The 131,225-nt window shown below is 60.5% G+C and overlaps 11 protein-coding genes, 1 non-coding gene and 1 pseudogene across 20 annotated transcripts; 10 read left to right on the top strand and 3 right to left on the bottom strand.

Moving 5' to 3' along the window:
- Positions 1-662, bottom strand: part of LOC133753668 (mediator of RNA polymerase II transcription subunit 28-like) — a 1,258-nt pseudogene extending 596 nt beyond the window's left edge.
- A 10,176-nt stretch (positions 663-10,838) lies between these two features.
- FLNA (filamin A) lies at positions 10,839-35,119 on the bottom strand. 2 transcript variants are annotated; one of them, XM_062183545.1, is made up of 48 exons: positions 35,056-35,119; positions 31,586-32,070; positions 28,678-28,926; positions 28,489-28,586; positions 28,249-28,396; positions 27,728-27,846; positions 27,571-27,648; positions 27,317-27,479; positions 27,025-27,225; positions 26,359-26,496; positions 26,152-26,275; positions 25,879-26,015; positions 25,585-25,778; positions 25,369-25,482; positions 25,135-25,278; positions 24,557-24,680; positions 24,311-24,471; positions 24,135-24,225; positions 23,875-24,044; positions 23,563-23,680; positions 23,171-23,433; positions 22,363-22,960; positions 22,090-22,263; positions 21,849-22,011; positions 21,608-21,768; positions 21,350-21,520; positions 20,865-20,988; positions 20,627-20,783; positions 19,826-20,015; positions 19,644-19,667; positions 17,207-17,454; positions 17,000-17,095; positions 16,738-16,840; positions 16,502-16,642; positions 16,264-16,392; positions 15,888-16,061; positions 15,621-15,782; positions 15,303-15,506; positions 15,069-15,221; positions 14,847-14,969; positions 14,494-14,760; positions 14,209-14,346; positions 13,872-13,987; positions 13,192-13,324; positions 12,248-12,424; positions 11,866-12,084; positions 11,579-11,782; positions 10,839-11,370 (listed from the first exon to the last, which is right to left on the bottom strand). In XM_062183545.1, exons 2-48 carry the CDS (start codon positions 31,953-31,955, stop codon positions 11,183-11,185), a joined length of 7,941 nt encoding a protein of 2,646 aa, XP_062039529.1. In that variant the 5' UTR covers positions 31,956-32,070; positions 35,056-35,119; the 3' UTR covers positions 10,839-11,182. The 2 variants fall into 2 exon arrangements, with proteins under 2 accessions (XP_062039529.1, XP_062039530.1); XM_062183546.1 differs by lacking the exon at positions 19,644-19,667.
- Positions 35,120-38,572: 3,453 nt separating this feature from the next.
- On the top strand, positions 38,573-41,413 carry EMD (emerin). Its single transcript, XM_062183388.1, has 6 exons — positions 38,573-38,760; positions 38,928-39,035; positions 39,177-39,254; positions 39,452-39,585; positions 40,574-40,620; positions 40,701-41,413. The coding sequence occupies exons 1-6, from the start codon at positions 38,679-38,681 to the stop codon at positions 41,020-41,022; spliced, it is 771 nt and encodes a 256-aa protein (XP_062039372.1). The 5' UTR covers positions 38,573-38,678; the 3' UTR covers positions 41,023-41,413.
- A 1,209-nt stretch (positions 41,414-42,622) lies between these two features.
- Positions 42,623-43,624, top strand: LOC133753030 (filamin-A-like; the record flags this gene model as incomplete). The annotated part of the gene is made up of 5 exons (XM_062183389.1): positions 42,623-42,775; positions 42,887-42,982; positions 43,142-43,244; positions 43,340-43,477; positions 43,593-43,624. Coding segments are annotated over 5 exons (507 nt in total), but the record flags the coding sequence as incomplete, so codon positions are not given.
- Positions 43,618-48,090, top strand: LOC133753028 (filamin-A-like). The gene is made up of 10 exons (XM_062183387.1): positions 43,618-43,879; positions 43,974-44,096; positions 44,183-44,449; positions 44,597-44,734; positions 44,956-45,071; positions 45,618-45,750; positions 46,524-46,700; positions 46,864-47,082; positions 47,166-47,369; positions 47,577-48,090. Exons 1-10 carry the CDS (start codon positions 43,633-43,635, stop codon positions 47,762-47,764), a joined length of 1,812 nt encoding a protein of 603 aa, XP_062039371.1. The 5' UTR covers positions 43,618-43,632; the 3' UTR covers positions 47,765-48,090.
- A 13,248-nt stretch (positions 48,091-61,338) lies between these two features.
- RPL10 (ribosomal protein L10) lies at positions 61,339-63,846 on the top strand. The gene is made up of 6 exons (XM_062183327.1): positions 61,339-61,450; positions 62,304-62,362; positions 62,437-62,544; positions 62,677-62,815; positions 63,400-63,562; positions 63,639-63,846. The coding sequence occupies exons 1-6, from the start codon at positions 61,428-61,430 to the stop codon at positions 63,789-63,791; spliced, it is 645 nt and encodes a 214-aa protein (XP_062039311.1). The 5' UTR covers positions 61,339-61,427; the 3' UTR covers positions 63,792-63,846.
- Positions 63,216-63,350, top strand: LOC133753891 (small nucleolar RNA SNORA70). The gene has a single exon (XR_009865128.1). It is a non-coding gene; the product is annotated as a small nucleolar RNA SNORA70 (small nucleolar RNA).
- A 966-nt stretch (positions 63,847-64,812) lies between the features above and the next one.
- Positions 64,813-71,647, bottom strand: DNASE1L1 (deoxyribonuclease 1 like 1). Its single transcript, XM_062183326.1, has 8 exons — positions 71,496-71,647; positions 68,455-68,681; positions 68,018-68,106; positions 67,850-67,936; positions 66,449-66,549; positions 66,193-66,305; positions 65,860-66,108; positions 64,813-65,763 (listed from the first exon to the last, which is right to left on the bottom strand). The coding sequence occupies exons 2-8, from the start codon at positions 68,587-68,589 to the stop codon at positions 65,620-65,622; spliced, it is 918 nt and encodes a 305-aa protein (XP_062039310.1). The 5' UTR covers positions 68,590-68,681; positions 71,496-71,647; the 3' UTR covers positions 64,813-65,619.
- A 2,475-nt stretch (positions 71,648-74,122) lies between these two features.
- Positions 74,123-82,066, top strand: TAFAZZIN (tafazzin, phospholipid-lysophospholipid transacylase). 6 transcript variants are annotated; one of them, XM_062183615.1, is made up of 11 exons: positions 74,123-74,530; positions 74,704-74,832; positions 75,707-75,752; positions 75,970-76,055; positions 76,516-76,635; positions 79,699-79,779; positions 79,868-79,909; positions 80,152-80,214; positions 80,352-80,404; positions 80,736-80,864; positions 80,973-82,066. In XM_062183615.1, the coding sequence occupies exons 1-11, from the start codon at positions 74,467-74,469 to the stop codon at positions 81,072-81,074; spliced, it is 915 nt and encodes a 304-aa protein (XP_062039599.1). In that variant the 5' UTR covers positions 74,123-74,466; the 3' UTR covers positions 81,075-82,066. The 6 variants fall into 6 exon arrangements, with proteins under 6 accessions (XP_062039599.1, XP_062039598.1, XP_062039601.1 ...); XM_062183614.1 differs by having other exon boundaries at positions 74,123-74,558; positions 80,973-82,063; XM_062183617.1 differs by having other exon boundaries at positions 74,123-74,558; positions 80,787-80,864; positions 80,973-82,057.
- Positions 82,067-87,641: 5,575 nt separating this feature from the next.
- ATP6AP1 (ATPase H+ transporting accessory protein 1) lies at positions 87,642-94,713 on the top strand. Its single transcript, XM_062184514.1, has 10 exons — positions 87,642-87,834; positions 88,081-88,207; positions 90,564-90,638; positions 90,861-91,054; positions 91,599-91,639; positions 92,304-92,389; positions 92,538-92,776; positions 93,274-93,321; positions 93,412-93,643; positions 93,862-94,713. Exons 1-10 carry the CDS (start codon positions 87,674-87,676, stop codon positions 94,069-94,071), a joined length of 1,413 nt encoding a protein of 470 aa, XP_062040498.1. The 5' UTR covers positions 87,642-87,673; the 3' UTR covers positions 94,072-94,713.
- A 400-nt stretch (positions 94,714-95,113) lies between these two features.
- GDI1 (GDP dissociation inhibitor 1) lies at positions 95,114-101,830 on the top strand. The gene is made up of 11 exons (XM_062184515.1): positions 95,114-95,454; positions 96,675-96,782; positions 96,932-97,031; positions 97,177-97,311; positions 97,778-97,976; positions 98,214-98,345; positions 99,120-99,219; positions 99,964-100,135; positions 100,453-100,597; positions 100,681-100,735; positions 100,825-101,830. Exons 1-11 carry the CDS (start codon positions 95,410-95,412, stop codon positions 100,975-100,977), a joined length of 1,344 nt encoding a protein of 447 aa, XP_062040499.1. The 5' UTR covers positions 95,114-95,409; the 3' UTR covers positions 100,978-101,830.
- A 655-nt stretch (positions 101,831-102,485) lies between these two features.
- Positions 102,486-107,325, top strand: FAM50A (family with sequence similarity 50 member A). Of its 2 annotated transcripts, none has more exons than XM_062183247.1 (13): positions 102,486-102,677; positions 103,743-103,827; positions 103,925-104,024; positions 104,172-104,317; positions 105,517-105,662; positions 105,751-105,817; positions 105,973-106,034; positions 106,217-106,293; positions 106,494-106,548; positions 106,644-106,692; positions 106,784-106,854; positions 106,944-107,054; positions 107,168-107,325. In XM_062183247.1, the coding sequence occupies exons 1-13, from the start codon at positions 102,567-102,569 to the stop codon at positions 107,174-107,176; spliced, it is 1,089 nt and encodes a 362-aa protein (XP_062039231.1). In that variant the 5' UTR covers positions 102,486-102,566; the 3' UTR covers positions 107,177-107,325. The 2 variants fall into 2 exon arrangements, with proteins under 2 accessions (XP_062039231.1, XP_062039232.1); XM_062183248.1 differs by having other exon boundaries at positions 102,490-102,677; positions 105,586-105,662.
- Positions 107,326-111,992: 4,667 nt separating this feature from the next.
- PLXNA3 (plexin A3) lies at positions 111,993-127,692 on the top strand. 2 transcript variants are annotated; one of them, XM_062183386.1, is made up of 34 exons: positions 111,993-112,055; positions 113,749-114,371; positions 114,608-114,886; positions 114,983-115,147; positions 115,526-115,708; positions 117,342-117,470; positions 117,543-117,643; positions 117,948-118,071; positions 118,153-118,309; positions 118,402-118,501; positions 118,677-118,791; positions 118,881-119,081; positions 119,252-119,348; positions 119,452-119,642; positions 119,719-119,864; positions 119,933-120,053; positions 120,144-120,280; positions 120,387-120,557; positions 120,698-120,791; positions 120,872-121,111; positions 121,192-121,335; positions 121,415-121,649; positions 121,744-121,886; positions 121,967-122,223; positions 122,313-122,379; positions 122,476-122,622; positions 122,702-122,861; positions 123,013-123,116; positions 123,322-123,418; positions 123,676-123,866; positions 124,089-124,258; positions 125,057-125,269; positions 125,369-125,519; positions 126,721-127,692. In XM_062183386.1, the coding sequence occupies exons 2-34, from the start codon at positions 113,775-113,777 to the stop codon at positions 126,814-126,816; spliced, it is 5,523 nt and encodes a 1,840-aa protein (XP_062039370.1). In that variant the 5' UTR covers positions 111,993-112,055; positions 113,749-113,774; the 3' UTR covers positions 126,817-127,692. The 2 variants fall into 2 exon arrangements, with proteins under 2 accessions (XP_062039370.1, XP_062039369.1); XM_062183385.1 differs by having other exon boundaries at positions 114,608-115,147.
- The last annotated feature ends 3,533 nt before the right edge of the window (positions 127,693-131,225 follow it).

Genomic DNA, 131,225 nt, shown 5'->3' with positions numbered 1-131,225 from the left:
GATTGGGAGCATAAGACTAGCATCAGCTCTTCCTCTGGCAAAGAGTGCTTCCCAAGGCCAGGTCCAGAGGCAGACGGTGCGGCAGAACTGCCGGCCCAAGGCTGCCTCAGGTCTGCTTCGAGGGGCAGGGATAGCAGACACCTGCTCCAGCGAGGCCACGAGCCCTGGGGGGGTCTCGGCTGGCTTTCTGGGCTGCACACGGATGTCCTCCCGCACCTGCTGCCCATGCGTCAGCGTGGTCCAGCGCTTCTGCCCAGAGCGTCCTCCCGCTGCAGACTCCTCAGCTCCGAGACTTCCTCTGGGATAACTCACTCTGGCTTCCGAGCAGACAACTGCAACCTTTTCTGCAGCAAAGAGCATTCTGCCTGTCTCTCAATAGCCAGAAATTCTTACAAACACTGATCAACACCACTTCAAATTTCTTCCTGGGGGGTGCCATTGAAAAAGTCCAGACTCGCCAGAGAAGCAAAGCAAGCCACGAATGGTGATTCCAGCTCGTCCACCAAGCTACTGGTAGAACTTCTCAGAGCTCCTGGCAATGCCTGAAGAAGCAAAGCCTGGACCGGGAGTCCAGACCCTGGCGGCAGGGGCCCCGGTTGCTGCCCAGAAAACATGCCGCCCAATGGAGTCCCCACGTCGGGAATGGCAAGGAAAAGCCCCATGGGCCATCTTCCGTTGCTTTCCCAGGCCACAGCAGAGAGCTGGATCAGAAGTGGAGCAGCCGGGACTTGAACCAACGCCCAAATGGGATGCCGACACTGCAGGTGGCAGCTTTACCAGCTATGCCACAGCGCCCACCCCACACTGGGGATTCTGTAACCTGCACCAATAAACTTGGTGTCTAAAGGTCAGAATAGTCAGCCCTGCGGGTACAACCGGTAAGGATTGTGGAGAGTGTCCTGGGAGCCCTCTGGGCCGCTCACCGTGCCGGACCGGAGAGCCCAGGTCTCTGAGCTCATCATTCCTCCCCCGGACGTGGCCGGAGCGCTCATCCCACACCGCGATCCTCGTGGGCATCGTGACCGCCGTGGCTGCCGGGCGCAGCAGGGACCTGAGCCGCCCGGGCCCTTGCTCAGATGGCTACCCTAACAACCAGGCAAAGGTGGTAGCTAGGTGAACGGTGAGGCAGCGCAGGTCACAAGGTCTCGCACCCCAGTTCCCCGTTGGCAACATGCTCAGACCTCCCTGACTGCAGCCCGCGGGCACGGCCACCTCAGCCCCCAGGCTCCAGGTCACAGGCCTGTGTTCCGGGACCTCACCATCACCAAGGCCCGATTCTGTAAGAGTTGGGGGCCGGCCAGGAGCCCAGAGAAAACCCGCAGAGTAGCTCTGGAGAGGGAACTGAATACCAGGAGGCGGCACTCGGAGTTGGCTCCAGGATTGAAGGGTCAGAGAGGAACAGGGCAGTGTGAGAGCTGACACACGACGGGGCTACTGCCCCCAGAGCGGTGGGGGGTGGGCGCAGAAAGAGGTGGGGGTTGCCAGAGCCCACAGGCCAGCATGAGGGCCGCTGCAGACGGACCTGGGGCTCAGATCTCCGAGGAGGGGCTCTGAGGTCGCAGGGAAGGAGGAGGCAGCGGAATCAGCAGCTCCCAGGGAGGACGGGGCAGGGGGAGGTTTCCCGGGCATCATCTTCCAGTGCACGGCTCCCTGCAGCCGCATCCAGGTGTTGTTTCCTCCATCGGCCGAGAGGCTTACTCCGGGGACCCTGCTGCTCCACTTGTCAGAGTTCCGTCTGCTTCTTGTTCAAGGCTTGCGAAAGCTGCTGTAGTTTCTGAATTCCTTCCTATCCCAGTCTCAGAGACTGGAAGGAGAGAGGAGGCGGAGCAACTGCACAGCAGTGCTGGGGTAGGAGAAAGGACGCCCAGGAATGGCTCTCTGGCCTCGTGGTAATGGGAAGGGAACGGAAGTTCTCCCTGATGAGCACACAGAAGACGGCTGGTTCTCTGTCCAGCCCGCTCCCCTTCTCCTGCGAGGGCCTGGGGCTAGAGACTCCTCCGGACACAACTGATCTTTAGCATTCTAGGGCTGGGAGCCACCTACTGATGACCTATGACCCAGGTGAGACTGTTGGCCCATCATGCCCCGCCCCTCTGGGAGTCCCCTGTGGTACCCCGGGACAGAGCGTCGTCCCCCAAGGGAGGGCAGCTTGTGCCAAGACCCCAGCAGTGCGGCCACGGCAGAAAGGCGACTTGCTCTCTCAGCCAGGGGTGCACAGGACCTCCGTGTGCGGCCAAGGAAGGAGCCCCTGCTCGCAGGAGCAGCAAGGACCCAGGTCGGGACGGCCCTGCCCCCTCCTCTATCCATGCCACCACGATCCTGCTTTTGTCCCTGCAGAGAGCCCTGCAAGAGCTCCCGATATAGGGAGGGTTCTCACTCACACCCACTCACTGCTGAGGCCACAAGGCCTCCAGAGCCAGGAACCCTGACTCTCAGGCACCGCACCCTGCTGTGCCAGCCCCAGCCCCAGCCCTGCTGGCCCCGCTGGCTCTGCAGCTGCCCTGGGCTCCCCTAGAGCGAGCGTGCCCGGGAATGACGAGTGTGCACCAACATGACGCAGGACAAGGCCCGTGCTTGCTTCTTTTCCAAGCCCTCTCCCAAAAGGGACGGAGAGCCCCTGCACGGCACCCAAATACAGGCGCTGGGGGTCTGAGAGCTGCCACCCTGACTCCCTGCCCCCACAGCACTGGCTCATGCAGCCCTGGCTGCAGCTGACTGGGCTGGCGGGGTCACCCGGGAACTGGCAACAGCACTCAGCAGTTCTGCTGGGAGCCCTGGCACTCTCCACTGGGTGTTGATCTGAAGTCTCTGTAGCCACTGGGAACACAGGGAGGTGGTGCGGGTTGCCCGCCGCAAAACCATGCCTTCCTGGCAGGGTGGAGGCTGAAATCCCTCCTGTGTGCCTGCCCCCAGCCCCGCACCCCCAGAAGCCACAGGGAAGGGGCCCAGAGGCCACAGGGAACGAGAGGCAGAACGTGACTACAGCAGTAGGACCTCCACAGTGGGCCAATGCATGGCACCAAGAACCCCCCCCCCAACGGCAATTCCAAGCAGCGTGCCCCCTGGACCCAGGGACCTGCGGACTGGAGGGCAAGGTAGCAGCACCAAGGCAGGCACCAGTGCCTTTGGGAGGGTGGGGAGCCGGGAGCACGGGGCAGATTCAGGCGACGTACTCCCAGCCCACTTCCAGACGCATAGCAAGCTGGCAGCCCTGGGTGTTGGTGACACGTAGCAAACTGTCGGCACTGGGTGCTGGGGAGGCTGTGGGGACGGACGATGGAAAGTGGCAGGGTCTTTGGGGACGCAGGCTATCTGAGGGAACTATAAAGGCCTGTGAACTTCCCCCTGCAGTCCCACTCAGACATAATTATCCCGGAAACAGACGCGCGGTCAAGGCTGTTAGCTGCACCAGTCGTGCGATAGCCTGCTAATGACAAAAACAGCAACGTGTGAACGTACAGCAGTCGGGGCTCGAGGTGGCACCCATGGTGCAGACATGCTCTGCAAACCCCACAGAGAAAAGTGAGCTGCACGTTGGTGCAGGGACACGGGGGACGCTGGAATGTAGCACTGTGACAAAGGAAGCCACAACAAAGATGGATGCCAGAGTCCCTTGAAAACTGAGTGAATGACTATGTTGGTGACTGCTCAGAAAAAGTTAGAAGGAGAAACAAAATTCACAGCATTGCCGCGGATCGCCTTGTCTTATGAATCTTCGCTGATTTCCTTGTTGTCTTAAAGCTTTATTTGAAAGGTAGAGTGGAGAAAGAGAATGCTTCCATCCTCTGGCTCACTTCCCAAAAGCCACAAGAGCCAGGGCTGGGCCAGGCTGAAGCCCGCATCTCAGAACTCCAGCCGGTATCTCACACGGGTCGCAGGGACCCAAGGCGCTGGGCCACCATTTGCTGCCTTTCCAGGGGCGTGAACAGGAGGCTGGGTCACAAGCAGACATGCATTCTGTGTTGCAATCAGGGGGAGCCAACTGAGTGAGTGGGGTCCAACTTCCAGCCTCAACTCCTGCCAATGACTTGCATCAGAACTATGCAGGTCCACACAGCACTCAGAATGACAAGTGCTTTAAGTAGCACTCTGACCTCAGAATCAGCCCTCAAGGCATCCCAGTCTGATGAAAAGCTCATGGGAGCATTTCAGGCATGGAAAGCCAAGACACTGTAGTAAAACATGGTGTACATGAAGGATCTCTGTGAATGAGACCCAGTGGAAAGAAGGGGCCATCAAAAAAGGAGGTGCCTTTCTCTGAAGGAAGGGAGGAGAGAACTTCCACTTTGCTTATGGCCTTGGCCAAATACTGACAGTTTGTGGATTCAAAAGGCTTTTTTTTTAAGATTTTATTTATTTATTAGACAAGTAGTTACAGACAGTGAGAGAGAGAGAGAGAAAGGTCTTCCTTCCATTGGTTCACTCCCCAAATGGCCGCACAGGGACCAGACAACACACTCAGCTCCTCTTGGTAAAAACCAAAAAACAACCACCACCCGGGGGGCCCGTGTCAGCGGGCTCACTCTGCAAGGTGTCTGGGCAGCTGGCCTTCCAACCAGGCAGCCACTTCCCTATGACCCTACTGCTCGCCTGGGCACTTACGCCAGTAATGGACACTTGACAACGGCAGCCCGCAGGGCACTGCTGCAGCCGGTGTATTGTAAGGCGGACAACTAGGAGCCACCACGTCCCCTCCGACAGCTGGGTTCTCCCGAGCCTGGTCCGTGACGCAGCCGGGCAGAGCCTGGGCCGGGAGGCAGGGGAGGGTCACCAGGGCGTGAGGCTGCGCGGACCGCCGCCCCCGCAGCGGGGTGGGCGGCCAGGTTCCATGCTCTGTGATGCGTCCCGACGACAGAATCAAGGCACGGACACGCGCGCAGGCAGCTGCCTCGGGCCGGGCGCGCGCAGCAGCGCGGAGGCCGCGTCTCCCTGAGGTCAGCGGCGGCGGCTCCTGTGACGCAGGAGGGCTGCCCAGTGCCTGCGGGACCCTCGAGGCCGGCGCGGCGGCCGTCTGGGAGCCGCGCTCCAGAGTCCGCCCGACGGCGGCACCCGGAGCGGAGGTCGCCGGGCACCGCCGCCGCGCCGGCCTCCAGGGTCCCGCAGGCTCTGGGCGGGACCCCGCCGCCGGAGACGCAGCCTCCTGAACCCGCTCGCCGGCTCCCCGCGACTCTCGGGCGGGACGAACGAGCAGGCCGCGCCCGACACCACGCGCAGCGCTCAGCGCGCACCCCGGAGCCTCTCGCGCGACCGTGGCCGCGGGCCCGCTCGCTCCCCGGGCACCTTCTGACGTGCACGCGACAGAGGACGCTTCATTGGGTAAGGGAAGCGTCCGTCAGGAGGGACGAGCGGAACTTCGCCCTCTCCCGCCCCGTTTCCTCCGGCAGAGCTTCGTCGTTGGCCAGGGAAGCCGGAAGGGGTGGGCGCGAGGGCGGGACTTGGTTTCCGGCGGGCGCGCTGAGGCGACGGGAGGCGGTGGCCGCTGAGGCTGAGGCGGGGTCGAGGGTCTGCGCCGGCCCCTCGGCCCCGCCCAGCCGGAGAAGCGTCGGGTCCCCTTCCCCAACCCTCTGTGCTCCCCTGGGTCAGAGGCCGCGTGGGAGCCTCCGGGGAAGTGGGCGGCGCGGATCCGAGGGCCGCGTGGGACCCGCCCCGCCGCGGGCGGCCCTCTCCCTCCCCTCCCGTGCTCAGGACCCGTCCAGGCTGGAATTGCGGCAGAGACACTGTGTCGCCAACCCTGGGTGACGGGAAGGCAGAGGGCGCCCGCCCTGGCCGCCGTGGCGCTGGCGGGTCAGCCCCCGCCCACAGCCCGGCCCTGTCCTCCCCGCCTCCCCCCTGGGGGCTTGGCCCCCTCCCAGCGCCCCCTCCCTCCCCTGCAGTGAGTGCACCAAGTACGGCTGGGCGTGGCCCGCGGCCCACCCCCCGCTGCCAGGCGGCGTCCAGGGACCTGGGTGGTGGGGGCACAGCTGGCACCCAGCCCCGGGGGACACCGGGGCACCTGGGGTCTGTCGGGGGGGGGGGTCTGGCTGCTTCCGGAGGTGGGGACGTGGAAGTAACCGAGGCTTCCTCGCGTCCCTTGACAGGTGTGGCCCTGCACCCACTGGCATCCGGTTCTCCAGGAGGACGCGAGTGGGGCGTCGGCGGGGGCTTTCGGGTCCTGGCCTAGCTGTCTCCTCCTCGGGGAGGTAGGTCTTGGCGAGCCTGCTGCCCCCGCAGCCTGACCGCAGGTGGCGTCCCTGGACGTGGGTGCCACCTGCAGCCATCCCCACTGGACGCTGGCACGCTGCGAGGTGCGTCTCAGCATGTGCCCAGCTGCTTTACCGGCATGGGTGCTCTGAGCCCCGCCCAGCAATCTGGGGAAGCTGCAGGCCCGCCCACCCCGGAGAGCCTCCCTGGCCCTGGAGGTTGCCACAAGGGGCAGAGCTGGGGAGGAGCTGCGCTGCATGGGGCCAGTGTTTGTCCCTGGGTCTCTGCTGGGCCCCAGGGTGTCCTCTTCCAGCTGGGGGCCGCAGCCCTGGGCACCCAGGGTCTCTTCCCAGAGGGTGGGGACGCCTCCCAACAGTGCCGTCCGCCCGGGGCTCCAGGTGCGCAAGGCTTGGCCTTGGGCTTCCCTGGCTCCCCTGGGCCCCTGGTGCCGCCCTCCGCCCTCCGTCCTCCGCCCCTGGGCTTCTCCTTGGAGGTTTGTCCCTGCACCCTGTGTGTTAAGGCACTGAGCCCTGAGTCACATCCTGCTACTAATTTCTCCCCACGGTGTCACTTGCCTCTCGGCGTTGCGGTTTGGGGTTTGTGTTTGGTCAGGCAGAAGGTCTGGTTTTCCTGTCATCGCAACTTCCAGACGTTTCCCGAGGGCTTCTGGAGTCTCTGGGGGGTTGGCTTGCTCCAGGCTCCTGTAGAGTGGCCTTCCCCGTCCACAGGGGTGCCCTGGCGCCCAAGGCAGCATCACAGGCCCCGCCCAGCGAGCCCCTTTCATGCAAGCTCCGCTCTGTATCTGCCGAGTTGCCTAGCCTTGGCTCCCGAGGGGTTCTCTGGGCAGCGGGCGTCCTGCTCGGGGTCCTCCTCTCTCTTCCCGCCTAGGTCAAGGCCACAGCCCTGTGATCGGACGGAGGTGCTGCTGCTAGTTTCCAAGCTGGGCTCCGGGGCTGTTGGCAGGAGTGTCAGTTCCTCTCCACGGGCGGGCTCAGGAGATGGGGCTTCCCCTGCGCCCATGGAAGCCTGGGAGCAGGAGGGAGCCCCAGGGCCAAGCTTGTCTCCCTGTGTCCTCATCTCCCAGGGGACGCGCCGTCCGCCGCGTGACCCACCTTGGTCTCTGGGGTCAGCCCTGAACAGCGCAGGGGAGGATGAGGCTCATACCCCTGGGAGGGGGTGGGGGTGGGGTGCCACCCGTCGGAAGAAGGCTAGAGGGGCTCCTCTGCCCGCCTCCGGCGTGTCCACTCCTGGTCCTGAGCAGCAGGCCTTAGGAATGGGCCCGCGGTGCAAGCGAGGCTGCCCGGCCGGGTACGTCTGTGGGACCTGGTGGCCGGGCCTGGGCGGCAGAGTGGCCTTCCGACCTCGGGGTGTTGCACAGTGAAACGCAGAGAACGCACACACAGCAAGGAGAGCGGGCCCAGAGACACCACCTGGAGGTGGAGCCGGCATTGCGTGCTCTCTGGCATTTGACGGAAGCTGCGCCATGGCCGAGGAGTCCTGCTCAGAACAGGGCCCTGGGCCCCTACTCTCAGGACAGCCTGTGCAGCCTGCCCACCTCCGGGGCCCCCACCCCGTGGCCCACACCTTCCCCACAGCCCGGCCCCTAGGTGCGGGCCCCCCTCCTGCACCCACGGGAGTTCCCCGACCTCAAGCAGCCGGGAGGGGCAGGGCGGGGCTGGGAGAGGTGGGGTCTCGTTCTCAGGGTGCGGCAGAAGGCCCCTGTTCCACAGGGACCCTGCGAGGTGAGCAGGGCCTGGGCTCGGGTGGGGTGGGGGCGCCCCAGGGAGGAGGCGGTGGGGTGGGGAAGGAGCTTCTCACTTCCTGCAGGGGAGGACGTGGGATGTCCTTTCTGGGACATGTGCCCCCACCTTCCTGGGCGGGTCCCGCAGCTCCCTTCCCAGCGAGGATCTTGCCCTCTCTTCTACGTTGGCCCCACAGCTGCTGTGGTGGCAAGTGCAGTTCCTCTTGGCTCTGGACACTGGGGAATGCCAGGGGGCTTGGGGGTAGCTGCTGGCCCCTCCAAGGCCGTCTCCCAGCACTGGAGCTGCGGGAGAGCAGGTGGCTGGGCTTCCCCTCTAGCAGTGTGTTGGCACCTGAGGGATGGATGGCCAGCGCCCGTGTGTCTGACCCGGGACCCTGGGAATCCTGTGCCCACGCTCAGGCCTGGTGGACTCGCTGTCCATTCTCTGCCTCTCCGTCTGAGCACAGCTCGGATCCAGTGGTTGGGGAGGGGGGAGCCCAAGGAGGGCAGGGTAGCCCTGTCCCTGAGCACCTGGGTAGCCCTGTCCCTGAGGGCCCAGGCCTGGCCTCCAGACCCCTGTGCTGCTTTGCCCCCAGGGCCTCCCCAGCTGTGCCCAGTCGGGGCCTCCACTCTAAGGATGCTGGCCCTGCCCTCGGGAATACCTGGTGACTGAGGGCTCGGTGCCCCACTGACTCTCTTCAGCTTTGACAGTGCTGCCTGGGGGCCTCCGCACACCTCTGGCTGCAGTCACCTAGGGCTGGGGGCCCTGGCCGGTGAGTGCTCTGCCCTGGGTGTCAGTGAGGGTGGCAGGCCGTGTCTGGGGAGCAGGTTCCCTGGGCCCTGCAGTGGAGCCCCACGTCTCCCTGTGCTGGGTGCCCGGTACCACTGCTATTTGCAGTGGCTGGGGCTCCTACTCTGTAGGGTGCGTGGGACCTCTCTCTAGGGGCCTCTGGCCCCTCTCCTCACTTGGGTCTCCTTCCAGCACCGTCAGGTCAGGAGAATGGGGCTATGGGGAGGTTGGGGTGTAGGCAGTGGGGTGGCAGTGCAGAGGGAGGGCGGTGGGGCCCTACTGCCTGCCCCATGGTCCCAGAACTGGGTACAGGCTGAATTTCCAGTGTGGGAGCAGTGCTCCCCACTGGGACGACCGGCTCAGCCTCTCCCTGGTCTCAGTGGGCGAGATGTGGCCAGACCAGGGAGGTTGGGTGCGGGGACCTCCCTTTGGTCTGGCCACCTGGTGGTCCTTGAGGGGCCAGGTGGGACTGAGCCCGCGCCCCACAGCTCTGGGTGGGAGACACTACAGTGCTCCTCTCCTGGGTCCCAGCCAGAGGGCCCGCAGGCCCCTGGCCAGGGCGGTGTCCCAGTGTCACCCTGTCCTGGCCCACTACCTGGTAGCCTCCAGCTCCTCACTTTGTCCTGCAGCCTCTGCCAGGGTACCCCTTGGGCCTGGCTGCCCCCACCCCCCCACTCCCACCACGTTGGCATCCTCTTCCCTCAAAGCCCCATGGTCTCCTGGGTACCTGGGTATTATGGGCAGGGAGGGGACGGGGGCAGGTGCTTGGCTGGACTCGGCTCTGAGGCTGTTCCCCCTTCCCGGGGCAGTGTGAGGTGAGGGGTCCTGCCAGGGGAGATGTGGGGCAGGATGGCCCCTTTAGGTGAGGGCAGAGGGCTCTGGGTGAGACGGGACAGGACATGGGTGCTCCAGGGTGCAGAGTCCTGGGTGCAGCATGAGGAGAGGGTAATGCCTCAGGAGCCCTGTGGACCTTGCCCTGCACCCCCACCCTGCACCAGCTGGGAAGCTTCAGGGGCTTCCGGAATGTGCCCACCCGACAGCCTAGCAACAGCTGGGTGCCTGGTGTGGAGCCTGGATCCAGCTGTGTCTGCCTGCTGCTGGGCTCGGACCAACCGGGTCTTCCTGGGACGGGCTGGCTGGCCCGAGCCTGAGGCAACGGCTCAGCCCAGGACCGACAGACAAGTGAGGGCGCAGGCTGTGTGGCTCCTCCCTGGCAACATTTGACAGCGAGGTGAGGTGGGAGCCCTCGCTGAGGCCCGGGGTTGGCCCGTGTGTCCAGAGCCTGGTCCTCTCTGTCCCTTGCTCTGTGTAGCTCCTGACCACCCAAGGCTGCAAGGGGCACGGCCAGGGGGTCAGCTGCGGGGGAGGAGGAGGAGCTGTCCCGAGAGCCGACCTTGGTGCCCGGAACCCTGATTCCTGGCTCTTGCCGGCAGGAGGACTTGGCCATTGTGCATCTGGGGTGCATTCTCAGGGCAGGAGGTGGCCTGAGCTGGAGTGGGAGCCCGTGGCTGGGCAAGCAGAGGCGGCTGTTGAGCCAGGGACTGAGGGCCCCAGTGCGCTGATGGCAAGAGGTGGTTTGGCTGAGGGCCTCCTGTGCGTGTGTGTGTGTGTGGAGGGGGAAGGATGAGGCTGCTTTCCCAGAGTGGGTCCTTTGTCACTGATTCACTGGGGCCATGAGCCCCACAGCCCGCCCCTTGGGGCAGGTGCCTCACAACTGCCCCTTCTGAGCATCTGCGACAGGCCCACAGCCTGCTATGAGTCCAGGGACTGCTCAGGGGGCCACAAATGTCTTCAACTCCAGCAGGGAACCTTTCCCGTCCCCACCCTGCCCAGCACCCGGCACCCAGCACCCAGAACCCAGCACCCAGCAGCCTGTTCTCTCCCTAGGCCTCTCTCTGGGGGTGCTCCAGCTCCACCCTCTACCTAGGTCTCAATGCAGGCAGACGGGGCCTCCTGGAGTCAGGGCTGTGCAGAAGCAGGAGGCCCTGGGCACCAGGAGGGGCCACACAGAGACCCAGCAGCCTGGGCCGGGCCACAGGCCTGCCCTGCTGGCACGCTTGGCAGGTTGGCCTTGGCCCAGACCCCTCCCAGCCGCCGGCTCCAAGAAAGCCACAGCCACGCACCGGAGAATGGAAGCAAAACTTTATTCCTCTTGGCTGGGGAAGAAAACTAGTGGGCGGTCGTGGCCAGGACCCCTACGCCCTCCCCTCCCGGAACCCAAGAAGACAGGCGGCGCCACCGATCGGCTCCCTCTGCCCAAGTGAAAGCCAAGAGGCCAGCCGGGGAGGCAGGTGAGCGCAGCGCGGGGCAGGGGCCGCTGCAGTGACAGGGTGGCCAGGGCAGGCCAGAGGGCTGGGCGGGAGGAGGGGGAGAGCCTGGGGGAGGGGTCGGGGGGCTGCTCGGGCAGGAGAGCAGGTGTGGGTGGGGGACACTTCTCGTCCTGGCGGCACTGGCCGGCGGGGGCGCCGGGCTCAGGGCACTAGGACGCGGTAGGGGCTGCCCGGGATGTGCTCGTCGCCCCACTTGACCACCAGCGTGTACTCCCCCTTGTCCTTGAGCAGGTAGGAGACGCTGTAGAGCCGGCTGCCCACGTGCTTCACCAGGATCTCCTCGCAGGGCGTCCTCGGGCCGTGCACCCCGACCAGCAGCATGTTGTTGCCTGAGGTAGGGGCGGGCCTCGGTCAAGGCCCCCCCGCTGCTGACCGCGCCCAGCCCTCCTCCCCGCCTCCCTCCCTGCCTGAGTGGCAGAGGCCGCTCCAGCCAGCTACTGCTCCCGGCCAGCCCTTTCCTGAGGGTAGAGAAGGCAGGGGGCCCGGGGCTGGCCGTCCCGTGTCCTCGGGGAGGCCAGGGTGGCCCCGGCTGCCCACCTGCTTTGCTGCAGTCCACCGTGAAGCTGCTCTTCTGGCCCGCGTAGGCCTTGCTCAGCCCCAGGCCCTTGGCCACCACTTTGCTGGCGTCGGCAAGGCCCGGGCCCGCGGTGGCGTGCTGGGGGGCGCCCGTGGCCTTGGTCAGGGAGTCCACAAACACTGAGGACGTCTCGTGGAGGCTGTGGTTGCTGACGAGACGGGGGCCTGCAGGGCACAGCGGGTGGGGCTGAGAGGGAGCGCGAGCGCCTGGCGTGGGGTGGCTACCAGCAGCCTGGCCGTGGGCTCACCTGTGACTTTGGCCTTGAAGGGGCTGCCCCCAATGTGGTAGGGCCCGCCGTACTTGATGGAGATGAGGTAGCTGCCGGGTGCCATGGGAGTGTAGGTGACGCGGTAGCCCTCGGGGCACTCCTGGCAATCCATCTTCACCTTGGAGGGCCCGTCGATGGTCACCGAGAGGGCGCCGGCTCCCGCGTTGGTCGTGTTCACGATAAACTCAGCCGGGCTCCCTGCGAGCACAGGAGGTCAGGCAGACCCTGGTGACCCTGTCCTGTCCCGTCCCCAGCTGCCGGGCCTGTGCTGTCCCCCCACTCCGGCCGTCCCCCCCAGACGTCGCCGGGAGCTTGGCCCTGGCAGCCTCAGCCACGCCCAGAGCCGCAGCCAGGGACCCACCTGTGACGCCGCCTTCCAGGCCCGCTCCGTAGGCGGACACCATGCCTGGGTCCCCTCCGTGCCCAGGCTCCCCCACTCGGATCTTGAAGGGGCTTCCAGGGATGTGGGTGCCGTTGAACTTGACATCAATCAGGTAGATCCCATTCTCCCGTGGGATGAAGCGCACGGCATACTTATCTAAGGAGCAGAAGGGCACGCTGCGGGCCTGGGGGGTTCCGTCACTAGCAGGTGGCCTCCGAGAGGACAGCCTCGGTCCTGGCCTGCCCCGTCTTCCCCCCACTCCCCCAGCCCGCATCCCCTGGGCTTCCTCTGGGCCCTGCTGGGCGCCCACACCCGGCGGCACACACTGCAGAAGGCTGCGGGCGGAGGCTCTAGACACCCAAGCAGCCTGCCGTCGAGGCTCAGAGGCACGGAAATCGTTCACCGGCCAAACAGCCGCCTCATCTCACGGCCTCCCCTGAACGGCTACAGTGAGTGCCACACGCCCCGCCCGTGAACCGGGGATCGTGGACGGGCCGGAACTTGCTTCGGGTCAGGCAGCCGGGAAGGGCAGGACTGCGCGGTGACACTGGTGTGCTTGAGCCTACTGCAGGTGCCATGCGCCTGGCTGAAGGGCCCGGCAGCCCTGTGGCTACACTGGGGGCTGTCCCTCTGCAGACACACCGTGTCGCACTGCCCCACGAAAGGCCTTCTTCCCTGCGGCCGTGGCTGGTGAGCTGATGGCCGAGGCCTTGGGCCACCGGTCGGGGAGGGCTCCCCTGATCGAGGGGGCCCGGCTGCCATCGGGGGGGGGCCCCTGCTGGGTGCCAACAGAACATCTGTACCTTCCTCACGTACTCTCAGCCTGCTTCCAGCCGGCTGGCCAGGCTTTGGGGAGGCCCGCTGCCCCCGCTGGGGCCCGCGCAGGTAGGTGGCCGGGTGGCCGGACAGGGACAGGGCCTCACCTTGGTCAATCTCTGTGACATAGCACTCCTCCAGGGCTCCCGAGGGGCTGTGCACCTTGGCATCAATCGCCCCCTTGGCCCCGTTCAGGCTGACTGCAAAAGAGGCTGGCTGGTTGACCTTTAGCCCTGACTCCTGGAAGCACAGCAGACGAGGTTAGATGGGATGGCGGGGACCGGGGCACGGGGCCGGTGCATGGCCCCAGAGTTGGGAGGCCCCACGGGTTCACACTTACCCATCTGGCGTCCAACTTGGTTTAAAGAGGGAGAGCCACTGGTATGCTAGGGGCAGCAAGCTTCAGACATAGGTTCCCCCACCACGCTGTCCCCTCCCCCTCCCCCACCGCCCAGACCCCTGAAGTCACAGGGCCCCAGACAGCTTGGAAGGGACAGTGGCCCCACCCTGGCAGGCTTTCCCTCTTTAAACCTCAGCCCTGGTGCTCAAGGGGCACAGGCTCCTGTTCAAAGCCTTTAGACCTGAGACACGAGAAAAACTCCACGCGGTGGGCAGGGTGCTTCCTGCCAACCCCAAGCGCGGGTTGGACCCGGCCAGAGCAGGGGCCCGGGGCCCAGAGCTGGGCCGGGTGGCTTACTGGGCACAGAACCGTGGCCTGTGCTTCGCGGTGCCTCTGGTCTGGCCGGGCCCAGGAGCCCCAGGTGGGCAGTTTCTCTCAGTGCCTCACCTGAAGACTAGAAACAGTAAGGCGGCGGGCATCGCCGGACGGAGAAGCCACAGGCACCACGAAAGGACTGTCAGGGATGTGCTCCTCGTTGAACTTGACCGACACCTCGTAGTCACCTGGGCGGGGAGAGGACACGAGGCTATCCTGGGCCAGCCCAGGCCGGGCACGATGGGAGGTCTGGCTCCTCGGAGGCTGGGCCTCCCGCCTGCCCCACAGACAGCCTGGCGGCGGTTGTTCTGAGGCTTCGAGGCAGGTGGTGGGGGCCCCGGGGTGGTGGGGAGACAACCCCGGTGCCCTCCCCGAGGACCTCCTCCCGCCCCGGCCAGGCCCCCGGTACCTGGCTCCTGGACCACGTAGGCCACACCACATGAGCCGTCCTTGCGGTCCTCAAAGGAGATCTCGGCCTTGCTGGGGCCCTCGACGGCGATGGCCAGGCCCCCGGCGCCGGCTTCCCTGGTCCAGATGCTGAATTCAGCTGTGGAGAGCGGTATTTCCTCCTGGAGGGTTGCGCCTCTGCCCTCAGCCCCCTCCCCATGGCCCGACGGCATGGCTGCCGGCAGCCTTCCCCCCACTGCCCCCGGGCACCCAGCAGAGCAAGAGCTCGGTGGGCAAGCGGGCCTACCTGGCACTCCAGCTTCAGCCCTCTCCAGGCCAGGGCCCCCAGCACGGACCTTGTGGGCTCCTCCTTCCCCCAGGGGCCCCACGGTGAACTGGAAGGGGCTTCCAGGCACATGCTGGCCCTTGTACTTGACACTGACTGTGTGCGTGCCCATCTCAGCAGGCACAAAGCGGATACAGTAGGTGTGGTTCTCGCCTTCCACGATCTCGGCCTCATGGCTCTTGCCCGAGGGGCTGGTCACCTGTGCTGTCATGTCCTGGATGCTGATTTCTGCAGGGAGGAGGTGGCCCGGTGGGTAGGAGGTCTGTGCCCCCACCTCCTCCCAGCAGCCCTCCCTGGCTCCCCACAGCCCCTACCAGGGATCTTGAGGCTGAGGTCGCAGTGACTGCCAACGTTGGCCACCGAGGGGGCCCGCCGCCTGCGTGTGATGCTCTCTTTCACCCGGCCCTCGCCTGTCACTTTCACAGAGAAGGGGCTGCCTGCAGGGAGAAAGTGCGGCCCATGCCCCGCGTGGGTTACCCCCGGGTGCGGTAGGGCTGGGGGCGGGGCGGGGCGGGGTGCACTGTCACCACACTTACCAGGCACATGCTGGTCAGCGAACTTGATGTTGATGATGTAATTGCCGGGTTCCGTGGGGCAGTAGGTGACCCTACACGTGCCGTCTTCCAGGTCTTCTGTGTTGATGTCCACCTTGCTGGGACCCTCGATGGACAGGCTGAGTCCCCCGTAGCCTGGGCGATGGACAGCCCTGAGCCAGGCTGCCCAGCGCCACCCACGTCCCCCGCCCCAGCGGGCATGCCTCCGCCACCTACCTGCGTCTCGCGTGTCGATGATAAACTCCGCGGGCTCAAAGGTGCGGCCCTCGTGGAGGCCCTGGCCGGACACCCGCACGCGGCTGGCATCCCCAATCTCCGACTGGCTGATCACCACCGGGATGGGGCTGCTTGCCACGTGCTGCCCGTTCTTCTTCACGTGTACCAGGTGCTCCCCTGTCTCCTTGGGCACGAATGAGATCCCTGGGCACAGGGCGTGGCTGTCAGCGGGGGCGGGCACGGACAACCCCCCCCCACACACACACACATGCCCGCCCACCCATCCGCTCTTCCTCTGTGGTCCCCTCAGCCTCTCACCCACGTGGCCGTTCCGCAGCCGCTTCAGCAGGCAGGGCTCCTCCCTGCCCGAGGGCGGCACCACGGTGGCCGTCAACAGGCTGAGGTCCGTCTCCGAGATGTTGATGGGGATGTCGGCCGCAGAGCCCACCTTCAGGTGGGACATCCGCATGGAGTCGTCACCTGCGGGGGCGGCGGGGGTGGCCATCCGTCACCGCGCGTCGGGCCGCACGAGGACAGCACGCCCACCCTGTGGCTGCTGCCGTCCCCGCTCCCAGTGCCACCCACCTGTGACCCTGGCGGTGAAGGGGCTGCCTGGGATGTGCTGCTCATTGTACTTGACCAGGATGCTGTAGTCGCCGGGCAGCACGGGCAGGTAGGAGACGCTGCACGTCCCGTCCTGGTTGTCCGTACAGCTGATTTCCGCTTTGGAAGGCCCCTCGATGGCCAGCGACAAGCCCCCTGGCCAGAGTTGGGGGTGAGGGTGGGCACCGTGCCCAGGGACACGCCGCCACGCCTGCTGAGGAGGAGCCCCACTGGCGGGGTGGGGGCCGGCAGGCGGGGCTGCCCCGTTTGGGGACCCCGCCCATGTTCAGCCCTCAGCCGCCCAGTGAGTGAGGAGGTCCTGGGTGCCCAGCACGCGGAGATTCTAGGCGCCACTCACCTTCTCCTGCGTCTTTGGTGTTGACGGTGAACGTGGCGGGCTTGTTGACCACTCCATGACTGAGGCCGGGCCCGTAGGCAGTGACGTGGCCGCAGTTGACGTAATCCACGTAGAACTGCAGGGGACTCCCTGAGGCGGGAAGGGGGCCGTGTCAAACAGCAGCCTCCTGTGCCCCTGCCCCCATCTCTCTGCACGATGACGGCGGCGGCGGCGGCTGGCCAGAGGCAGGGTGGCCCACCTGGGATGTGCATGTTGTCGTAGCGGATGTCCATCTCGTGCAGCCCGGCCTCGCTGGGCGCATAGCGCACGGTCACGGTGCCGTCCTTGTTGTCAGTGATGGAGGGCTGTGCCACCTTGCCTGAGGGCATGCGAACCTCCCCTGCGGGGCAGCGGGGCAGCAGAGCTGGGTCAGGCCCGCCCAGCGGTTCACCCCCGCCGCCCGGGCTCCCGCGCTCCTTCCTGCCTCACGCTCACCGGTGATCTCGCCCTTCTTGATGGTGAAGGGGATGACGAGGTCAAAGGGCCTCAGGCTGGTCACGTCCAGCCCGTTGACACCCACCAGGGGCCTCTCTGGGGCCTGCATGGAGACACGGGGCCCAGGTAAGCGGCTATGGGGGACGTGGGGGTCCCTCCTCCCAGGTGGCAGAGCGCTCGGGGCCCCATGGGACTCCCTGCCAACCAGCCCGGAGCATCTCCTTGGGCCGGGCGAGCCGGGAGGTGGTGAGCCCTGCCGTACCCAGGTCTGCTGGCCGCCCTGGGCGTAGGTGTACTGTGGGGCCAGCTGCTGAGGCCGTAACGGGGACTGTGCCGCGGGCTGTTCCCCAGCCAGAGCCTGTGGAGCAGAGCGGGAGCTGGAGAGTCTGTTGTCGCAGAGGGGCCCTGGGGGACGGGCCAGGCTGGACCTGTTAGAGCCCCTTGCATCCTGCCCCCGGGCGCTCCTTACCGTCACTTGGAAGGGGCTGTTGGGCACATGTTCGCCACCAAAGCGCACACAGATCACATATTTGCCTGGCTGCGGGGCTGTATAGAAGATGTCAAAGGTGCCATCCTCGTTCTCGACCACATCCACGTCCACTTCTGAGCCATCAGGGGTGCACACCGTGCAGGTCACTTTGCCTTTGCCTGCCGCTTTTGTGTCCACGGTGATCACCGTCTCCTCCCCGATCTGGATGGTGGGGCCGATGCCAGCACCTGATAGGGCAGGGCAGGTCCCCGAACGGGGGCCAGCATGTGAGCTCTGCGCTTGGGCTGCTCCTGTCCTCCGGCTGCCCCCCCAGGCCTGAATGCCACCACCAAGCACAGCCAGGCCTCCCGCCCCCCCCTTAGCTGGGATGGCGAGTGCTTTCTCAGAAGACAGGAAGGCTTCTCCTGACCACCTCCAGCCCTGACACCTGAGAGAGGCCTGACCGGGGGCACTCGGGTGCCCAGGAAGAGAAGGAAGGGCCCATCTCGGCACGAGCATCTACCGCCACCTCCCTCCCTTGCCCCGCTTGGCCTCACTGGCACCGTGGCCCGCGCTGACAAACAGCAGTGCTCTGGCCAGGCCCACGGCTGCCTGGACCCCCTGTGGCCCGGCCCTGGCCCCCAGTGCTGTGTGGACGCGGTGAGGCAGAGTCCTGCTGCAGCGTGGGGGGACGTGACACTTGCCTTCCTACCCACCCCTCCAGGCCTGAAGGTGAAACTGGAGTTTCCTGACAACTGAGAATGCTCGCTCAACCAGCGGCTCACTGTGAGAGGCAGCCCGGCGCAGGCGGGAGCAGGGAAGCGGGAGGCAGCAAGGTTAGCACCCAGGTAGTGCAGCACAGCAGGCTTGGCAGAGCAGTGGCAGCACCCAGGGGGACAGGGACAGGAGGCCCAAGCCATAGCCACCACCACTGGGTTGCAAGGGCAGAGAAGCTGAACAGCCTCTAGGGCCCCAGAGTGCCCGAGGAAAGGGGAGGTACAGTGACGTTATGATCTGGGGCTCAGCTGTGGAGGCTTGGGGAGCTGTGGGCTGTGAGGCCTGGCAGCAAGAGCACCCCTGTAGCCTGGCCTCCTGCCAAGGAAGCAGCCAGGAGCACCAAACCTGCTTGAGGGTCAAGTTCAGGGGGCCCCCCTGGCCAGTCCGCCACCAAGTCCCCCTACTGGCCAAGGGTTCTTCCCCCTGCTCTAGGCACTATGCTGGCTGACCACAGCCCAGGTGGGTCTCCTGGGCTCTACAGCTGGCCACCTGCTGCCCTGGGAGGCCTCACTCACCTGCACCCCACACCACCCAGCTCGTGGCTAGGGCTCCAGCCTCACAACTACCCCAACTCCTGCCTTTCCCAGCCCATCAGCAGGTCTTAGCTACTCTATTCCCCAAGTACCCTGTCCTGGCTGGGCTCCCACCTGAAATGCCATGGCCACTGGCCTGGCCCAAGCCACCCATCCAGCTTACGCAAAAGTGACTTCAGCCCCTGAGCTGGGCTCCCTGCCTGCACACTACACACATGGGCCTCGTAAACTAAGGCTAATCCGAACCTCTCCCCTACCCCCTAGACTGAGTCCTGCACATGCACCAGGAACGCCCTGATCCCAAAGTCTACTCTAAGACTGTCTAGCCCCGCTCCAAAACCCTAGCCTCCCTCTAACCTGCTCCCCGGCCACCCTGCCCGAGTGGCTGGCCTACAGCCTCTGGAGGCCCTCAAGTCATTCTCCCCTCTTAGCGGTGCCCCTGGCTGGGGCAGGCAAACTTCTGTGCCTACCAGGGGATGGCCTGAATAACGTCACTGCCAGGGGGACAGGAGAGGAAGGGAAGGAGGGAGACGGGCAACACAGTGCACTTTGGGGCTCTAGGCTGGGCTGGGCCCCGCCATGCTGGCCACCCAAGCAGTCGACGCTGGCGCTACTGCACTACCAGCCAGCCCCACCCGCTCATGCACCTCCCCCGGCCCGGGACTCAGGCCCCTGGGAGGTAGGGATGGGAGTCTGCGGATCTGGCCGGAGCTAGGGACTCCCCTTGTCCCCTTAATCCAAGCAGGAGCCCTTGTGAGAAGGAAGGGCCCACTGCCTATCCCTGGGTACTTGCCCAGAGTGCCAAGATCCCCAGACCCCAAACTCCCCAAGTGCGGTGCCTCTCAGGATGCACCTCACCCCAAAGCTCTCAGCTGCAACCCGAGTTCTCCAGTGCGGAAACGGAGGCCCAGAGAGGGGAAGGGCCGGAGTGTTCATGCTTAGCTCCGGAAGCCTCCCTGGGCCCTAACCCTCCAGCCCATGGCCTTGTCTTGCACAGCCCCCCCACCCACTCTGTCCCTGCTTGGAGCTGCAGCTGGAACTGTCCTGGGAATCAGCACCGGAAGAGGAAAGGAAGCTGCCCCTCTGGGCAGGAGGGGCGTTGGGAGTGGCCCCAGCAAGCAGCTTACCTAGCCCGTGACCTCCGATTGACACTGAGGTGAGAGGGCAGAGAGCAAGGAGAAAGGTCAGGTGAGTCACTCAAGGGGGCGGCCCCCACTCCCACACGCCGCCCCAAGCAGCGAGCCCTTGCACACAGGCACACCCAAGCCCCGTGCCGAGCGCCACGGCGGCCGCTGGCGGGCTGGCTCACCTGTGACCGTGCACTTGCTGGCATCCCCGGTGGGCACGGCCCGGACACGGTATGGGGAGAAGGGGATCTCATCACCACCATACTTGATGAGGATGGTGTAGCGGCCCGTCACATCTGGCACATAGGCCACTGTGTACGTTCCATCGTGGTTGTCTTGGATGTGTGTCTTCTTGGGCTTGCCTTCAGGGTCCTGCACAGTAGAGCACATGGAAGTGTTGGCCTGGGCCCAGGTAAGCCACCCTCCCGAATGAACGCCAAGCACCACTGCTACAGGGACAGCCTCCAGGCCTTTCAACAGCTTTGTCCCCAAAAGGCTGCTCGCACCCAGCACCATCCTTACTTCCCCATGGGCAGTCTAGAATGGAACTGCAAACATATTCAACACTGCTCCATGTGCCAACAGACAGGGCCAGGGCCCCTGGGCCCATCCTCCTTTACCCAAATCCCCTGGCACAACCCTTCTGGGCTCCCACCCTAAGACCAGGGTCTGCCCCAGCACTCAGGGGAGCTCAGCTGGGAGATCTCAGGGTCTTATCCTCATCTCTTCCTGACGAGAATGGCACAGGAGGGAAAGCGCGGCACCAGAGGCCTTGGGAAGGTTCTCAGTGTTGGCAGAGGGTGTGTGCTCAAGGAGGCCTGTGCCCGCCAGCATCGGCCTCAGGTAGCATGACGGTGGCGAAGCAGAAGCTGTGGACCTGGCTGGCCCTGCCTTCCCTGGGACGACTCCCTAGGGAGACCCACCCTGGCCTCTCCTCTGCCTGCACCACACTACAGTCCAGCTTGTGAGGCCAGTGAGCTCACCGTGATCTGGACAGCCAGCAGGCCCTCCCCAGCATCCTTTGCGTCAATGGTGAACTCCACAGGTAGGCTGGCAGGTACGCCAGTGGTGTTGAGTCCAGGGCCACTGGCCTTCACCTTGCTGGCATCATGTGTAGGCAGCACCTTGACCTTGAAGGGGCTGTGGAGTTGCGAGAGGTCAGACAGGCTCTGGACATCCAGCCTGGACCCCTCCCCATGGGCGGCGGGCCCTGACTCTCACCTCCGGGGCACCTCCTCTTCCCCATATAGCACTGAGATGCTGTAGGGCCCTTCTCGGCTGGGCACGTAGTTGACAGTCTGGGTGCCATCGGCGTTGTCCACCACATCCACTGGCTCCACCAGGCCTGACCCCAGCCCAAGGGACACAACCTCAGCCAGCCCCCTGGGCCCCCACCCCCACCCCCACCACACTGACCCGGTCAGGGCACCAGGCCTAGACCTCCCCTTGTCGCTGCCCATCCTCAAGGATGGCCCCAAACCCCTGTGGCACGAGACACCACTCTGGTTGCCACTTTGGACCCTTGCTGCCCCTCCCTCCTACCCCATCTGTCCTGCCACCTCCTGCTCTCCCCACCAGCTCTCATCTGTCAACCCGAGGGTCTCCCACCCCACCTGCCCACACACCTGACTCCACTCTGCATATGCTGGGCCTCCATGTTCTTTCCCCCCGCTGAGTCCCTGGCTGCCAGGTAGGTGAGCACTCACCTTTGGGCCCCTGCACTTTGACCTGCAGTGGCGCCACCCCAGCCTTGCTTGTGTCCACCTGGAAGGACTGAGGAAGGTTGGCACGGACCATGCCTGGGCTCAGGCCGGGCCCAGAGCACTTCACCTTGGATGCATCTGTCACGTCATGCACAGGGACCTTGAAGGGACTTCCTGGGGGTTGGGCAAAGGGGCAGCAGCTGTGTAAGACAGCGTGGGGAAATCGGGCAGTCCCCACCATCTGGAGCACTGCCTTCTTACCTGGCACTTGGTGGCCACCATAGGTGACGTTAAGGCTGTAGGTGCCGGCCTCATAGGGGATGTACTCCACTGAGCAGCTGCCGTCCTTGTTGTCCATGCAGGACATCTTGGCCTCAGAGGGCCCTTCAACAGCCAGGCCCAGGCCGCCCGTGCCAGCTCCCCTGGTCCCAACAGACAGCCCGTCATTCTCTGAGGGTCTTGAGCCCATGGCTCTCCCCTGCGTCCCTGGTGGTTGGCTTACCTGGTTTCCACGGTGAACTTGTTGGGCTTGTTGGTAGTTCCACTTTGGATGCCCGGCCCATGGACACGTACCCGGGACGGGTCACAGCCCTCGGTCACGGGCACCTGGAAGGGGCTGCTGGGCACAGGGCTGCCAGCATAGGTCACGTCTACAGAGTGCAGTCCTGGGGGAGGGCAGGCCAGGTCAGGAGGAGCCTGCACTGCCCCCCCCCCCCACCTATCCAAGGCAAGCCCGTGCGTACCCTCCTCATAAGGTGTGTACTCCACTTTGTATGTGCCGTCTCCACAGTCCTGCACGTAGGTCTCCGTCAGGTTGCCTGAGGGGTTGGCCACACGGGCCTTGACATGTGGCCCTCCAGTCTGGGTCAGAGCCCGGGCATCCACACTGAACTCGGTGGTGGCCTCCCGGAAGACGCCTACAGTGGCACACAGGCAGGAGACATGGGGCTTTAGGGGCCCTGACCCCTGGCCCCTACCCTCTACCCCCACCGTGTGTCATAGGGCAGGGTCCTCACCTTGGCCCTCAATGCCAGGCCCATAGCACTGGACACCTGAGGTGTCCACCGCAGGCTCCACCTGCAGCTTGCTGGGAAAGTTGGGCACAGGCTGGCCGCCGTACTTGATGGTGACAGTGTAGGCCCCCGGGCAGAGAGGAATGTAGGTGATGGTGTGCGTGCCGTCGCCGTGGTCTTGGATGTATACCTCGGCCGGCAGCCCTGCCTCAGAGCAGATCTCGATGGTCAGCTCTGCACTGCCTGCACTCGAACAGTCCACGTGGAACTGTCCCACCTCACCAGCAGTGGCTCGCTCCAGCCCAGGGCCCGAGCACTTAACCTTGGATGCATCGAAGCAGGGAACCACGTGGGCCTTGAATGGGGAGCCAGGGATGTGGGTGTCGGCGAAGAGGATGTTGATGTTGTAGTCCCCAGGCTCGGTGGGCACATAGGACACGGAGCATGTGCCATCCCCATTGTCCAGGCACTCGAGCTGTGCCTCGCAGGGGCCCTCCACCGTCAGGCCCAGGCCCCCCGTGCCGGCACCCTTGGTATCGATGGTGAAGCGGGCTGGGGAGCCGGCACTGCCCCCCTGTAGCCCTGGCCCAAAAGCCTTCACCTGAGGAAAGAGGGGGTCAGGAGCTGAGTCCATGCTACCTCCAGCCTGACCCCTCCATCTCCCTCCTTTGCCCCCATTAGTCGGCCCATGCATCAGTCATGAGTACAAAAAGGAGAAAGGGTGGAGATGAGTCTGGAGCAGCAAGACGCCCTCCTGGGCCCTCAGAGAGCACAGCAGCTCTACCCTTCGCACCCGTCACACCCTAGTTACCTTGCTGGGTTTGGTAGGGGCCACGGCTTCCAGAGGAAAGGGGCTGCCAGGCACAGGCACACCGTCATAGGTCACCTCCACTTCATAGGGCCCCTCCTCACGGGGAACAAAGCGCACCACGCTGTTGTCCGCCCCCAGGCCCGGCTCCACCTTGCAGGGCACTGCAGCGCCCGAGGGGCCCACGATCTTGGATGCCACCTTGCCTTGGCCACCGGCCCCCTTCGACTTGACTGTGAACTCCTGGTCTTTGCCCACGTCCACCTCTGTCAAAATGATGAAAGGAGGGAAGGAGAGAGCTCTGATACCTGGCTCCAGCAGCCCTGTGGATGAGCCCCAGGTGGGGTGGGGGGAAGGGATCTTCGGTGACTTCCACAAGGGTCCCAGGCACTTACTCTCTCCCAGGCCAGACACCTTGATCTTGCTGAGGTCCAGGCTTGGAGACACTCCCACCGAAAAGGGGCTCTTGGGGATGGGATCCCCTCCATAAGTGACATTGACACCGACTGGGCCCTGGGAGGGGTGCAGAGATGCAGATTTTGCTCACCACTCCCACCGCCCACCCAGGCCTCTTGCCCACTCTCAGGGGAGAAATGAGAGCGGGCAGGAAGCCCCGCGGAGCAGCCTGCTTAGCCCACTGTGCAAGGAGGCCCACAGACGCGTGAGTGCAGTGCAGAGCTGTGGCCGCAGGGGGTCGAGGTGGCTACCTGCTGCACAGGCGTGTACTTGACTGTGTAGGTGTTGTCGTGATGGTCGATGATGTCCACATCTCGCACTGCATCCCCCTTGGCCAGCCCTGAGAACTGCACATCTAGTTTGCCCTTGCCAGCAGCTTTGGCATTCACCGTGAAATGGGTGGGTTTGCCAAGCTCAATACCTGAGGAGACGCAGTGATCATGTCAGGGAACCCTGCTCCGAGCTCCCCAACTTTATGCCTCCTGACCTCCCACAGGGTACTTATCCTCACCGGTGCGACTAAGGCCGGGGCCCTCAGCCTTCACCTTGCTGGCATCATGGGAGGGTTCCACTTTGACTCGGATGGGGCTGGTGGGTGTGGCCTGCAGATGGCAGGAAGAGAAGGGCTGAGAAGAGAGCAGCATCCCAACACCCAGGAGTCTTGGGGCTAGGAACAGCAGTACCCACCTGGTCAGCAAAAAGGACCATGATGGTGTAACTGCCAGCCCCACGGGGCGTGTACTTGACTGTGAAGGTGTCATTGTCATTGCGGATGATGTCAAAGTCAATGTCAGCCTCCGCAGGGCCCACCACTCCGGGGGCACACTTGATGCCAATGCTGACATCTCCTGTGACAGGTGCACAACAGAGACTGGTACCTTGTAGGAGCAACCCACCCACCTGCCCTGCCACCCAGGGCCAGCCAGGCCTTACCCTGGCCTGCCTCTGTGCAGTCCACAGTGAAGTAGGTGGGCTCGTGGGCCTTGAGCCCTGTCTTGGCCACTCCTGGGCCATACACCTTGACCTTGTTTGGGTGGCTGCCAGCTCCCACATTCACCTGCAGGGCACAGGGGCAAGAACAAGAGCCTGAGCGGCTTGCAGAAGAAACAGAGGCTGGCTTCCTCGGCCACTGCTGGCAGAGTGGTGTGGCTGTCCTGCCTGGAGCCCGGCCCTGTGACCCCACCCTCCTTAAGCAACCACCAGAGAGAACCAAGACCCAGGCCCACTAAACACTCACTCCACGCACACACTACTGAGCCCAAAGGCAAAAAACACCTCGGAAGTTTAGCAGCAGATCAATGAGCAAACAAAATACAATGCCAGGGATGATGCAAGCCTCCTCGCCTTGGGTTGCAGCCATGGTGTACACTCTGAGTGTGGGGAAGGCCAGTGCGCTGGCCACTTGAAGTGGCTCAACTATGCTGTCTGAGCTTTCTGTCACTACAGTTGTCAGAGAAGCAGGGTGAGGGCTCTGGGGAGATGGGCGAAGGGCCCACGGAGGGCCAGCTCACCCGGAAGGGGCTGTTGGGGATGCTGACACCTCCCCAGGACACCATGGCCGTGTGCTTCACCGGCTTCCTGGGTGTGTAGGAGCAGCTGTAAGTGCCGTTGCCGTTGTCCTTGACTGTTGCTTCCACAGGGCAGCCCTCGTTGTCCTGCAAGGCAGGCAGAGGCAGGCAGCCTGCTGGTCAGCGCCCAGATCTGGGAGCCTGTTTGCCCTGTCCCCAACAGAGGGGGCACCCCACCTGCACTTGGACCCGGAGCGGGGCCTTCCCGCCAAGCTTGGCATCCACCGTGAACTCTGCCGGCTTGTTGACAGCCACTCCTGTCTTCTCTAGTCCAGGCCCACGTGCCTTCACCTGGTGAGACAGCCCAGATCTCAGGGGACCAAGTCACCCTCACTCGACCCCCAAGCCAAAGAGGAAGGAGGTCATGAGTCAGGCCACAGGCGTGCCCTTTACCCTGTCTGGGTGGAAGTCCTGGGGCGCGTCGCGGATGTCAGCCATGAAGGGGCTGAGGCGGATGTCCTCACTGTTGCACAGCACGTGAACAGCGTACTCGCCGGCCTCCTGCGGCCAGTAGCGCACGTCACAGGAGCCGTCGCCCTTGTCATCACATTCGATCTTGGCCTGCGATGGACCTTCCACGGAGAAGCCTGACAACAGCCACCAGTCCCATCAGCACCTTGGCGCCCTGTGGTGGGCTCCCTTGCCACCCTCGGCCCCCGGGAGCCCGTACCACAGCTTCCAACTTACCCAGGGTGCCCACATCGTCCCCGATGGCCTCCACCACGAAGTCTGCAGACTTGCCAACGACACCGCCCTCCAGCCCGGGGCCCCAGGCCCGCACCTTCTGATTGCCACACTCGGTGCCCACCTTCACCTCGAAGGGACTGCGAATAGGAAAGCGCACAGGGCAGTGCTGAGGGCAGCTGGCCTACAGAGGGACACGTCGGCCCCTCCGACGAACTGGGAAGACAGGAGAGGGAGGGTGCAGACAGAGAGAGGAGGACGTGCCCGGAGCCTCACCTGCGCCCGATGTTCTGGCCGCCCCATGTGATGGTGACCGTGTACGTGCCGGGGACAGTGGGGTAGTACTCGAAGCCGTACACACCGTCGCCCAGGTCCTTCTGCTTCACCCGCTCCTCACCCTCTGCCGAGACAGAAGGGCCTGAGGCCTGCCCGGCAGCAACCCCAGGGGCTGCCACCGCCCACCGCAGCCCCAAGGCAACTTACTGGGGCCCTTCACGGTGACTTTCAGCTCCCCGCTGCCAGCACCCTTCGTGTAGACCTTGAAGTCAGCAGTCTCCTTCACCCGCACACCCTTGGGCTGAAGGCCTCGGCCAACGGCCCGGCAGGCTCCTGGGTTACAGGCTGAGGGCAGAGGAGCTGGCTGAGCTGCTGTGAGCTGGGGCTGGGTGCCCCCTCCCTCCCTCCCACAGGGCCAGGCCATCGAGACTGGAGGCCCGATACACTGGCAAGGGACATGCACGAAAGAACTAGGATGGACCAGGACCCCAGGGCCTGTGGCCAAGGCCAGGAAATGGCCTCCCCCCAAACCTGCTTCACCAGCCCACAGCCCACCCGGCCCTCCCCTCCAAGAGGAAGAGGGATGCAAGTACCGTTGACCCTGTGGGCAGAGCAGAGAGCAGCAGGTTTCTAGACAGCTGGAGCGAGCTCTTCCGAAGGTGAGAGCATGGAGAGGAGAGAGGCGAGAAGAGGAGGAGGAGGAAGAAGGCCCCAGCGGATGAGGAAAGACAGCGCGTCCCAGACAGCGGAAGCTCAGAGACCAGAGTGTCTGGGCAGGAGCTGGGCGCGGCGCCAGCCCCAGGCGGCTCCCCCTCCTCCCACGTGGGCCCAGGCTGCAACAGCAAGCGCGGGGGCGGTCAGGCGCAGGCCTACCTTGGCCAACTGTGACAGTGTAAGGGCTGCGAGGGATGGGCACCCCAGCGAAAGTGACGTGCACCGTGTGCACGCCCTCCATCGTGGGCTGGTAGCTGCAGCGGTATGTGCTGTCGCCCCGGGCCTCCAGCTGCGGCTCCACTGTGCCCTTGTGTCCTGCAGGGTCCTGGATCACCACCTCTACCTCCCCCGTGCCAGCGCCTGCCACAAAGGCACAGGTTCAGCTCCTGGGCTCCAGCACAGCCCTCCCCTCCTGCCCTAGACGGGCCAGGCCTCCCGCAGCCGCCCTCACCTGCTGTGAAGATCTCAAAGTAGGTGGTCTTGTTGGCAATGTTGCCCGTGGGCTCCAGGCCAGGGCCCTGGGCAGTCACTTTGCTGGCATCACCCTGCGATTTGTCCACATACACCTCAAAGGGGCTCTTGGCAATATGCTGGCCCGCAAAGAGCACAGTGACCTGTTCCCAGGAGGAGTCGGCCGTGAGGGTGGGGTCCGGTCCCTGCAGCTGCTGCCCATGCCACCAGCCTCCCCGGCAGCCAAGGGCTCACCTTATGAGTCCCCGTCACCTCGGGGACATACCAGACAGAGAAGGTACGGTTCTTGTCATTGTTCGCAGTCACCTTGGCCTGCGGCAGGAAGGAGCCCATAAGCCTTTGCTAAGAGCGGCGTCCCACAGAGCCCTCCTCTGCCAGCCACTGCCCCTACCTCCTCCTGGTGTCCAGCTGGGTCCTCCACATACACCAGCACCTCGCCCTGGCCAGCACTTCTGGTCTCCACGGTGAACTCGGCACGCTTCTTGACCATATTGCCTGTGGGCTCGATGCCTGCCCGGGGAACGTGAGCAAGTCGCAGGCTAGCTGTGAGGGCCCAGCCAAGCCCCCGGCCCCTCAGGACACGCCCCCGCCTGCTGGAGACCCAACCCGCCATGTGCCTGCAGCTGGGACAGGCCTGTGCCTGTTGGCGAGAATGCGCGGGGTGGCCGCACTCACGTGTGCTGGCTTTCAGGTCCCTGCTTTGTCTCCAGTTACAGGACAGCAGGTGCTGAGCCCTCCCTCCCTGCAGGCTTGTGCACTCTCATCAAGTGACTGGAGCTGAGCAGCCCTGACCCACTCCCGTCTGAGGCTTGGGTGGCATTCGATCACCCAGCTATGGTGTGACCCCAAGTGCCCTGGGGCCTCAGGTCCCAAGAGGACACTGTCCCGTGGGGAGGACGTCGGCTCCCTCACCTGGCCCATAGGCTCGGGCTTTCTTGGGGTTCAGTTTGGGCCGCAGAGGAGCCCCTGGCTTCAGCTTGGCCTTGGGGAACTGGGACAGGTAGGTCATGACAGAGTGCTCATCCACATTGGGGTCCACGATCTCCTCCGGGGTGATCACCTGTCGCAGCAGAACACAGGAGCCATCGGCCTTCCGAGCCTCTCGCCACCAGGAACATGGTCCCAGCAGCGTCAGGCCCGGCGGGGTTGTACCTGCGGGATGCCCAGCCAGTCGTCGGCCTGCTGCATGGCCTCGCGCGCATTGTTCACAGGCTTGCTGGCATCCCACGAGTCCCAGTCAGGACACAGGCCTGTGGCACAGGGAAGACTGTGAGGCTAGGAGCTGCACGCACAGACAGCCCCGGCCCAAGGCCCCCCACGCACACTGCCACCCCCTGTCACCTGGGGCACAGCTGTCGACAAGGGCGCCCAGAGCCCGGCCGCTCTGCCAGTCCCGACTGAAGTTGGTGATGGGTAGCTGCGGCAGCTTGTTCTGGATCCAGCCCAGGAGCCTCTGCTTGGGGGTCTGCTTCTTGGCCTCCTCGTCCTCCTCCTCATCCCACATGGGCATGGAGATGGAGTAGTGCAGGATGAGGGTCCAGATGAGACCCAAGATCAGCTTCAGGTTCCCGTCCACGATGGCCTTGCTGTCTGTAAGGCAAAGCCACGGTGGCACTGGGCAGGCAGGGGCCCGGATCGCGCAGCCTGGGGGGCCCCAGTCAGCAGCACGGGCAGGGGGCAGAAAGGAGTGCTGAGCTGGAGAAGACTTGCTGGGGCAGGGGAGACACCCACGGACACAGGATGGATGGCAGCACAGTGCCAGAAGCCCTGGGTCCCAGAAGAGCAGCAGACAGACCCAGCCTGCACACAGGGCCTGGAGGGGCCCCTGGAGAATGGCAGCCCCGGATGCTTCACAACCGCTGTGACGGGGGCCATCTCTAGGGGCTTCCAGGACCCGGGAAGAGCAGCCCAGCCCAGCCCTGTGTGGGTCAGGGCTGAGCAAGAGGAAGGCCAGGTTGGCACAGATGATTGGGAAATCCAACTGCTGCTCCAGGGAGGGGGGTGGGTGGAGCATGAGGCAAGGGAAGTGGAGGCATTGGGCAAGGACTCTGGGCAGCGGGGTGTGAGCCCCACCCTCCTCACTTTCTTGCCCACCAGGATTCAGGAGGAGGCTACAGGCACGGCTCAGGGGAGGAGCTGAGAGCCCAAAGAATCCAGCGGTTGGGCTCCAGGGCCCTGACTCACTCAGACCATCAGAGACTGCCGGGGTGACGGGCAGGAGACACTGTGGGAGGACCCCTTGCCCAGACAGAGGAAGCTGTTGGGTGAGCCTGGGAGGACAACCTGGGACCTGCTTGGGAGTTCAGTTCAGGTAGCTGAGGCCTTGGGTGGGGCCTCTCACAGGGCCACTCACCAGCCACCCAACTCGTCACCTAACGGGCCCCCTGGGCCTTGGGCAACCACTATGCTTACCACAGAGGAAGTGGTTAGGGGAGGTACCCTGTACCCCCATCACCATGGCAACCCCTGTAGCTTCTGGGCCCCACCCAAGGCCACCTCCAGGTGTCAGCTTCAAGGGTGGGTGGCTTAGGGTGGGGCAGGCTTTCTAAGAGCTCATCTTTGGAAACCCTGCAAGCCTCCCCTGTAATCAGAGAAAATGCTTGTCTGATGAGTCAACAGAGGGGGCTGTGGGTGAGGAGAGAAGGACACATCGACAGGGCCGTCCGTGGCAGGTGGTCTCCCACTCCTGCCAGCAGCGCCTGGAAGACCAGCTGAGCCCCTCAGAGCACAGTGGCCCTCCCACCCTGGCACCGCACAGCTACTGCCTTTCACTGTCCCCAAATGCTGGGAGGGCGCGGAGGGCGAATCAGTGAGGACCAAGGAGCAAGGCCAGCCATGGCTTCCCACCAGGCACGAGGGCCTTCCGGGACCAGAGCCAGGCTGGACCCACCAGCCCTGGTAGGTGGGGCCAGGCCCTCCCCCTGGTCCATATTAGGCCAGCCTGTGCCGGCCCCAACCCCCTCCCAAAAGAGGGAGGGAAGGACCAGGGCCCAGGGCTGGGAGACTGCCTGGTTAGATGGTCCCGCCCCATCCCACCCCCTTTCCCTAGCCCCAGGGCCAGCTGGCCCCCTCCCTCCCCTAATCACTGCTGCTTTCCAACATTTTTTTGCCTTATATGGCAAAGCTCTGGGAACTAGGCCTGCTCCAGCCAGCTCACAAGAAGGAGGGGAGATTGGAGGAGGGAGGAGATCCCCCCCAAAGAGCTGGGGTGTGGCCCGCCTCCCCACATCCGGTTGCCCCCCCACCCAGGACTCCGAAATGACTCAGCTTGGCTAGACTGAGGCTGGGGGGGGGGGCGCCCTCCGCCTTGACTGGCATTCCAGAGGGAAGCGGCGCTCTAGGGGCCTGCGCGCTGAATTGCCTCTCAGTGGTCTTGGTCCCTCACTTTCTTGGGCTCAGCAAGGACCAATTCCAGGGCCATCCCCTCTCTGCTCTTCTTGGTCCCCATCCCACCCAAGCCACCAGTTCTGGTGCGCGCCCCCAGGCTGCCCGGTTCAGAAAGGCTCGGATGCTGCAGTAGGCCTGGGCAGCGGCAGCTTCGCTAGTCCAGTGGCACTGCTAGTAGGCTGGCAGTGAGCCCAATGCAGAAAACCAAGGCCTAAATGGAAGTGAGAAGCTCGCCCGAGAGGACCAGCACAGTGGGTGTGTGCAGACTTGTACAAGCCGGCTCCTTCACTCAGCCGCGCCTGGCTCACTTCAGCGACGGTTCTGCTGGCTGTGCTTGTCTCTGGGCCCCCAAATTCCCAGGGAAGACCTAACCCGGGGCTGGGGCCATCTCCCATGGCGGGGGAGAGTCAGTCTTGCAGGGACAGACCTAGCAGAGAGTCCTAGACAATGGGACTCCCATTTTAGAACACAGAGGGCCCTATCTATAAACCGCTGTGAGGGAGAGGGCCCGGCCTCCCCCTCCTCGGAGCTCGGCCAGTGCCGGCCCTCCCCCCGCCCCCCGCCGCCAGGCTCTCTCGCACCGTGGGCGCAGCGGTGGGGGCGCGGCCTGCGGAGGATGTGAGCTCAGCCTGGGCGCGGGCCAGCCGGGACGCAGCGGGCGGGGGCGCGTAGCGGTTCGCACGCCCCGCCGGCCAGCCCGCGCGCCTTTGTTCTCGAGGCCCGCGCGGGAGCTGGGAGGCCCGGGGGGCTGCGCGGAGCCTGGGAGGGGGGACTGGGAGGGGTGCTCGGGGGGGGGGGATGGGAAGACGTACGGAACCCCCGCCCCTGCCCGCGCGGCTCCCGGGGCGACCCGCGCCCTCACCGATGGACACGAGCTTGATGCTCTCGCGGTCCAAGAACTCGAGCGCCACCGACACGTTTTCCAGCTGCATCTGGCGGAAGGTGGGCCGCTGGTTGTGCTTGCGGTGCATCTTTTTCTGGCTGAGTACCTCCAGCAGCGCGATGAGCCGCAGCCCGTCACTCAGGTCCGTCTGCAGGTTGGCGATGCGCTTGCTCACGCACTTGAGGTGCTCGTTGCACCAGCGCGTGAATGTGTTCTGTTGGATCTTCTTCCACGGCGCGTCCTCCGCCAGGTCCTTCTCGGTGGCCGGCATCTCAGCGTCCCGCGTGTCGGCGCCGCCCGGAGCCGCGCCCGCCGCGCTCTGGCCGGACCGGGAGTGGGAGCTACTCATTTTGAGGCGCGAGGAGCCGAGGGGCGGTGCTGCAGCCTCGGCGAGGGGACGGCCCTTTAATTAAAGTTGCAGGCACCTCGACGCGTGCGAGGGGAGGCAGAGAGCGGAGGTTGCGCTGTGGAGAGAGCGAGCCCTTTAAATGCGGGCGGAGGGTGGAGCCACGGGGCGGGGCTCCTGTGGGGCGGGGCCGTGGGGTGGAGCCTTGGGTAGCGCCCGCTCCGCCCCGCCCCGCCCGTTGGAATGCCCCGACTGGGCCCCCAGCTCCCGCTGCGGCAACCCGACCCCTGGGCTCTAGGAAAGGTCTTTGGGCCCCTAAGGGGGCAAGGATGGACCCGGGGCCCACAGCCTCTCGCCAACGCTGCAGAAAACGCGCCCCAGAGGGAGGATAGGCTAAGCCATATCTGGCCTACGACCGCTTGGCCTCTAGCCGGCACGCCTTTACGAGGGACTTTCCTTCCCCTGAAGCTCCCACGGGGGGCGGGGGCTTGGGGGGTGAGGCGGCTTGACTCCCCAAGTCAGTGGGGTCCCGCCCCATCCCTGCGCCTGCACTCGTCGTCCCGCTTTTCCCGGGATCCCAGGCCGAGGGTTCTCCCGCAGCAGCGGGAGGGAGCCACCCTTTGCACAGCGCCGCTCTCGGGCCAGCCACTGCTGCCTATGCTTTGCGTGCTCTACGAGGACCCCCTGGCCCAGGCCGGCCTCGCTGACCTGCACCCGCCCTCGCCTGCGCACCTGCGCCCATCGGTTCCCATCGCCTCCCTCCCTCCCTTGCTCCTCCCGCCCTCCACCCGGGAGGAAAGGGGGCACTGGGCCAGGAGGACAGGGGCACTCCTGGAGCAAGCAGCCTTCGAAGGGGCCCGGCCGTTCCAGCGGGCACGGGCAGAGCGCACTTCGGAGAGGGAGTGTGCCCGCCCAGCCCACCCTACTGTCAACCCGGGGTACTGGGTGGAAGGGAAGGGGACTCCAGTCGGAATGCCCCGAGCCCAAAGTGACCAGGAGGTGGCCAGGCAGGGGGCAGAGGGAAGTCGCCTTTCAGATCTGCCGGGGCCTACTCAGGAGTTTCCTTAAGCCTTGGCAGGCTGTGAGCACCCGGGTCTTGGCAGGCTTCAGGTGCAACGGCAGGTGTAGAGTAGACCCCAGGACATGGGGACTACAGGACTGAAGGGGGTGAAACACAAAAGGCTTCAAGGGTTGCTTAGGAGCCTGGGCTGAGTCCCAGAGCAGTGGGTAAGAATTCACTCATAATGAATTTGCTGGAGATGGTCCACCGTCACCTTCTGCACTGACGGTTTCTTCCCCAGAATGGACTCCTGTCCTCAGCCATATGTACTTCTCTCCAGAAGGCTGCCTTACGTCTCTTTTCCAGAAAGGGAGGTCTCTGTCCCTACTGTTCAATTCTAGCAAGGAGTAATTTATCTGCTACAGAGCAGTGGGAGAAGGAGGCCCTGGGTTGGCCAGCATGTCATGCCCAAATATGGCTGACTCTCCTGTGGCCTTTGGGTGTGTGCACTGCCAGCAGTGGGGTTGCCCCCCAGCACTCACACTGAGCTGCTTGTAAGCCCACTAGCTTTCCCCTCCAGTGCGGTGGTAGGGGCCAAATGGCACCTTTTTCCCAGTACCGAGGCCCACCCCTCTCCTGGCTGCTTTCAGACACACCAGTACAGAACGCACCAGGGGGCCTGGAAGCCGGGGAGGAGGCGGGAGGCAGAGCTGTGAAGGAGAACTCACAGATCCTGCCCTGCCAGGCCCCACTCAACTCACACTTAGAGTTGTCCCGGTGCCCCTAGAAACCAAGCACCCAGGGATGGAAATACATCCAGAATCGAGTCTCTCTCCACCGAGTGCCACTGGGCCGGGCCATCTAGGTTCATTCTTTAATCTAGAGATCAGGGAAACTGAGTCAGAATAACCAGTAGTCAGCTCCAGTAGAAAGGAAGACAGAAGTTAGGTGTCCCAGCTTCTAGCCTTGCGTTCTCCCCATTTGAAGCAAATAAGGAATGAGTGCAAAGGGTTCTTGTCCCTAGGAGGACACACAGTATCACCACCAGATGTCGCCCCATCCCAAAGCCCCCAGATCAGTCCGTTTCAGGAAGCCAAAATCCAGCTCTTTCATATTTTCCCTTATTTGGAGTCGATTCTTGGATGTTAGTCATACTCCGCCCACCACCCCACCCCCAGCACTCAGACCCCAGGCCAGGCCCTCCCACGAGGAGCTAAAGCCCAAAGCCCGGGGGCTGTTCAGCTGGGATCCTTAAGGAGCCCTTTGTAGGCCTGCGAAGCCAGGGGGCGCTAGGAGGGAAGGAACCTGCAGACTGGTGAGGTGAGAAGAGACCTGTGCTGGCAAGCCGAGCGCAGGTGCTAGGGTGAAGGCACTCACTTCCTGAGCTCCCACCCTGACTGCATCCTGGAGCACGTAGAAACCGGCCGGCCAGCAGCTCTCACCTACTCTTCCTGGGGACGAGCCGGCACGGAACCTCCCACTCACAGTCAACCTGGGAGGGAGCGCAGGTTCCAACCAGGGAATCCGCTCCGGCCACACCCAATGCCCCCACCCCCAAGCAGTCCAAGAAGGGGGTGGGGAGCCAGCTCCCTTTGTGCCCAAAGCAGCCGGTGCCCTGTGGACTTGCACCATCTCTATCCCAGCACACACGCACACTGGCTTCCAAGCGCCCTTCCTGCTGGCCAGTCGCCCGCAGCCCACACAAGCTCCTGGTCTCTGGCTCTTCTTTCCCAGACAGGCGTGCAGTGGTAGGCTCACGGGTACTTGTGTGTGAACCCATCTCCTGACAAACGCTCGCTCTCGCTCTCTAACGCTCTCACTCTCTAACGAGACTCCCATGGCCTTGAACTCCCAGATTTCTGGGGCACAAACGCAGGCTCAGGAGTAATCTAGGAAAGGCAACCACAGGACAGGACACCCACTGCCAAACACCAGGGGCGCCGTTACCGCGCTCACGCGCCCCAGCTCCACTTGGCCCGAATCTGGGTGCGCGCCGGCGCCTGCGTTCTCGAGCTTCTCCGCCTGCCTTGACCACCCGGGCCCCCAGCCCGCGAGCAGAGCAGTGACCTTCTCGCGCGTGAAGCTGGTCCGCGAAGTCCTCACCTGCTCTCTCTGCGGGCGGGCCGCGACCGCCGGGTGGCGCCCGGCTCACCTTCGCGCCCACGCCGGGTGCCTCTGGGCTCAGCTGGCGTCCGCTGTGCGCCGCGCGCCTCCACGCGAATGGGCCGTCGCTGCCCGCCTTCTTGTTGGCCTCACCCCCGCCCCGCGCCCGCCCCGCGCCCGGCCCGGCCCGGCCCGGCCGAGAAAGCCTTAATTGGTAAAATCGCCCAGGAGCCAGGGGGCGGAGGGGAGGGGGAAGTGTGCGGGGGTGCGCCGCGAGCGTGATCTCCCCGGCAGCCTGGCGACGCCGCCCCCATCCCCACCCCCACCCCCACCCCCGATGAGCTCACCGCCCGAGTCAGGGCCGCCAGAGCCGGGCGGGGCCAGGGCTGGGGACAGGGGGTCTACTGGGCCCACATCTAGGCTCAAGCACAACCACCCAGGATGGCCGAGTTTAGTGGAGCCAAGTGCTCCCCCAGCTGCAAAGGCCCAGCTCCAAGGCCACCTTCTACCAGAGTGCCGCCCAATCACAGTCCCCAGTCTGGCGGTGAGGGGCAACAGGCCAACCCTAAGGCACCAATAGCCCTACACGGGCTGCACTGCCAACACCTGAGTCCTGTAGTGAACAAGCATCCTGGCTGCCACTGCTTTGGCCTGTAGCAGAGGCCAGGCGTGACGGGCAGCAGGGAGGTCCTACAGTCCAGGAGCACACATAGGCACAGTCCCAAAGCCTGGGGGTGTGCTGGGGTGCAGCCAAACAGCCAAGTGTCTGTGAGCCTAGTGGGCACAGCCACACCCTGGCGCTGCCAGACTCGGTCTTCCTCTTCTGCATGTCCATTTCCTGGTAGCTTCAGATTTAGTTGAAATGTCACTTCCTAGAGTGAGGCCACATAGTGTCATGTTAATATTTTGACCAATGACTCCCAATGAGCTACACTTTACACCCCGAGGCAGTAAACACACGCAGACTTCCCAGACTCCTGTAGCCGAAACAAAGGTTTCACACAGTGAGACTTTCCCTGGCTACAAACTGGGAAGTATTCTAACTCTCTCTATTGACTCCATCAGGAAAGAGGAGGCATGGGTGTTTGACCTACTGGTTGGGACTCTGAGTGGGCACCTCTGTGCTATACTGGAGTGCTTGGTGCAGCCCCCGGGAGGTGGTGCTGGCTCAAGTGATTGGAGGGAAAAGGCAGCACAATCTGAGCAAGGGGTCCAAAGGCGGAGGGAGCCTGAACCATGGGGCAGCAGCTTGGCCGCGTCTCAGGATGTCCACTGCATTTGATCCCTCTCTGCACTACGACCACTAGCGCCCACCCACCCCCCAGCACACACACACACTGCAAACACAAGAAGTTCTGTGCCCTGCTTCTTCCAATCTGGGGGAATGAAGATATGTATCGTACCAGCTGCTTCCTGGTGAAGATCATAATAAATTCAAGAGGAAATGTTTTCATGTTGACAGTGTTTGCCTTATAGCTTTCAATTCTGCTTAGAAGCCATTCCCTGTGCTTGACGTTTTCTTAGTCTTGATTTAGAATCACTACTTCCAAGCTCCTTCCATACTGGCTACACCCTAGTGTCTCCTCTGCCTGCCCTTAGGGATCCCTGTATATGCGCTTCCCAGTCCCTCTGGGAACTCTGAGGCTGGGCCATGGCCGTCCAGGTCATCAACTCAAGGACCAGGTGGGTGGTGCTGAGCCTCTCCACACTGTTGGGTAATGGTTCACCTAACTTCTAGTGGCCTGGGACAGAGCTGCGCTACCATGGGGCTGGATGAGGCTTTAGGTACACATGGGGTGGGTACAGGGGGTCACCACGTTCAGCTTCCTGGTGCTACTTGTGACGAGGCCTCCGAGTGGGGCAATAAGGCAGGTGCCCTGGGGAGGGGGGGTGTTTCTTAGGGAGAAGGCAAACCTAGAATTCCTTGACCTCATAAGGAAAGAGCTGGGATCCCAATGGGGAGGGGTGGTGGCGGAAGGGGGGGGGACTGAGCAAGCACTCTGTACACACAGGCCTCTGGGAGAGGGGCCAGCACTGCAGAAGAAGGCTTGGAGAGGTGCTGGGCAAGCGGACTTGGCCAAAACTAAAAAAATCCAGGAGGCAGCTTCGTAGCTGCAAATAGTTCAAACTGTCATCTCTCCTGCCTTTTCCTGCCATGCACGCTGTCTTTGGGAATACACACAACTTCTGCCGCATTGCTGGGGACAGACTGGGCCAGGTCTTGATTCTAGAATCTGGCAAACAGAAATCCCTCTTCCTTAGGGTTTTTGTCTACGGTCAAAGGGCTTTGTCTCTTCACCATTCTTCTTCCCTAGTCTGTCTTTTCCCATTCTGTGTAAGTAATCCTCCTTAGAGAACTGGCCTGTGACCATCACCAGTTTGGGCCCTTCAGCCTGGAGCTGATCAGAGCCCTCTCACTTTCTTGTCACCAGCTAACATCTGTGAGGCCAGGACGGCACCTCATCTCTTCATGCACCCACTTCTGTCACTTCCTTTCGACTCTCCACGGGACAGCCCTCTTCTGATTAAGACCCTTGCCAACCCAGTCACAGTACAGGAACCTGAGCAAGCCTTGGCAGCCTCTCCTGGCTCACCAGGCTCCTCTGCCCCCTGCCTGGCCACCTCCTGGTCACTTTGGGCTCGGGGCCATTCCGACTGGAGTCCCCTTCCCTTCCACCCAGTACCCCGGGTTGACAGTAGGGTGGGCTGGGCGGGCACACTCCCTCTCCGAAGTGCGCTCTGCCCATGCCCGCTGGAACGGCCGGGCCCCTTCGAAGGCTGCTTGCTCCAGGAGTGCCCCTGTCCTCCTGGCCCAGTGCCCCATTTCCTCCCGGGTGGAGGGCGGGAGGAGCAAGGGAGGGAGGGAGGCGATGGGAACCGATGGGCGCAGGTGCGCAGGCGAGAGCGGGTGCAGGTCAGCGAGGCCGGCCTGGGCCAGGGGGTCCGCGTAGAGCACGCAAAGCGTAGGCAGCAGTGGCTGGCCCGAGAGTGGCGCTGTGCAAAGGGTGGCTCCTTCCCGCTGCTGCGGGAGAACCCTCGGCCTGGGATCCCGGGAAAAGGGGGACGACGAGTGCAGGCGCAGGGATGTGGCAAGAGTCAACCGACCGGAACCACCGCAAAGACACCCACGCCGCCGGCTCCCTAGCTCCCACGTTCTGGCCGGTTTCTACCGGTTCGGGTCGCACAGGCTCCGCCCCTCCCGCGAGTCTAGCTCAGAAGCGCCTGCGTGTGACGTCTTGGCGTGCCCGTCCAGCCCCTTTTCTCAAGCGTGCAGCCCCGCCCACTCCCACGGCCTGAGTAGTCTGAGCGGCTTTGGCTCCCACACAGGCCCCGCCCCTCTTCCGCCACAAACCAATCTCGCACGTTTTTGAAAATACGAGCTCGCCAGGCCCGCCCCGCCCTCTCCCACAGCTAGACCGGTCCGTGCCGGCTTTTCCTTGCGGTTTGGCTCCGCCCCGCGCAGCGCGCGCAGCCTGCGGAGCCCGCGGCCATGACGGGAGCGTGACGCAGATGTGACGCAAGCGCGGCCGCTCCCGAGCCCTGCGAGGCAGTGGTGTTGCTTGGCCTGTGTCGCCAGGCCCGGGCTGCCCCCAGCCCTTCGCCACCTGCCGGCCGCGCCCGCGATGGACGACTACGCGGTCCTGTCGGACACCGAGCTGGCCGCCGTGCTGCGCCAGTACAACATTCCGCACGGGCCAGTCGTGGGTACGCGGGAGCGGGCGGGACGCCTCCCGGGACTCGCTCTCCCGCGCTCCGTCTCGCAGCCCCCCGGGACCCCCCCGCCTGCGTCCCCTACCCAGATTCCCTCCCTGCGCTCTCCCCTGGGCTCGCAGCCCACGACCCTGACCGCCCCGCTCCCGCTGTCTGGTCAGGCTCCACTCGCAAGCTCTACGAAAAGAAAATCTTCGAGTACGAAACCCAGAGGCGGAGGCTCTCCCCACCCAACTCGTCTGCTTCCTCGTTCTCCTATCGGTTCTCGGGTGAGCAGCTGGCTGCCGGTGGGGACTGGGAGGGTGGGATTTCGAGGGTGTGGCGTAGGGGGTGGGTTGCTAGCGAGAGAGGCACTGCGAAGAAGGGAGGGAAGCCGGGGGGAAAATGGTCTCGTTCCCCCCTCAATTCAGACTTGGACTCGGCATCTGTGGACTCGGATAAGTACGACCTGCCCAAGAAAGAGGACGCCTTACTTTACCAGAGCAAGGGTAAGGCAAAGAATTGACACCCTTAACACCGTCACCTCCCCTGTCCTGGACCGTGGGCGTAGGGAAAACCTGAGGCCTCAACTCCCCACCAGCCTCAGCAACCTGAGAGGGGCCCCAAAACGCTGTTTAAATAAGGGTCACTGGAGCAGCTGGGGAACACGGATCTGCCCTCTGCTACCCGTGCTCCCTTTTTCAAGGCTATAATGATGACTACTATGAGGAGAGTTACTTGAGCACCAGGACTTACGGGGAGCCCGAGTCTGTGGGCACATCCAAAGGCTTCCGGCAACCCGGGACTTCACTTTCTGATGCTGACACCTCCCACCACCAGGTGAGCTGCCATCGGGCACCTCATATCCGGGGGCAGCTTGAAGGGATGACAGCTGGGTTTGGGTAAATCCCAGCACCGCTGGGTACAAATGCTAGCTCCTAGGTCTCCAAAGAGACTTAGGATGAGTTAGGACTTTCCTATGGGGCGTGTCAAGAGTGTTTGACTAGAGCACACAGGATGTGGTCTGCACCCTGGTCAGGATCTGAAGTTCCAACTCAGAATCCTGAGGGAGAAAAGAGGGTTCTGGGGTCAGTGCTGTGGCACAGCAGGTTAAGCTACCGCCTACAGTGCGAACATCCCATATGCATCCAGGTTTGAGTCCTGGCTGCTCCACTTCTGATCCAGCTCCCTGCTACTGTGCCTGGGAAAGCAGTGGGGGATGGCGTGAGTACTTGGGCTCCTGCCACCCACATGGGAGACCTGGACGGAATTCCAGGCTCCTGTCTTCAGCCTGGCTCAGCCCTGGCCATTGTGGCCATTTGGGGAGTTAACCAACAGGTGGAAGATCTCTCCCTAACTCTGCCTTTCAAATAAGTAGAATCTTAAAAAAAAAAAAAAAGATGTTTATTTTCATCTGCTTGAAACCAGAGCAACAGGAAGACAAAGAGAAAGTGAGGTCTTCCATCCCTTGGTTAATGTCCTAAATGCTCAGGATGGGGGCCATGGCAAAGCCAGGAGCCCAGAACTCCATCTGGGTTTTCCACAGGGATAGCAGGGGCCCAACCAGTGGACCATAATCTGCTTACTCCCAAAGTGCACATTACCAGGAGCTGGACCAGAAGCAAACCAGCCAAAACTTGAACTGGCACTCCATATGGGATATGGGCACGCTAACTGGCAACCAAACCTGCCACGCCACAATGCCTGCCCTGTCTCTGGCCTTTAAGCAATGGTTAGAGTGGGCTGGCCAGGACACTTTGGACTAAGTAATACAACAGGCTATGCTGACCCTGCTGGCCAGTCCCTTCACCTCGATTCTGGTCTACAGGTGCGCAGTGACAATCTTTTCTCTTCTGAAGAGGAGGGCAAGGACAGGTGAGTAGTGGGAAGGCCCTGGGAGCAGTGATTCTGGGCCTAGGCTCTCCTGGCTCACCTGCTCCCCTCTTTTGCATTAGGGAACGCTCCACATATGGCCGTGACAGTGCCTACCAGAGCATCGCACACTACCGCCCTGTTTCCAACGTCTCCAGGAGTTCCTTGGGCCTGTCCTATTACCCTGCATCCTCCTCTTCTGTGGCCTCTTCGCCTTCTCCATCATGGCTCGCCCGCCGTGCCATCCGACCAGAGAAGCAGGCCCCTGCAGCTGGTCTGGGTCAGGACCGCCAGGTCCCACTCTGGGGCCAGCTGCTGCTTTTCCTGGTCTTTGCTGCCTTCCTGCTCTTTGTTTACTATTCCATGCAGGCAGAGGAAGGCAACCCCTTCTGGATGGATCCCTGAGGGTCTTGATTTGAGAGCCAGCTCTTCGAAGTCCTGGCTGTCTGCCTTAGTGCAGTGTGTGCTGGGGGTGGGGGTGGGGGCTTTTCTGTGTGTTCTAGCTTTGGGGGCTGGGCCTATCCCTGAGCAGTGCTTGCTCCCCCTGCCTGGTCCCACCAGGGAGGCAGCAGACTCGGGCCCTTCATGTTATGGTAGGCCTGGGTGTGCCTTCCTCTGGAGCCTCCTGGCCCTGCTTGCCTCTGACCCTTAGGGCCTGGGAGGGCAAGACTTCACTCCTTCAGAGATGTTGTCATGTTCTCATGCATGCCTCCTGTTCGTTGTCACCTTTTTGAGGTTAACCAAGGGCCACCTCGACTTTGTTTTCGTGGACGCAATAAAGACCGTTTATTTTTAATGTGTTGGCTCTTCCTGCTGGCGAGGGAGGCTGGCTGCCATGGTTTGGGGTCTCTGGGTCTTAGGTTTTTTAAGGATTGTCACCTGGCTTTATTGATTCTGTGGTTTTGCTTTGGTTTTGGGATAGGAATCAAATGCTCCTGCTGACTAGGTTCATGTGTTGTTTGGGGGTTTATTCCCTGACTCACTCCCCAAAGCACTGGTAACTACTTATGAAAAGAACTGTGATACAACAAGGAGTCTGGAGAACCCACCTGGAAATGCAGGTGAGGCTGCAGGCACAGTATGGTTTGCAAGCGCTCCCATCAGGAAAGGTTGAAACAGACTTCAGCTTCCAAGGGCATTAGGATAGAAAGTAAACAAGCCATCTTGGTGGTGGGTCTGGAAGGTCGTTCCTCAGCTCACCTTCCAACCGTTCAGCTCTTGCTATGTATTTCATAATCTTTACATGTGTTTTTTAAAAGTGGGTGCGAAAGAGACTCAGGATAGAATGACTGGCAATACCTGGCACACCTGGCTTTCTGCTGCCCGCAAAGGGTGGAAAAGCACAGGGCGGGGCGGGCATCCTACCCCAGGTAGGAGGCAGAGGCCCGGTAAGGGCTAGGGCCTTGGCATTGGTCCCTTTTGCATCCCATCTACCCCCGACTGCAGGCTGTGGGACTCAACCTGGTCTCTCATTTTGTGCAGTGCCTGTGTGGTGCCCATACATGCACCTTGGGCTCCCGAGCCCTAGGGACTCTTGCTTGGCTATGGCCACATTGTGACTGGCTTTGGACACTTCCCACACGCTCCTGACCATTTCTCTGCTGCAACTTAACTTCTCCCCACATGGTTGGTGATCCTAAAAAGTAACACATGGTTTTTCTACACTGAAGACAGGCAGAAAAGAATGAGTCACTTCTAATTTTCTTAACCACTCAGACAGTCTCAGCCTCCCTGGTCTGACTCCCAAGTCCCTAGCATCTGGCTTGTCCCTCACTGCCCAGCAGCTTGTTGTATGGACTCCTCAGGTCCTGCAGGAGGGCAGAAACCCAGACAGATGGTCCACAGTGGGTGGTGGGCTTGGGGAGGAAATCAGACAGCAGAGGCAGGATAGCAGGTGACACCTGAGGGAGGAAGGTCCTAAATCACCAGATGAGCCCAAAACCTCAACTGACTGGATCTCGGAACTGTATACCCACATGTAAGAGCTCCTTCCGAGTGACATGTGTGCACCCCTGATGGCTCAGAAGTGGACGTGGATGTGGTCGAGAACGAGGATGGCACCTTTGACATCTTCTATACAGCCCCGCAGCCAGGCAAATATGTGATCTGTGTGCGCTTTGGTGGCGAACATGTGCCCAACAGCCCCTTCCAAGTGACGGTAAGGAGCGCCCGGGGGCAGGATGCAAGGGGCTCTAACAGGTCCAGCCTGGCCCGTCCCCCAGGGCCCCTCTGCGACAACAGACTCTCCAGCTCCCGCTCTGCTCCACAGGCTCTGGCTGGGGAACAGCCCGCGGCACAGTCCCCGTTACGGCCTCAGCAGCTGGCCCCACAGTACACCTACGCCCAGGGCGGCCAGCAGACCTGGGTACGGCAGGGCTCACCACCTCCCGGCCCGCCCGACCCAAGGAGATGCTCCGGGCTGGTTGGCAGGGAGTCCATTGGGGCCCCGAGCGCTCTGCCACCTGGGAGGAGGGACCCCCACGTCCCCCATAGCCACTTACCTGGGCCCCGTGTCTCCATGCAGGCCCCAGAGAGGCCCCTGGTGGGTGTCAACGGGCTGGATGTGACCAGCCTGAGGCCCTTTGACCTCGTCATCCCCTTCACCATCAAGAAGGGCGAGATCACCGGTGAGCGTGAGGCAGGAAGGAGCGCAGGAGCCCAGGCAGAGGGGGTGAGCCGCTGGGCGGGCCTGACCCAGCTCTGCTGCCCCGCTGCCCCACAGGGGAGGTTCGCATGCCCTCAGGCAAGGTGGCACAGCCCTCCATCACTGACAACAAGGACGGCACCGTGACCGTGCGCCATGCGCCCAGCGAGGCCGGGCTGCACGAGATGGACATCCGCTACAACATGCACATCCCAGGTGGGCCACCCTGCCTCTGGCCAGCCTTCGCCGCCACCGCCACCGCCATCGCGCAGAGAGATGGGGGCGGGGGCACAGGAGGCTGCTGTTTGACACTTCCCCCTTCCCACCTCAGGGAGCCCCCTGCAGTAGAGCCCTCAGAGTTTATCATCGACATGCGAGACGCAGGTAGGTGGCGGAGGCGTGCCCGCTGGGACGGGGGATGTGGGTGGCGCTGGGCAGCCTGGCTCAGGGCTGTCCATCGCCCAGGCTACGGGGGACTCAGCCTGTCCATCGAGGGTCCCAGCAAGGTGGACATCAACACAGAAGACCTGGAAGACGGCACGTGTAGGGTCACCTACTGCCCCACGGAACCCGGCAATTACATCATCAACATCAAGTTCGCTGACCAGCATGTGCCTGGTAGGTGTGGTGACAGTGCACCCCGCCCCGCCCCCAGCCCTACCGCACCCAGGGGTAACCCACGCGGGGCATGGGCCGCACTTTCTCCCTGCAGGCAGCCCCTTCTCTGTGAAAGTGACAGGCGAGGGCCGGGTGAAAGAGAGCATCACACGCAGGCGGCGGGCCCCCTCGGTGGCCAACGTTGGCAGTCACTGCGACCTCAGCCTCAAGATCCCTGGTAGGGGCTGTGGGGAGCCAGGGAGGGCTGCTGGGAGGAGGTGGGGGCACAGACCTCCTACCCACCGGGCCACCTTCTCCCTGCAGAAATCAGCATCCAGGACATGACAGCACAGGTGACCAGCCCCTCGGGCAAGAGCCATGAGGCCGAGATCGTGGAAGGCGAGAACCACACCTACTGTATCCGCTTTGTGCCTGCTGAGATGGGCACGCACACAGTCAGTGTCAAGTACAAGGGCCAGCACGTGCCTGGAAGCCCCTTCCAGTTCACCGTGGGGCCCCTGGGGGAAGGAGGAGCCCACAAGGTCCGTGCTGGGGGCCCTGGCCTGGAGAGGGCTGAAGCTGGAGTGCCAGGTAGGCCCGCTTGCCCACCGAGCTCTTGCTCTGCTGGGTGCCCGGGGGCAGTGGGGGGAAGGCTGCCGGCAGCCATGCCGTCGGGCCATGGGGAGGGGGCTGAGGGCAGAGGCGCAACCCTCCAGGAGGAAATACCGCTCTCCACAGCCGAATTCAGCATCTGGACCAGGGAAGCCGGCGCCGGGGGCCTGGCCATTGCCGTCGAGGGCCCCAGCAAGGCCGAGATCTCCTTTGAGGACCGCAAGGACGGCTCATGTGGTGTGGCCTACGTGGTCCAGGAGCCAGGTACCGGGGGCCTGGCCGGGGCGGGAGGAGGTCCTCGGGGAGGGAGCCGGGGTTGTCTCCCCACCACCCCGGGGCCCCCACCACCTGCCTCGAAGCCTCAGAACAACCGCCGCCAGGCTGTCTGTGGGGCAGGCGGGAGGCCCAGCCTCCGAGGAGCCAGACCTCCCATCGTGCCCGGCCTGGGCTGGCCCAGGATAGCCTCGTGTCCTCTCCCCGCCCAGGTGACTACGAGGTGTCGGTCAAGTTCAACGAGGAGCACATCCCTGACAGTCCTTTCGTGGTGCCTGTGGCTTCTCCGTCCGGCGATGCCCGCCGCCTTACTGTTTCTAGTCTTCAGGTGAGGCACTGAGAGAAACTGCCCACCTGGGGCTCCTGGGCCCGGCCAGACCAGAGGCACCGCGAAGCACAGGCCACGGTTCTGTGCCCAGTAAGCCACCCGGCCCAGCTCTGGGCCCCGGGCCCCTGCTCTGGCCGGGTCCAACCCGCGCTTGGGGTTGGCAGGAAGCACCCTGCCCACCACGTGGAGTTTTTCTCGTGTCTCAGGTCTAAAGGCTTTGAACAGGAGCCTGTGCCCCTTGAGCACCAGGGCTGAGGTTTAAAGAGGGAAAGCCTGCCAGGGTGGGGCCACTGTCCCTTCCAGCTGTCTGGGGCCCTGTGACTTCAGGGGTCTGGGCGGTGGGGGAGGGGGAGGGGACAGCGTGGTGGGGGAACCTATGTCTGAAGCTTGCTGCCCCTAGCATACCAGTGGCTCTCCCTCTTTAAACCAAGTTGGACGCCAGATGGGTAAGTGTGAGCCCGTGGGGCCTCCTAACTCTGGGGCCATGCACCGGCCCCGTGCCCCGGTCCCCGCCATCCCATCTAACCTCGTCTGCTGTGCTTCCAGGAGTCAGGGCTAAAGGTCAACCAGCCAGCCTCTTTTGCAGTCAGCCTGAACGGGGCCAAGGGGGCGATTGATGCCAAGGTGCACAGCCCCTCGGGAGCCCTGGAGGAGTGCTATGTCACAGAGATTGACCAAGGTGAGGCCCTGTCCCTGTCCGGCCACCCGGCCACCTACCTGCGCGGGCCCCAGCGGGGGCAGCGGGCCTCCCCAAAGCCTGGCCAGCCGGCTGGAAGCAGGCTGAGAGTACGTGAGGAAGGTACAGATGTTCTGTTGGCACCCAGCACGGGCCTCCCCCCCACCCCCGATGGCAGCCGGGCCCCCTCGATCAGGGGAGCCCTCCCCAACCGGTGGCCCAAGGCCTCGGCCATCAGCTCGCCAGCCACGGCCACAGGGAAGAAGGCCTTTCGTGGGGAGTGTGACGGGGTGTGTCTGCAGAGGGACGGCCCCCAGTGTAGCCACAGGGCTGCAGGGCCCTTCAGCCAGGCGCGTGGCACCTGCAGTAGGCTCAAGCACACCAGTGTCACCGCGCAGTCCTGCCCTTCCCGGCTGCCTGACCTGAAGCAAGTTCCGGCCCGTCCACGAGCCCCGGTTCACGGGCGGGGCGTGTGGCACTCACGGTAGCCGTTCAGGGGAGGCCGTGAGATGAGGCGGCTGTTTGGCTGGTGAACGATTTCCGTGCCTCTGAGCCTCGACGGCAGGCTGCTTGGGTGTCTAGAGCCTCCGCCCGCAGCCTTCTGCAGTGTGTGCCGCCGGGTGTGGGCGCCCAGCAGGGCCCAGAGGAAGCCCAGGGGACGCGGGCTGGGGGAGTGGGGGGAAGAAGGGGTAGGCCAGGACTGATGCTGTCCTCTCTGAGGCCACCTGCTGGTGACGGAACCCCCCAGGCCCGCAGCGTGCCCTTCTGCTCCTCAGATAAGTATGCCGTGCGCTTCATCCCACGGGAGAATTGGATCTACCTGATTGATGTCAACTTCAACGGCACCCACATCCCTGGAAGCCCCTTCAAGATCCGAGTGGGGGAGCCTGGGCACGGAGGGGACCCAGGCATGGTGTCCGCCTATGGAGCGGGCCTGGAAGGCGGCGTCACAGGTGGGTCCCTGGCTGTGGCTCTGGGCGTGGCTGAGGCTGCCAGGGCCAAGCTCCCGGCGACGTATTGGGGGGACGGCCGGAGTGGGGCGACAGCACAGGCCCGGCAGCTGGGGACGGGACAGGACAGGGTCACCAGGGTCTGCCTGACCTCCTGTGCTCGCAGGGAGCCCGGCTGAGTTTATCGTGAACACGACCAACGCGGGAGCTGGCGCCCTCTCGGTGACCATTGACGGGCCCTCCAAGGTGAAGATGGATTGCCAGGAGTGCCCCGAGGGCTACCGCGTCACCTACACTCCCATGGCACCCGGCAGCTACCTCATCTCCATCAAGTACGGCGGGCCCTACCACATTGGGGGCAGCCCCTTCAAGGCCAAAGTCACAGGTGAGCCCACGGCCAGGCTGCTGGTGGCCACCCGACGCCAGGCGCTCGTGCCCCCTCTCAGCCCCACCCGCTGTGCCCTGCAGGCCCCCGTCTCGTCAGCAACCACAGCCTCCACGAGACGTCCTCAGTGTTTGTGGACTCCCTGACCAAGGCCACGGGCGCCCCCCAGCACGCCACCGCGGGCCCGGGCCTTGCCGACGCCAGCAAAGTGGTGGCCAAGGGCCTGGGGCTGAGCAAGGCCTACGCGGGCCAGAAGAGCAGCTTCACGGTGGACTGCAGCAAAGCAGGTGGGCAGCCGGGGCCACCCCGGCCTCCCCGAGGACACGGGACGGCCAGCCCCGGGCCCCCTGCCTTCTCTACCCTCAGGAAAGGGCTGGCCGGGAGCAGTAGCTGGCTGGAGCGGCCTCTGCCACTCAGGCAGGGAGGGAGGCGGGGAGGAGGGCTGGGCGCGGTCAGCAGCGGGGGGCCTTGACCACGGCCCGCCCCTACCTCAGGCAACAACATGCTGCTGGTCAGGGTGCACGGCCCGAGGACGCCCTGCGAGGAGATCCTGGTGAAGCACGTGGGCAGCCGGCTCTACAGCGTCTCCTACCTGCTCAAGGACAAGGGGGAGTACACGCTGGTGGTCAAGTGGGGCGACGAGCACATCCCGGGCAGCCCCTACCGCGTCCTGGTGCCCTGAGCCCGGCGCCCCCGCCGGCCAGTGCCACCAGGACGAGAAGTGTCCCCCACCCACACCTGCTCTCCTGCCCGAGCAGCCCCCCGACCCCTCCCCCAGGCTCTCCCCCTCCTCCCGCCCAGCCCTCTGGCCTGCCCTGGCCACCCTGTCACTGCAGCGGCCCCTGCCCCGCGCTGCGCTCACCTGCCTCCCCGGCTGGCCTCTTGGCTTTCACTTGGGCAGAGGGAGCCGATCGGTGGCGCCGCCTGTCTTCTTGGGTTCCGGGAGGGGAGGGCGTAGGGGTCCTGGCCACGACCGCCCACTAGTTTTCTCCCCCAGCCAAGAGGAATAAAGTTTTGCTTCCATTCTCCGGTGCGTGGCTGTGGCTTTCTTGGAGCCGGCGGCTGAGGAGGGGTCTGGGCCAAGGCCAACCTGCCAAGCGTGCCAGCAGGGCAGGCCTGTGGCCCGGCCCAGGCTGCTGGGTCTCTGTATGGCCCCTCCTGGTGCCCAGGGCCTCCTGCTTCTGCACAGCCCCTGACTCCAGGAGGCCCCGTCTGTCTGCATTGAGACCCAGGTAGAGGGCGGAGCTGGAGCACCCCCAGAGAGAGGCCTAGGGAGAGAACAGGCAGCTGGGTGCTGGGTGCCGGGTGCTGGGCAGGGTGGGGACGGGAAAGGCTCCCTGCTAGAGTTGAAGACATATGGGGCCCCCTGAGCAGTCCCTGGACTCATAGCAGGCTGTGGGCCTGTCCCAGACGCTCATAAGGGGCAGTTGTGAGGCACCTGCCCCAAGGGGTGGGCTGTGGGGCTCATGGCCCCAGTGAACCAGTGACAAAGGACCCACTCTGGGAAAGCAGCCTCATCCTTCCCCCTCCACACACACACACACACACACGCACAGGAGGCCCTCAGCCAAACCCCCTCTTGCCATCAGCGCACTGGGGCCCTCAGTCCCTGGCTCAACAGCTGCCTCTGCTTGCCCAGCCACGGGCTCCCACTCCAGCTCAGGCCACCTCCTGCCCTGAGAATGCACCCCAGATGCACAATGGCCAAGTCCTCCTGCAGGCAAGAGCCAGGAATCAGGGTTCCGGGCACCAAGGTCGGCTCTCGGGACAGCTCCTCCTCCTCCCCCGCAGCCGACCCCCTGGCCGTGCCCCTTGCAGCCTTGGGTGGTCAGGAGCTGCACAGAGCAAGGGACAGAGAGGACCAGGCTCTGGACACACGGGCCAACCCCGGGCCTCAGCAAGGGCTCCCACCTCACCTCGCTGTCCCCGTGTTGCCAGGGAGGAGCCACACAGCCTGCGCCCTCACTTGTCTGTCGGTCCTGGGCTGAGCCGTTGCCTCAGGCTCGGGCCAGCCAGCCCGTCCCAGGAAGACCCGGTTGGTCCGAGCCCAGCAGCAGGCAGACACAGCTGGATCCAGGCTCCACACCAGGCACCCAGCTGTTGCTTGGTTGTGGGGGGGGGCACATTCCGGAAGCCCCTGAAGCTTCCCAGCTGGTGCAGGGTGGGGGCGCAGGGCAAGGTCCACAGGGCTCCTGAGGCATTACCCTCTCCTCATGCTGCACCCAGGATTCTGCACCCTGGGGCACCCATGTCCTGTCCCGTCTCACCCAGAGCCCTCTGCCCTCACCTAAAGGGGCCATCCTGCCCCACATCTCCCCTGGCAGGACCCCTCACCTCACACTGCCCCGGGAAGGGGGAACAGCCTCAGAGCCGAGTCCAGCCAAGCACCTGCCCCCGTCCCCTCCCTGCCCATAATACCCAGGTACCCAGGAGACCATGGGGCTTTGAGGGAAGAGGATGCCAACGTGGTGGGAGTGGGGGGGTGGGGGCAGCCAGGCCCAAGAGGTACCCTGGCAGAGGCTGCAGGACAGACCAAGTGAGGAGCTGGAGGCTACCAGGCAGTGGGCCAGGACGGGGTGACACTGGGACACTGCCCTGGCCAGGGGCCTGCGGGCCCGCTGGCTGGGACCCAGGAGAGGAGCACTGCAGTGTCTCCCACCCAGAGCTGTGGGGCGCGGGCTCAGTCCCACCTGGCCCCTCAAGGACCACCAGGTGGCCAGACCAAAGGGAGGTCCCCGCACCCAACCTCCCTGGTCTGGCCACATCTCGCCCACTGAGACCAGGGAGAGGCTGGGCCGGTCGTCCCAGTGGGGAGCACTGCTCCCACACTGGAAATTCAGCCTGTACCCAGTCCCGGGACCATGGGGCAGGCAGTAGGGCCCCACCGCCCTCCCTCTGCACTGCCACCCCACTGCCTACACCCCAACCTCCCCATAGCCCCATTCTCCTGACCTGACGGTGCTGGAAGGAGACCCAAGTGAGGAGAGGGGCCAGAGGCCCCTAGAGAGAGGTCCCATGCACCCTACAGAGTAGGAGCCCCAGCCACTGCAAATAGCAGTGGTACCGGGCACCCAGCACAGGGAGACGTGGGGCTCCACTGCAGGGCCCAGGGAACCTGCTCCCCAGACACGGCCTGCCACCCTCACTGACACCCAGGGCAGAGCACTCACCGGCCAGGGCCCCCAGCCCTAGGTGACTGCAGCCAGAGGTGTGCAGAGGCCCCCAGGCAGCACTGTCAAAGCTGAAGAGAGTCAGTGGGGCACCGAGCCCTCAGTCACCAGGTATTCCCGAGGGCAGGGCCAGCATCCTTAGAGTGGAGGCCCCGACTGGGCACAGCTGGGGAGGCCCTGGGGGCAAAGCAGCACAGGGGTCTGGAGGCCAGGCCTGGGCCCTCAGGGACAGGGCTACCCAGGTGCTCAGGGACAGGGCTACCCTGCCCTCCTTGGGCTCCCCCCTCCCCAACCACTGGATCCGAGCTGTGCTCAGACGGAGAGGCAGAGAATGGACAGCGAGTCCACCAGGCCTGAGCGTGGGCACAGGATTCCCAGGGTCCCGGGTCAGACACACGGGCGCTGGCCATCCATCCCTCAGGTGCCAACACACTGCTAGAGGGGAAGCCCAGCCACCTGCTCTCCCGCAGCTCCAGTGCTGGGAGACGGCCTTGGAGGGGCCAGCAGCTACCCCCAAGCCCCCTGGCATTCCCCAGTGTCCAGAGCCAAGAGGAACTGCACTTGCCACCACAGCAGCTGTGGGGCCAACGTAGAAGAGAGGGCAAGATCCTCGCTGGGAAGGGAGCTGCGGGACCCGCCCAGGAAGGTTGGGGCACATGTCCCAGAAAGGACATCCAAGGTCCTCCCCTGCAGGAAGTGAGAAGCTCCTTCCCCACCCCACCGCCTCCTCCCTGGGGCGCCCCCACCCCACCCGAGCCCAGGCCCTGCTCACCTCGCAGGGTCCCTGTGGAACAGGGGCCTGTCCGCCGCAGCCTGAGAATGAGACCCCACCTCTCCCAGCCCCGCCCTGCCCCTCCTGGCTGCGTGGGGTGGGGGAACTCCCGTGGGTGCAGGAGGGGGGGGGCCCTCACCTAGGGGCCGGGCTGTGGGGAAGGTGTGGGCCACGGGGTGGGGGCCCCGGAGGTGGGCAGGCTGCACAGGCTGTCCTGAGAGTAGGGGCCCAGGGCCCTGTTCTGAGCAGGACTCCTCGGCCATGGCGCAGCTTCCGTCAAATGCCAGAGAGCACGCGATGCCGGCTCCACCTCCAGATGGTGTCTCTGGGCCCGCTCTCCCTGCTGTGTGTGCGTTCTCTGCGTTTCACTGTGCAACACCCCGAGGTCGGAAGGCCACTCTGCCGCCCAGGCCCGGCCACCAGGTCCCACAGACGTACCCGGCCGGGCAGCCTCGCTTGCACCGCGGGCCCATTCCTAAGGCCTGCTGCTCAGGACCAGGAGTGGACACGCCGGAGGCGGGCAGAGGAGCCCCTCTAGCCTTCTTCCGACGGGTGGCACCCCACCCCCACCCACTCCCAGGGGTATGAGCCTCATCCTCCCCTGCGCTGTTCAGGGCTGACCCCAGAGACCAAGGTGGGTCACGCGGCGGACGGCGCGTCCCCTGGGAGATGAGGACACAGGGAGACAAGCTTGGCCCTGGGGCTCCCTCCTGCTCCCAGGCTTCCATGGGCGCAGGGGAAGCCCCATCTCCTGAGCCCGCCCGTGGAGAGGAACTGACACTCCTGCCAACAGCCCCGGAGCCCAGCTTGGAAACTAGCAGCAGCACCTCCGTCCGATCACAGGGCTGTGGCCTTGACCTAGGCGGGAAGAGAGAGGAGGACCCCGAGCAGGACGCCTGCTGCCCAGAGAACCCCTCGGGAGCCAAGGCTAGGCAACTCGGCAGATACAGAGCGGAGCTTGCATGAAAGGGGCTCGCTGGGCGGGACCTGTGATGCTGCCTTGGGCGCCAGGGCACCCCTGTGGACGGGGAAGGCCACTCTACACGAGCCTGGAGCAAGCCAACCCCCCAGAGACTCCAGAAGCCCTCGGGAAACGTCTGGAAGTTGCGATGACACGAAAACCAGACCTTCTGCCTGACCAAACACAAACCCCAAACCGCAACGCCGAGAGGCAAGTGACACCGTGGGGAGAAATTAGTAGCAGGATGTGACTCAGGGCTCAGTGCCTTAACACACAGGGTGCAGGGACAAACCTCCAAGGAGAAGCCCAGGGGCGGAGGACGGAGGGCGGCACCAGGGGCCCAGGGGAGCCAGGGAAGCCCAAGGCCAAGCCTTGCGCACCTGGAGCCCCGGGCGGACAGCACTGTTGGGAGGCATCCCCACCCTCTGGGAAGAGACCCTGGGTGCCCAGGGCTGCGGCCCCCAGCTGGAAGAGGACACCCTGGGGCCCAGCAGAGACCCAGGGACAAACACTGGCCCCATGCAGCGCAGCTCCTCCCCAGCTCTGCCCCCACGTGGCATCCTCCAGGGCCGGGGAGGCTCTCCGGGGTGGGCGGGCCTGCAGCTTCCCCAGATTGCTGGGCGGGGCCCAGAGCACCCATGCCGGTAAAGCAGCCGGGCACGTGCTGAGACGCACCTCGCAGCGTGCCAGCGTCCAGCGGGGACGGCTGCAGGTGGCACCCACGTTCAGGGACGCCACCTGCGGTCAGGCTGCGGGGGCAGCAGGCTCGCCAAGACCTACCTCCCCGAGGAGGAGACAGCTAGGCCAGGACCCGAAAGGCCCCGCCGACGCCCCACTCGCGTCCTCCTGGAGAACCGGATGCCAGTGGGTGCAGGGCCACACCTGTCAAGGGACGCGAGGAAGCCTCGGTTACTTCCACATCCCCACCTCCGGAAGCAGCCAGACCCCCCCGACAGACCCCAGGTGCCCCGGGGTCCCCCGGGGCTGGGTGCCAGCTGTGCCCCCACCACCCAGGTCCCTGGACGCCGCCTGGCAGCGGGGGGGGGGGGGGGGTGCCGCGGGCCACGCCCAGCCGTACTTTGTGCACTCACTGCAGGGGAGGGAGGGGGCGCTGGGAGGGGGCCAAGCCCCCAGGGGGGAGGCGGGGAGGACCGGGCCGGGCCCTGGCAGGGGGCTGACAGACCCGCCCGCGCCACGGCGGCCAGGGCGGGCGCCCTCTGCCTTCCCGTCACCCAGGGTTGGCGACACAGTGTCTCTGCCGCAATTCCAGCCTGGACGGGTCCTGAGCACGGGAGGGGAGGGAGAGGGACGCCCGCGGCGGGGCGGGTCCCACGCGGCCCTCGGATCCGCGCCGCCCACTTCCCCGGAGGCTCCCACGCGGCCTCTGACCCAGGGGAGCACAGAGGGTTGGGGAAGGGGACCCGACGCTTCTCCGGCTGGGCGGGGCCGAGGGGCCGGCGCAGACCCTCGACCCCGCCTCAGCCTCAGCGGCCACCGCCTCCCGTCGCCTCAGCGCGCCCGCCGGACACCAAGTCCCGCCCTCGCGCCCACCCCTTCCGGCTTCCCTGGCCAACGACGAAGCTCTGCCGGAGGAAACGGGGCGGGAGAGGGCGGAGTTCCGCTCGTCCTCCTGACGGACGCTTCCCTTACCCAATGAAGCGTCCTCTGTCGCGTGCACGTCAGAAGGTGCCAGGGGAGCGAGCGGGCCCGCGGCCACGGTCGCGCGAGAGGCTCCGGGGTGCGCGCTGAGCGCTGCGCGTGGTGTCGGGCGCGGCCTGCTCGTTCGTCCCGCCCGAGAGTCGCGGGGAGCCGGCGAGCGGGTTCAGGAGGCTGCGTCTCCGGCGGCGGGGTCCCGCCCAGTGCCTGCGGGACCCTGGAGGCCGGCGCGGCGGCGGTGCCGAGCGACCTCCGCTCCGGGTGCCGCCGTCGGGCGGACTCTGGAGCGCGGCTCCCAGACGGCCGCCGCGCCGGCCTCGAGGGTCCCGCAGGCACTGGGCAGCCCTCCTGCGTCACAGGAGCCGCCGCCGCTGACCTCAGGGAGACGCGGCCTCCCCGCTGCTGCGCGCGCCCGGCCCGAGGCAGCTGCCTGCGCGCGTGTCCGTGCCTTGATTCTGTCGTCGGGACGCATCACAGAGCATGGAACCTGGCCGCCCACCCCGCTGCGGGGGCGTCGGTCCGCGCGGCCTCACGCCCTGGTGACCCTCCCCTGCCTCCCGGCCCAGGCTCTGCCCGGCTGCGTCACGGACCAGGCTCGGGAGAACCCAGCTGTCGGAGGGGACGTGGTGGCTCCTAGTTGTCCGCCTGCAGCAGTGCCCTGCGGGCTGCCGTTGTCAAGTGTCCATTACTGGCGTAAGTGCCCAGGCGAGCAGTAGGGTCATAGGGAAGTGGCTGCCTGGTTGGAAGGCCAGCTGCCCAGACACCTTGCAGAGTGAGCCCGCTGATTCGGGCCCCCCGGGTGGTGTTTGTTTTTTGGTTTTTACCAAGAGGAGCTGAGTGTGTTGTCTGGTCCCTGTGCGGCCATTTGGGGAGTGAACCAATGGAAGGAAGACCTTTCTCTCTCTCTCTCACTGTCTGTAACTACTTGTCTAATAAATAAATAAAATCTTAAAAAAAAAAAAGCCTTTTGAATCCACAAACTGTCAGTATTTGGCCAAGGCCATAAGCAAAGTGGAAGTTCTCTCCTCCCTTCCTCCCTTCAGAGAAAGGCACCTCCTTTTTTGATGGCCCCTTCTTTCCACTGGGTCTCATTCACAGAGATCCTTCATGTACACCATGTTTTACTACAGTGTCTTGGCTTTCCATGCCTGAAATGCTCCCATGAGCTTTTCAGCCAGACCGGGATGCCTTGAGGGCTGATTCTGAGGTCAGAGTGCTACTTAAAGCACTTGTCATTCTGAGTGCTGTGTGGACCTGCATAGTTCTGATGCAAGTCATTGGCAGGAGTTGAGGCTGGAAGTTGGACCCCACTCACTCAGTTGGCTCCCCCTGATTGCAACACAGAATGCCTGTCTGCTTGTGACCCAGCCTCCTGTTCACGCCCCTGGAAAGGCAGCAAATGGTGGCCCAGCGCCTTGGGTCCCTGCGACCCGTGTGAGATATCGGCTGGAGTTCTGAGATGCGGGCTTCAGCCTGGCCCAGCCCTGGCTCTTGTGGCTTTTGGGAAGTGAGCCAGAGGATGGAAGCATTCTCTTTCTCCACTCTACCTTTCAAATAAAGCTTTAGGACAACAAGGAAATCAGCGAAGATTCCTAAGACAAGGCGATCCGCGGCAATGCTGTGAATTTTGTTTCTCCTAACTTTTTCTGAGCAGTCACCAACATAGTCATTCACTCAGTTTTCAAGGGACTCTGGCATCCATCTTTGTTGTGGCTTCCTTTGTCACAGTGCTACATTCCAGCGTCCCCCGTGTCCCTGCACCAACGTGCAGCTCACTTTTCTCTGTGGGGTTTGCAGAGCATGTCTGCACCATGGGTGCCACCTCGAGCCCCGACTGCTGTACGTTCACACGTTGCTGTTTTTGTCATTAGCAGGCTATCGCACGACTGGTGCAGCTAACAGCCTTGACCGCGCGTCTGTTTCCGGGATAATTATGTCTGAGTGGGACTACAGGGGGAAGTTCACAGGCCTTTATAGTTCCCTCAGATAGCCTGCGTCCCCAAAGACCCTGCCACTTTCCATCGTCCGTCCCCACAGCCTCCCCAGCACCCAGTGCCGACAGTTTGCTACGTGTCACCAACACCCAGGGCTGACAGCTTGCTATGCGTCTGGAAGTGGGCTGGGAGTACGTCGCCTGTATCTGCCCCGTCCTCCCGGCTCCCCACCCTCCCAAAGGCACTGGTGCCTGCCTTGGTGCTGCTACCTTGCCCTCCAGTCCCCAGGTCCCTGGGTCAAGGGGGCACGCTGCTTGGAATTGCCGTTGGGGGGGGGGGTCTTGTTGGTGCCATGCATTGGCCCACTGTGGAGGTCCTACTGCTGTAGTCACGTTCTGCCTCTCGTTCCCTGTGGCCTCTGGGCCCCTTCCCTGTGGCTTCTGGGGGTGCGGGGCTGGGGGCAGGCACACAGGAGGGATTTCAGCCCCCGCCCTGCCAGGAAGGCATCGTTTTGCGGCGGGCAGCCCGCACCACCTCCCTGTGTTCCCAGTGGCTACAGAGACTTCAGAGCAACACCCAGTGGAGAGTGCCAGGGCTCCCAGCAGAACTGCTGAGTGCTGTTGCCAGTTCCCGGGTGACCCCGCCAGCCCAGTCAGCTGCAGCCAGGGCTGCATGAGCCAGTGCTGTGGGGGCAGGGAGTCAGGGTGGCAGCTCTCAGACCCCCAGCGCCTGTATTTGGGTGCCGTGCAGGGGCTCTCCGTCCCTTTTGGGAGAGGGCTTGGAAAAGAAGCAAGCACGGGCCTTGTCCTGCGTCATGTTGGTGCACACTCGGCATTCCCGGGCACGCTCGCTCTAGGGGAGCCCAGGGCAGCTGCAGAGCCAGCGGGGCCAGCAGGGCTGGGGCTGGGGCTGGCACAGCAGGGTGCGGTGCCTGAGAGTCAGGGCTCCTGGCTCTGGAGGCCTTGTGGCCTCAGCAGTGAGTGGGTGTGAGTGAGATCCCTCCCTATATCGGGAGCTCTTGCAGGGCTCTCTGCAGGATCGGGGTGGCATGGATAGAGGAGGGGGCAGGGCCGTCCCGACCTGGGTCCTTGCTGCTCCTGCGAGCAGGGGCTCCTTCCTCGGCCGCACGCGGAGGTCTCTGTGCACCCCTGGCTGAGAGAGCAAGTCGCCTTTCTGCCGTGGCCGCACTGCTGGGGTCTTGGCACAAGCTGCCCTCCCTTGGGGGATGACGCTCTGTCCCGGGGTACCACAGGGGACTCCCAGAGGGGCGGGGCATGATGGGCCAACAGTCTCACCTGGGTCATAGGTCATCAGTAGGTGGCTCCCAGCCCTAGAATGCTAAAGATCAGTTGTGTCCGGAGGAGTCTCTAGCCCCAGGCCCTCGCAGGAGAAGGGGAGCGGGCTGGACAGAGAACCAGCCGTCTTCTGTGTGCTCATCAGGGAGAACTTCCGTTCCCTTCCCATTACCACGAGGCCAGAGAGCCATTCCTGGGCGTCCTTTCTCCTACCCCAGCACTGCTGTGCAGTTGCTCCGCCTCCTCTCTCCTTCCAGTGTCTGAGACTGGGATAGGAAGGAATTCAGAAACTACAGCAGCTTTCGCAAGCCTTGAACAAGAAGCAGACGGAACTTTGACAAGTGGAGCAGCAGGGTCCCCGGAGTAAGCCTCTCGGCCGATGGAGGAAACAACACCTCGATGCGGCTGCAGGGAGCCGTGCACTGGAAGATGATGCCCGGGAAACCTCCCCCTGCCCCGTCCTCCCTGGGAGCTGCTGATTCCGCTGCCTCCTCCTTCCCTGCGACCTCAGAGCCCCTCCTCGGAGATCTGAGCCCCAGGTCCGTCTGCAGCGGCCCTCATGCTGGCCTGTGGGCTCTGGCAACCCCCACCTCTTTCTGCGCCCACCCCCCACCGCTCTGGGGGCAGTAGCCCCTTCGTGTGTCAGCTCTCACACTGCCCTGTTCCTCTCTGACCCTTCAATCCTGGAGCCAACTCCGAGTGCCGCCTCCTGTTATTCAGTTCCCTCTCCAGAGCTACTCTGCGGGTTTTCTCTGGGCTCCTGGCCGGCCCCCGACTCTTACAGAATCGGGCCTTGGTGATGGTGAGGTCCCGGAACACAGGCCTGTGACCTGGAGCCTGGGGGCTGAGGTGGCCGTGCCCGCGGGCTGCAGTCAGGGAGGTCTGAGCATGTTGCCAACGGGGAACTGGGGTGCGAGACCTCGTGACCTGCGCTGCCTCACCGTTCACCTAACTACCACGTTTGCCTGGTTGTTAGGGTAGCCATCTGAGCAAGGGCCCGGGCGGCTCAGGTCCCTGCTGCGCCCGGCAGCCACGGCGGTCACGATGCCCACGAGGATCGTGGTGTGGGATGAGCGCTCCGGCCACGTCCAGGGGAGGAATGATGAGCTCAGAGACCTGGGCTCTCCAGTCCGGCACGGTGAGCGGCCCAGAGGGCTCCCAGGACAGTCTCTACAATCCTTACCGGTTGTACCCGCAGGGCTGACTATTCTGACCTTTAGACACCAAGTTTATTGGTGCAGGTTACAGAATCCCCAGTGTGGGGTGGGCGCTGTGGCATAGCTGGTAAAGCTGCCACCAGCAATGCCGGCATCCCATATGGGCGCTGGTCCTAGTCCGGCTGCTCCACTTCTGATCCAGCTCTCTGCTACAGCCTGGGAGTGCTATGGAAGATGGCCCAAGTGCTTGGGCCCCTGCATCCACATGTGAGACCAGGAAGAGGCTCCTGGCTCCTGGCTTCGGATCGGCTCCCCCTTTGGCCGTTGCTGCCTTTTGGGGAGTGAAGCAGTGGATGGAAGACCTTCCTCTCTGTCTGTAACTCTACCTCACAAGTAAATAAATCAAATCTTTTTTAAAAGGACACACGGAAGTTTCTATGATGCAAAACTCTCATTTAGGAGAGAAGTGAAATATACAGCAAGTGGAAACTAAAAAAAAAAAAAAAAAGAATCCCCATCGTGTGGGATTCCCAGCCTTGCCAGGTGTGTCATGGCAAACGTAGGCAGTGGTTGGGGAGGGGTGGCCCCCTTCAACCTGGAATTGGGGCCTCTGGTTAGAATCAGTAGCAGCCGAGTGTGGGGTGTCCCATGTTCACATTCCCGAGGTCGGGAGCGTTGACGGGGCCTGTCCTGCTCTCTGAGCCACCTACTGATTTGTCCATGACGGGGGCCACTGTCCTGCAGTCCTTGAGAGCCTCCCCTGCTAGTGGAATGGCCTGACCTCCTGTGGCCGGGGGACCGGTGTTCCTTTGTGCAATGTCTGTCCTAAGCTTTCCTGAGCAGCACCTTGCAGGGAGATGCTCACCATCTGCGACACCCTCTGCAACTACCTCCTGTCACCTTACACCCATAGCTTGTGTGCAGTCATATGTTCTTGGAGAACAGACAGAAGGTGTGTCCCAGGTGGCAGAGCTAACATCTCCACAAGTTTTAATGGGGGGGGGGGTCAGCGCCTGGCGCACTAGGTTAATCCTCTGGCTGTGGCACTGGCATCCCATATGGGCACCGATTCTAGTCCTGGCTGCTCCACTTCTGATCTAGCTCTCTGCAATGCCCTGGGAAAACAGTGGAAGATAGCTCAAGTGCTTGGGCTACTGCACCCACATGGAAGACTCGGAAGATGTACCTGGCTCCTGGCTTCAGATTGGTGCAGCTCCGGCCATTGCGGCCAATTGAGGAGTGAACTAACAGACGGAAGACCTTTCTCTCTGTCTTTCCCTCTCACTGTCTGTAACTTTACCTCTCAAATAAATAAATAAAAATCTAATTATTATTTTTTTATTTTTTAAAGATTTATTTATTTATGTATTTGAAAGTAGAGTTACAGAGAGGCAGAGGCAGAGAGAGAGAGAGAGAGAGAGAGAGTCTTCCATCTGCTGGTTCGCTTCTCAGATGGCCTTGAAGGCCGGAGGTACGGCAACCCAAAGCCAGAAGCCAGGATTGTCTTCCAGGTCTCCCACATGGGTGCAGGGGCGCTAGCACTTGGCCCATTTTCCAGTGCTTTCCCAGGCCATAGCAGAGAGCTGGATCAGAAGTGGAGCAGCCAGGACTTGAACTGGTGCCCATGTGGAATGCCGGCACTGCAGGCGGTGGCTTTACCCACTTCAATAAAATTTTAAAAGAACGAGTGTTATGTACCTGCAGAACCTTGAGGAACACCATGGGGAGTAGATTCTCAGACCATCAGAGTAAGGAGGATGAAGCATAACTAGCTGGATCTGGATTCATTGATAGGGATACAATTAGTAGACAATCCACATTGAATGTGTTACAGTTCACAAGTCGTGGTAATTGTCAGGTCATTCTCTTAATTGCATGAAGCTTGAATTCAGTGGTGGCTTGCAATGTACAGTTTTGGACACCTTGTTATGAGGTATAGGGAGAAAGGTACATTCTTAGGGAAACAGCAAGTTTCGCTTGGATTCATTACATGTGACCTGCACACCTTACCCCACAACTGTGTTTCCCAGCATTATTGTTGCAAATGCACACCACAAATCCCACCCCTACCCTCATCCCCCACCAAGCTTTCCTGAGTCTGCAGCCGGTTACTAAAATGATAGCAAGCTGATCCTGGAGAATAAGTGCTTGCTAACACAATTTCCTCCTGGAGGGCCACACCTGTCAAGGGACGCAGGGAAGCCTCGGTTACTTCCACGTCCCCACCTCCGGAAGCAGCCAGACCCCCCCCCCTGACAGACCCCAGGTGCCCCGGGGTCCCCCGGGGCTGGGTGCCAGCTGTGCCCCCACCACCCAGGTCCCTGGACGCCGCCTGGCAGCGGGGGTGGGGGGTGGGGGTGGGCCGCGGGCCACGCCCAGCCGTACTTTGTGCACTCACTGCAGGGGAGGGAGGGGGCGCTGGGAGGGGGCCAAGCCCCCAGGGGGGAGGCGGGGAGGACAGGGCCCGGCCCTGGCAGGGGGCTGACAGACCCGCCAGCGCCACGGCGGCCAGGGCGGGCGCCCTCTGCCTTCCCGTCACCCAGGGTTGGGCGCACAACGTCCTATTCAGGTTACAGTGGGCGGGGCTGACCCTACACTGTCCAGGGGCTCCCCCAGTCCGTGGATCTACGCGAAGGCGTCTCTTTGGCTTCTTCCCCGCAGGAATCACGAAGACCACTGTGTCTCTAGGAAAAGGGTACACGGCACTCCAGTCGTAGCAAGGCCTGCTTCAGACTGTTTGGTTATTGAGGGGTTCGGGCACAGTCTCCTGCTCTGTACAAAGGAACGCAGCTCAAAGGCCCCAGCATGGCCTTTTCCCGCTGGGAAGGCTCCCAGAGGGAGGCTCAGAGCGCCTGACTAGGGCCCCTCCATCTCAGGAACTGCCTGCTGGGCCGCCGTAAATCCCATCCGAGAATACTTTCCTTCTTTCAATGCTAGCAATATACTTCTGTCACCGCTATGGTGCAGCCTAGGGCGAGAATTCAATCCCCAAAATGGCCAACCGGAAGCGAGCGTCTAACGCTGCCGATGTGGCCAAGCCCCATTCGCCAGCTGGCCTCCGGGGATTCAGAAGGCCAGCTGCTTCTCCACTCTGCGCATGCGCCTGTTCGCTCCCCTACGCAGGCGCAGAACGCTATTGCGTCTATGGTCGGAACGTCTGATAGAGCGTCCACCGGCATCGGTCTAGACTCTATGGTCCCTACGCGTAAAGATAGGCCGACTATAAAAGGCCTGCGCAGGCGTGGGAGCGCCTCTTTTTCCTTCGGCACGGTGAGTATGCGCCAGTGTGGGCTCGTAAGGTGCCCTTGCTTTTTTTCTCTTGTCTGGTTAGAGGCCTATCCTAGATTTCTTTTCCAACTTTACCTGTTTCATTGCAGCCACCGAAGACCCTGGTGTCGCCATGGGCCGCCGCCCCGCCCGGTGGTGAGTTCCGAATCTATGTAATTTCACTTCTGGGAAAAGGGAGGGCGAATTACTTTTGGCGGCTTTAACCATTGGGTGGAGTCTCGGACGTGTGGCGATCCTGGGAGCTCATCGCATGTTTTCCCTACAGTTTTTCGGGACGCTTTTAGCTTTTGTTTATATTCCGTTCTCTTTTTTTTAACTTGAATGTTCGTGCTACTTTAAGGCCCATCCCTCGCTTTCTTGTTTGGCTGGGGATTGACCCAGGACTGCTCCACTGTCGTACTGGGAACGACGTCGGTCTTGCCTCCCACCATCTGTCCTGCAATTTTGCCGCGTTTTGGGGCTCCATAGCCTGTCAGTGCCTTTGTGTGCGATCCCCGTGTTTTTTCCGGACGTGCGTTGGGTCTTACTGGACACCAGGGACCGCCCGGCAAAAGCGGTGCAGTTGTCGCTTGTCCCCTACAGGGGGCGCCGAGTGCCCTTAACGTGGCCTGAAGGCGGATTAACTGCCACGTGCCAGAGGGACTTTAGTCGAGTGTCCTTGGGGGAGGGCTGTGTGTGACCAGTGTCTAGTGCACAGTGCATTCGTGGGAAGTTATTTCTCTTCGCTTTCGGGGAGTTTCTTTCTAATATTGGCTTTATGGGAAGTTGAGCACTGTGGGAAAGGAGGAGCCTGGACTTTGTTCTTACCGCATGTCTGGTGGTGTGGCTGTTATTTCACGTCAGCTTGCTCCAGTGGACACGGTTCAGAGGTTGCCATGTATTTGCCACAAACTCCTCTGTCGTTCTTGGGCCTTAGGCAGCACTGAAGAGTGCCTGGTGAGCTCACGCGTGAAGCCCACCAAATCTGGGGTTCTTTTTCCTCCTGCAGTTACCGGTATTGTAAGAACAAGCCGTACCCTAAGTCTCGCTTCTGCCGAGGTGTCCCTGGTAAGTAGTAGACTCTTTCTGCCTAGTTTGGCAGTGCTCAGTTGCCCACACACTTACCCGTGAGCCTTTTTCAGATGCCAAGATCCGTATCTTTGATCTGGGCCGGAAGAAGGCAAAAGTGGATGAGTTTCCACTGTGTGGCCACATGGTGTCGGATGAGTATGAGCAGCTCTCTTCTGAAGGTGAGGCATGGTTCAGTGTTAACAGTTGATTAAATAGAAGTCTCTTTGCTTTTTTGCCAAGACACTAACCCCCACCCCTTGAGCTGGGGATGGTAATCTTACCTCAGCCTATTGGTTCCTTCCCCTTTGTAGCCCTGGAGGCTGCCCGTATTTGTGCCAACAAATACATGGTAAAAAGCTGTGGCAAAGATGGCTTTCATATCCGAGTGCGGCTCCACCCCTTCCATGTCATCCGAATCAACAAGATGTTGTCCTGTGCTGGTGCTGACAGGTGAGCTGGGGCTCTGTGTTTTCCCGGCATCTTGGCCTAGCTTAGGACTTCTGTTTGGGGCTTGGTCTGTCATCAGGGCATAAAGGTGAGTCCATGTACATTTAGGCGCTGGAGTGGCTGTGGGAGGTCTGCACAGGGCTGGCAAATGGGCCCCCAGGGACACTCCCTCTCCCTGGGGTTGTAGCTGGGCTTACAGTTGGTCAAGCCAGCCAGAAATCCATGCTATGACTTTAGTCTTTGTGTCTGGGCTGCATGTGCTGGGAGCCGCTTCTGATGGCCACAGCTCCTTGTCCATCCTCTTGGAAACGACCTCTGCTGTCAGGGAGGTAGTTGGGGAGCCATCAGGTGGGCCCAGTGCTTCTTCAGAGTCCAACACTAGTTCTTTGGGACCCTGTGTGCCCTGCAGCTAATTAAGCCGACCAGCTCCCTTTCTTCATGGGGGCTTGGTGTGCAATGGCTGCAAACAGCAGCCTCCTTGGTAGTGTATGCAACCTGTTGTTTGTATGGGTTGCCCTAAGGGACCTTGGAGACAGCCCTGCGCAGTGGACATTCGTGCCTCTGACCTCATGCTCTTCTTACTCTAGGCTGCAGACAGGGATGCGGGGTGCTTTTGGAAAGCCCCAAGGCACAGTAGCCAGAGTTCACATTGGCCAAGTCATCATGTCCATCCGCACCAAGCTGCAGAACAAGGAACATGTGGTTGAGGCCCTACGCAGGGCCAAGTTCAAGTTCCCTGGCCGCCAGAAGGTAAGCACTGCTGCAGCCTCTCTGTTCCTCTGTTCTAACCCCAGGCCTCATGACTCAACTCTGTCCATGTTCTCAGATCCACATCTCAAAGAAGTGGGGCTTTACCAAGTTTAACGCGGATGAATTTGAAGACATGGTGGCGGAGAAGCGGCTCATCCCAGACGGCTGCGGGGTCAAGTACATCCCCAATCGTGGTCCCTTGGACAAGTGGCGGGCCCTCCACTCCTGAGAGCTTCACTCTCCCGTGCTCCTTAATCATGGATAATAAAGCTTGGTTCCTATCACGGCTGTGTCTGCATCTTCATTCGGGAGGCTTGTGGCACAAAGTCTCGACCTAGCTCAGTGGGCCATGAGCCCGTATTTGGCACCAGGCAGAGCTACTGGGAACAAACCCTGGAAAGGGGTGCCTGGGACCATGAGCAGCTGCCCTCCAGTGGCTTGGTTTGGGCCTCCCACATCCAGGCAGAAGGTAGAAAAGTACTTTACAAGCCCAGGTTGCTTGGGTCCATGTATTGCCCAAATGGAATATTTTTCCCAGTGTCCTGTGTCAGCAACATCACACAGGAAATGCATAGGAGTAAGTTAGCTGGGTGGGGCCTAGCCACCTGGTTCAGCTAGTCTTTCAGGCACTGCTTGAGTCATTTGGAGCCGCACACCTTGTCTAAGCCAAGGGCCCTTCCTATTCATCAGCTACTTTGTGTTTTGATATTTATGTACTTGAAAGGTTTTCCAGATTCACTCCCTAGACGGACACAAGGGCCAGGGTTTCATGCAGGGGCCCAAACACTGGGGCCATTTTCCACTGCCCTCCCAGATAGCAGAGCTGGGTGGGAAGTGGAGCAGCTGGAACTTGAACCATCGCCCATGTGGGATGCCAGCACTGCAGGCACAGCTCTACACATTAAGCCACAGCACTGGCCCCTGTAATCTTCATTTCTTGCCATGTGAAAAGTTAACTTTTTTTTTAACCTGAGGAAATAGTTCTAAACCATAAACAGTTGTAACTGACACGTACGGGGCAGTTGTGGTGTTTTGGGTTCTGACACTGCAAAGCTGGCATCCATGATCAGCATGTGTTCCTGTCCTGGCTGGTCCACTTCCCTGTTATGTGGGAGACCTGGATGGAGTTCAGGTCCTCGACTTGGCCTAGCCCAGCCCTTGCTGATGCAAACATTTGGCAAGTGAACCAGCGGATGGAAGCTCTGTCTTTGAAATAAACGTTTTAAAAAAAGGCAACTCTGATACAGTTCCAGTGATTTTTATTGTTACTTTCTTTGGAAAATGGAGGGGGGGAGGGGGGGTGTCCCAGGACACTGATACCCAGGATAGGATCAGTAGGTTCCTAGATAGGCTACTCCTCGGCTGTGTGTCGCGTCCTTGGGCAACTGTGTATTCAGGTAGTAGCTGTGCTGATGTCCTGAGAAGGGGCTACTGTATTTTTGGTGTGGGTCTGTTGCCTTGGTAACCTGCCTTGGCTGGCTTGCTCTCTGTTCAGTGTGGACTGACTGCACCATGGAGGGTGGGAGCCAGACTGCTCGCTCCTAGGTTAAGGGCAAGTCTGACAGCAAACCTTGGGCTGTTTCTAGGCCATTCACTCCCTGAATTAGAAGGAGCAGGAACGTTTCCCATTGTTCACAGAAACTATTGTTTTTGCTACAACTGCCTGGTTCCATCCCGGTACCACCTGGGGTCTTAGTGCTTCCCTGTTGATTTCTTTGCATTCCGTATTCAAAGGCCATTGGCGTCCGCTACACCTGTGCGATATTCTACAACTGTGGCTTCTTTCCCGATGTATAGGTTTCCTTTTGTCATAATAAAATCTGGATCTGTTGTGATGCCTGCTGAGCCGCACCACTCCCCCTCCCCCACCGCAGCCCTGCTTTGTCTTCACCGCAGACACTGCCTGGTAGCATGGGGTGGCCTCGGGGTCCCTGGCTTCCTCTCCTCATAGCAGGCAGAGGTATAGCCGAACTAAAAGCAGGTGGGCTGCAGTGCCTTCAGCCTCGGGCAGGCTGGGCGGGAGGGCCGGGGTCTGAGTCCCGCGGGTAGTGTTGTCATCACATCTGTGGGCCCAGCTCAGCAGGCAGCAGGGACAGCAGCAGGGACAGCAGCAGCAGAGTAGCCAGGTGGAGGGGCTGCGCACTGTGCACCGCCCGGCTCAGCTCCACTTCCACGGGGTAGTGGTCGCTGACTTTCAGGGCCTGGGGATGGCAGGTGAGAGGCGTGAGTACCCAGGGTAAGGGGCTGCCCTGGGGCCCTGTTCCCATCTCCCCTCCTAGCGTGGCCCGATCCTCCACCTCCTCCTCGGTGAGCTGGAAGCTCCTGGGGAAGTCGAAGGCAGCCGCAGCCTGCAGCAGGCTCTGGCAGCGCTCCCCGTGCAGGACGACGCGGTCGTAGGCGCAGTGTGTGCTGGCCCGCACCGTCGTGTCATCCCCGTCGGCGATCGCCCAGCGGAAGCCTGCATGTGTCCGCAGGAGCAGCTCGCTGAGGCGCTTCTTGGTCAGGGACGCACAGTCAGCGTTGAAGTCTCCGAGCAGGATCACGTCCTGGAGACGGCAGCAGTGACCGGGCGGGCCTGGCCGCTGGGCCACCCGCTCCCCATGCCTTCCGCACCAACGCCCCAGCCTTACCTGGTTCTGCCAGTGCTGCGAGACGTCCAGAAACACATCGTAGAGGGCGTTCAGCTCTTTCTCCACGTCCTTAGGAGTGGTGTGCAGTGGGACCAGCACCAGGCTGGGAAGGACTGCAAAGTCCAGGGGGCCGGGGCTGCCACCTGCTCCCTCTCCCCCACAGCCTCCTCTAGGCAAGCAAGCCCCCCGGAGGGGCCAACCATGCTCCCTGTCCTGCTCCCACTTACCAGGCCACCCACCCTCTTTCCCTTCCTACCCTTGCTGGGCAGGGTGAAGTGGGCCACGAAGGGCTCCCGTGCGAAGAGGTCATCCTGGTCTTGGTACACGTAGGAATCCAGGACCTGTGTCTTGTGGGACCTGGCAGGAGCAAAGGATGGGAAGCAGTGACCCCAAGTCACCGATTTGGCTTTGCAAGTGCCAACGGTTGAGCTGGCGCTCAGGGAGGGACCTCTTACCGGCGGCCCAGTTGCATGGAGGCCACAGTCTTTTCTAGAACTTCTTTTTGTTTAGATATGTTTCTTAACATGCCAACAAGTTTTGCTAGTTTAAAGTGTACGTGGGTTTGTACTCCAATCACAAGGGCGTGCTACTACCACAGTCAATTTTAGGACCGACTCCTCACCCCAGAAAGAAACCTCACACTGCAGCCATTAGCAGTTAACTCTCCATTCCCTCCTCTTCGCAGCCCCTCCCAACTGCTGGTCTATTTTATGCCTTGTGGACTTGCCCATTCTGAAGTTCTCATATGAATGGAATGCTATGCGGCGGGGCTGGCGCTATGGCACAGTGAGTTAAGCCGCTGTCTGCAGTGCCGGCATCCCATTTGGGCGTCAGTTCGAGTTCTGGATGCTCCACTTCTGATCCAGCTCCCTGCTAATGTGGGAGATGCAGCAGAAGATGGCCCAAGTACCTGGGCCCCTGTACCCATGTCGGACACCCAGAGGAAACTCCTGGCTTCTGTGTTTGGCCTGGCCCAGCCCAGTCATCGTGGCCATTTGGGGAGTGAGCCAGTAGATGGAAGACTCTCTCTCTCTCTCTCTCTCTCTCTCTCCGAGTCCACCCATACTACAGCATGTGGCCGTTCTTCACTCCCTCTCATTGCTAAATAAATCACAGCACATGGGTAGACCACGTGTCAGACACCGTTCACCCACTGAACACAGCTGGACGTTTTCATCGTGGGGTGGGGCTGTCTCCATTTCTCCTCATGTAGATACCTAGGAGTTCTCCATTCATTTCGGAGCAAATTCCAGCTTCATATAATTTCACCGAGCTAGGAAAAGCAGGTCCCCTTCCCTGACAGTCCTGCTCCATCTCAATCCTGACTCCAGAGCCCTCTGCCCCCTCACACAGCCTGTCTTCTCAGGGCCTTAGATCTGTTTCTGGAAGTCAGGTGCAGCCAAGGCCCATGTGTGGCTCCCACTTAGTCTCTCCCTAGAACCCAGTGCCCGTCGCTCCCTTAGAGCGGTCAGGAGACAGGAAGAGGGGCCCCATGTTTGTGCATGGAGAAGCTTTCTGCTACGTGAGCTCACTGGCTGGGATGGAGGGAGGAACGATCCTCGAAGGAAAGCATTGAGGAGGACAAGTACAGTGAGGAGGGGAGGCTGCCCCATGGAACTCGTGAGCCATGTCACAGGGCAGCCAGGCCTCCGCTTACCTGTAGATGTACACATACTTCTCCATGTATGTGCTGCGCCCCAGCATGTCACTCTTCAGGGACCTATACGGTCCCGAGCCATCAAATCTGCCAGGAAAAGAGGAAGCCAGGATCAGGGCCTCTGAGGCTCTGGGTAGGCCCAGGTGAGACCCCCAGAGCCCTCCTCACCGGTTGAGTTCCCGCAGCAGGAGGGAGATGGCAGCATCAGAAGAATCGACCACCTCCTGCAGCACCATGATGTCACAGCGGGCCACAATCTGCAAAACACCAACCCAACCCGACTCGGTGCCAGTTGCTGCGTGGTGGGGTGGGGCAAACCTGGCAGTGCTGTGGCCAACACTGGCCTGGCTCACTGGCTGCAGCCCCCAGAGAGCAATGGGACTAGAAAGGACCTAGAGATAGATTGAGTCCCATCCCTGCTCCCATCCCACCCATTTCACAGAGGAGGAGACTGAGGCCAATGACAGGTAAGGAATGTGATCTGCGACTCTGCACCCATATCTCTTGTGTCCCCTCTTCTCTGGGATATGCCCCTGGTCACACAGGGCTGCTGGCTTCGGGTCATGGTCCTCAGGGGCCCAGCTTCCCGGCAGCAGTGAACGTACTCGAACTAAAGCATCCATTACTTCCTCCTTGGCCACCTTGGCCAATGTCAGCCGCTGAGTGTTGAAGGCACAGATTCGAAAGGCTTCGGCCCCACTGGCCAGGAGGACCAAGAGCAGCACAGCTGGGCAGGTCATGGCCGCAGGCAGCTGCAGGCCCCTCTCGGGGAACACAGGTAGCTCGCCCAGGGTGTGCTCCCAGATGTGGGCGCTTCTCTTCCTCCAGAGACCTGGGAACACAGCACGAAGAACGCTGCACTCACCCTGCAGCTGCCCTGCACGGTGCCTGCCTCTTGCTCTGGGGTCCTGCGCTGCCGCCTGTACACTGGGCCCAACCCAACCTCGTGCTTTTCTTTTATTAAACTGTGATCAGATACAAATTGCATACACTGTTACTGTCTCCCAGGCGCACATACAGTTCTGTGGCACTGAGCCCGTTCACCCTGCTGTCCAGTCTCCATGCTTCTCCAGAACTCGCCTGGGGTCTGGAGCGGGAATGCCGTCCCCGGGAAACACCAGCTCTCCGCTACTCCCTCACCCCCAGCCCCTGGCCGCCACCATGCTGCGGTCTGTCTCCAGGAGGTGGGCTCCTCCAGGGACCTCAAATAACTGGAATCACACAGTACAGGTCCATCGATGCCTCCATGTCATGGCAAGTGTCAGAGTTTCCTCCCTACTACCCCATTGCCAGAGTGTGGACAGCCCATGTTTGATTGATCTGTACCTCTGTCGATGCACACTGGGTTGCAGCCACCTGTTGGCTATTGTGAGTAGTGCTGCTCCGAGTGTGCACACAGTGAGGCAGGCTTGTGGCTCAGCAGTGGAGCACCCATGTCCCATGTCAGAGTGCCTGGGTTTCAACCCCAGATCTGCTCCTGCATTAATGTAGACCCTGGGGTGGCTCATGGGCTTGGGTGCCTGACACTCATGTAGGACACCCAGATTAAGTTTCTGGTCCCCAGCCTCAGCCTGGCTCAGTCCCAGCTGTTGCAGGTATGTGGGGAATGAGCCCGCAGATGGGCCGATCAGAAGCCAGGAGCGTCTTCTGGGTCTCCCAGGTGGGTGCAGGGGCCCAAGCACTTGGACCATCTTCTGCTGCTTTCTCAGACCATAGCAGGGAGCTGGATCAGAAGCGGAGTAACTGGGACTCAAACTGGAACCCATATAGGATGCTGGCACCGCAGGCAGCAGCTTTACCTACTATGCCACAGCGCCGGCCCTGAGTTCCTGTCCTTTAAAAACTAAGAGCTGGCATTGTGGCACAGTGGGTTACGATGCTGCCTGAGACAGTGGCATCTCACAGGGACACCGGTTCAAGTCCTAATTTCTCTACTTCTGATCCAGCTCCCTGCTAATATGCCTGGGAAAAGCAGCAGAAGATGGCTCAAGTGCTTGGGCCCCTGCACCGTGTAGGAGACCTGGAAGAAGCTCCTGGCTCCTGGCTTTGGCCTGTCCCACCCCTGACCATTGTGGCATTTGGGGAGTGACCCAGCAGATGGAAGACCTCTGTCACTTTGTCTCTCCCTCTGTCTCTCTGTAACTCCAACTTTCAAATAAATACATGCAACATTTTTAAAACACTTTAAAATTTTACTGAGGCAAGCATTTGGTGCAGCAGTGAGGACTCTGCTTGTGCCGCTCAGATCCCGTATTGGGGTGCCTGGGTTGAGTCCAGGCACTGCCCCTGACTCCAACACTCTGGGAGGCAGCAGTGATGGCCCAAGTGGTTGGGTCCCTGCCACCCACGTGGGAGGCCTGGGTTGAGTTCCTGGGGCTGGGCCAGGCTGAAGTCAGGATTGAGGTTTCAGTAATTGGTTGCTTCCAGGGAATCGAACACAGGCCGTCAATATGGGATGTGTGTCTGTTAAACAAACACTAGGCTAAATTCAACCTCATTGTTTCACTTAAAATATATATATATATATATATATATATATATATATATATGGAAGGCAGAGTTAGAGAGAGAGAGAGAGAGAGAGAGAGAGAGAGACAGAGAATCTTCCATCCACTAGTTCACTCCCCAAGTGGCAGCAATGGCCGGGGCTGGTCCAGGCGTAAGCTAGGAGCCTAGAGTTCCATCTGGGTCTCCCATGTGGATAATAGGAACCTAAACACCCAGGCCAACCTCCTTTGCTTTTCCCAGGTACATTAGCAGGGAGCTGGATCAGAAGTGGAGCAGCTGGGACTTGAACTCATGCTCATGTGGGATGCCGGTGTCACAGGCAGCAGCTTTACTGAGGTGCCAAATGCTAGCCCCAACCTCATTCTTTGAAAGTGCTGCTATCACCCCCCCACACCGCCCAGGCGTCCTCACTCCCGAGTCAGGGAGGCCCCAGTGCATCCACCTTTTCTCCATTAGCAATTAGAGGAGTATCTTCATGGGCTCACTACCCCCACTGGTGACAAGTTGTCTTCAAGCCCAAGTCCCAGCTATGACATGGGCCACTCACCAACTTGCACTGTGTGATGGGTTCTCTTTCTCGTGCCCTGCCACCTCTGCTGAGTCCAGCTCTGTGCGGGAGACCCTGCTGTCTGAACCTCTCTCTCTCTCAGCTTATCTTTGTCTCAGCGTCACCCGGATGTCACCCTGTCTGCGGCTCAGTCCCAGGAAGGACCCCTTTGCTTCTGTCTCCCTCTCGCCTTCCCCTTCGGCTCACTTCCTGCCTCTCTCTCCCTTCCCCCTCCCCCACCCCCACTCCTGTCCCGTGCTCTCCCCTGTCTCTGTGTCACAGTGTCTTCCCTGGCCGCTCTTGCCTTTGCTCTCTGAGCACCTGTTCTGTCATTCAGGCTGCTTTGGGTCTCCTGCTCCGTCCCTATTTTGGGATCCATGTGCGTACTGGGTGGCCGTGGGCTGGCAGGGGCACGCCCGCAGGCTCTTGGCGCAGAGACCCCCGACAAGCGCCATGAGCAGGAAGAACCAGAGAGCCGCTGTTTGGACCCTGCCCTCAAAGCCCAGCCCTGGGTTCCCTTCTGCTCCCAGCTCCCACCGCGCACAGAGGGTAACGTCATCCCCTTTTTCCTCAGCCCAGGGGCTCTCGTACCTGCACACACCAGCTTGTCATGGGGCCTGCCTCAGCCTCAATCGGAGCAAGACAGCCAGCGGAAGCACAGCATCTGGCTGGGTGCGGATCCGAGAGGAAAAAGAGGAAGACGCCGGTTCTGTGACTCACGCAGCCGCAGCTGCTAGCCGGCCGCTCTTGCCCCACCCTTGCTGGCTCTGCACTCCCACAGGCAGGAAGGGCAGGCGCTCGGGCCCCCAGCACTGCCAGATCCCAGCCTTCCCCGGGCCAATGGGAGACCAGCCCTGTAGAATTTGGCAGGACAGCCGCTGCTGTGACTGAGCAGCAGCGCCCACCCAGCACCAGCACTCACAGTTAATGAACACTTACCTGTGCCGAGGGTCAAGGGCAAGCAGGAGCTGGTGGCTCAGCGTAACCCTGAGCTCTGCTCTCCCTGGAGGCCTCCAGACAGCAGCTAGGGAAAGCACAGGAGCCGGCGGAACTTGTGCTTGATAGAGGTGCCCACAGCGTGACCGGGTGCCCCACAGGACAGCAGCCCTGCTCCCCATGCTCGGGTCCTGAGCCCGGGGGTGGCTGCCCACACTGGAGTTAGGCGTGTTGGTACGAGTGCTCTAGAAACATGAAATGAGGAAGAGTCTGTGCAGGGACTGTCCTAGCGACAGGAGAACGAGAGAGCTGCCGGTGGAATGCACATGCTGTCACACTGTTGGAACTCACATGGGGCCTCCAGGCAGGCGGCACCCTCAATGCCCTGTTCGTAGGACCTATGGGTGTGGTGATGGGCAGGAAGTTGGAAATTTGCCAGGTATTTATTTACTTATTATTTTTAAAAATGTGCAGTGTATTTATTACTGTTTTTAAAATGTGCAGTGTATTTTCTTATTTTTAAAAATATTTATTTTATTTACTTGAAAGGCAGAGTGAGAGCGAGAGGAGAGACAGAGATCTTTCATCCACTGGTTCATTCCCCAAGAGGCTGCGACAGCCGGGTCAAGGCCGGGCTGAAGCTACAAACCAGGAGCTTCATCCAGGTCTCCCACACAGGTGGCAGGGTCCCAAGTACGTGAGCCATCACCTACTGCCTTCACAGGCGTATTAGGGAGCTGGAATTGGAAGCTGGAACTCAATCAGGCATATGGGAAGCAGGTTTCTCAAGAGGCAGCTTAAACCATTGTGCTAAATGCTCAGACTGGAAATTTGTTTTTAAATCAATAAAATAATGCTTTAAAAATGAAAAAAAAATAACAGCTGCTTTTGTGAGCCCCACCTGCAACACCAACATCCCATATAGGTGTCCGTTCAAGTAGATGCTGTTCCACTTCCAATCCAGCTCCATGCTAATGCGCATGTGAAGGCAGTGGGGGATGGCCCAGGTATTTAGGCCTCTGCATCCACATGGGAGACCTGGATGGAGTTCCTAGCTTCAGACTGGTACAGACCTAGCTGTTGTAGCCATTTGGGGAGTGTACCAGCAGATGGAAAATATGACTCTCTTGGGGCCAGCGCTGTGGCGCAGCAGGTTAACACCCTGGCCTGCAGTGCCGGCCTCCCATATGGGTGCCAGTTCTAGTCCCGGCTGCTCCATTTCTGATCAAGCTCTCTGCTATGGCCTGGGAAAACAGTGGAAGATGGCCCAAGTCCTTGGGCCCCTGCACCCAAGTGGGAGACCCGGAAAAAGCTCCTGGCTCCTGGCTTCGGATCGGCGTACCTCCGGCTGTTGTGGGCAATTGGGGAGTGAACCAGCAGATGGAAGAACCTTTCTCTCTCTGCCTTTCCTCTCTCTGTGTAACTCTTTCAAATAAAAATAAATACATCTTTAAAAAAATGTCTCTGTGTGTCACTCTGCCTTCCAAATAAATAGATCTTTTTAAAAAAATTACATTAAGGGGGCTGGTGTAACATGGCATAGTGGGTAAAGCCGCTGCCTGCAGTGCTGGCATCCCATTTGGGTGCAGGTTCGAGACCTGGCTGCTCCACTTCCAATCCAGCTCTCTGCTATGGCTTGGGAAAGCAGCAGAAGATGGCCCAAGTCCTTGGGCTCCTGCACCCATGTGGGAGACCCGGAAGAAGCTCCTGGCTCCTGGCTTTGGATCGGCACAGCTCCAGCCATTGTGGCCAATTGGGGAGTGAACCAGCAGATGGAAGACCTCTCTCTCTGTCTGTAACTCTGCCTTTCAAATAAATAAATATTTTTTAAAAATAAACATTACATTAATATGATATAAAATACTATAAAATGGTTACTTCTTTTTAAAAAGATTTACTTATTTGAAAGGCAAAGTGGCAGAGAGAGGGACAGACAGAACGACAGAGACAGAGAGAGCAATGTTCCATCCGCTGGTTCATTCCCCAAAAGCCTGCAACAGCCATGAGAGTCTATTTCATGAGAATTTAGCAATAAAAATAAAGGGGAGAAGCTCAAATAAGGTAAAAGTGCTCCGACAGCCTAGGCTTCGAGCGACTTCAAACACTTGTGCTGCACAGCTCATGAGGAATTAAAGAGAAAACGGAAGTTCGGCCGCCGGCGGTCTCTAACCAGGACTCCGGGAAGGAGGGGCGGGACGGGGGCGGGGTCAGGGGCTGTGGGCCCGCCCCCGCTGCCGTCAAGCGGCTCGGGCGCGTTTTGCGACAGTCGGCAGGGAGCCGGGTGTTGTAGCGGGCCCGCTTTCCGGCGGGTGCGCGGGTCGCGCGCTGCCGCTGCAGGCGGTCAGCGACCCCTGCCCTGCTCCTCTTTGCGGCCCCGGCTTCGGAGCTCGCTTGCATCTCCTTCTTAGCGAGAGAGCGGGGCCAGGCGCTGCACTGGCCTGACCATGAAGTGACCTTGGTCGAATCACCTGTGCGCGAGCCTATCAGAGCCCCTTCTCTGAAGCAATTGAGGACCCAGACCCCCTTCCCCCCAGAGCGGCCCCACAGGCTTGCACAGTGGCCGGGGGAGCGTCGGGCCGCTGGGGGCGGGGGCAGGCCGGCCGAGGGAGATGCCCTTGCACGTGAAATGGCCGTTCCCGGCGGTGCCGCGGCTCACCTGGACCCTGGCCAGCAGTGTCGTCATGGGCCTGGTGGGCACCTACAGCTGCTTCTGGACTAGTGAGTGGGCCCGAGGCTGAGGCCGGGTCTGTCTCGGGTTCCCATGCCCGGCCAGAGTTGGGGCTTTGGGGTGTGGGGGCGCTGGCAGGGTGCTAGCCTTGGGCCTAGTGGGAAGATGGGGGCTGACATCGTCCTGTCCCCCCAGAGTACATGAACCACCTCACCGTGCACAACAAGGAGGTGCTGTACGAGCTCATCGAGAACAGAGGGCCTGCCACGCCCCTCATCACTGTCTCCAATCACCAGTCCTGCATGGATGACCCTCATCTCTGGGGTACCCGACCAGTGGGCTGGGTGTGGAGAGGCTGGGACTGGCACCACTGGTCCCATCAGGATCTCTCAGGGAGCATGATTTAGCTTCAGAGATTTCGAAGGAATGAGGAAACAGCCACAGAGCAAGGTCCAGCGGTTTCTTTACTCTGACGTCATGGCTTTTGGAGCCATCTGTTGTCTCTGCTGGTGAAAGTCCCACAGGTCCTTGGGAGTACTAACCTCAGGGAATCCTGTCAGGGAGGCTGCAGGCTAGGGGCTGGGCCCTTTGTCCTGGTTCCAGGTTGCCCCTGGCTGAGTTTGTACCCTTCAGCCAGCCCCCATTTGGGGTTCCACTTGCCCCGCCTAGAAGGGCCTGCTTTGCTGACTTCACGGGAGGTCGCTCATCTCCAGAAGTGGGGTGGCGGGGGTGGGAGGGGGAGGTTGCCCAGGACCTGCATGGCTAAGTGGAGTGGAGTCCATGTGGAGCCCCCTGGTCGGGTTAGAGCTCACTCTGGCCTCCGGGTGGAGAGTGGCGTGTGGGATGCCACAGGTGGATCATAGGCGGCCCCGGAGGAGGCCTTGCTGCTGCCCTGTAGCCTGGGCTGGGCTGGAGGCTGTGATGGTGAAGCGGGAGGTGTAGAGTGGGTATTGTCCGAACGCATCAGTCGGCTTGCAGGCTAGACACAGCATTAGTGACATGTGCAGAGTGGCCGAAGAGGAAGGAGCTGGGGGGCCTTTGGGGGTCCAACCCAAGGATTGCAAAGCGTCACTTAGGGCTGTAGGGAAGTGGTCGTGCTGCTGCATTTGTCCTGTCTCCCTGCAATGACCTGATGCAGATAGGCACTCCCTGGGGAAAAGGGACGTGCGAATGCGAAGGCTTTCCTCTCCTTCTCCAGGGATCCTGAAACTCCAGCACATCTGGAACCTGAAGCTGATGCGTTGGTGAGGAGGAAGGGGCCCCTTGGGCCGAGCCCAGCAGGCCCCAGCCGTCTCTGCCCAGGAGGCAGCGTGAGCAGTCAGGCGGGGCCTGGAGTGGGGCCCTGCAGGCTCTCCTCCGGGCCTTTGTTCAGCATGCCCCTGCTGGCAGGCGTCGTGCTGGGGCTGGTGGGGTGGGCAGGGTGCTGGGAGGCAGGGGTGACTGCACCTGTCCCCGCTGCAGGACCCCTGCGGCTGCAGACATCTGCTTCACTAAGGAGCTGCACTCTCGCTTCTTCAGCCTGGGCAAGTGTGTGCCTGTGTGCCGAGGTGAGCTGCCCCTCCTGGAGGCGCTTCTGCCCAGCTGTCCAGGCCTCCCTGGGGGCAGGGAGGCCAGAGGCCCGTGCCTTTGTCGTAGACAGCCCCGTATGTGAGAGGCAGCCTGGGAGGCAGGGGAACCACTGGGTGACCCACGAGAGGTAGCTCAGGCTGCTGGCAGACAGATGGCTTCCTGGTGAGCCCTCGATTCTCTGCCGCAGTTCAAGGGTGGTGGGCACCCAGAGCTCTGCCGTGGGAATTCCAGGAAGCCTTAGGCACGGCCCTTCTCCCAGGAAAGTAGCTGAGAGACTTGTGGTACACAGTTGTCATCCGTTGATAGCAGTAGCGTGTGTCACAGAGTTGGCTTTCTGGGGAAACACAGGCTTGTGGAGTGAGTGGGTCTGAGATTGACTGCTCTGAGAGAGAGGGGGAGAGAGAGAGGGAGGGAGGAGGTCCATGATGGCATTTCCAGGCACAGTGGGAAGGGACGCCACCGAGTTGGCAGGAGGCAATTGTCGCGGACGAAAGAAGCAAACTCGGATGTGTGGCAGCACGGAAGCTGCTGCTGACCCCACAGGAGCCTTCCCATGCGGTGAGAGTTGCAAGAGTGAGCTGTCGTAGCCTTAGAGGGCAGGGCGGCCTCTCCTCGCACACACGGGTTCTCGTCCTGCCACCGTGTGAAAGGCTGTGGCCCCGTTTATCCTGTCCTGCTCTGAGAGAGGGGACTTGGACATTGACCACCCCCCATCCCTAAGTCAGCATTCCTCCGGGCAGCACCCTCACAGACCTCCCCTGGCTACTTTTGTTTGTCTCTTGTTTTTCTCTTTGCTCTGTATCTAGGCTTTATTGTCTAATTAAAGACAGAAGTGGGCCCTTCTTCCAGCACCTGCAGTCAGAGAAAGGGGGCAGGGAGCAGTTATTTCTGACTCATTTGCTGTGTAGCGAAGATCTGGTTTACACAGGTTTCAAGCAAAGAAGCAAAGGCAGTGTGTGGCACACTTGGCTTCTGTGTCCCCCCCCCCCCAATTTCCCTTTCTCCTCAAGCATAGACATCATATGATAGTTAAGTATTAGTTATTTTACACAAGTGAGAAGAATAGCATTCGCAAGGGCCCTGTATTGTGGCACAGCAGTTTAAGCCGTGGGTTAAGCCACTGCCTGCAGTACTGGCATCCCACATGAGTGCCGGTTCAAGTCTTGATTGCTCTGCTTCTGATCCAGCTCCTTGCTAATGTGTCTGGGAAGGCAGTGGATGATGGCTCCAGTACTTAGGACTGTGCCACCCACGTGGGAGACCGGGGTGGAGTTCTAGGCTTCTGGTTTCGGTGTGGCCTAGCCCTGGCCATTGCAGCCAACTAGGGAGTGAAGCAACGAATGGAAGATCTTTCTGTCTCTCCCTTATTCTCTAACTCTGCCTTTCAAACAAATAGAAAGAAAGGAAGGAAGAACATTCACAAAACGTAGAAATTATGAAGTATGTCTCCAATTTTTTAAGGATGAATTTATCTATTTCAGAGGCAGAGATTCAGAGAGAGAGAGAGGGCGAGACAGATCTATCTTCCATCCACTGGTTCATTCCCCACATGGCCGGAATGGCTGAATCTGGGCCTATGTGAAGCCAGGAGTCAGGAGCCTTCTCCAAATCTCCCACATGGGTGCAGGGGCCCAAGGACTTGGGCCATCCTCTGCTTTCCCAGGCCATAGCAGAGAGCTGGATCAGAAGAGGAGCAGCCAAGACTAGAACTGGCACCTATATGAGATGCAGGTACCACAGGTGGAGGCTTAACTTACCACGCCACAGTACTAGCCCCCATATCTCCAATACTTTTGTTTTGTTTTGTTTTGTTTTTTTGACAGGCAGAGTGGACAGTGAGAGAGAGACAGAGAGAAAGGTCTTCCTTTTACCGTTGGTTCACCCTCCAATGGCTGCTGTGGCCGGCGCACTGCGGCTGGCACACCACGCCAATCCGAAGCCAAGAGCCAGGTGCTTCTCCTGGTCTCCCATGCGGGTGCAGGGCCCAAGGACCTGGGCCATCCTCCACTGCACTCCCTGGCCACAGCAGAGAGCTGGCTTGGAAGAGGGGCAACCGGAACAGAATCCAGTGCTCCGACCGGGACTAGAACCTGGTGTGCTAGCGCCGCAGGCGGAGGATTAGCCTAGTGAGCCACGGCACCGGCCATCTCCAATACTTTTAAACCCTCATTTCAAGTGGGTTTTGCAGAGAAGGATCAATACGTATGAAGGCCACACCTACTATGCATTGTGATCCCAAATAAGGAAGCCGCTGCTCTTACCGTGTCCTAAGAAAGCTCTGGGCTCCCCTCCATTTTCCCTGAGTGAGTTGTCAGATCAGGTCCCTGTTTGGGTTGGCTCGGGACTCCTGGATCCCTAACGAGCACTTTAGAATGAATCAGCGTGGCAGAGGACAGGTTAAAAGTCCCTTTCTTAGTGCATTAGTTGCACTGTCTGTGTGAGGCAGGGCTTCTTCACTTGTCACCTTATGAGGATACTTACTCTGCCCCGTTTCTTCACCCTCTCCATCGGCCTCTCTTCTGTCTCTGTCCAGGTGTGGGTACCTTTGCATCTGTGAGGTCATGACTGTGTACTCTGAGCAAACACAGCGTGTGAGGCACTTCCTTCTCTTGGGTCCAGTGCCATGGTCACAGGGTTCCCCAGGGTGGAAGGTTGCTGGCTCTAGGGGCAGCTCAACTCCCCTTTCTTCAGTCTAGCCAGTTTCGGTTTTTCCCAAGCTCTTGATGACACCATGTGTTTCGCTGTCTGTCCTCCCTTTCCCAAGAGACCTCCCTAAAGGAGGATCTGGTTTTCAGGGGTGCCTGTGAAGAGTGGCTTTGGGAAGTGGCCGAGACCCCAGGCAAGGGTTGCTGCCTAGATTCTGGGGCCCGAGTGAATGCACTTGGTTTATTCTAGCAGTGCTCTCAAGGGTAGGGGTCATGCACGGTAGGGTCACCCTTGGGGTGGTGCACCCGAGAGGAAGGAGGACTCAGAGCAGTAGAGTGGCAGCTGTGGGCCTGGCTGGGGAGAGAGGACCTGGGAGTCTGGGGGTATATGACAGGATGGATGATATGTGGGTGAGCCAGTGAAACAGTCAGACGCAGGGAGAAGAACTGCCAAGTTCAGATTTTCAGTAGGAGATGGTTAGAGATGATGGTACCTTGTGTGTGACAGGTACTTCAAGGTTTTTAAAATTAAAAAAAAAAAAGGCATTTGAGAAGCAGAGAGACAGAGAGCTCTCATTTGCTGGTTCACTCCCCAAATGCCTACAGTGGCCCAGCCAGGGTGAAGCTGGGAGCTGGGAACTCCATCCAGGTCTCCCACATGGGTGGCAGAAATTCGGTCACTTGAGTCGTCACTGCTGCCTCCCAGAATCTGCAGTGGCAGGAAGCTAGAGTGAGGGGCCACACTCTATCCGTCTCACACTGAAGCAGTCTGATATGGGACACGGGCAACTTAGCCTGTGTGTTAGCTGCTAGGCCAAACGCCCGCCCTCAGTTGGAGGTTCAGAGCATGTTGTTGAGCCAGGGACATCAAGGGTCACAGTGGGTGGGACACAGAGCCAGCCCTGGAGGCAGCCACTGGCACAGCACAGTGGGGGGCCGAGAAGGGGACTGATGGTGACAGGCCTCTTCTCCGCAGGAGATGGCGTCTACCAGAAGGGGATGGACTTTATTTTGGAGAAGCTCAACCATGGGGACTGGGTGCACATCTTCCCAGAAGGTCAGCAGGGATGGCTGGGTTGAGGCCCACCCCTCCTCAGTGTGGGCAGGACCAGCCGCCAGGACTTGTCTCTGCACTCTCTCACCAGGGAAAGTGAACATGAGCTCCGAGTTCCTGCGTTTCAAGTGGGGTAAGGGCTGTGGGCCCTGGCCGTGGCCATCCTTCTGGCCCGAGAGGGCCCTGAGGCTCCTGGTTCCTAGCCTCTGGCTGGGTGTGTTGGGACCAGCAAGAAGGGGACAGGTGCCAAGACAAGGACAGGACAAGCCCATGGGAAGTGGTTTTAACTGGGGGCCAGCAGGGTGGCAGTGGCTGGAGACTGCCATGGAAGCTTGTCCCCACTCATGCTAATGTGTCTGCCCCTCCCCCGGGCAGGAATCGGGCGGCTGATTGCCGAGTGTCATCTGAACCCCATCATCCTGCCACTGTGGCATGTTGGTGAGCCGGAAGCGGGCAGGAGAGGGACTGCCCTCGACGGTGTTTGGGAGGGGGCCAGTGTATGGCGGGGAGGGCTCCCTCTGGTCCCAGGGCACCCTGCTGCACCCCATGTCTGGCCTCTATCCACTGTGCTGCAGGTATGAACGACGTCCTCCCTAACAGCCCACCCTACTTCCCCCGCTTCGGACAGGTAAGTAGGGACTGCTGACCTTCTGTGTGTCTCTGTCTGCCTATCCACCATCTGCCCTGGGCCCCCACTCAGCACCACAGAGCTGAACTTAGGCTTCAGCAAGGTTACTGAGTGGGCCATAGGCAGGGACTTCCTGGCAGAGGGCAGAGGAAATGAGGCTGGGGCAGGTGTGGGCTCTGGGGCCCAGACAGGAGAGGTTGACTATAGGATGGATCCCCGGAGTAGGCTGGCCTTGGGATGCCATTGAGCCCAACAGCGCCCTGGAAAGAGGAAGCGTGGCTGTGAAGGAGGTGCAGCATGTCGAGGCCAGGTCTTGCTTCTGGATCCCCAGGTCGTTTGGGCTGGGGCTACAGACACTCGGCCTGCTCCTTGTCGTCCACAGAAAATCACCGTGCTGATTGGGAAGCCCTTCAGCGCACTGCCTGTGCTTGAGCGGCTCAGGGCAGAGAACAAGTCAGCAGTGAGTCTCCTCCCGTAGCTGTCCTCAGCCCTCCCAAGCCCTTGGTCTCACATGGCACCTTGGCCAAGCTCCCCCAGGGCTGCGGGCCGACCGTGTCCTTGTCATCAGGTGGAGATGCGCAAAGCGCTCACCGACTTCATTCAGGAGGAATTCCAGCGCCTGAAGACCCAGGCGGAGCAGCTCCACAACCACCTCCAGCCTGGAAGATAGGCCCTGCCTGTCCGGCCCCTGGTCCTGGATTCCTCTCAGGCCTGAGGAGCAGCTGGGTCTCCCCAGTCTTGGGGAAGAGGCAGTAGGGGGACCCCTGCCCCAGTTCACTTGGCTCTCAGTGCTGCCTTTTGGATTCTCACCCCGCGGCTGGAGAGGATGAATGGATTGAAGCTTTTAGCTCAATGTGGCTTTTAGGCAGATTGGTTTGTAACCCTACCAGGTGCCCCTCTGGTTAAAGGAAGGGCCTCAGCTGCTCCTCCCACGTGGCTGAGAAGGGAGGAAGAGGCTTACGCAGGGGCCTCCTTCCTTCTTGTGTTCAGATGTTCTCTTCCGGTGCTTGCATCAGGACGGAGCACAGCATGCCAGTGGACAAGTAGTTGTGTGGGGAGTGGGTGGCCCATAAGGCCCCTCAGCCTAGCTCCTGTCCGCCCGCCCTGAACTGATCCGGGAGCTGCTCACTACCTCTTCAGGGATGGTTGTCAGACATGTCTTCCTCCTGCCCGAGCTTCCCCCCCACCTGCAGGGCCTGGCCCTGGACAGGGCCCGGCCTCAGGTGGGCTGCAGGCAGAAAGAGCAGCCCTTTGCCAAAGGGAGCCTACAGCGAGGGCCTGACATCTGTCCGCTCGTCTCCATGCCAGGACCCATGGCTTCTCCATCCTTTCTGCCCCTTGGCATCACTTGTGTCCTGGGGCCTGGGTTTCCACATTTTTAAAACAATAAAGCAACTGTATTGTGCTGTGGTACCTATGGCCTCTCTGTAAGGGACAGGGGAGGGAGGTGACCAGCTAGGCCTTAGAGCCCTGGACATGGCGAGAGCTCTTGAGCAGATGGCCATTGAACTCTCACGGTGCGCTGGTTACTGAAAGTGTCAGTTGTTGTCTGTAGTCCCCATCACAACCTTCCCTAAGTAGGCATTAATCTCATTTCGAGAAGGGGACAAGCAAGGGTAAGAAACTTGCTTCAAAACCCAAAGATAGATAGGGGTAGGTGTTTGACAGAGTGGTCAGTACGCTGCTTGGGCTGCCCACATCCCATGGTACAGTGCCGGGGCTTGAGTTCTGGTTCTGGATTCTGATGTGGCTTTGCCTAATGTGCACCCTGTGAGGCAGTAGTGATGACTCAAGTACTTGGGTCTCTGGCCTCCATGTGGAACACCTGGATTGAGTTCCCAGCTCCTGGCTCAGCCCTGGCTGTTGTGGGTATTTGGGGAGTGAATCAGCAGATGGGAAAGAGTCAGTCCCGTCCCCCGCCCCCCCCCCTCCTGCCCTGCCCACCCTCCCTCGCTTTCCAAAGAATTAAAACAAAAACAAAAGCAAAGCTAACCAGATAGGTTGGGGCCATAGTCCGGAGAGCCCTCAGTGTGATGAATCAATTCAATCCTGTGCTGGCTCACAGGGTGGGGCCTCCTGAAAGGTCCAAGGAACTGCTGGCCATGAGCTGTGATTAGGAGGTGGGAAGGGGACACACAGGTTGAGCTGGGGACCCTGGATGGGAGCAGATGGATCCAGGGTAGCTGTGGTGGAATGAGAAGGCCATGCCAAGATGGCTGCTGGCAACGGAAACTGCCTGGCAACAGGCTGTGATTGGATGGCTTTGGAAACCACATGACAATGGAGCCTGACTGGCAACAGGCTGTGATTGGTTAGGGCATAGACCACCCCTTGACCAGATTGGCTGCCTTGGCTATTTAAACTGCTGTACTGACTGAAATAAAGGAGTCTGCAGGCTGCTCACCTCTGGCCTGCTTTCACCTGACTCATAGTGACTCCGTGCCTCTTGCCCCCACTGCACTCCTCCTCTCAGAATGAATCCACCGCAACAGGTAGCCATGTCTTGGAATTCCAGAAGTGAAAGGGAACCCTTTCTAGAGAAAAGCATACTTGGATAAGGTCCTCAGTTTGTCCATAGGTTCAGATCGACCAAAAAGACCTCATGAGATCATTTTTTTTTTTTAGTTTTTTTTTATAGTTTTTTTTTTGTTTTCTCATGAGATCATTAAACATACAGAATAATGAATCACTGTATTTCTGTCAGCAGAAACAAGGACAGCATGGGTACCTCCAACACTGACAGGGTCACACAGATTTTTTTTTTTTGGGGGGGGGGGACAGACAGTGGATAGTGAGAGAGAGAGAAAGGTCTTCCTTTGCCGTTGGTTCACCCTCCAATGGCCGCTGCGGCCAGTGCATCGTGCTGATCCGAAGCCAGGAGCCAGGTGCTTCTGGTCTCCCATGTGGGTGCAGGGCCCAAGGACTTGGGCCATCCTCCACTGCCTTCCCGGGCCATAGCAGAGAGCTGGCCTGGAAGAGGGGCAACTGGGATAGAATCCGGCGCCCCAACTGGGACTAGAACCCCGTGTGCTGGTGCCGCAAGGCGGAGGATTAGGCTGTTAAGCCACGGTGCCGGCCAGGGTCACACACATTATTAATACGGTAGCAGAAACTTGGAAAGAAGTAAGAGGTGGGATCATGGAAATGAGCCAGCAACAATGGAATAGTCAACCAGGACTGCAGGTGTATACACATCCACTTCAAAATAAAGGTTTTACAAAAATGACCAAAAGAGAAAAAAATCACTTGGGGAAAAAAACATACTCTATGTAATACACTGTAAGTCCAAGTGTATCAGCCCATCATGTATCTATGAACATGAACAAACATCGACTATGTTTCATGAAGTTTTAATTTTACACTCTGTTCCATTCTTTCATGTTCTTGTACTTTTCTTACTAGTGTCCATAAATATTTTTAGGATTTTTATGTATTTGAAGTGCAGAGCAACAAGGAGAGAGGTCTCCCATCCGCTGGTACCTACCCCAAATGCCCGTAACAGCCAGGGCCAAAGCCAGGAGCCAGGAACTCCATCCAGATATCCCACATGGGTGGCAGGGACCCAAGTAGCTGAGCCACCACTTGTTGCCTCCCAGAGTGCACATTAGCGGGATGAACCCTGGCACTCCCATATGGGATGTAGGTGTCCTGAGCGGTAACATAACTTGCACCAAATGCCTGACTACCCAGAAATATTGTAGAACTATTGTTTTTCAGGTTTTTAAGCTTTACATAAGTACTGTATAGATGATTCCACAATTTGATGCTTTTTTGAAATGAAACTTTTGATTTATTAATGGCGATTTGTAAGACATTAATCCAAAGAAAATGACTAGAGATACAAACAAAACTCTTCAAGGGTACATACACATAATTTACAATGGCAAAAAATTAAAACTACTTTCCAACAAGTCCCTCCGTCATTTAACAAACATTTGTTGACAATGTGCCAGGTGCTAGAGACACAGCAGTACACAAACTACCTGCCCTCGCTGGAGCTCACAGTCTAGTAGGGACTGAAGGACGAGATATAAACAATAAAGTAAGTGCATAAAATATTGCGCAGGTTACATTTCAATATAGACCATGAAGAAAAATTAAGCAGGAAGGGAGGGAGGGAGGCAGGGGTGGGGAACATCATGGGCCGTGTAAGGCCTGTGAAATCACTGGGTCGGGCCCTGCCAAGGCAACCACAGGCAGGAGTTGAAATTCACTAAGTCTCGGGGCCGGCACTGTGGTGTAATGGGTAAAGCCACCGGCTGCAGTACCGGCGTCCTATATGGGCACCAGTTTGAGTTCCGGCTACCCCACTTCCAATCCAGCTCTCTGCTGTGGCCTGGGAAAGCAGTAGAAGATGGCCCAAGTGCTTGGGCCCCTGCACCCACATGGGAGACCTGGAAGAAGCTCTTGGCTCCTGGCATCGGATTGGTGCAGCTTCGGCTATTGCGGCTAATTGGGGAGTGAAACAACAGATGGAAGACTCTCTCTCTCTCTCTCTCTCTCTCTCTGCTTCTCCTTCTTTCTGTGTAACTCTACCTTTCAAATAAATAAACAAGTATTACAAAAAAAGAATCCATTGTCTAATACTAAAGTCAGGAAGATCTATCCCTATGTTTTCTTCCAGTTAAAAAAAAATTCACTAAGTCTCTAGCAGGCTAATTTGTAAGTTGATCATTTTATATGGCCCACAAAGGAGGTTCTATCCAAATGGCCTTTGGCAGAAAACAAGTTCCCTACCCTAGACTACAGAAGGTCAGGAAAAGTTGAAGGTGGTATTGTTTTTAAATTGCTTTGGTGATTATGTAAAAATATTTGATTCTAAATATAATTTAAGACCATAGGATTCCATAGACCTTAAAAAGTTCAAGCTGCAGTGGGTGTCTTCCATCTGATGGCTCATTCCCCAAATGGCCACAATGGCTGGAGCTGGGCTGATCCGGAACCAGGAGCCAGGAGCTTCTTCTGGGTCTCCCACGTGGATTCAGGGGCCCAAGCACTTGGGCCACCTTATGCTGGCTTCCCAGGCCATAATCAGAGAGAGCTGGATGGGAAGTGGAGCACCCAAGACACGAACTGGCTCCTATATGGGATGCCAGCACCGCAGGTGGAGGCTTAGCACAGTGCTGCCCAAGCTCTATTGTCATTGAGGACCAAGGTTCATTGCAATTTCACTGCCATTATTTACCATGTTTTTACAATAGATATTTTCCTCTTTCCTCACAAGAGATTTCTTTAAATTCTTATTTATTTATTTGTAAGACAGAGGGACAAAGACAGTGAATCAAAGAGATAGAAAGAGAGAAAAGCACACAGAGAGGGGCTGGCATTGTGGCGCTTCTGCTGGGTATGCCTGTGTCCCATATTAGAGTGCCAGTTCAAGTCGTGGCTGCTCTGCTTTCCGGTGAGGGAGCAGATGATGGCCCAGTAACTGGGTTCCTGACACCCACATGGGAAACCTGGATGGAACTTCTGGCTCCTTCGTGGCTTCTGGCTTTTTTTTTTTTTTAAAAGATTTGTTTTATTTATTGGAAAGACAGAGTTACAGAGAAAGGTAGAGACAGAAAGAGAGAGGTCTTCCATCACCTGGCTCACTCCCCAGATGGCCACAATGATCCGAAGCCAGGAGCCAGGAGCTTCTTCCGGGTCTCCCACGCGGGTGCAGGGGCCCAAGGACTTGGGCCATCTTCTACTGCTTTCCCAGGCCACAGCAGAGAGCTGGATCAGAAGTGGAGCAGCCAGGACTAGAACCAGCGCCCATATGGGATGCCGGCGCTTCAGACCAGGGCTTTAACCCACTGTGCCACAGTGCCGGCCCCTGGCTTCTGGCTTTGGCATAGCCCAGCCCTGGCTGTTGTGGGCATTTGTGGAGTGAACCAGCAGATGGGAACTTTGTGTGTTTCTGTTTCTCTGCTTGTCCAGAAAAAAAAAAGAAAAAGAAAAAGAAAAAAAGGCTTGTAATTCTGCCATTAACATTTTAGTATCCATACATCTATCTCTGTACCCACTTTCCATTTTATTTTTCTTTTTAAAAAAATGTTTCTAAATTTCTATTATATTTATTTGAAAGACAGAGTGACAGAGAGGGAGGAAGAGACAGAGATATCTTCCATCTGCTGGCTCACTCCCCAAAGAGCTGCAATGGCTGGGACTGGGCCAGGCCAAAGCCAAGAGCCTGGAATTACACCCAGGGCTCCCTCGTGGGTGGCCAGGACACATGTACTTGAACCATCACCTGCTGCCTCGAAGAGTGCGCTAGCAGAAAGCTGCATTGCACATGGAGCAGCCAAGGACTCCAACCCAGGCACTTGGATGCCCAGCCCCACAAGTGGCTTTTTAAGCATTAGGCCATACGCCTCCTCCATCTTTTTTATTTAAGGCGTGTTTCAAGGTAAGTGGCAGACACCAGCTCGCGTCTTCCTGAATTAATCAGGAGAGTTCAAGACCTGGTTACAGTTATCCTTTAGTTGCTTTGTAATGGTCACCAGTCCAAGAAATCGAACAACGCCACAGAGAAAAATAAACGTGTCTCCATTCCTTAGAGGTGGTGTCTCCCGTTTTCTGAGTGCCACATTATGCTTCCTTCCTTTAAGGCAAACTTGGAGAAAGGGCAGGGTCATAACGTGTCTCCACTAAAGCCACACGGGGCTAGCTCTTGGCAAAGTCACCAGCGCTCATCTTGCCTGATTTTCAGTGGCAGCCGACACTGGCAATGTTCGTCAAGACATCTTTGCCACTTCGCTTCTCCGTGGACTTTCCCCTCCTCATTTTTTGTACTCTCTTTTCAGGACCCTCTTTCCATTTCTATCTCCCTGCCTACTGTAGGTGCTGGTGTTCCTCCTCCGGGTACTATCCTGGGCCCTCTTCTTTCTTCACTCTAAGGGATCGCATTCTCCTCCCACCTGGATCACGCAGGGTACACCTATAATTAAACAGAAAGCATTCTTGCAATTTTTAAGGCAAAGAGTAAGATAGGGATGGGTGAACCTGTACAAGTGAGAGTCTTTACAGCCATTCCGCCCCGCCCGGGCCAGAGCGGGTCGAGCTTGTCCCGCCTCCTTTCCCACTCAGGGCATACGCGCCTGGAGACACGTACAGCCAACCAGTGAAAAGGAGTGGCTGCGAGTGGCATGTGCTTGGCCCAATCACCGTGCGGCTGTGGCGAGAAGGCGTAGGCCCAGGCCAATGGCGGCACGGGGCGGAGCTCCGGCGGGAGCACCAGTCACCTGATCCGCGGTGGCCGCAGTCTTCCAGGCACTGGAGGCTGAGGCTATGATGGCGGCAGCGGCTACAGCGGCGGCCCGGATGCGGACGGAGACGCTGCGAGTCCCGGCGCTGTGGCGGGTGCCATGGCTGCCGCTGTTACTGTTGCTGGTGGCGGTGGTGACGGCGGCAGAGCAGCAGGTGCCGCTGGTGCTGTGGTCGAGTGACCGGTGAGCAGACCGGGCCGGGTGGGCTTCGCTGCGTGCCGCGGCGGCTGAGGCGCCCTTGGCTGAATTCGGGGCTGTCATCTGCGAGGGGCGGCGAGGTCCAGAGGGGGACTGTCCTTCGCTCAAGGGCTCGCAGCATGTCGTTCGGCGACACAGTCTGCGCCCCGCGCATCAAACAGGGCGCCCGTGGGCTTGGTAATCTCAAGCCATGCGCCCCCGCATGACAGCACCTTTTGTGTCCCCTACCAGGGACTTGTGGGCTCCCGCGGCCGACACTCACGAGGGCCACATCACCAGCGACATGCAGCTGTCTACCTACTTAGACCCCGCCCTGGAGCTGGGCCCCCGGAATGTGCTGTTGTTCCTGCAGGACAAGGTGTGCTCGCTGCAGCCTGCTCTGCCCTAAGACAATGATGCCCATTTCCCGGAGGAACGCTTCGGTGACCTTGTCCCAACTGGAGGGAGGCGTGGCTGGTCTCCTCAGAAGGCCTGTAGGAGACGCTTGTATGGGAATGGCTGGAGCCAGAGAAACAGCACCAACTTGACTGGAGGCAGCAAGGGGTCAGAGGCCAGATACTTACCAAGTAGCCAGCACTTTAGATGTTATCTGCCATTCTCTAGGTGGTGGGGATTACCATCCCTGGTAATGGATGAGAGCACTGGTGCTGTGAGAAGCCCAAGGGCACATGGCTAAGGGAGGGTAGATTCCTCATTCTAACTGTAATGATCGTGATAAAGTAACAGGAAAGCCACCACTCATTTAGTGTTTCATAGGCACCGTGCTAAGCCAAGGAAACTAAGGTTTGTCAAGGTTCAGTGATTTGCTGACGCTCCCTGCTTTACAGAGAACACTCTGGTCCCAGCATGAGGCTGTTAGACTTCTCCCGAGTTTCTGAACGTAAGCAGCTGGTTTCCCTCTTTTCCAAGCAGGAGAAGATTTTAGGGCAGCACAGCAGTGGCATTTGGACGACTGTCAAGCCTCAACGTGTCCCTTCCTTGTCGGGGCCCTGTATGGCTCATTCACCTGGCAGCCTCACCCCATTGCTATGTGGGCGAGTGGTGGTGGTCATGCTGGCCTGTGTTCCTGCCAGGAGGTGGTAAATAACGTAGTCAGACTAAAACGCAATCCTAGTTTTACCACTCGCCAGCCTTTGGACACATGAAATGATCTTTGTAAATGAGAGCTGCTACATCTGCGAGCCTTAGGGCATCTGTCCGCTCACTCAGTTGCCAAATATGGAATGTCTTGCTGTGTACCAAGTATCCTCAGGTGTTGGGGGGTGTTGCAGTAAGCAGACAATCCAAGTCCCTCCCCTCATGAAGCTGACATCCTCGTAGGGGCAACTAGTAAGTCCCAAGTTGGTATATAATATATCACGGCTATAGTCCTTTTTTCCAATTAGCTTATTTATTTCAAAGTCAGAGTTACAGAGCGAGAAGGACACACACACACACACACACACAATCTTCCATCCACTGGTTCACTCCCCAGATGGCTGCTATAGTAGTTAATTTTGAAGCCAAAATTTTAAAAAAGACTTATTTTATTTCGAGAGAGACGTCTTCCATATTTTGGTTCACTCCCTAAATGGCTGCAATGGCTGGGGCTGGGCCAGGCTGAAGCCAGGAGCCAAGAGCTTTCATCCAGGTCTCCCACGTGGGTGCAGGGGCCCAAGGACTTGGGTCATCCTCTGCTGCTTTTCCCAGGCACATTAACAGGGAGCTGGATCAGAAATAGAGCAACTGGGACTTGAACTGGTGCCCATGGGATGCTGGTGTCACAGGCGGTGGCCTTACGCACTACACCACAATGCTGGCCCCTGGGGACATGTTTTCAAAATCCATGATCAGGCATGGCCTCAAAAAGGAGGTGATATCTGAGTAGAGACCTCAGTGGAAGGAAGGAGGAAGCCACGTGTCTGCGGTGGAAAGCTATTCCTGACAGGGAAACTGTAGGTGCCAGAACGTAACCAGGCTGTGAGGTGGTGCGTTGCATTGCACGGGGAGGGGCAGTGCCCACTGTTGTAAATGGGGCACAAAGCAGTGGGCCATGTAGAATAGGTAGTGGTCCGATCTCTGGATTGGAGAAAGCGCACTGGCCGCAGCCAGGGTTCTAGGTGGCCGGCTCGGGTGAAGGTCTCTGTAGACAGTGGAGGCTGGGCCAGTGTGTATACTAAACAGCGAGGCTGATTACGATCATCGGCCCTGGGCCTAACTGGAAAAAGCCAGAGGGAGCTGGGGACTGGACTGGAGGGCTGGGGTTGAAGGACAGATGCACTTGGGGTTGCTGTGCTCCTGAGGCTTTAGTGCTTCGTCCAGCAGGTTCCAAGATCTTTGACTCTGAGCTAAAACCGCTCTCCTTTTCTCTGGCTTCCATCTTGGGGGGAGGCATGTGATGAATGCACTTGGCTGCCCCCTCCCTCCCTCCAGCTTCCCCTTTCCCTCCCCAGTTCCTCTTGTCTGCAGTCAAGGTGGCTGACTCCTACTCCCGAGGTTACCACAAGTCAGCTGACCACTGATCTCCCAGCCCCATGACTGCCTTCCGCATCTTCTCGCCCTGGCCAAGGGTGCTGGAGGAAAGAGAGCAAGCCTTTGGCCCCCACCCTGACCCCCACCCAATACCCGAAGGCTGCAGGTCCAGTTCTGTCAAGGAGACTTTGCTGGCCCTGAGAGTGCACAGCCCCGAGCCCTTGTCGCACAGCCCTGACACGTTCCTCCTGCTTCCCTGTCAGCTGAGCATCGAGGATTTCACGGCATATGGTGGTGTGTTCGGAAACAAGCAGGACAGCGCCTTTTCTAACCTGGAGGTAAGCATCTCTTCCCAGCCCCTGGCCTTGGGGGTCTCCTGTGCCCCCATCCCAGCACAATGGGAATGGAGATTCAGATTGACTTCAGGGGTGGAAAGGCCTGGGGGCTGAGTGTCTAGGGCACAGGGTGTGGAAAAGTTTTCTGACCTTGAACCAGAGAGGTGTGGCTTGGCCTCCCAGTCCCCTGATCCACTCAGACTTTGGCCTCTCCCCTGCCTCCAGAATGCCCTGGACCTGGCCCCTTCCTCACTGGTGCTTCCCGCTGTGGACTGGTACGCAGTCAGCACTCTGACCACCTACCTTCAGGAGAAGCTTGGGGCCAGCCCCCTGCACGTGGACCTGGCCACCCTGCGGGAGCTGAAGCTCAATGCCAGCCTCCCCGCCCTGCTGCTCATCCGCCTGCCCTACACGACCAGGTATGGCCTGGGAGGCCCAGCCCCCAGCCTTGGGGCCCAGAGAGGGACAAGACCCTGGGCTCTGGGTTTGGTAGCACAGGTCAACCAAACCCTCCCGGAAGGTGCCCAGTGTAACTAGCAGTGGTGGCAAGTGCCTCCTGCCAGGCTATGACACACGAGGCCCTGAGCTTAGCCTGTGGGGCCTCTGGAGATGAGACAGACATGGGCCCTACTTGAGGAGCCCCTCCTGGCCTAGCCAAGCCCTGTTTACAGAGCAGGTGGCAGGAGCTTGAACGTGACTGTAAGACATGGGAAGAAGGGAGACTGGATCCCAGGTAGGGGAGCTGAGGTAAAGCAAAGGTGTAGAACTGCGCCAGTCCACGGCGTGGGTTCCAGGGCCCCTGCTGCAGTGCACAGGCTATGAGCAGGGCTAGCCGCAGGGAGAAGCTGGAGGGGAGGAGGGAGGGCCGTAGGTGGGACTTGAGGGAGGCCCCCTGCAGGGCTCTGACTCTCTCACACTCTCTCTCTCTCTCTCTCTCTCTCTCTCTCTCTCTTTCTTCCATAGCTCTGGTCTGATGGCACCCAGGGAAGTCCTCACAGGCAATGGTGAGTGGGGGCAGGGAAGATGCACAGCCTCATCCTGCCCTTGGGCCAGCACGGCAAAGAGCTGAGTCGCGGCTCCTTGGCCCCTGCTGATGCCCAGAGTGGCCCACCTGCTTCCTAGAGCAGCTGACAACTGAGCAGGGACACACTGGCTCCCAGACATGGCAGAGCTGTCAGAATGCTTAGGGACCCTCTGTGCTAGAGCCCAGAAAGCCAGTTTCTCCTGTTATGAAAAAATGTCTGCTTGTGTTTGAAAGGAAGAGAGACACAGGTGAGACAGAGGTAGAGACAGGGAGAGAGGTCTCCCATCCACCAGCTCACTCTTCAAATGCCGAAAACAGCAGGGGCTGGGCCAGGCTGAAGCCAGGAGTCCGGAATTCGATGTGGGTCTCCCACATGGGTTGCAGGGACTCAGGAGGACTTTTCTGCACCTCTGTGCATTTTCCCCTTTCACTCAGGTAGGACTTGGCATTAGGGAGTTGCGGACAGAGGCCACTGTTGTTCTGCGGGAGCCGGGGAGAGGGGTGGGATGAGAAATGGCTGATCTTCGGGATCCTCAGGAGAGATGGAAGCCCTGCTTCCAAGCGGTCTAGGAGGTTTGCAAAGCAGACAGTGGGGGTGTATCTCTAAATGTGACCCTGTTTTCTGCTTTTCCCGTCACCCTCAGATGAGGTCATCGGGCAGGTGCTAAGCACCCTCCAGTCTGAGGACGTCCCGTATACGGCAGCCCTCACGGCTGTCCGCCCTTCCAGGGTACGTGGCCCTCTGGCAGGAGGCCGCCTCTGACCCCTGGGACTTGCCCACAGTGCACAGGGATGCCGGGTGGGGAGAGGAGGGAGGATGTGACGGTGGGCTGGGGCTTGTCCTGGGCCGTTGAGGAGCTTGTTGGGTGTTTCTGCAGGTGGCCCGTGATGTAGCCATGGTGGCTGGGGGACTAGGTCGCCAGCTGCTACAAAAACAGCCGGTGTCCACTGTGATCCACCCCCCTGTAAGTTACAATACCACTGCCCCCCGGATCCTCTTCTGGGCTCAGAACTTCTCTGTGGCCTACAAGGACCAGTGGGAAGACCTGACACCCCTCACCTTCGGGGTACAGGAGCTCAACCTGACTGGTTCCTTCTGGAATGACTCCATTGCCAGGTAAGGGCACCGGGCTGGGGAGGACCATGCCACCAGATGCGCTTCCTGCTACTGAGGGTCAGAAGACGAGGGTGGGGAGTCGGGGTCTTGGTAGGTGTGGGCACCGTGGAGCTGCAGCTGGTCTCATGAGGGGTTGCCCAGGAAAGGAGTGCCTCATAGTTCTGCCTCCCCACGCTCCTTGGTTGGGCCCCGGTTGTTAACACCTCACAGTCGATCCGGGCTGTACCCCTTGGCACCACCCCTAGGACTGCAAGTGGGCTCCTAGATCCTCCCATTTCCTCTCATGCCCACAGCCCAACCCAAGCACCTCAGTGACCCTAAGAGGGAGCTGAAAGGAAGGGTGGTAGGCTCAGGGGAGCCAGAGGAAGGAGGTGGGGAGCTTCCTGACTCGAAATAGGACTGGAGTCTCCATTTCCTCAGCTGTTGGGTGGGGAGGTAGCCTTGTGAGGCCCTGGGGCAGACCTGAGGAACCTACCTCTCTGACTCCGGCCCCACAGGCTCTCATTGACCTACGACCATCTCTTTGGGACCACGGTGACATTCAAGTGAGTCCTGGGGGCAGCTGAGGCATGGGGGGGGGGCTGTTGTGCACGCAGGCCTCCCTGCGCGCCTGACACCGCTGCCACCTCTGCCAGGTTCGTTCTGGCTAACCGCTTCTACCCAGTGTCTGCCCGGCACTGGTTTACCATGGAGCGCCTGGAAATCCACAGCAACGGCTCCGTCGTCTACTTCAATGCCTCCCAGGTCACGGGGCCCAGCATCTACTCCTTCCACTGCGAGTACGTCAGCAGTCTGAGCAAGAACGGCAACCTCCTGGTGGCCCGCACACAGCCCTCACTGTGGCAGATGACTCTGCACGACTTCCAGGTTTGCAGCAGGGAGGGGCCCAGGCTGCCGGCCTGGGGGGCCTGAAGAAAGTCTTAGCTTCACTGGGGCTCGGGCACGTAGTTGGGGTTCCATTTCCTGTGCCACCCTGTCCGTGGAATGTGGGTTGTCTGCTGTCTCCCGGAGCCCAGCTCTTGTTGAGTCTCCCATCCGTGTGTAGCCACCTCGTCCCTGATGACCTGTGTCTGTGTGTCCTCCAGATTCAGGCTTTCAACGTGACCGGTGAGCAGTTCTCCTACGCCAGCGACTGTGCCGGCTTTTTCTCTCCGGGCATCTGGATGGGGCTGCTCACCTCCCTTTTCATGCTCTTCATCTTCACCTATGGCCTGCACATGATCCTCAGCCTCAAGACCATGGATCGCTTTGATGACCACAAGGGCCCTGCCATCTCTCTGACCCAGATTGTGTGACCCCGTGCCAGTGGGGGGGGGGGGTTGTGGTTGTGATGGTGTCCAGGTTGTCATTTTCCCACCTTATGGTACATGGCACTCAAGAACCCCATCTTCCTACCATAGCATGAACCCCCCAGCTCCCCTCAGCCTGTCTTGCTCCCTCATCAGCCTGCTGAGGGGCTTCCCCGAGGCTTCTCCCAGCTCTGCTGACAAGGTGTAGATATTCTGCATAGATTTTAGACCTGTCTCCCGGGGTCAGCCATGGTAAAGCACAGGGGTCATTAGTTCTAGGGTCCCCTTTCTCCTCCCCTTATTTATTCTTCTCTATCTACCATAAGCTCTCACTGTACATAGCGCTTTTGTGTAGCAAGTTCTCCCTCCCCCACTTTATGGGGCTCCCTACAGCAGCCAAGAGCTTCAGGTTGCCCGAGTTTGGCAGAATGTGGAAGTGACCACTTCTGTGTCCCGCTTGGCTGTCGTTGTTGTATCCTGGTGATGTTGTGTTAACAATCAGCAGTATGCTGGGGTTTATTTCTGTGACTTCAGAAGGAAGGAACCTCCGTGACAGGTGGGCTGGGTGTGACCACTTCGTTTCAGGAGCGCCTGGCAGGAGCCTGGGGTGCTCCATTGTCTCCTTCCTAATAAAATAAAGATGGGTCGCCAAACGTTGGGCCTCTTGTCATTCATTTCTGGACTAGAAAGTGGGAAAGCGTTGGACCGAGGGATGGGAGGAGGGCAGGAGGGCGGGTGGGTGCGGGGGGGGGGGGGTGGTGGTGGTGGCCCTAGGTGTATCCCAGCCAGGCCAAAATCCAGGAGCCAGGGGCCGCCAGGGACTCTTTTAGCAAACTGGGCCCCTAACCGTTTAAGGTAGGGAAGGAGTGGTCGGGACAGCGGGCGCTGTGACAATGGCAGCTTCAGCGTCGTGAGGGGGCCGCCCCCGGCTGCTGCAGCAGCGCGTGCCCGGCCCGCGGGGCCGCGCGGAGCCTCCCGGGGGGCGGGGCGGGGCGGGGCGCGCGCGGCTCCCGCGCACGGATCCCTCTCGGACCGCAGTACCGGTCAGCGGACCGCCCCGCCTAGCTTCCTCTGGGTCCTTGGCAAACGGCGACGCCGGCGGAGCCGCGCTGGTGCTAGGGCCCGGGTACCGGCAACCCTCGTAGGAGGCGAGCCAGGGAAGCGGTGATCACTGCTAGGCGTGGTGGGGCCCCGGGAAGTGTTGGGACTTTTTGACGCGGCGGAGGGGTCAGGCGGCGTTCGAAGTGCCGCCATCTTTGGTCCAGTGCGGCGGCGGCGGCGGCGGCGGCTGCTGTGGTGAAACAGGAGGAGGAGCCGGGCGGGCGCTGGTACCAAGGCCTGACCATGGACGAGGAATACGATGTGATCGTGCTGGGAACCGGCCTCACCGTAAGTGTGGCCTCGGGCGCCTGCGCCTCCGCTTCGTGCCTTCCCGAATCCCTGCCATGATGCAGCCGCTGGCCGCCAAACCCATCCTCCCATCATTCCCATCCTCTGCCCTTGGGTCCCCGAAAAGCCAGCCCCGTGCCCACCCCACTACCTTCTCTTTCCCCACTCCCCAGCCCCCTTGGCCTCGCGACGTCTTCTCTGCTCGCTGCCATGACCTCGAAGCGGGGTCTCCTGGCTGCTCCCTTGACTCCCTGGGTGCCGACTCCCGGCCTCTCCCATCTTCCCTACCCTGTCCTGCTGGGCCGGAAAACGTATTCCCCACTCGGCCTGATGCCCCCCAGTCCCTCCCATCCAGTCCCCACCCATCGCCCCCACCCATCACCCTCCTAGTATTGTGCCCCCCCCCCCCAACTTATACTAATCTTAGTAGGGGTGAAGTACAAGGACCTGGGGTTAGGGGGCCTTGCCAGGTTGGGGCCTCATCCTGTGTCCCTGGCTGCTTCTGGGATCAGAAGAGCCAGGGAATGTTCCAGAAGAACTAACAGTGAGGGCAGTGACCACATTCCCGCTACCCCACCCTGGTTTCCCATGGAGACCTGAGGCTGAGCAATATCTGCAGCCTTTGTCCTTGGGCTGGTGACAGTGACTAGGGAGAATGTTCATCGTCCCCCTTCCCCCATAGCATGTTCACCCGCTCCCCTGAGAGACACATTTCCCTCAGGCCAGGCCCAGGTGCCCCTCCTGAGCCCAGGTGGAGAAGGCTTAGGGTCAGGGGCTCCTGGCCTTTGACGATAGAGCAGCCGAGGGTGGGGCCTGAGAGTCCAAGTGCCTTTCTTCACTTCCCTTTTGGGCGCCCTCTGCGGCCTGGCTAGGTCCGCTGTGTGGCTCATTGTGTCTTATCTGCCGTATTGTGCGGCTCTGCACAGATAGAGGACTTTCTTGGCAGTCGGTGCCATGAGACTGTCCTTGTGTCTGCTGGACACTCTGTCTCCCTCGACTCCCTCATTATTTCTCTCTGGTTCACCTCTGCTTAACAGGGTAAAAAAAAGGAGATGGGGCAGATGTAGCCATCACCACCAGTGTTAGGCAAGGCAGCGGCAGCGGAGGCTGGGGGCGTGGAAGGAGCTGTCCATTGTGGCAGGCTTGGGGTGGAGAACAGATCAGGGCTGCTGGTGCAAAGTCGGCAGGTGGGAGCGCACCGGCTGTCATCACACCCCTAGGAGTGCATCCTGTCTGGTATCATGTCTGTGAACGGGAAGAAGGTGCTGCACATGGACCGGAACCCCTACTATGGGGGCGAGAGCTCCTCCATCACTCCCCTGGAAGAGGTAAGGCTGCCCAGCCTGGCCCAGGCCTGGCCCTTGGTAACCTCTCACTGAAGCCACAGTGTAGCAGCAGCCGCCCGGGTTTCCTGGGTGGCAGGGAGAGGGAGGGCCAGTCCTTGAGGTGTCTCTCTCTCTCCCCCTCCTGCTTACAGTTATATAAGCGTTTTCAGCTGCTGGAGGGGCCCCCTGAGTCGATGGGCCGGGGCCGAGACTGGAACGTTGACCTGATCCCCAAATTCCTCATGGCCAATGGTGAGGGAGATGAAAGAGCTGCTGCGGTTTTCCTGGGGGGCGATGGTGACTGGGAAGGACCAGAGCGGGTTGGGCTCCAGACAAGGGCCAGCCAGGCCGGCCAGAGCTCCTGCAGGGAGCTGTGCTGATGTTGTCCCCACCACAGGGCAGCTGGTAAAGATGCTACTGTACACGGAGGTGACTCGCTACCTGGACTTCAAGGTGGTGGAGGGCAGCTTTGTCTACAAAGGCGGCAAGATCTACAAAGTGCCATCCACTGAGACCGAGGCCTTGGCTTCCAGTGAGTGTGGGTCTCCCGACCTCAGGACGGGTGGCAAGGTAGACACCCAGAGCCGGCCACTGTTCGCCCGAGGTCACATCCCCTGTGAGGTAGCAGGTGTCCCTTGTTCTGTTCCTGCTACTGCCACGTGCCTCACCTCCCAGCGGCTTGCTAGCAGTGAGATGCGCGTGCAGAGAGGAGTGGAAGGTGCTCCTTTTTGGAAGCCTTTGACAGGGGCTCCGCTTGAGCCCTGGAACATCTCTAAGTGTCGGAGCCAAGAGGGCCTTCAGAGTATGCCCGGCCCAACCCCCTCTTCATATGGGTGGGGAAACCGAGGCCGCAACAGGTAGAGATTACGCTAAGGTCATGTGACACACCTCACTGGGAGCCGGGATGCCAGCTTTCTCGGCCGGCTCACGGGGCTGGGGGGCGGGAAGGAGAATTTTGTATTCTAGTGCAAAGGGTCCCCTCTTGCCGCCTTCTTCAGATCTGATGGGCATGTTTGAGAAACGGCGCTTCCGCAAGTTCCTGGTGTTTGTGGCAAACTTTGATGAGAATGACCCCAAGACCTTTGAGGGCGTCGATCCCCAGACTACCAGCATGCGTGACGTATACCGGAAGTTTGACCTGGGCCAGGATGTCATTGATTTCACTGGCCACGCGCTGGCACTCTACCGCACTGATGAGTGAGGGGAAGCTGGTGTGGCGGCGGTCCCCTTGCCTGGCCTTTCCCCTGCCTTCCCAACACCTGCCCACTGCTCCCTCTGCCTACCCTGCACATGTCTCGTACTCAGCCATAGGCTCCCCTGTTGCCTGTCCGCCCCTCCCCTGCACTTGACCCCCCGGCTACCCTGGGCCATTCGGGGTGGTGGGGTGAGCCAGGGAGCCTGTTGGAGCATCTTCCCTGACCTCTGTCCCCCCAGCTACCTGGACCAGCCCTGTCTGGAGACCATTAACCGTATCAAGTTGTACAGTGAGTCCCTGGCCCGGTATGGCAAGAGCCCATACTTATACCCACTCTACGGCCTGGGTGAGCTGCCCCAGGGCTTTGCAAGGTGAGAACGTGGCTTTGTGTAGTTGGGATGCCCAAGTGGGACTGAGAGCAACAATAGCAATGCCTCCCTTGGGGATTGCCATAGCATTCCCTACTCTGACATCTGAGATGGGGACACAGCCCCAGCACACTGAAGTGCAGAGCCCTGGGAGGCAGACTCAGGAACCTTGAGTCTGCGCTCAGTGGGGAGCTGGACTTTGTTCTGGTCCCTCAGGCTCTTTCTGTGTGGTGCCGGTCCTTCAGGCTACCCTCACACTAGCCCTTTGCAGGATATTCTAGGCATGAAGCTCCAAAGGAAAGAGCACAGTAAGATGGGATGGGACTTTTTTAAAAGATTTAGTTATTTATTTCAAAGGCAGATATATATATATATATAGAGAGAGAGATCTTCCATCCTCTGGTTCACTCCCCAGATGGTCACATGCCCAAGGCTGGGCCAGGCCAAAGCCAGGAACCAGGACTTTGTTCCAGGTCTCCCATGAAGGTTCAAAGGCCCAAGCACTTGAGCCATCTTCTGCTGCTTTCTCAGGCCATTAGCAGGGATTGGAGGTGGAGCAGCTAGGACTTGAACCGGCACCCATATGGGGTGCTGGTGTCACAGGTGGTGGCTTTACCCGCTACACCACAGTGCCGGCTGGGATACACTGCCGAGGGTCCTGACACCGCCTGCCTGGGGAAGCCTCCTCTATACTCAGTGGTGGCAGGGCACGGCACAGGAGACTTGGTCCCCATTTCTCCTGGGAGGGGCACTTCAGCTTCTCTCCCCTTCCCACAGATTGAGCGCCATCTACGGGGGCACATACATGCTGAACAAACCTGTGGACGAGATCATCATGGAGAACGGCAAGGTTGTGGGCGTGAAGTCTGAGGGAGAGGTAAGCCTTCCCTGGGCCGTGGGGCCACCGTGGTTAGGGCGGGGCTCCTTCCTCGGGAGCCCGACTGCTGCGGGGTCTGCTGCACACCTCAGCCCCAGGGCTTCAGAGCTGAGAACTGGGGGTCCAAAAGCCATTCCTGTTGGCGGAAGGTCCCCTTCAGAGGTGGTGTACTGGGGCCAGTGCTGTGGCGCAGCAGGTTAAACCACTGGCTGCAACGTCGGCATCCTGTATGAGCACTGGTTCCAGTCACGGCTGCTCCACTTCCGAGCCACCTCCGTACTAATAGCCTGGGAAAGCGGCAGAAGATGGTCCAAGCGCTTGGGCTCCTGCACCCACGTGGGAGAGCTACATGGAGTTGCAGGCTCCTAGTTTTGATCTGGCCCAGCCCTGGCTGTTGTCATTTGGGGAGGGAACCAAGAGATGGAAGATTGTGTGTGTGTGTGTGTGTGTTTCCTTCTGTCACTATGTCTTTCAAATAAACAAATCTTTAAAAGAAAATCCAAAAAAAACAAAAGCCACAAAGATCACGTGCTGTGTCTAGTGCAGAAAGCATCGTTGACCACAGTGTGCCTGCAGCCGGGGCTCACCCCATTTCTGGACTCACCTGCCTGCCCTGCCGGCTGCGGCTGTGCGTTCCAGGGGAGTGGAGCCTCTGCCTGCTGCCTGGCCTCATGTGTGGGCTCAGCCCCACGAGGTTTTAGGGCAGGGATCGGACAGAGGTAAAGCCCTCCGGTGCCTTCACAGGTGGCCCGCTGCAAGCAGCTGATCTGTGACCCTAGCTACATCCCAGACCGCGTCCGGAAGGCTGGCCAGGTTATCCGCATCATCTGTATCCTCAGCCACCCCATCAAGAACACCAACGACGCCAACTCCTGCCAAATCATCATCCCCCAGAACCAGGTCAACAGGAAGTCAGGTAGGCCGGGGCACATGACGTCCTCCTGGGTGTTCTCTGTAGGCTTGCTCTGTCTCTCCCCGTCAGCCTTGGGGCTCCCCGCCTCATCCCTCCACAGCAGAAATGAGAGCCATGTGACAGTCCCCACGACTTGGGGCCCCAGGGATTGGGTGGCTTGGACTCTTTCTCCTTGTGAGGGTGACAGCCTGGATGCTGCCCATTGTGTGGGGCGGGGGTGATTGGATCAGGTGGGTCAGAATCACATGCAGCCCCTAGGCACCTTCTCTTTGCATGGTGTTTACTCTGGCCCATGCTAACTGAGCACTTCCTGCGGCCAGACATCTATGTGTGCATGATCTCCTACGCACACAACGTGGCTGCGCAGGGCAAGTACATCGCCATTGCCAGCACCACAGTGGAGACTTCGGAGCCTGAAAAGGAGGTTGAGCCAGCTCTGGAGCTGCTGGAGCCTATTGACCAGAAGTAAGGGGTTGCACGGAGCCCGAGGGGGGTGGGGAGGACCAGGAAGGGCGGGGCCCGTTGTGAGGCCTGTCTCTGCCTGTCAGGTTTGTGGCTATCAGTGACTTGTACGAGCCCATTGATGATGGTTCTGAGAGCCAGGTAAGTGCCTGTCCCAGCCCCAAGTCCCGACCGCCCACCCGGCTGCCCTGCCCGACTCACCTGAGGCCCTGGGCTCTGGCTGTTGCCAGGTATTCTGTTCCTGCTCCTACGATGCCACCACACACTTTGAGACAACCTGCAATGACATCAAAGACATCTACAAGCGCATGGCTGGCTCAGCCTTTGACTTTGAGAACATGAAGCGCAAACAGAACGACGTCTTTGGAGAAGCTGACCAGTGATTGCTGACCCCTGCTAGCCCCCGCTGCCGCCCCCTCCTGCGTCCTGCAGGGCTGGGGAGATGGTGCGGACAGGCACCCCTGTTTCCAGCATTCTCTGCTTCCCCCACCACATTCCTACTACCCACCTCATTGATTCACTGACCAAATCCTTAACCTTAGCGATGGTTTGGGAGATGGGGGGTTGGATAGCATCTCTTCCTTGGCCCTTCCTTATCCTAGGAAAAGACGGTTCCTTTCTTTGTGCGTGTCTCTTCCCCTCGCCCCTAATTCTTCTGCTCTGTCTGGGAAGAACATGGAGGAAAAGCTGGCTTCTGCCCCCACCGCTCTTGCTCCTAACTGTAGTGGCCTTTGGAGATGCCCCCTGCCTCCCCCCACCAACTCTCTCGTGTGTTGGAAAGAAGGGGCCCTCCCAGCACAAAATTGCATTCCTTTTCCCCGTAATTTATTCTAATTTATTAACTTCAGCCCATCCCACCTGAGCCTGCATCTTCCTAGTGCAACCTGGGGGTTGTCCAGTGAACTGTCCAAGCCCCTCCCAGCCTGTCCCAGCCCCTCCCAGTCCTGGCATAGCCTGGGGAGCCGGGAAGGCTTAGGTGTGGCCCTGGTGGAGTTTGATCTTCTGTTTTGGTTTCTTGTCTTTGTGTTTGCATTCTCCGGTACTTGAAAGAGAGAAGAAATGTGAGCAAAGCAGGAGGTGGGAAAATGGATCCCGACCCCATGTGCCCTGCCCCACCCCTTTCCTTTAGTGGTGGGAAACCCTTACTTACCTTGCGAAGTGAATGTGTCCCCTTCCCCAACCTCTAGTGTATTTCACGGAAAACAAAGCCTCCCAATAAAACCGTGTTGAAACCTGTGCCTGGGTCTCTAGTTCTTGGCAGGGCCTTGGCTCCCTGGGTTGGGGTCTGACTCTGGAAGCTGACATTCTTCATCAGGGCGTTTCAGAGGAGGCTGAAGTGCAACTGACCTGCCCAGGGCCCTCCCGGGAGTTAGTGCTGGCACCAGGACTGCCACCTTCAGGCCTAGTGAGGGAAGAGAACTCGGGCCCCGCTTTGGATGGGAATCAAAAGTCCCAGGTAGGGTAGCAGGGATGCCAGTCTCCAGATCAATGGCCAATTAGGTGAGGGGGAGCGTGGACAACCAAGGCCTGACGTCAGGCAGGGAGGAGGCAGGAGGACTAGGGGTTATGTCCTTGGGTAGGGGTCCACAGCGAGCAGGTGGAGGAAATAGGGTGACCAGGGGGTTCCAACGTGGAGTCAGGGTTAACAAGCGCAGGAAGCCGGGGCCCCCAACCTCCAGGCCAATGAGGGATGGGAGTCAAGGCTGGGAACGGGCCCAGTCCCGGAAAGCGGGCGGGGCGGGTGGCAGTCACGTGCCGGGAGGGCTGGCGCGGGGCGGAGCAGGGCAGGGCGCCCGCGCAGTCCCTGGTGACTGACGTCACGCGTCAGCTGACTGCGCCGCCGCTGCCTCCGCCTCCGCCGCCGCCGCCGCCACCGCCACCGCCACCGCCTCCGCCACCGCCACCGCCACCGCCGAGACTCAGCCGGGCCGCTGTCAGTGTCGTCGCCGCCGCCGCCGCCGCCGCCGCCGCCATGGCTCAATACAAGGGCGCCGCAAGCGAGGCGGGTCGCGCCATGCACCTTATGAAGAAACGAGAGAAGCAGCGCGAGCAGATGGAGCAGATGAAGCAGCGGATTGCAGAGGTGCGGGCCGGGGCGCCTCGGAGCATGCGCGCCGCCGGGGCCCCCTGGCGGCCGCGTGCGACGCTGGGGCCCTGGGAAACCCCGGGCGGCGTGCTGCGAGTTCTCGGAGGGCTGGCCCTGCGCCGGGGCGGGGCCCTTGCGTGTCGACCTCCAGCAGGGGCCGGAAGCGAGCCGGCGGGTCTCATCTGTAAAATGGGCCCAGGATCTGAGCTGGCTGGATTGTAGCAAGCGTCTAGCAGAGAGATGTCACCCTCAGTGTTTGTGTTGATGGGCGTCTCCGCGGCCCTTCCCAAGCACAGCGCATTGTGGCTCGATTCCCTCTGCTCTCGGGGCGAGGTTCCTGGCCTGGCCCAATGGGTACTGGGAAGGGCAGACCCTCTCCCCAGGAGAGCTGCAGGGGGCGCCCCGCAAAGCTTGGCTTCCCCGCCGGCCATTGAGGCACATTGCAGATCCTCTGTGCGCCCTGTTCGCTCAACAAAGGCGAACCTTCGGGTGCTAGTGGTCCAAGCAGCACTTCAGCAAGTGTCCAGTGAGAGTGGGCCGTCAGCAGGGGAACAGCGCCCCTCTAAGGAACCAGTGTCGCAGAGGCCTGCTGCGTGCTCAGGGACAGTCTGGCAAGCTGAAAGTAGATTTCTCTGCTGGCCACATCTTTTGGAGACCCCAGAGGTGGCTCAGTCGCACCCAGTGGGCTGAGGCTGCACGGAAGAGGCCTTGTGGTAAAGCTGTTGGCAACATCTGGAATCTGGAGGGAGAAAAATCGCTCCCAAAGGGGCTGGCTTCCTTGACCATTCTTCTGGGCTGCAGGCGCTTTAGCTTAAAGGCTGCAAACAGAAACAGCCAAAGGTGAGGTGGTCCCAGGCTACCCAGGGAACATTACCCCCAGCCTCATGGACCCTTCCATCAACAAAGGAAAGGGGACATGGCTTTTCCAGGGTCACATTGTAGTGAGTCAAGGGGCAGATCTAGGACCAGCACGTAGTTCCCCAAAGCGAGCTGTTTCCAGCTGGAGTAGCCGGCGGGGGGCAGGGGGTGGGGGCGCTCAGTGCCACTCTCACTCTCGGACAGGAGAACATAATGAAATCCAATATCGACAAGAAGTTCTCTGCGCACTACGATGCCGTGGAGGCAGAGCTCAAGTCCAGCACCGTGGGTGAGCAGGGCGCATGCGCCGTCGTCGCCGGAGCCCAGGGGCCACTCATTTGCTGGCCCCGAGTGGCTGACCTGCCCCACGTCTCCTTGCCTCACAGGTCTGGTGACTCTGAATGACATGAAGGCCAAGCAGGAGGCCCTAGTGAAGGAGCGGGAGAAGCAGCTGGCCAAGAAGGAGCAGTCGAAGGAGCTGCAGCTGTGGGTGCTTGCGGCACCTCCTGGCTATGGAGGCTATGCCTGTGGGCCCCTGGGGTGCTGGGGAGGTCCCGGCTTGCAGTCTCGCACAGGAGGCTCTGGGTCAGGGAGGGGAGGACATGGGACGTGACGCCTGCGTGCCCTTGATAGGAAGCTGGAGAAACTGCGAGAGAAGGAGCGCAAGAAGGAGGCCAAGCGGAAGATCTCTAGTCTGTCTTTCACCCTGGAAGAAGAAGAGGAGGGGGCCGAGGAGGAAGAGGAGGCAGCCATGTACGAGGAGGAGCTGGAAAGGGAAGGTGAGCGTGGGCTCAGGGCAGGCGGGTGGGCTCGCCCTTCCACAGTCGTGACTTGGGTTCCTGGCTTCTTGGCATAGGAGAGGATCGCATGGGTCCCAGACCGCACTGGGTTTTAATTTTTTAAAATTTTTGTAGATTTTATTTATTTATTTATGTATTTATATATGTTGAAAGAGTTGTTAGAGAGAGGGAAAGACAGAGGTCTCCCATCTGCTAGTTCACTCCCCAGATGGCCTCAACGATCAGGGCTGGGCTAGGCGGAAGCCAGGAGCTTCTTCCAGGTCTCCCACGTGGGTGCAGGGGCCCAAGGACTTGGGCCATCTTCCACTGCTTTCCCAAGCCATAGCAGAGAGCTGGATCAGAAGTGGAGCAGCCGGGACTAGAACTGGCACCTGTATGGGATGCCGGCACTGCAGGCCAGTGGCTTGACCTGCTACTCTATCACGCTGCCCCCCCCCCCCCCCCCGCACCTTTTGTTACAGCTTGGCGTGGGGCTTAGTGTCAGCAGCAGACTGGTAGCCAGTCAGTAATGTTCCAGAAGCTGCTCTTCACTAGTGCTGTGCAGGGTGGTCTCAAGCCCAGGCTGGCTGGTCCAACCTTGCAATGTTGGAAGTGTTTGCATGGCCCAAGATGGTAGCCGCTTGGCACGGGTGGCCGAAGCGCTTGCCATGTGACTGAGGCCCCGAGTAGTTAATTCAGTTTTGAATAGTTTCCACCTAATCTTACATATCTGGTTTGGCCCCAGAATTAGGGGCCGTCAGGTACAAATTGGGAAGGCTGGGGAGGGAGGCAGCCCTGTGTACTGTACACCTGCTCGGTGCCTGGCCAAGGGCCCTGCAGGCCCTGTCCTTGTCTTAGTGGCAGTCACAGGTCAGGCAAAGGGGCCCATGAGGAAACGATGGAGGTGGGCCTGAAGGATGCGGGAAATCTCATTGCGGGGAGGGGGCAAAGATCACGCAGCCCTGTGTGTGGCAGGAGCTGCAGCTTGGAAGGGGAAGGCCCACCGTGGCCGCCTCCTCACCGTGGACTTGTCTAGAGCTTTTAGGAAGCTGCTTCATGGGCTCCTGTCTCTCTCTGGGGGTTTCATTTTAAGGGGCCCAGGAATGGGAGGGCAGCGTCAGTTGTTGGTTTGTAAGTTGGAAGTCCTCCCGAGCTCTGTGCTAGAGCATCCAGCTGAAGTGCTGCCGCTTGCCTTCCAGGCCATTCTCTAAGTGGGGCCGGCAGACCACAAGCGTTTTCATATAACAATGCCGACTTTCTTGCTCCAGAGGTCACCACGAAGAAGAGGAAATTAGGGAAGAATCCAGATGTTGACACAAGCTTCTTGCCTGACCGAGACCGTGAGGTAAAGGCCACGGAGCCCTGGCTCTGCTGTTGACCCAGGCCCTGGCCCCAGCACTGGCCCTCACTGCTCTGCTGGTTTGCTCTCTCAGGAGGAAGAGAACCGGCTTCGGGAAGAGCTGCGGCAAGAGTGGGAAGCCAAGCAAGAGAAGATCAAAAGTAAGCACTCGTGGACTTGGGTGTGTGCAGCCCGGGCAGGGCCCCTGGGATCCAGAGAGGTGGAGCAGGAGCACAGGCTGAGCCCCGAGGAAGCCCGGGGGGCGGGCACACGGGGACACCCGGATGTGGAGGCCAAGGGCGGCTGTGCTTTGCAGGTGAGGAGATTGAGATCACCTTCAGTTACTGGGATGGCTCCGGGCACCGGCGGACAGTCAAGGTGAGCAGTGTGGGCCCGGCGGCCCTCGGGTTTGGGGGAAGGCACTTCTTGGCTTTGGGAGGCCCCCCCTACAGATTCGGAGGGCAGCGGTGGGGGTGGGGAATGAGGGCCCTGGGCCTCTGCCCCGGCAAGAGCCCTTCTGTAGGTGTCTGTGTTGGTTTTACTGCTGGCGTCTCACGCAGATGAAAAAGGGCAACACGATGCAGCAGTTCCTACAGAAGGCACTGGAGATCCTTCGTAAAGACTTCAGTGAGCTCAGGTGAGGAGTGCGCGTGTGCCTATGGCAGCAGACCCCCAGCACAAGTGCTCCCTGCGTAGGAAGGCGGCACAGAGGGCACTGTGCGCCCCCAAAGACGAGGGTCAGGCTCCGCCTTCCTTCCTGCCCTCGGAGAGAGCTTGGTGGGAGGGCTCAGTTCTCCTCGCTGGCTGCTTCCGCCCTCCCCTGCCTCTCATCCTTAGGTCGGCAGGCGTGGAGCAGCTCATGTACATCAAGGAGGACTTGATCATCCCCCACGTGAGTGCCCCCGGCCCCGGGCCTGCCTGTGACAGGGGTGGGTGCGGCTGAGCCAGGCAGCCGTCAGCACTTGCTTCCTTGTGCTTGGCTCCTAGCATCACAGCTTCTATGACTTCATCGTCACCAAGGCCCGGGGAAAGAGTGGTGAGTGCCCCCGCCCAGCCTCTGCCGGCGTCTTGCGCCAGCCATGGCGGGGGCGGCAGGACGATGTTGGGCTGTGTGCGTCCCCCTGCAGGGCCACTCTTCAACTTCGACGTTCACGATGACGTGCGGCTGCTCAGTGACGCCACCGTGGAGAAGGATGAGGTACGCTGGGTGCCCGCGGCCGAGGGCAGGGCGGGAGGTGTTGGGTCTCGTGGCTCCGGGCAGAGCCGCAGGGCCGTCTCCTTCCGCAGTCCCATGCTGGCAAGGTGGTGCTGAGGAGCTGGTATGAAAAAAACAAGCATATCTTCCCCGCCAGCCGCTGGGAACCCTACGACCCCGAGAAGAAGTGGGACAAGTACACGGTGAGGAGGTGGGGACACTGGGCAGCCCCCTGCTGCCAAGCAGGCGGCTGCCAGGCAGCCTGGCTCATGTCGTCTCTTTCCCTGCCCTTGTGCCCTCCTCATCCTCACACCAGATCCGCTGAGCATCCTGGGAGGTGGCGTGGTCTCGGCTCCCCTTCGGCCTCCCCTGGCGCACCGCTGTGTCGTCGTGGCTCCGGACGTCTGGCTATCCCAACCCTGGCAGCGTCATTCTCTGCCTTTCTCTTTTACAATAAAAAGAATGCACTTGTCAGAGTTGGAGCAGGTGCACTGTGGGAAAGTGTGTTTTGTTTGGCAACTTCCTCTCCTGCGGTGAAATCTACCTGTAAACCCAGCACTTCGTCACCGGGCACCGTGCAGTCCTGGTGGCGTGCAGTGTCGCCTTCCCCCCCACCCTGCTCCCCCGGGCCTCGGCCACCCCTGGCCTACTTCCGGTCTCTCCGGGGTGGATGGCTTATACATGTCTGGGGAGAAAGTATGTGTTTGGCAGGAAGGGCAGGAGGGGAAGTGGTGGTCTCAGCTGCTGTGGGTGCTGTGCCTACCTGAGACGGCAGGTGCGACTCAGGTACAGGAACCAGCTTGAGGGGTGTGTTCTGTGCCCCCAGGGCCAGAAGCTGTGGCCCCTCACTGTGCCAGTTTTTGAGTAAGCTGAGGCAGGGAGGCGTGGCTTAGGGGGCTGAGGAAGGTGAGCTGACAGCTCCCTGCTGCAAGCCTTCCTCCCCTTGTCTGTGGTCAGGCAGAGAGGAGGGACAGCCTGTGAGCAGTGGGGAGGCCCTCAGCTCGCAGTCTGGCCCAACGTCCCTAACCAGTGTGCAGAATCGGCGGTGGTGGGCAGTGGACTTTGGGGCGGAAGCCTTGAGTCCCATTCAGCCGTGGCCGGGGAGGCCTGGCTGGCAGCTGGGCACTCTCTCAGGTTCCTGGCCCTGTGCTGGAGGCAGGGCCATCTGGAGTTACTTGGAAGAGAGAAGAGGTTGGGGAGGCCAGGCCTTCAGTGGGTCCCAGGAGCCTAGGAGGGGATCCCCTGTTCCTTTGTGCCAACCCCTTCCTGCCTTTGAGAAGCCACGACAGCCCAGTCGGCTTAGGCGCTGGTGGGTGGTCTCTGAAGGAGCCAGCGTCAGCCCTGCTGCTTCTGGAAAATAAGCCCCCTGATGACCCGGCTGCACCTGGCCTCCCTGCTGAGTCCCCGCCCAGGCTTGGAGTCCCAGGGACGTGTGCTGAGCTGAGACGGCACACATGCTATCTCCGTGGCATTAACCTTTAATGTAGAGTTTTCATTTTTCATCCACAAAAGTTTGCATAGCAAAATGAGCTGGGACTGATGTGCAGGGGGTTAAGGTGCTGTGTGTGACAGTGGCATCTTGTGTAGTGGCAGTTAGAGTCCCAGCTGTTCCACTTCCAATCCAGCAACCTGCTTATGACCTGGGAAGGCAGTGAAAGATGGCCCAAATGCTTGGACTCATGTGGGAGACCCAGAAGAAGCTCCTGGCTTCATACTTCCTAGTTTGAACACTTAAGGTAAAGCTACAGTGATCAAGACCGTGTGGTGTGGTGTAAGGATCACTGGGACAGAAATGAGAGCTCAGAAACAAACACAGACATCTGAAGTCTGGGTTTTCCAGGAGAAAGCCCAGACCGCTTAACTGAGAACCAACAGTCTCTCTAGGACAACTAGATATCCACATGCAAAAGAAGAAACTTGGACCACAGCCTCACATATATAGAAAATAGGTCCAAATGGATCAGAGACCTAAGTTTAAGGCTTAATACCATAAAGAGTTTAGATGTAAACATATGTGTACATTGTTGTGATCTGGGATTAAGCAATGATTTATCAAACAAAAGCACAAGTAGGTGGGATTGCTGATGTGGTGCAGTGGGTTAAGCTGCCACCTGATTTGCCAGCATCTCATATCAGAGCGCTGGGTCAAGTCTCACCTCCTCCACTTCTGATCCAGCTCCTTGATAATGCACCTAGGAAAGCAGTGGAGGATGGTCCAAGTACTTGGGCCCCTGCACCCACGTGGGAGACCTCGATGGAGTTCTGGGCTCCTGGCTTCAGCCTAGCTCAGACCCAGCCATTTCAGCCATCTGGGGAGTGAACCAGCGGATGGAGGACCTCTCTGACTTTCAAATAAATAAATAAATCTTTAAAAAAAAAAGTGAAAAGGGAATTCACAAAATGAGAGAAAATCATATATATATAGTAAAGTAAATATCTAACAAAGGATGAATACTCAGAATATATAACACTTCTCTATTTCAACAACAGAAAATGCCAGTGAAAAATAGGCAAAGGAGTCAGACATTTCTCTAAAGAGGACATAGAAATGGCCGCTAATGCTATGAAAAGGTGGTCAACATCATTAGTCAACAAAGAAATGGGAAGCAGAACTGCAATGAGGTAACCTTTGTCCCAGGGGTATGAACATTGTAATAATAATAAAAATACTAAACATTAAGAAGTATGGGGGGGGGGGTTGGTGCTGTGGTGTAGTGGGTAAAGCTGCCGCCTGCAGTGCCTACATCCCATATGGGCACCGGTTCAAGACCCGGCTGCTCTACTTCAATCCAGCTCTCTGCTATGTCCTGGGAAAGCAGTAGAAGATGGCCCAAGTCCCTGGACCCCTGCACCTGTGTGGGAGACCTGGAAGAAGCACCTGGCTCCTGGATTTGGATCGGTGCAGCTCCGGCCATTGCAGCCAATTGTGGAGTGAATCAACGGATGGAAGATGTCTCTCTCTCTCTGGCTCTACCTCTCTCTGTAACTCTGTCTTTCAAATAAATAAAAATTTATTTGAAAGAGTTACACAGAGAAGAAAAGGCAGAGAGAGAGAGAGGTCTTCCATCCTCTAGTTCACAACTCAATTGGTCACAACGACTGGAGCTGAGCCAATCCAAAGCCAGGAGCCAGGAGCTTCTTTCGGGTCTCCCACGTGGCTGCAGGGGCTCAAGGACTTGGACCATCTTCTGCTTTCCCAGGCCATAGCAGAGAGCTGGATTGGAAGTGGAGCAGCCAGGACTTGAACTGGCACCCATATGAGATGCCGGCACTGCAGGCGGCAGCTTTACCCGCTACACCACAGCACTGGCCCCTAAAATGAATCTTTTTAAGTATTAGAGAGTATGTGGAGAAACTGGAACCCTCATACACTGTTGGAGGGCACAAGGTGTAAACTACCAGAATATATGCCCATTGGATAAATAAAATGTGGTCTATGCATGAATGGAATTTTTTGGGAAAGACTTATTATTTAATTATTCAAAAGGCACATAAAGATATTTTCCATCCACTGGTTCACTCCTCAGATGGTTATAATGGCCAGGGCTGGGCCAAGCCAAAGCCAGGAGCCAGGAACTCCACTGGGGTCTCACATGTGGGTGGCAGGGGCCCAAGGACTTGGGCCGTCATTTGCTGCCTATCCAGATGAATTAGCAGGAATGTTGAATTGGTAGCAGAGTAGCTGGGACTGGAAACGGCAGTCCAATGTGCATTGCAAGCATCGCAAGCACCACAAGTGGTGGCTTAACCCACTGTGCCACCATGCCAAACCCACACAATGCCATATTATTTGGTCATAACAAAGAAATGGTCTTTTTTTAACATTTATTTTTATTTATTTATTTTTGAAAGGTGGAGCTACAGAGAGGCAGAGGCAGAGAGAAAGAAGAGAGAGAGAGAGAGAGTGAGAGAAAGAGTATTTCATCCACTAGTTCACTCCCCAAATGGCTGCAATGGCCAGAGCTGAGCTGATCTGAAGCCAGGAGCCAGGAGCTTCTTCCTGGTCTCCCACGCGGGTGCAGGGGCCCAAGGAGTTGGGCCATCCTCCACTGCTTTCCCAGGCCACAGTAGAGAGCTGGATCCATAGCCAGTGCCCATATAGGATGCTGGCGCTGCAGGCCAGGGCTTTAACCCACTGTGCTACAGCGGTGGCCCCAGAAATGGAGTCTTTTTTTTTTTTTTTTGACAGGCAGAGTGGACAGTGAGAGAGAGAGAGAGACAGAAAGGTAAAATGGATTCTTGATCCATGAGTGATCATGGGTACAACATGGGCGAACCTATACAAAGTGAAAGAAGACACAAACACATTGCACGATTGCGTTTATTTCAGATGTCCAGAACTGAGAAACACATAGCCAGAAAGTACACAAGTGGTTGCCAGGAGCTGGGTTAAGGGGCAATGGCGAGTGGAGGTTAACAGGTACAGGATTTCTTTGGGGGATGACAGAAATGTTCTGGTATTAGATACTGGCCATAGTTGCCCATGGCTCCTATTGAATTGTACATTTACAATGGGTGACATGTAGCTAAGCTGTATCTCCATAAGATTGTTTAAAAAGAAAAGGAGAAAGAAACCAAGGCAATGAAAGCCCGTGATACCGGGTCGTGGTGGCCAACTGGGCGAAGGGCTGAGCTTGGAACCGAACGGGAGGCTTCGGCTGGCAAGCACCTGGGCGGTCAGGACAAGGAGGCCGCGCAGCGGCAGCAGGTGGCCCCAGGCACACCTCCGATCGCCTCGACGGGGCGGGGCGGCCGCGCGCCCCAGGCCCGAGGGGGGTGTGGCGCGGGCGCGCGCGGGTTCCAGGGTCGCCCAAGGCAGAGGGCGGGGAGCTGGGGGGCTTGAGAGGCTCGTAACGAGGACACGGCCATTAAGCGAAGGGAATCGGATCCGTGGGTAGGGATCCCCCGCGGCCTTTTGGGGGCCGGCGCTGCGTGCCGGGCCCCTTAGCCCCGGGAAGGAACGCCCATGCTTGCTGCCACTCGGGCGCCCCCGCCCAGCGCGGTGGTACGGTCCGGACTTAAAAGGCCCCGGCTGGCGCGGGCCGGCCCAGTGTGTGGGCGGTGGCGGCGGCGCGCGCAGGGCGCCAGGCGCTGGGCGCGAGGCGAGGTAGCGGGGGCGCGCCAGCGGGGCCAGTGTGGGGCTCAGGGGCGCGTCCACGTGGCCAGCGGGCGGCCACCCGAAGCCAGCGGCGGCGGAGGGACAGGTAAGTGGCCTCCGTGCCCCCTGCCCGTGCGGGGGGAACCCGCTGGGGGTCTCAGGGCTCGGGCAGTCCGGGGGTTCAGGTCGGGCTTGCTGGGGTTAGACCCTGTTCTTGTCCCTCTGACGCGGGTCTGTTTGACCCTCTGCCGTGCTGCGCAGGTAGGGATGGCCAACAAGAGCCCACTCTCGGTCTAACAGGACCCTTTGTGGCACCCCAATCCATTGAGGTCTCCACAGGTCTGCTGAGGGTTAACCCTGGCCAGGAGCACGGCGGGGAGCTTTGGGTGCTTGCGCCGGCCGCATGTCTCTCTCTGAGCATCTCTGTGCAGGGGCTGGCCTCATTCTGGGCTCACCACTGGCAGGGCTGTAGCAGAGGGGCTGGGAGTGCCTGTGATGCCCGAGGTTAGCACTTAACTAGGGGTGGGGGTGGGGATGCAGGGGGTTGTCTTGGGCTCTAGATCTCCCTCCTGTCCTGACCCTAGCCTGTTGTCAGGCTTATCTTCCTGTGGGGATTGGAGGAGGTGAGGGTAGGGTGCAAGCAGCCTTCTCCTTCGCCTTCCTTCCTTTCTTCTCCGGCTGTTGCATTACGGCTCCAGGAGGCAGGCCTGACAAAAGAGCCCCAGAGATGATCAATCCAAGCTGAAACTTTGCAGTTTCAAGCTGGGCCTGCCCCCTGTTCTAGCAGATGCATTTTTTCCCCCTTTCTCTCTTTTGTGCTCCCTTGGTTTGGTTCCTTGCACCCTCCCAAGCTGAGAACCTTCTGTCTCCCTTGGGGTTTAGGCGCCGAGAGATCGGCACTGAGCCTGCCCCGCTGGCTGCCACGACACTGCTCTGCTGTCTTTGCAGCCTGGGACTGGCTGGGTGTGGCCTGGGGGCGAAGTGCCAGTCCCTGCACTGTCCCTGTGGTCCCCACCCCATCTCCCCAAGGCCTTGATTCTATTGGGGGGTGTTACTCCCTTCCACAAGGCTCCTGGGACTCCCTCCACCTTCCCTTCGCCAGCTAACCTCTGGATCTCAGAGGAGAGCTGCACAGGACTGCCTGGGCATCAGCCTGACTGTGCCTGAGCGAAGCTTGACTTACGTCTGTCTCAGCGCATGGCCGTGGGGGCAGGCGCCACTCGGCTTTGTGTTGCAGCGGGCAGCCCAGACAGAAGGCTCCTGGACAGCCAGCTGAGGCCCTCGGGGCCAGGAGGCAGCTGCGGCCGGGAGCCGGGAGCGGGAGATGTGGCTGGGGGTTCAGCCTGAGGTCTTGATTTCCCAGACCCCTGTGCAGGGCTTCTGGGGGCCAGTGCAGCCCACCCCCCCATCCCGCCTGGTTGTGATTGCCGGGTATCTCTGTGGCCTGGGGCTTCCCCATCGTTGCTCTTCTGGGCAGCAGGCCACCCTGAGCTGTGGGAGGTGGTACTGGGGATCTGAGTTGCAGGAGAAGCTCCCATGCGTCTGCCTCCGCTGCCCCCCCCCTTGGGTGTGGCCTAGCAGCCCCGGGTGGGGGATGATTGATGGCCCCCAGGCCTGCTTGCGCCTGCTGCTCACTCATGTGCTTTGGTGGAGGCCCCTCCTCTCCCAGCCGCTGTCACCATCTGGGGCTCTGGCTCTCTGAGGCACGGAGCTCAACCCTGGGCCGCGTGTCCCCAGGAGGAGGGTGGCCCGGGGCTTGGGCCCTGGCCCTGCGCCTCCCATTGCCATTCTCTCCTCAGGCCTGTCCCGGGTGCAGCTGCCGGCCATGCCCACTGCCTGCCTCCTCCTGCTGTTCTTCCTCACGGTGGGCAGGGGCGTGGGCAGCACCAGGTCCTTCCGAGCCTTTGTGGTGACAGACACCACGCTCACTCACCTGGCCGTGCACCGAGTGACTGGGGAGGTGTTCGTGGGTGCCGTGAACCGAGTCTTCAAGCTGGCCTCTAACCTGACTGAGCTGCGGGCCCATGTCACCGGGCCCGTGGAGGACAACGCTCACTGCTACCCGCCCCCCAGCATGCGCGTGTGTGCCCACCGCCTGGCACCTGCAGACAACGTGAACAAGCTGCTGCTCATCGACTATGCGGCCCGCCGCCTGGTGGCCTGCGGCAGTGTGTGGCAAGGCATCTGCCAGTTCCTGCGCCTCGACGACCTCTTTAAGCTGGGGGAGCCGCACCACCGCAAGGAGCACTACCTGTCGGGCGCACAGGAGCCCGACTCCATGGCTGGCGTCATCGTGGAGCAGGACCAGGGGCCCAGCAAGCTGTTCGTGGGCACCGCGGTCGACGGCAAGTCCGAGTACTTCCCCACGCTGAGCTCCCGCAAGCTCATCAGCAACGAGGACAGCGCCGACATGTTCAGCCTGGTGGGTGAGCCATGCGCCGGGCCCCTCCTCTTCCCTCCTTCCTGCCCCTCGGAGGCGAGCCCTGCTCCAGAGGCTTGGCCCCTTACTGTCACTGCCGTGTGGAAGAGCGGCAGAGGCCGGGCACCCTGCCCTCGGATGCCTCTGTGGCCTGGGCTGGTGGTGCCATCTGAGTGCCCGAGGAGAGCAGAGTGGGCCCAGGGTGTCACCCCGTGCTGTCCTTTCCGCTTGGTCCCCAGGTGTACCAGGACGAGTTTGTCTCCTCGCAGATCAAGATCCCCTCAGACACGCTGTCCTTGTACCCTGCCTTTGACATCTACTACGTCTACGGCTTTGTGAGCGCCTCCTTCGTGTACTTCCTGACGTTGCAGCTGGATACCCAGCAGACGCTGCTGGACACAGCCGGCGAGAAATTCTTCACGTCCAAGATAGTGCGCATGTGCGCCGGCGACTCCGAGTTCTACTCGTACGTGGAGTTCCCCATCGGCTGTTCCTGGCACGGCGTGGAGTACCGCCTGGTACAGAGCGCCCACCTGGCCAAGCCCGGCCCGCTGCTGGCCCAGGCCCTGGGCGTGCCGGCCGACGAGGACGTGCTCTTCACCATCTTCTCTCAGGGCCAGAAGAACCGGGCCAGCCCGCCGCGGCAGACCATCCTCTGCCTCTTCACCCTCAGCAACATCAACGCCCACATCCGGCGCCGCATCCAGTCGTGCTACCGTGGGGAGGGCACGCTGGCCCTGCCCTGGCTGCTGAACAAGGAGATGCCCTGCATCAACACGGTGAGCGCCCGGCCCTGTTGTGCCACGACTGGCAGCTTCACCCTGAGCCCTGGCCTCCTTGTCGGAGCTCTCCCGTGCTCTGTCTGCCCTCCCTCTTCTTCCTGTCTCTACCCGGCACGCTGTTTGTTGACTGCCACCTCCCCCCGGCTGTCCCTCTTGGCCGCTCCTGTTGGTGACAGCCTCCCAGCCTGTCCCCACCGACCAGGCCCAGGCGGTGCCCCTCCCTGCTCTCCCCCACTCAGCTGCCAGTGTCCCACGGGGTCCGGGCAAGCCGTCAGGCCTGTGGGTCCCAGACCTTGCTCCGTGGTGGAACATGGGCTCCGCCGGCCTCTGTCAGGGTGGCACGTGGGGCATAGTTGCTGTCCTCTGTCTCACCAGCCCATGCAGATCAACGGCAACTTCTGCGGGCTGGTGCTGAACCAGCCCCTGGGCGGCCTGCACGTGATCGAGGGGCTGCCCCTGCTGGCCGACAGCACCGACGGCATGGCCAGCGTGGCCGCCTACACCTACCACCAGCACTCCGTGGTGTTCGTTGGCACACGCAGTGGCAGTCTGAAAAAGGTGGGTCCGGGATCCCTTCTCGTGTGGGGCTGGAGCCAGTCTCTTTTAAAGATTCGTTTTTAAAATTTGAGAGGTAGAGTTACAGACAGCGAGAGGGAGAAACAGAGAGAAAGATCTTCCATCCGCTGGTTCACTCCCCAAATGGCCACCACGGCCAGAGCTGTGCTGATCCGAAGCCAGGAGCAAGGAGCTTCTTCCAGGTCTCCCATGTAGGTGCAGGGGCCCCAAAAGCACTTGAGCCATCTTCTACTGCTTTCCCAGGCCACAGCAGAGAGCTGGATCAGAAGTGGAATAGCTGGGACTAGAATAGGCAATGGGGGGCGCCGGATTCTGTCCCGGTTGCCCCTCTTCCAGGCCAGCTCTCTGCTGTGGCCAGGGAGTGCAGTGGAGGATGGCCCAAGTCCTTGGGCCCTGCACCCCATGGGAGACCAGAAGAAGACCTGGCTCCTGCCTTGGGATCAGCACAGTGGGCCGGCTGCAGTGCGCCGGCCGCAGCGGCCATTGGAGGGTGAACCAACGGCAAAAGGAAGACCTTTCTCTCTGTCTCTCTCTCTCTCTCACTGTCCACTCTGCCTGTTTAAAAAAAAAAAAAAAAAGAACAGGCGGCAGTGAGGCCAGGCTCTTGAGATATGGGACAGGGGTGAGGGGCAGAGCGTGTGGACAAGGCCTGGGAGCCCCCTGCACAGGGCTTGGAGGATGGGGCAAGGGCCACCTCCCCTGCTCTTCGGATAGCCCCTCAACTGCTTGCCACTGCCAGCCCCCACTGTGGCCCGCGACTAGACACCCGACCTCCTACGGGCCCTCTCTGCCATGATAGCAGGGGCTGGGGCTGAGCTGCCATCGCTTGGTCCTCAGTTGGAAGGATGAGGGAGCAGATGCAGACACAGCACGGCATGCTGTGCCAGCAGCCACCCTGCTCCTTAGCCTGCCAGCCACAGGCCACACTCGCCTCCGGCGCTCTCCCCGCTAACTCCGTGCCATCCCTCCAGCCTCAGCCACATCCGTGTTCTTTCCCTCACAGGCACTGGGACTGTGCTTCTGCCCATGGGGAGTGAGACGGGGCTGTAGCCGTCTGCTCTGGGACTGGGGCGACTGGGGCTGGCCAGGCATGAAGGCGGGATGGGCTCTTGGGAGCTCACACGTGCTGAAGGGACAGCAGTCAGGGCGAGGGCTGTCTTGGCAAATGGGCGCGATCCCCGGGGAGGGTTTCTGCAGGAAGATGCTGTGCTCGGGTTGCTCTGCTTCTGGAACTTTCAGTTGCAAAAGCTGTCACTCACATTCCCTACAGTCCAGCCACCCAGCCATGGGCAGCGCCAAAGTCAGTGCTGTACAAGCATTACCAGTGTCTCATTCCAAGACATTTTCATTATTCTTAAAAGTCCCATAGTCCGTCATCCACTGTCACCCCTGCTCCCCCGTGCCCCTGGCTTTAAGCAACATGACTCTCGCTGTCTCCACCTCCTGGGAGCAGTTTCTTCGCCCACCCTCCTTCCCTTGGCCTCTGCAGTCCCAGTGCTGAGCCTAACCAGGCCCTGACTTCAGCTCTCCCAGCAGCTAGAAAGTCCCTAGCCCAGGAGGAGGGTGGCCTGGGCGCAGGCAGCTGCAATGGCCTCAGGCTGGTCTTGTGGCTCAGGTGCGGGTCGACAGCTCCCAGGATGCCCACCTCTATGAGACGGTCCCCGTGGTGGACGGCAGCCCCATCCTGCGGGACCTGCTCTTCAGCCCTGACCATCGGCATATCTACCTCCTGAGTGAGAAGCAGGTGGGCCCGCGGTGGGTGGCGGTGGGTGAGGGGGCGGGCGTGCGCCGGGTGCTGACGTGTGGCTGTCCCCAGGTGAGCCAGCTCCCGGTGGAGACCTGTGAGCAGTACCTGAGCTGTGAGGCCTGCCTGGGCTCAGGAGACCCACACTGCGGCTGGTGTGTGCTACAGCACAGGTGAGGGCAGCAGGCGCAGGCTCTGTGGAGCTGCAGGGATCCGGGAGGAGTGGGCCCGCCAGGCAGGAGCCAGTCCCATGTGTCGTGCCCACTTCTCCCCAGCTGCGCCCTGGCAGCCTCCCCCTCCAGTCCTGCTCTGCTTTCTCCAGCTAATGAGCGGAACCTCCACCCTGAGTGACGTCACTCAGACCCCAGGGGATGAGGCTGAGGCACGCTGTTGCCTGGCATTGTCAGCTGGGCAGGCCGTCCCCTGCTCTTTCCCTTTGCGGCAGTGTTGGGACAGCTCTGGCTTGACTCCACGCAGGTGCTGCCGGGAAGGGGCCTGTCCGGGTGCCTCAGCCCCACGTGGCTTTGCGGAGGAGCTGAGCAAGTGCGTCCAGGTGCGCGTGCGGCCCAACAATGTGTCGGTGACATCAGCTGGGGTGCAGGTAAGTGGCATGGAGGTGTGCCGGGGCCCGCGTGAGCCCTGCCGGGGGTACGCCTTGCCCTGAACCCTCTGCCTCCCCCAGCTGACTGTAGCCATGCGCAACGTGCCAGACCTCAGCGCGGGCGTGAGCTGCGCCTTCGAGGAGGCAGCGGAGAGTGAAGCCACCCTGCTGCCCTCCGGCGAGCTGCGCTGCACCTCCCCCTCTCTCCAGGAGCTCCAGGCGCTTACCAGGGGGCATGGTCAGTGGGCTGAGTTTGGAGTGGGAGGGGGTCTCGTGGAGGGGGTGCTCCCTGCCGCCGGCTGCTTCAAGGCCTCCCTGGGCTTGTCACAGGGGCCACACGCACCGTGCGGCTGCAGCTGCTCTCCAAGGAGACCGGTGTGAGGTTTGCCGGGGCTGACTTTGTCTTCTACAACTGCAGCGTCCTGCAGTCGTGAGTACTTACCCCACGGGACAGAGGGGCCTGTGGGACAGCAGAGCTGGCCGGTGGCCTCCCTCAGCCCTGGGCCGGTGTCCCCACATCCCCTGGTGGGCGGTGCAGGTGGCCTTGTTGCGTGGATTCTCGGAGGGGTGGGGAGGGCAGTGCTGAAGGCTCTACCTTCCGCCAGGTGCATGTCCTGCGTTGGCAGTGCTTACCCCTGCCACTGGTGTAAGTACCGCCACGTGTGTACCAGCCACCCCCACGAGTGCTCCTTCCAGGAGGGCAGGGTCCACAGCCCGGAGGTGAGGCGCTGGGCTCTGCGCGGGCTGGCCCCTGGCCTTTCGGCATTTGGTCTCCTCGTTTGCAGCTGACAGATGCCCCCCCCCCCCAGGGCTGCCCTGAGCTCCTGCCCAGCGGGGACCTCCTGATCCCAGTCGGCGTCATGCAGCCTCTCACCCTGCGGGCCAAGAACCTGCCTCAGCCGCAGTCAGGCCAGAAGAACTACGAGTGCGTGCTGCGGGTGCAGGGGCGGCAGCAGCGGGTGCCCGCCGTGCGCTTCAACAGCAGCAGCGTGCAGTGCCAGAACGCCTCGGTAAGGCCTGCGCCGCTCCTGCCGTGGCGAGGCGAGCAGGCCGGGCGAGGGGACAGTGCTGGTCTACAAGCCTGTTGGGGCGGCCCGAGGCTGGGAGATGCAGTGATCGGCACGAATCTCGGGGCGAGGGCTGCTCACCGTAGCTGAGGTCATGGGGCCCTGTTTCACAGTACTCCTACGATGGTGATGAGTATGGTGACACCGAGCTGGATTTCTCCGTGGTCTGGGATGGCGATTTCCCCATTGACAAGCCTCCCAGCTTCCGAGGTGAGCATGAGGATCAGCGGGGGCTGAGCAGTCTGCCTCACGGGGCAGGCGTGCGGCACCAGTACCCCGCCGCCTCCGTCAGCGATGTCCCCTCTGTCTGCAGCCCTCTTGTATAAGTGCTGGGCCCAGCGGGCCAGCTGCGGCCTCTGCCTCAAGGCCGACCCCCGCTTCAACTGTGGCTGGTGCATCTCGGAACACAGGTGCCAACTGCGAGCCCACTGCCCGGCTCCCAAGACCAACTGGATGCACCCGAGCCAGAAGGGTGCCCGGTGCAGCCACCCCCGCATTGCCCAGGTCAGCCCCCGGCCCCGCCCACCCACAGGGCACCCAGGAGCATGAACTGACCCTCACCTGCCATCTTCCTGTGCAGATCCACCCGCTCATGGGGCCCAAGGAAGGAGGCACCCGGGTCACCATCGTGGGCGAGAACCTGGGCCTGGCCTCCCGGGAGGTGGGCCTGCGGGTGGCAGGTGTCCGTTGCAACTCCATCCCCACCGAGTACATCAGTGCCGAGAGGTGAGTGTGGCCACGTGGGCGGCCGGGTCCCTTGGGGCCGGCTGGCCGTGACCGCCTCTCACCTCCAGGATTGTGTGTGAGATGGAGGAGTCGCTGGTCCCCAGCCCGCCGCCAGGGCCTGCTGAGCTGTGCGTAGGCGACTGTTCTGCTGACTTCCGCACGCAGTCGGAGCAGCTTTACAGCTTTGTGGTGCGTGGCCTGTTCCCCCGGCCCCTCCCCGCCCCCTCTCCCCAGCAGCAGGCTGGCCCCTCTCACCCCTCGTGACTGCTTCTCCCCCAGACCCCGACGTTTGACCGTGTGAGCCCCAGTCGGGGCCCGGCTTCGGGGGGCACACGCCTCACCATCTCTGGCAGCTCTCTGAATGCCGGCAGCAGAGTCACAGTGACCGTGAGAGACGGCGAGTGCCAGTTTGTGAGGTGGCTCGGGGCCCCACCAGCCTCAGGCTGTGCACTGGGTGGGTGGCTGTGGGGGCAGGGCAGCTCAGGGGCCCACGTGCTCCAAGCACTACGCTTGCCCACATAGGAGAGACGCCGAGGCGATCGTGTGTATCTCACCCGGCTCCACTCAGGGCCCTAGCCAGGCCCCCATCACGCTCGCCATTGACCGTGCCAACATCTCCAGCCCTGGGGTCATCTACACCTACACCCAGGATCCCACTGTCACTCGCCTGGAGCCCACCTGGAGCATCATCAAGTAAGCCTCTGGGAACCTCGGCCTTGAGCTTCCTTTGAGTACCTGCCAGTCGCCTCTGGGGGGAGGGGCCGCTCCAGGGTCGGGGAGGGGTGGGAGGGGCGATGGGGGAGAGAGCCTGAAAACCCTGCCCTTGCCCCCAGTGGGAGCACCGCCATCACTGTGAGTGGCACTCACCTGCTCACAGTCCAGGAGCCCCGGGTGCGGGCCAAGTACCGTGGCATTGAGACCACCAATGTGAGTACGAGCCGCCCTCCCCCACCTGACCCTGCTGCCCATGGCTTCCTGTGCTGGGCTGCCCATTCTTGTCCCCACAGACATGCCAGGTGATCAATGACACTGCCATGCTGTGTAAGGCCCCCGGCATCTTCCTTGGGCGGCCCCAGCCGCGGGCCCAAGGCGAGCACCCTGATGAATTTGGCTTCCTGCTGGACCACGTGCAGACAGCCCGCTCCCTCAACCGCTCATCCTTCACCTACTACCCGGACCCCAGCTTTGAGCCCCTGGGGCCCTCCGGCGTCCTGGACGTCAAGCCTGGCTCCCACGTGGTGCTGAAGGTGCCAGTGGAGTGAGGTCCGCAGGGGAGGGGAGAGGAAGGGAGGTGGAGCCCCAGACTGAGCTGCGCTCCCACCCCCAGGGCAAGAACCTGATCCCTGCAGCAGCCGGCAGCTCCCGCCTCAACTACACGGTGCTGATCGGAGGCCAGCCGTGCGCGCTCACGGTCTCGGACACGCAGTTGCTGTGCGATTCGCCCAGCCAGACTGGCCGGCAGCCTGTCATGGTAGGTGGGCGATGGGCCAGCCTCCGGGGCAACTGCAAGTGGGCATGGGGTAGGGCTCACCCCAGGCCTGTCTCCGCAGGTGCTGGTGGGCGGCCTGGAGTTCTGGCTGGGCACGCTGCACATCACTGCCGAGCGGGCGCTGACGCTGCCCGCCATGGTGGGGCTGGCGGCAGGGGGCGGGTTCTTGCTGCTGGCCATCACCGCGGTGCTGGTTGCCTACAAGCGCAAGACTCAGGATGCAGACCGCACACTCAAGCGCCTGCAGCTGCAGATGGACAACCTGGAGTCCCGTGTGGCCCTGGAATGCAAGGAAGGTGCCTGGGATTGGGGGGGAGGGGAGTATAGTGCAGGGCATGGGGCCGGGGGCCTCCTTGGTCTTGCTCAGCTCACCGCTCCGCCTGTCCCCAGCTTTTGCAGAGCTGCAGACCGATATCAATGAACTGACCAACCACATGGATGGGGTACAGATCCCTTTCCTGGACTACAGGACCTATGCTGTGCGCGTGCTCTTCCCCGGCATCGAGGCCCACCCCGTGCTCAAGGAGCTGGATGTGAGTCCCTCCTGGCCTGCCCATTGCCCACTGCCCCCGGGGCCTATCCCACCTTCTGAGACCCGCGCTGCTCCCCACAGACCCCCCCCAATGTCGAGAAGGCCCTGCGCCTCTTTGGGCAGCTGCTGCACAGCCGCGCCTTCGTGCTCACCTTCATCCATACACTGGAGGCCCAGAGCAGCTTCTCCATGCGCGACCGTGGCACTGTGGCCTCACTCACCATGGTGGCCCTGCAGAGCCGCCTCGATTATGCCACGGGGCTGCTCAAGCAACTGCTCGCTGACCTCATAGAGAAAAACCTGGAGAGCAAGAACCACCCAAAGCTGCTACTGCGCAGGTGCGTCCTCTGCAGCCCTGCACGGCCCCGCCCCTCGGCCGAGCCCCGCCTTTGCTAGGCTCGGCCTGAGGCCCCGTGTCCTGCCCTAGGACCGAGTCGGTAGCTGAGAAGATGCTTACTAACTGGTTCACGTTCCTGCTGCATAAGTTTCTGAAGGTGCGCTTGGTGGGTGGGCGGGCAGTAAGGGAGGGGACGTCAGGGGACACCCGGCCGCGAGGCACGCAGCAAGCCATGCCCCCGCCCTGGCTGCAGGAGTGTGCCGGGGAGCCGCTCTTCCTGCTGTATTGCGCCATCAAGCAGCAGATGGAGAAGGGCCCCATTGACGCCATCACGGGCGAGGCGCGCTACTCCCTAAGCGAGGACAAGCTCATCCGCCAGCAGATCGACTACAAGACGCTGGTGAGCCTGGGGCCAAGAGGCATGGCCGTGGGGAGGGCGCTCGCCCCGAACCAACTCTGCCATGCCCCTCCACCTCTAGACGCTGCACTGTGTGTGCCCGGAGAGCGAGGGTAGCGCCCAGGTCCCAGTGAAGGTTCTCAATTGCGACAGCATTACCCAGGCCAAAGACAAGCTGCTGGACACTGTGTACAAAGGCATCCCGTATTCCCAGCGCCCTAAAGCAGAGGACATGGACCTGGGTGAGGCCTCCTCCTCCTGCTCTGCTGCCCACAGCCTCCAGCGGCCGTCTCTGCTGCTCCCCACCTGAGCCCGGTCCTCGAAGAAGGATGGGCCGAGGGTCTCGGGGTGGGGGTGCCGGGCATGAGCTCAAGGACTGTCTGTGGCCCGCAGAGTGGCGCCAGGGCCGCATGGCCCGCATCATTCTCCAGGATGAAGACGTCACTACCAAGATCGAGTGTGACTGGAAGAGGGTCAACTCCCTGGCCCACTACCAGGTGAGGGGCTAGACGCCCATTCACCCCAGGAGCACCCGGAAGCCAGTGGCTCTGGCTGCTCCCAGTCCTCGTTCCTCACTTCCAGGCCCTTCTCGTGGGGCCTCCAGTGGTACCCATGTGCACACTGAAAACTCTGGGTTGGGGGTGGCCCTTGGGATTCTGGGCTTCCTGCACTGTTCCTTCTCTCTCTCTCTGGGGCCTCCAGGTGACAGATGGTTCCTTGGTAGCACTGGTGCCCAAACAAGTGTCTGCTTACAACATGGCCAACTCCTTCACCTTTACCCGCTCCCTCAGCCGCTATGGTAGGTGTCCCCAGCGCAGAGGCCTCGCTGGCCCTGTGCCCCTGCAGGCTGCATAAGGCATCCTGGGGCTCCCCCATGTAGGAACATGCCTCAGCTCTGGAAGCCTTGCTGGACCATGCCCTCGGCAGGTGTCTCCTCGGGTCGGGTCTAGAAGTAGGGTGGGCAGCGAGAGCAGGTGGGGGCTCCTGGGAGAGGATGGGGAAGAGGCTGGGCAATCCCTCGTGGCCCTGGTGACCTCAGCCTTTCCTGCGCCCCAGAGAGCTTGCTCCGCACGGCCAGCAGCCCTGACAGCCTCCGCTCGCGGGCACCCATGATCACACCTGACCAGGAGACGGGCACCAAGCTGTGGCACCTGGTGAAGAACCATGACCACGCTGACCACCGGGAAGGGGACCGTGGCAGCAAGATGGTCTCAGAGATCTATCTGACGCGGCTGCTAGCCACCAAGGTAGGGGGTGCGTCCCCATAGCACCTGGGCCTCCGCACAGATGCCTTCTAGGCTGGCCCTCACCCTGGGTGCTTGGGAGCCAGTGGGCCTCTCTGAAGGCCATTGCTGCAGGAATTCCCAGCCTAAGGTCAAGGCCAGGTCTGCCTCAGACACACTGGCCCTTACAGGGCAGCCCCGCTCTTTGCCGAGCCTCTCTGTGCTGCCTTGGCTATCTTCCCACAGGGCACGCTGCAGAAGTTCGTGGATGACCTCTTTGAGACAGTGTTCAGCACGGCCCACCGGGGCTCAGCCCTGCCCCTGGCCATCAAGTACATGTTTGACTTCCTGGATGAGCAGGCTGACCAGCGCCAGATCAGTGACCCTGACGTGCGCCACACCTGGAAGAGCAACTGGTACTACCCCGTGCTAGAAGGAGCTGTGGCTTAGCCAAGACCCGGGTCTTGTGGGGCAGGGTGACTGTCAGGAAAAGACAGCATGACTTGGCCAAGAAGGCAGACTCTGCTGGACACTGGGGCAGGTGAGGTGCTGGTAGTGAGGGCAGCAGCACTGAGACGTGGCTACGTGCCTGCTGCGGCCCTGCGCAGGGCAGAGGTACCCGGCGGCTTTGGCCCTGGCGGTGGCAGTGGAAGCTGCAGGGGAGACCAGCACCTGCTAAGAGTACAACAGACCTGTATTCTTATTTCTTACTGCCTGCAGTCCAGCAAAAACTTAAAGAACAGACTGTTGGCCGGCACCGTGGCTCAATAGGCTAATCCTCTGCCTTGCGGCGCCAGCACACCAGGTTCTAGTCCCAGTCGGGGCACCGGATTCTGTCCCGGTTGCCCCTCTTCCAGGCCAGCTCTCTGCTGTGGCCCGGGAAGGCAGTGGAGGATGGCCCAAGTGCTTGGGCCCTGCACCCCATGGGAGACCAGGAGAAGCCCCTGGCTCCTGGCTTCGGATCAGTGTGGTGCGCCGGCCGCTGCGCGCCAGCCGCGGCAGCCATTGGAGGGTGAACCAACGGCAAAGGACGACCTTTCTCTCTGTCTCTCTCACTGTCCACTCTGCCTGTCAAAAAAAAAAAGACAGAACAGACTGTTTTCCTGAGCATGACATGAACCAGCCAGACAGGACAAAGATAGGAAGGGGAGGGGTGGGAGGGAGGGGCTCCCAGGAGCATCTTGGGAGCCACGCACATGTGTCCCCCCATGCAGCCTGCCCCTGCGCTTCTGGGTGAACGTGATCAAGAACCCTCAGTTCGTGTTCGACATTCACAAGAGCAGCATCACGGACGCCTGCCTGTCGGTGGTGGCCCAGACCTTCATGGACTCCTGCTCCACGTCCGAGCATCGCCTGGGCAAGGACTCTCCCTCCAACAAGTTGCTCTACGCCAAGGACATCCCCAACTACAAGAGCTGGGTGGAGAGGTGGGCCCTGAGAGGAGGCGGAGCCGCGGGCGAGGGGACAAAGGCAGGCACTTGGCTCTCGTGGCGTGTGCCTGAGGGACTGACTCAGGGTCCCAACAGGTATTACCGAGACATTTCAAAGATGGCTTCCATCAGTGACCAGGACATGGATGCCTACCTGGTAGAGCAATCCCGCCTCCATGCCAGTGACTTCAACGTCCTAAGCGCACTAAGCGAACTCTACTTCTATGTCACCAAGTATCGCCAGGAGGTATGTGCTGCCCCTTCAGGCCCCGTTGCTTGGTGGGGGTGATGGAAAGGACAGTGGGGACCTGGAGCCCATCTCCTGACCAGGTGCTGGGGCTAGCATTTGAGGGGCCAGGCATGAAGCCAGTGGCTGGAGTATAGAGTTCCTACTGGGAACTCTGTAAAGGGGCCAGAGTCCCAGTTCCTGCTGGGCTGGGGTGTCAGGTGGAACTGCAGGTGCATGGTGCCAGGGAGGAGTGGAGGGGGCAGACATCGGTAGGGTCATGAGGTTTCTGATTAAGTATGAACTTCAGGATGTATTTTTAGCTGAGGGATTGCCCGTGGGCCACAGGAGGAAGCGAGGAGCCGGGGCAACTTTGGGGTTTTTCATCTCAGCCACTGGGAGAGGACGGGGAGGGGGGACAGACCTATGGCGGGTCAGGGCAGATCTCAGATCTCTTCAGAGCATGCAGGCCTTCCCTGGGAAGTGGGAAAGCCCCGGGGAAAACTCGAGCCCCGTGAGCACGGGTGGGAGAAGTGGCATCACGGCAGACTACATGGACTTGGGGTGGTAGCACCCAGCTGCCAGGCTACAGCCACGTGATGGGAGGTGGCAGGCAGGCAGCTGCACACGGGCTATGCAGTGGGGAACGGGTGGAGCCACAGACACACATTTGTGAGCCCATAGATGGCCGTGAAAGCCCTGAGCCTAGCTGGGCTCAAGATGGGAGACCGTGGTGGGTGCTGAGGGAGAGGCGGCCTGAGCGCTGAGCCCTGGGCCTGTGGGACGCTCCGTGGGCAGAGGGAAGCAGGGGCAGCCGGGACAGGTGGGAGGGAACCCAACAGCACCTCCTGGCGTCCTGCGATCCTCACGGGTCCGAGAGGAGGGGTGACGGGCTCTGCCAGCGGAGGAAGATGCCGTCGCCACAGCGCAGCTCCCTGAGTCTGGCCACGAGGTCGTGGAGAGGCTGCATGGGGCAGTGCGGGTCAGGAGGGACTGGGAAAGGGCAGTGGGGACAGTGAGCCCTGGCCGCACTTGGAACGGGCTGTGCCCCAGCTGTGGACAGAAGGAAGCTGTCCTTGGAGGGGGCTGGTATCCAGGAAAGCCGGTGTGTTTCACGGCCCTAGGGAAGAGAACACACTTGAACCCCGTGCTGTGTGAGGGTGCAGTGGGCTGGGCCGGGCGGCCCCGGACAGCCCAGCCCCAGGGCCCTCTTCTCCCCCAGATCCTCACCGCTCTGGACCGAGACGCGTCCTGTCGGAAGCACAGGCTGCGCCACAAGCTGGAGCACATCATCAGCCTCGTGTCCAGTGACAGCTGAGAGCTGCAGATCCGGCGGCGAGGGGGCTGTCCTCTGGCACGCGGAGTGGCTGCTCCCAGCGCAGGTCCTGGGCTGCGCCCCGTGTCAGGTGTTCTGGGGGCGGGCGCCGGGCCAAGGTGCCCCCGGCACAGCTGGGCCCCCTTCGTTAGTGCCTTGCTTTGGGCCCTGCGGGAGGACGGGGTGACAGGACCAGCGCCCCCATCCAGCAGCAGCAATACCCCCACCCTCCAGCCCTTGCACCCCGAGGTCTTGGGCCAGCCCCTCCCCCTTGCTATTTATACCCCAACCGCCTATTTATTGCATTGAATTCGCCCTCACTGTCTGCCTCTGTACAAATGTGCCCCCAAGGGATGTTGCCAACCTCACTTACCTTCTGCCCTGGAGTCGTGCTGGCTCCTTGGTGACAGTGCTAGCCTCGGCCCAGGGTCTAGCAGCTCACCCTGTCCCAAGCAGGGCCTCAGTGCTGACGGATCTGAAGCTGCCTCCGACTCTGGCTGTGCCACCCTGGGCTGCAGCGTGGCGGTCCCAGCGTCTCAGGGGCCAGACCTGTCCTTCTCCTGGGGCCCTGTTCCCTCTGAGCACCAGCACGGCTCTAACCAGCCTTGTGCGGGGGCCTGGCCTGGGCCCGGGGCTCCAGAACCGTCCTCTTCCTGGCCCTGCTGCCAAATGTCCTCAGTGTTGTCTGCATTCGCCTGCACCCCTCAGGCCCACTGCCCTGTCCGTGCCCGCCCCGAGGCGCTGAGGCGGCGGTGCCTTACTGCTCTGTGTCTTCTGCCTCCTCTGAGCAACCCGGCCCTCTCTGTGCTTCCCAGTCCTCTCCTCTTTTGTTGCATGAGTTTTTCTTTGTTCGCATAATGTTCTTTCCTAATTAAATGGTGGGAAAACAGAGTTCATGTGTGGCTTTGTCTTTGGGGCATGTGGGTGGAGCTCTTGCTTGCTGAGAATGTGAGCAATGTAGTGGGCTGAGCCACCTGCGGTGCCAGCATCCCATGTGGGCACTGGTTCGAGTCCCAGCTGCTCCTCTTCCAGGCCAGCTCTCTGCTGTGGCCTGGGAAGGCAGTGGAGGATGGCCCAAGTGCTTGGGCCCCTGCATCCGCGTGGGAGACCTGGAAGAAGCTCCTGGCTTCTGGCTTTGGATCGGCACCGCTCTGGCCGTAGCAGCCATTTGGGGAGTAAACAAGCGGATGGAAGACCTTTCTGTCTCTCCCTCTCTGTAGCTGGGGCCCCCACACCCATGTGGGAAACTCAGATGGAGTCTCTTGGCTTTGGACCGGCCCAGCCTTGGCCATCTGGGGAGTTAACCAGTGCATAGGAGATATATCTCTGTATAACTCTGCCTTTCAAATAAATAAATATTAAAAAAAAAAAAGTGAGCAAGGGCAGGAGTGTGCCTGAACCATCAGCAAACACTGGCGGCTCTGCCTGTGACATATCCTCAAGTCTGCTCCCTGCCGCCCTGCGCTGCCTCACTCACAACGCAGGTGTTGCTGTCTCCTGCCTGGATGCCAGCTCCCCCACCACCCGGCTTCTGCCCTGGCCCCGGTCAGCCAATTCGCCATGCGGGAGATCCCACCAAGCAGTTCCAGGAGCACCTGTCACCTTACATGGGGCAACCCCTTACTGCTCTGGTGAAGTCTGCATCTGATACACTTGGCAGCCTCACACTGCAGCCTGTGGCAGCAGGGCCAAGTTGGGAGCATGGCATCTGGGCGACTCAGCTGAGAGCAAGGTCATGGGCTCTCTGAGGGAGTGACACCTGCGAAGGACTGGAGGAAGACAAGCAGATTCTAGGGGTGGTAACCAGTAACCAGGTGTCTGCCTAAAACGAGGCATCTGAATAACGTCACCTGCATTCACAGACAAGTATAATCAAACAAAAATAGGGCATAAACACGGAGAAAGGTATGTGACGCACGGGCAGGGTGCAGGCCCGGACAAAGGCAAGTGCAAGGATGACTGTGCACAGAACCAGCCCGACAGATGACTGGCAGGTGGGGTAAAATGTTGCCCACGTGCGATTGCAGAAATCATGCGAAAGGGAAAAGCAAGGCCACGTTTTCACCTCAGGGGGCCAAATTATCCCTGGGAAATGAGTAGGATCTGTTAACAGCAGAATGGGAGAATGAGGGTTAGCAGAGCAGTTGTAAGAGAGTCCCCGTGTATTCAGCAATAATTAACATCTGTGAAATACAAATCAGGAGCGAAAGGAGAGGGACGGGAGGCAGTGAGAGTGGCAGAGTGAGCTGCTTGCTGGAGCTGGGAGCTGACACCTGCAGAGTAGGAGGGAGGTGCTGGGTCAGAGTTTCTACAGGGCAGACAGCAGAGCGCTACAGACACTGAAGCCTGGACATCCCCAGCGGGTCCCACGCAAGCATTCAGCAGACCCCTGATGAGGATGAGCCCACCAGGAAACCGCTCCAGGCCTGGGAGGGGACCCGCCCAAGCGAGGAAAAGGAAGTCTGCCCAGCACACAGCCTGCATCAAGCAGAGCACTCAGAAGGGCCTAGCCGCAGCAGCTCCAGCCCCCACGCTGCTCATCTTCCAAGCCAAACTCAAAAGGCCCATACCATTTCCCTGCCACTCAACAGCTCACAGATGCACCCGGGAGTCCAGACATCCCCAGCACGCAAGGAAAAAAGCCCAAAGCCTGACAGGCGCTCCAAAACCAGCAGGCACACAGAGAAGCCGGGAAACCCCACCCTTGACGGGGGCACAGAGCACTGAAAGTCAGCCAGGCTGCAAAGGAAGAGGCCCAACTGCCGGTACACGGAGACAGCGTCCTGCTCACCTGCGGAGAACATGCGACCGCAGCCACAAAAGAGCAGGCAAACTGGGATTTTTCATTTTGACAGGAAACAGACATAGCAGTGACTTAAGTAGCATGGGGCCAGCGCTGTGGCATAGTGGGTTAAGCCACTGCCTGTGACGCTGCCATCCCAAATTGGTGCCACTTGGACTCCCAGCCGCTCTACTTCCAACACAGCACCCTGCTAATGCTCCTAGGAAAGCAGCAGAAGATGGCCTAAATGCTTGAGCCCCTGCACCTGCATGGGAGACCTGGGGAAGTTCCTTACTCCTGGCTTCAGCCTGGCCCAGCCTTGGTCATTGTGGCTGTTTGGGGAGTGAACCAGCAGATGAAGACCTCTGTCTCTCTCTCTCTCTCTCTCTCTCTCTCTCTCTCTCTCTCTCTGTGTGTGTGTGTGTGTAACTCTGCCTTTCAAACAAATATCTTTAAAATATTTAAAAATAAAATAGGAGCCGATGTTATGGTATAGTGGGTAAAGCTGCCACCTGCAACACCAGCAGCACATAGGGGTGCCACTTTGAGACTCCGCTGCTCCACTTCTGATCTAGGTCTGCCAATGTCCTTGGGAAAGCAGCAGAAGATGGCCCAAGTGCTTCAGCCCCTGCCACCCACACGGGAGACACAGAAGCTCCTGGCTTTGGACCAGCCCAGCTCTGGCTGTTGTGGCCATATGGGGAGTGAACCAGTGGATGGAAGATCTCCTTCTCTGTAAACTCTTTCAAATAATAAATATTAAATTACTCCCCAGATGGCTGCAATGGCCAAAGCTGGGCCAATCTGAGGCCAAGAAGCAGGAGATGCTTCTGGGTCTTCCATGGGGATGCAGGGACCCAAGCACTTGGGCCATCTTCTGCTGCTTTTCCAGGCAAATTTGCAGAGAGCTGGATTGGAAGTGGGGCAATCGGGACTTAAACCAGCACCCACATGGGATACCGGCATCACAGGCGGTGCTTTAGCTGCTACAACACAGCGCCAGTCCCCAACACATCTCCTATGCGCTGGTTCACTCCCTAAATGCCTGCAATAGCCAGGCTGGCCCTGGCTGAAGACAAGAGGTAGGGATTCCATCAGGTCTCCCATGTGGGTGGCAAGGACCCAAGCACTTGAGCCATCATCTGCTGCCTCCCAGAATGCTTTAGACAGAATCTGGATTGGAAGCAGAGTAGCTGGGATTCGAACTGGCACTTTTATAAGGGATGAGGTGTCCCAAGCATTAGCTTAACCTGCTACACTAGTGTCTATGCTAGTCCATGCTTCTTATCCAGCTCCCTGCTCTGAAGCATCTGGCAGGCAGCAGAAAATGACCCAAGTGCTTGGGTTCCTGCCATCTTTGTGGGAGACCCAGATAGAGTTCCTGGCTTTTTTTTTTTAAAGATTTATTTACTTATTTATTTGAAAGGCAGAGTTACAGAGAGGCAGAGGCAGAAGAGAGGTCTTCCATCTGCTGGTTCACTCCCCAGATGGCTGCAACAGCCAGAGCTGTGCTGATCCAAGGACTTGGGCCATCTACTGCTTTCCTCAGCCATAGGCAGAGAGCTGGATTGAAAGTAGAGCAGCCAGGACCCAAGCCAGCGCCCATATGAGATGCCGGCACTGCAGGCTG

Source organism: Lepus europaeus, chromosome X, assembly GCF_033115175.1.
Source record: "Lepus europaeus isolate LE1 chromosome X, mLepTim1.pri, whole genome shotgun sequence".
In the NCBI taxonomy this organism is placed as follows: domain Eukaryota; kingdom Metazoa; phylum Chordata; class Mammalia; order Lagomorpha; family Leporidae; genus Lepus; species Lepus europaeus.
The sequence above is the reverse complement of the archived record's forward strand: the minus strand, read 5'-3'. Positions and strand labels throughout refer to the sequence as shown.

Excerpts from the sequence above, each read along its gene's own strand:
- FLNA (XM_062183545.1), bottom strand. The coding sequence starts at position 31,955 with ATGAGTAGCTCCCACTCCCGGTCCGGCCAGAGCGCGGCGGGCGCGGCT. Across the intron at positions 21,769-21,848 it reads AAGTTCACCGTGGAAACCAG|GGGAGCTGGCACGGGCGGCC; the intron begins GTAAGCCAACCA and ends TGTTGGGACCAG. Across the intron at positions 13,325-13,871 it reads TTACTGTTTCTAGTCTTCAG|GAGTCAGGGCTAAAGGTCAA; the intron begins GTGAGGCACTGA and ends CTGTGCTTCCAG.
- EMD (XM_062183388.1), top strand. The coding sequence starts at position 38,679 with ATGGACGACTACGCGGTCCTGTCGGACACCGAGCTGGCCGCCGTGCTG. Across the intron at positions 39,036-39,176 it reads GTTCTCCTATCGGTTCTCGG|ACTTGGACTCGGCATCTGTG; the intron begins GTGAGCAGCTGG and ends CCCTCAATTCAG. Across the intron at positions 40,621-40,700 it reads GAAGAGGAGGGCAAGGACAG|GGAACGCTCCACATATGGCC; the intron begins GTGAGTAGTGGG and ends CTTTTGCATTAG.
- LOC133753028 (XM_062183387.1), top strand. The coding sequence starts at position 43,633 with ATGCGAGACGCAGGTAGGTGGCGGAGGCGTGCCCGCTGGGACGGGGGA. Across the intron at positions 45,072-45,617 it reads TTACTGTTTCTAGTCTTCAG|GAGTCAGGGCTAAAGGTCAA; the intron begins GTGAGGCACTGA and ends CTGTGCTTCCAG. Across the intron at positions 45,751-46,523 it reads TGTCACAGAGATTGACCAAG|ATAAGTATGCCGTGCGCTTC; the intron begins GTGAGGCCCTGT and ends TCTGCTCCTCAG.
- RPL10 (XM_062183327.1), top strand. The coding sequence starts at position 61,428 with ATGGGCCGCCGCCCCGCCCGGTG. Across the intron at positions 61,451-62,303 it reads GGCCGCCGCCCCGCCCGGTG|TTACCGGTATTGTAAGAACA; the intron begins GTGAGTTCCGAA and ends TTCCTCCTGCAG. Across the intron at positions 63,563-63,638 it reads AGTTCCCTGGCCGCCAGAAG|ATCCACATCTCAAAGAAGTG; the intron begins GTAAGCACTGCT and ends CCATGTTCTCAG.
- DNASE1L1 (XM_062183326.1), bottom strand. The coding sequence starts at position 68,589 with ATGACCTGCCCAGCTGTGCTGCTCTTGGTCCTCCTGGCCAGTGGGGCC. Across the intron at positions 66,550-67,849 it reads AAGTATGTGTACATCTACAG|GTCCCACAAGACACAGGTCC; the intron begins GTAAGCGGAGGC and ends TGCTCCTGCCAG. Across the intron at positions 65,764-65,859 it reads TCCAGCTCACCGAGGAGGAG|GCCCTGAAAGTCAGCGACCA; the intron begins GTGGAGGATCGG and ends TGCCATCCCCAG.
- TAFAZZIN (XM_062183614.1), top strand. The coding sequence starts at position 74,450 with ATGCCCTTGCACGTGAAATGGCCGTTCCCGGCGGTGCCGCGGCTCACC. Across the intron at positions 74,833-75,706 it reads GGATGACCCTCATCTCTGGG|GGATCCTGAAACTCCAGCAC; the intron begins GTACCCGACCAG and ends CTCCTTCTCCAG. Across the intron at positions 76,636-79,698 it reads CACAGGAGCCTTCCCATGCG|GAGATGGCGTCTACCAGAAG; the intron begins GTGAGAGTTGCA and ends TCTTCTCCGCAG.
- ATP6AP1 (XM_062184514.1), top strand. The coding sequence starts at position 87,674 with ATGATGGCGGCAGCGGCTACAGCGGCGGCCCGGATGCGGACGGAGACG. Across the intron at positions 87,835-88,080 it reads GTGCTGTGGTCGAGTGACCG|GGACTTGTGGGCTCCCGCGG; the intron begins GTGAGCAGACCG and ends GTCCCCTACCAG. Across the intron at positions 92,777-93,273 it reads TGGAATGACTCCATTGCCAG|GCTCTCATTGACCTACGACC; the intron begins GTAAGGGCACCG and ends CCGGCCCCACAG.
- GDI1 (XM_062184515.1), top strand. The coding sequence starts at position 95,410 with ATGGACGAGGAATACGATGTGATCGTGCTGGGAACCGGCCTCACC. Across the intron at positions 100,136-100,452 it reads CCAGGTCAACAGGAAGTCAG|ACATCTATGTGTGCATGATC; the intron begins GTAGGCCGGGGC and ends TCCTGCGGCCAG. Across the intron at positions 100,736-100,824 it reads ATGATGGTTCTGAGAGCCAG|GTATTCTGTTCCTGCTCCTA; the intron begins GTAAGTGCCTGT and ends GGCTGTTGCCAG.
- FAM50A (XM_062183247.1), top strand. The coding sequence starts at position 102,567 with ATGGCTCAATACAAGGGCGCCGCAAGCGAGGCGGGTCGCGCCATGCAC. Across the intron at positions 104,318-105,516 it reads GGAGGAGCTGGAAAGGGAAG|GCCATTCTCTAAGTGGGGCC; the intron begins GTGAGCGTGGGC and ends CTTGCCTTCCAG. Across the intron at positions 106,294-106,493 it reads AAAGACTTCAGTGAGCTCAG|GTCGGCAGGCGTGGAGCAGC; the intron begins GTGAGGAGTGCG and ends TCTCATCCTTAG.
- PLXNA3 (XM_062183385.1), top strand. The coding sequence starts at position 113,775 with ATGCCCACTGCCTGCCTCCTCCTGCTGTTCTTCCTCACGGTGGGCAGG. Across the intron at positions 117,644-117,947 it reads TGGTGTGTGCTACAGCACAG|GTGCTGCCGGGAAGGGGCCT; the intron begins GTGAGGGCAGCA and ends GACTCCACGCAG. Across the intron at positions 122,224-122,312 it reads CCAAAGCTGCTACTGCGCAG|GACCGAGTCGGTAGCTGAGA; the intron begins GTGCGTCCTCTG and ends GTCCTGCCCTAG.